Source organism: Cupressus sempervirens, chromosome 6 (genome assembly GCF_028749045.1).
Source record: "Cupressus sempervirens isolate cs-2001-9-10 chromosome 6, ASM2874904v1, whole genome shotgun sequence".
NCBI lineage: Eukaryota > Viridiplantae > Streptophyta > Pinopsida > Cupressales > Cupressaceae > Cupressus > Cupressus sempervirens.
Genome location: NC_143123.1, coordinates 7,633,260 through 7,775,000, shown reverse-complemented (window position 1 = coordinate 7,775,000; position 141,741 = coordinate 7,633,260). Strand labels below are relative to the sequence as shown.

Genomic DNA, 141,741 nt, shown 5'->3' with positions numbered 1-141,741 from the left:
TAATTTGGAGTTTTTAAAACATAGAATATGATTTCTAGCTACAATTCAACTATTTTCCTTATCACATGGTGATACTAATTCAGCTTAATTATTGCTTACCATACTAATTTATCTCTTCAAATAAAAAACTTTAGACTTTCAATTGATCTTCAAGTTCAATGTTGTTCTACATTTGGAATTCATGCATCCAATGTAGCAATGTACTCAGCCAATACTTATAGCTAACACTTTAAATTGGTATTAGTTATAATGAATCAAATTGAGGATGTATCAACAAGCCATTAATATACATTTGAAATTATCAAATTTTGAATGATCACATACTAGTAATCTCCTATGCATTCAATATCAAAAACATTACACAAGTTTATCCTAGAGGTGATTTCCTTGGCAATTTACCTCCACATCAATCAACAATAATACCAATCATCTCATGTATCTAATAAATGTCTTTCACCTCTTCTCTAGCAATATGAAACTTTGTTTCTAATATCAAATAATTGGGAGATAAAGCATGTAGAATAGATTATTAGATAAAATATAAAGGGTGTTTCCTTCAAAATATTTTCATTGTACTTACTTTTCATTCATTGATAATATTTGGTTTGATACATAATATTTTGTCTTGGCCACTGACATGCTATGTAAATGGTAACACCACCTTTACCAACTCATAACCAAACAACATAACTTGGAAGCTATGAAAAAAGCTAACACTACCTTTACCAACTCATAACCAAACAACATAACTTGGAAGCTATGAAAAAAGCTAACACTACCTTTACCAACTCATAACCAATAACATAACATCACATTTTTAGAGCTTTTCCCTCCAAAAGATTGGTGACTTGGAAGCTAGGATGCTCCTACATTACATAGAGGATCATCCTACCATTTATTTTATTTCAAAACTTTTTGAAGGCCACTTTTTTAACGTTGAATGGTGGTTGAACATATTCAAACATGAATTAGGGCCTTCTCAAGAATTTTACTATTGTCCTTTTTTCTACTTAAATTGTGGAGAAAATGGAACCGATAAGCTTATGTAAATTGAAGTTGAATTGAGTTTTTACAAATGCAAATAGAGATTGAATTTTAGAAGGAAAGTAAATATCATTTTTCTTTTATATTTTTAATTAATGTTGGGGGATTTCAGAAAAATGATTCAAAACTTAAGTAAATTTAATTTAATATAAATACATACATGCATGCATACATACATACATACATATATATAATATATACATACATACATGACATATACCTACACACACGTACACACACACACACATACACATGTATATATATGTATGTATGTATGTATGTGTCTATATATACATGTGTATATGTGTATATATACATATATATACATATTGTTAATTATCTAATGTGTTGCCATGTTTAAAAATCCATCCTTAAAATTTTGCCCATCCAGTTGCTGAAGTACTTCTTTCATCATTCCATGTATTCACAATCATTTGAAGTGTTCTACAAAGTTTCCCCCACTGTCCCCCTCATTTCTTCTTCATTTGAATCACTTTGAACCACTTTGAACTTTGGTTCAAAGTAGTTCAATCAAAGGATTTTGCACTAATGATTTTTTTGTAGGAAATGCATGCCAAAACAATAGAGTATTCTTTTAAATCACTTTGAATCACTTTGAACCTTGGTTTAAAGTAGTTCAAAACCATTCCACAATAAAGACTTTTTGGCAAGATTGGATCATGTTGTACAAATGGACTACCATTTCACAAGACATTAATTGCTGTGTTAGAGGGTAATAATTAATAAGGGTGCTTCAATTCTAAATACGAAGAATCATCATTATGATCAAAAGTGGAAACTCTTTCATCAAAAAGAGGATTGGATGGCATTATGAGGCTAATCATTATTGATACAACCACAAAGGGAGTTATTAAATAAGAGGGTCATGCAAGAAGGCTTTCAAATGTGTAAACCTTGTCATGAGTTGTTTGTTATGAATGCCTAATAATGAGGCTATACTTTTGCAAGTAAGTACTCTTTCCTTTTAAAATGAATTCAGCTTTCCCTTTTTGTTTATTGTGCAAAAAATCAAGAATTTGAAGGAGAAGCTATTAAGGAGAAAAGAAAGGAATACTGATTTTTTCGGCAAGTCATAGGCGAGAACACAGAAATCCTTCTTTTTGTTTTGCAATCTGTGTGTTTTCCAAGATAAATCAATTCAAAGCCTTGCTTTATTTTTTTAAGGATGAAATCTGTGTTACATTTCTTTGGCAATATTTCAAGTTTGGAATGCAAAAGGCATGTCATATGTGATACCAAATTAGAAGGTGTTAAATTGGAGAAATTGCAAACAAAGTTCCTTGAGCATGCTGATTGAAGGGTGCATGGAAATTTTGACCAGTGGTCTAGTTTAAGCTGCAGCTTTTCCCCCTGCTCTTTTGAGCCCTAAATTGCTTCAAATTTTCATTGATCATTATGATTTAAGGAGAAAAAGTATCATAAACAAGGATGGGGAACCAAAGCTATCAATTTCAATAGAAACCATTGCCTCTGCATTGCATCTACCAGAAAATGTATTTGCCACATTTTATCCCATTCAATCCAGGGTTGAATATCAAGAAACTCCAAGCCAATACCACAATATTCTAGCTAGGAAATGGACTGAAACTAATTATGGTGGAGGTTCTAGGTTACTTAAGATAGTCACCAAGGATCATCTTAAGCCTCATATTCATTACCTTGTAGTGTCGTTACATCAAGTCAAGGGTTTAGCTAGTGTTTTCCTCTTCGAGGACTAGATGTATGATTATATAGAAATCATTTTGAAAGGAGAACAATGGATGGACTGGGCTGAAATTATTGCTAATTCTTTGGGGATGCAACTAAAACATGCCAAAGAATCTAGGGAAAGCTTCTACATGGCCTAATATTTGACATACTATATTGCCTGCATTAGTGATCTTACTCCTCTCCCTCATCAAATCTAGAATGAAGAAATAGCATTTTATCAATATTGCCCCCTGCTGCAAAAATACAAAGTGGTAGAGAATTTTAGGAAGGTTCATGATGTATTGATAGAAAATATACATGTATCTTTGAAGAAAGCCCCAATGCCTAGATTTTCTTTTGAAGCTCAGAAATTGGTTTGACAATACGAAAGCTATTTCATACAATTTCCCAAGTTCACCTATTTGAGAATAGTTGGATTTGAGGATGAACCAATAAAACTCCCACAATATGCATTGGATTGCTTTATATTAGCTGAAATTTGTAGGTAGTTTTTTTCTATTATTAAAGATAACTTACCATAGGAGAATTGGGAGACATTATTCCTTGTCAAACTTGGTTCTTTAGTTTGTAATAATATGATTAGTGCTTCTATTATAGGAAGTAATATGCTCAAATTTAGTTTTGGTTCTTACCAAAACAAAAAAAAAATTGATAGTAAAGGCTTTCTAGTTCAAGTCCTTGGTCTCAAAGGTTATTCATTGAAAACTCCACAATTAAAAGATTTATGGAAGAACTGTAAAGATGAAGGAAAAGTTTTGAGGAGAGACCATTCAAGATTGACATTGCAAAAAATCAATTACCTAAAGCTGAAATTTTGAATAGAGGGGATAATTTAAGATGGTTCAAACATTGTTGAACCAGGTTGGGAAGAGCCACATGAATCAAAATCGCTAGAAGTATATTGGAACCAAGAAGAAGAAGAGGATATAAATCTAAGGGCTAGATTTATACTCACTTCTATAGATGATTGGTTAAAGAGATAGAACATGAAATTTGTCAATGAATCCTCTCCAAGGGTAGTTTTTTTTTCTTAACCATTGACCTATGACATCCAACTTTCATCTCTTGTTATAGGTAGTGTGTTTGCTCTAGGTAATCAAAAAAGGATGCCAATTCACATACAAAATACAACTCCTAGGACTAGGTCTAAAACTAAATCTAAGGCCCTTAAGTAGTAGGAAACTCAAAAAGAAAAGTTGGCAGCTTAGGGACAAGATTCAAATGATGGTCTCAACTTCTTGGATAGTGTCAATGGTGATGTGCAATTTATCGAAGCCCCTAAAGTGGATCAGTCTAGGTTTATGAATCCCACCAGGGATACTCATGAAATCTCTATCAGCCCTATTGTCCTATCCTAGTTATCTAATTCAATCAGTAAGAAAAGAAATCTACAACCAGTTTCAACACTAGTAAAGGATATTGTAAATAAGTATGCTGGTTGAGGTTCAAAGGCAAAGAAACTAAAAACTGATGCTCATTTGACTAAGGAAATGGTGATGGGGACAGTAACAGCTGAGGTAGCCATGTATAAGTAGAAAATAGAGTCTAGAGAGATCGATAGTGAATGTTTCAAAGTCACTTCAGTCAAATTAGGAACTATTAATAGGAGCGTGGGTAATCACTTTTTCAAATTTTCTGTTGATCATATGTTAACCTAGTCTGAAAAAGATAGCAGGGACAAAAAGGAACTCAAGGGTTAAGTAATGACTATGGCTACTTATATTGAATCTTTGATTAATCTTGGTGCCTTACCTATTGTTCAAGCTCTTCAATCCTTTGACCCAAATTCTGCAAACAACCAATAACTAGTAAAGAAAATACAAAGAGGGAAGCTACTGTTAGATGTAATGCAAGATTGGTTGAATTCTATTATCAAGGAAGGTAAAAAATTTATCCTAGAATTCACCATTGTATATGCCAAAGGAGAAACACTCTTGAGACAGATTTAAACCTTGATTTGAGGATGAGAAACTAAATAGAGCTAGTTCTAGGCAATTGTATTCTAGGTAACCAAAGTTGAGAAGTTTGGAGTACTTAAGTTTCTAAATGAAAATCCAATGAAGAATGTAGAACACTACATTTTATTCATCATGAAAATAAACATGGGTTGGAAAGAATCAATTTATAAAAGAAGCAATCAATGAGATGCAAGCCATTGAGAGAAAAATTTCTAGGATGCATGAGGAACTTCTCAAAGACATGAATATAGTAAACCCTATAGGGATTCTATAGTTTGATGAAGGAAACATTGGTTCTGAAACACTAACTAAAATCTTCAATGATGTTGTTGAGAAGATCGGAGATAATGAAACACCTACTGCTAGTGATTTCACTCCACCAACAAATATCGAATCCATGCTATGTCTTAACAAGAACCTCATGCCACATCAAAGCTTGAAAATCAAGAAGTTTAAATGGAAAAAGGATGTGTGTAGGGATAGGCTACTGAGTTTGAAAAATTCTCATTCCCATGCAATGCAAGAGTTTGTGAACACCTTCAAAAGCTAGAAAGTGGTGCGACAAACCATGGGTGAAGAAGAGAAGACCGACGATGAAGCTTGAACAAGATAGTTATTTTTGGTCATGTTTTGGCAATTGTTTTTATAACTATTTTTTGTTCATATCTTAACTGTTTGAACTGAAATGGATAGGCTTTGATGGAGGCCTTTTGGATTTTTAATGAAACTATAAATGTTGGGGCATTGAACTAATTAGGGGTTAGAAGAGATAGTTAGAAATAAATTTTGATAAATAGATACTCTGAAACAACAATTGACTGATAGCATATATATGTTTTCTTTGAATGACTGTGTGCATGAAGGAGATTATACACACACACACACACACACACACACACACACACATAAATATGTATCTATATATATTCATCTTGGATTTTTCTTTGAAAATTTGAGTTTGAAGTGTTTAAATCATTGTTACTTGGTGAGCTCTAATATATTGATTCAAGATATTTGTTGCTATTTGTACCATAAGATTATTTTAATTAAGATTCTTGAACAATTAATATCAAGTTGTGGTATCATTCATTGTTTTGAATAGGTGTTTTTTGAAAGAAGATTATGATGAATTTTCTCTTTATTGTTTGAATGAGTCCTCACTTCACTACCTAAGAGTATGTGAGAGAACCTTATGTGCTTTTCGGTAAAAGTGCAAAGTTGATCTTTGAGTTAATTGAAAATTTTATAAGGAAGTTGTACCTTTAAAATATAGAGAGAAAACCAACTAATATGAAGTTTTCTCAAATGTTGTGAACATTTTTGTGTTTTCTAACACCTTGGGCATAGAGTAAATTTGTTGTATAAATGAAAAGACAAATTTTTTCACTAATACATATGTATGTGTATATTTGTGTATATATACATACATACATACATGTGTTTCTATGTCTATCTATGTATGTGTGTGTAGGCAGACTTTTGGTACACCATCTTCAAACTTTTAAAGTCAACTTCATAAAGTATTTTCCCAAATGTTTATGGTTTTCCTTAACCATATTTCTATGAAGTTTTAATATTCTAAGGTATTTGATGTAGAGGTTCCATGGAATCAGGTTTTGACTATTAGAAAATTGTGCTTCATCGTAAACACATGTTTTGTGAAGATTGAATAAAGATCGAGAAACATAATAGATGAAAGTCTAGAATGCAGATCTAAAATTGGAAGGAAAGCATGTGAAGAGATGCATAAAAGAACAAATCTATGCCAAGAAAAGAGCAAAATGTTTATAAAATGGAGAAGACATTTTCAAATTTTCCATTGGAGAACCAAATGTTTTATTTTTTGCCAAAGGGAAAAGCATAGCAAAAAACTTATTTTCTACTAAACCTTTTGCAGTCAAAGTTTAGTTTTCCACATGTGAAGGGAAAAGGCAAAATCTCAATCCATAATGAATATATATGGGGTCTTGTATCAACATTAGTCTAGAAAAGTAATTTATGAATCAATATACATCAAAATTGTGCCCATTACATGGAAATGGAAAATTGAAGATTGGGTGTGCTTTGTACACTTAAAAATGGAATTTCCACCAAGCATCAAATCTACAATAGAGAGATGGAAAAGAGTTCTTAATTGATTAAAATAATAATTATAATCTCATAATGATTAATTTCTTGAAGATTTTGACATTAATATGAAGTGGAAAATTCATTTTCCACTACACCTTTCATAGTTAGGTTGGAGTTTTTCGCAAAAGCGAGAAGACAAAAATCAAATTTTTGCTAAGAATGAATTGGAATGTTCTATAACCAGTAGCCTGATAGAAAAGAAGAAGTATTACTTATGAATTATTTACAATGTGTACCTATTATTAGAATGTGCAAATTTCACCACAACAAAGAAATGAAAAACAAAAAAACTTGATACACTTTTCTACATCCATTCAAGACTTTCCACCACAGGCATTCTAGAGAGTCACTCCAAAAATTTAGTAGAGAATCAAAATGGTAAGCATTGAAAATAACATAGTAGAAAATTGAAGACATCTAGGTTATAGAGCATGTGAAAGAAGAGTGGCTGAAAACTTTATTTTACCAATTCTGATTTTGTAAGTCATACAGACCAGCATTTACTAGCTCATATCTTTTGACTCATAGATTAACTTTCCTATCACTTCGATCAACACGTAGAAAATTAGGTTTGGAAAAACATATAGAAAAATGAGCTCGATCCAATGGTGGAAGAAAAAGATATGCCCCCAGAAACATGACCCATTTTTACTGGCAACAGTATTTATTTTTTTATCTACCCAACAAAGGAAAGATATTGATCTTGATTTAACATATTTAAATGTCAATTTTTAAAATATAATTTAAATATGTTAAGATATATCATTATTGAATTTAAATTTAATGAGCATATCAGTTTTCAAAAGGAAAAAGATGAGAAATCAAAGAGACAAGAGTTGGTTATAGAACTAAAAAGTAATTATTGTAAAATCTTTCAATTTAGAGAGGGATTTTTTTTCTACAAAGAGTCAAAGAGTTGGAGTAGAGGGGATATACAATTTTATTTTAGCATTTCACTTTAAGTATTGGATTTTTCTTTTTCAATCTATGAAATAGATTTGGCATAAGTTGCAGGCAAATAAAATTAGAGCATTGTAATTGTGTGTTGAAAAGAAAGAAGGGTTTCATTTTTTAATCTAAGTATTTGAGTGTTATCTTTCTGATTATAATCACAATAGAAAGCAGCATAAGTAGTATTAATATTGCATCACCCATGTCGGGGAGTCATAAGTATTGTGAACTCTTGGAGTTTGTTAGGTTGATAATTGTATTTAACTGCATGAGTTAAGTTCTATCTAGGGCTGTCTTAGTTTTCTTCTAAAAAATCATGTCTTTATTTTGAAGACATGTTGAGTGCTGGAAGTTGTTTTGTTTATGATACTCCCAAAACTATAAATAATAAAGATGATGTAATATTCCTTTGGAGTTATGGGTGAATCATTTAAGTCAATTCGAAGTTGAGAATGTCCTTCAATCTTCCATGAAAAAATATTTAAAAATATTACAAGTCTATGATAAATCATGGCTCTTTGGGTATAATATTTTGCTTGCAAGATTTATTTATTTTATTGAGTTGATTTCTAGAATTGAAAGGGTTATCAAACTATAGAACTAAGATGGATTACTTTATTGGGATATCATGCATTGTTCTAGAATGACTCCTTCTCACAACTAGTTAATGGTCATGTATGAGTTTCTTCCAACTCTCTTTCCTTTTGGTGAAGTCTCCTCACTCATATTTGTAAATAAGTTTTCTTTTCCAATTTTGGTGTGCCTAGTTTAGCCTTTCTCTTTGTGTTGTTGTTTGTTGTTTAGTTTTGGTTTTCACCCTGCTCCCCTCCACCCTCCTAGAAAGCAGCTATTTTTTGACCTCATTTTGTGTAGCCTCTATAGTCCAATGGATAAGGCACTTTTTCTTTACCAAAGATGTTGGATTCTCTATGCACTCTATAGTACATATTGCCTAGTTAGAGCCAGTTGTAGGCATACTTTAGGTGTACCATTTTCGAAAAAATCAACCTCATAAAGAGTTTCCCCAAACGTTTATGGTTTTCCCTAACCATATTTCTATGAAGTTTCAATGTTCTAAGGTATTTGGCACAAAATTTCCATGGATTCAAGTATTGAATATTACAAAATTTAGTTTCACTATAACACATGTTTTGTGAAGATCTATTTTCTACGAAGATTGACTAAAGGTAGAGAAACATAATAAATGAAAGTACAGAATGGAGATCTAAAATTGGAAGGAAAGCATGAGAAGAGATGAATAGAATAAAAAATCTATTTCAAGAAAAGAGTGAAATGTTTGGTAAAATGGAGAAGTCATTTTTAAATTTTCCATTGGAAAAGAAAATATTTCATTTTTTGGCAAAGGGAAAAGCGTAGCGGAAAACTCATTTTCTGCTATGCCTTTCACAGTGAAAGTTCAATTTTCCATGTGAGGAGGGAAAGGACAAATCTCAATCCAAAATGAAGATATATGGGGTCTAGTATCAAGATCACTCTAGAAAAGTAATTTATGAATCAATCTACATCAAAATTGTGTCGAATACATGGAAGTGGAAAATTAAAGATCAGGTGTGCTTTTGCCTCTCAAAAATGGAATTTCCACCATGCATCAAATCCATAATAGAAAGATAGAAAAGAGCTCTTAATTGATTAAAACAAGAATGATAATCTCATAATGATTGATCACTTGAAGGTTTGGACATCAATATGACATTAAATATGAAGTGGAAAATTCATTTTCCACTATGCCTTTCATAGTTAGGATGGAGCTTTTAGTAAAAGGGAGAAGAAAAAAGTCAACTTTCCACCAAGAATGAATTGGAGTGTTCTATAACCTGTAACCTAATAGAAAAGAAGAAGTATTAATTTTTAATTATTACAAAGTGTAGCTTTTATTAGAATGTGTAAATTTCATCTACAAGAAAGAAGCAAAAAACTGAGATCTTAATATGCTTTTCAACCTCCATTTGGGACTTTCCACCACAGGAATTCCAGAGACTCACTCCCAAAATTTAGCAAAGAATCAACATGGTAAGCATGGAAGATAACATACTGAAAAACTAAAGACATTTGGGTTACAAAGCATGCGAAAGAAGAGTGGCTAGAAACTTTATTTTATCAATTCTAATTTTGTAACTATCATATAGATAAACATTTAGTAGCTCATATCTTTGACTCCATGATAATTTTTTGGATCACTTCAGTCACAATAGTTTGAAAAAACATATCCAAAAATGAGCACAATCCAACATGACCCTTTTTTATTGGCAGCAATATTTATTTGTTTGTCTACCCAACAAAGGAAAGATTTTGGTCTTGATTTAACATATTTAAATGTCAATTGTTAAAATATAATTTAAACATGTTAAGATATATCATTATTAACTTTAAAATTTATAAGTATATCAGTTTTCAAAAGGAAAAATATGGGAAATCAAAGAGACAAGAGTTTGTAATAGAATTGAAAAGTCACCAGAAGAAACCAAACGGTTGCTGGAGAATGTATTTATTATAAAACCATTCAATTCAAAGAGTGACTTTTTTTTTGTAGATAGTCAGAGAGCTAGAGTAGAGGGGATATACCATTTTATTTTTCCATTTCACTTTATGTATTGGAGTTTTCTATTTTGATCTATGTAATAGACTTGGCATAAGTTGCAAGCACATAAAATTAGAGCATTCTATTTGCATATTGGAAACAATGAAGCATTTCATTTTTGAATTTGAGTGTTTGAGTGTTGTCTTTCTGATTATAATCAATCAGAGAATTGATGTATTCAAGTTTGGAGCACTTTATTGTATCTTGAGTCAAAAGTTGAGTATGTTGTGAATCAGAGAATTTGCATTGATTCCTACCACAAATATTAGATCAAGTTTCTCTTCTTTTTGCATTCCATTTGTATAAGTAGTATTCATATTGCATCACCAATGCCAAGGAGTTATAGGTAGTGTGAATTCTTGGTGTTGGTTAGGTTCAGAATTGTATTTCACTACCTAAGTTAGTTCTGTCTAGGGCTGTCTTTGTTTTCCTCTTCTATTTTGAAGCTAAGAACATACCCATTTTGTTTTAGAATTAAACAAATTCATTGCATATCATTCATAAGGGAGTTGTACCTTTCAATTCAAAGGAAATTTATCAACTCAATGATAGATTATTCAACTATTGATAGATGATCATTTCTTTCAGATTTGGACATTTTCGAGTTTATTGAAAATGAATAATTTCTTTACCAATAGTGTGTATGTATGTATGTATATATACAGAGAGATTTTTTTAAGTTGCTTATTACATCTTAGCATAACAGATAAATTGATTCAGCTACATACATATTCCATAATCCAAATAATAAAATATTAAAACTAACTCAATGCATGCTCAGTGACTTACCTCAAGATTTTGGACAAAAATAAAGCAGACCAGGAAAAATAGACAAAGTTCGCAAGAAATTTTACAAAAAAAGAAATAAACCAAAATCAATCCTTTAATATGAAGACAATCGCTGAAATCCTATTAGTTTGGAAGATCAAATCAAATATCTAATATTGGAGCATTCAAAATGATTAGACACGAATAGATTCAAGTATGATGGTTATTGGACTTGACAAAGGGATTTGTTATCAGACTTGACATAAGGAAAGGAATGTTTGAGTTTCTTGATAGCATACTGAGGTTGTATTATGGATAGTGGTTTCCAAAAAGAATTTTTAGGGGTGAGATATGTTTAACCCCATGCAATATTACCTATCGGCTAACAAGGGTTCAAAGGCATGTCATTCTTATGAAAAGAAAAAAATATAGATTTTCTAATGTACCTTCCAACAAGGCTTTTGAATTCATTTAGAATGCTTTTAAAATGATTTTCCATGTAATGTAGAAAATACAGATAGAGCAGATGAACAAAAATGGTCACTAATAGACTATTTTGATTGGTGAGAAAACATGTTTTTGGTACAACTTTACATCATTTCGAAGAATCTCTACAGCACACCGTTCCTATGACATCCATTTCAAGCTCCATAGAAATGCCACATACGATAATTTTTGAGCTTCTTTCAAATAATGTACATTTTCTCTTTATTATTTGTTTGGTTTATCAATGATTTCCTCCAATTCAATTACAGTGCATCTCAACTAGTTGCTCCAATGAAGCAATCACCCATCTATCTCTAGAGTATGGAAGAACTTATTGTTTTATAGAGTCTTAGATAGATATTGACAGTTCCAATGTCATAAACCTGAAGATCATCATGTGTGTGTTCCACTTTAGGGAAAACTTGGAGGTCATGTTCTTGTGCGTATGTTTCAATCACTTCCTCCAAGCTCACTGAGGTGCACCCACGAAATTATTAAGGTGAATCCCACTGCCCATTGAAGCTGAGACTTGTTGTTGAGCATCTGTTGTTGCTGCTTGTTTTTGTTTCTCTGTCACCCTAAGATACTTTACATTATCTCCAACCCTAGGTTGTTTTACAGTCATACCCTCTACTTATTGATTCGTCATTTCAAGGGTTACATTTGGCCTACTTCTTATCCCCCCATTAGCAAGAAGCTCAGGGAAAAATAGTCCTTTCCACCCTTAAAACCACTATGTTACTTCATGAAAGGATTTGAACAAAGTCTATGATACAAAACCTGTTGCCACTTTGGAAACAATGTTGCTTCCAACATTGCAATCATATGATAAATGGGAATAGAAAATGCCCAAGCCATAACCTAGTTAAATTGTTGAATAGTTGGATTTATTACAAATTCCTACTACAATACTTTTCTGGATTCTATCCAGTTCTCCCATAATATGCTCTATGTTTTCTATTTGTTGTTTCCTACTACAATACTTTTCTGAATTCTATCCAGTTCTCCCATAATATGCTCTATGTTTTCTATTTGTTGTTTCTATCATGCAGTCTCTTCTGAAGTAACTCCTTCTCTTTCTGATATATTGCCACAGACTCTTTCTCTCGTGCCTTAAATTCTGATCAAACTTCTGAATATCTGACTTTGCCATATCTACTTTAATTAGCTTGACTTTTTTTTAACTGTAGCATAGGGTTTTATCCTCAATAGCTTTCATTATAGACAAGCTGATAGATCTTTTACAAGCCCATAAAAATGCAAAATTCATTGTGATAGGTCACAATCTAGGAGGAGCCTTGGCTGTATTATTCACAGCAATGTTGTTTCTAAATGAAGAAAAATTGCTGGCTATTTACACATTTGGATAGCCCAGAGTTGTTAATAAAACATTTGCAGGTTTTAGAGTGAAGATACACCCAAATATTTCAGAATCATTTATTCCAATGACATTATTCCAACACTACCATTTGAGGATGATGTATTCAAGTACATGGACTTTGGAGCTTGTATTTACTACAATAATTTCTACTCTGAGAAGGTATTACTATTAATTATTGTTTGGATTAGTGATATTGTTCAAGCTTCTTTCGATTATTTACTACAACAGTTTCTACTCTCAAAAGGTACTTATTATTGTTTGTTTTAGTGATATTGTTCAGCTACATCCTTTGGACATGGATTTAACATATTGTTCTATATTGTGATAGACAGAAATTTCTCACCTATTTTCTTCATACCCATTAAATTAATTGCTTTATGGGAACTGTTACAGTTTTTAGTTATATATTATAGAAAAGGAAAGGAATTCAAAGAAACTAAAGTTTCTATTTTCCGCAGAATGCTTGGAGTTTTGAGTCTGGGTCTTTTGATTCTGGCGCTTTCAGGTCATAGCCTAGTGAATTATATACATGCAGTGCGACTGGGTCCTAAAATACGTAACCCTAATTTGGCTGGAAATTAACTCCCACAATCACTGGAAATGGTTGGATTTCAACACAATTTCATTTTAGGAGTTTCTTATATTAAAAAGCAGCAGAAATAAGGCCTGGCCGAAAGATAAACAATAAAATATAATTTTTATTATAAATTGTTATTTAATATAGATTGTAATGGATTTGGTTTCAATATTACTATCTTTTATTGATGTGTACAAATGTCATTAGGATTTCTATGAGGTGTTAGCCAATATGATATCACATGATTTCTTTAAAAAGTTGAGATTGTATTTTTTATAGTAAAAAAATATTTGCTTGCAAAAGTGTTTAAAATATTGACAAACAAGACTCAATCATGTGTTTATACATAAAAGTTGGGAAGAATAAAATGACCTAAAATGATATCTAGTTTTTAAGATAAAGGAATGGGTAAGAAATTATAGATATATCTATATTTAATAGGCACCAAATATGAATTTTTTATCAAACATATAAGATATAAAACTAAATGAGATTCAACATATAACCAAAAACTAAATATTCTAAAATACAATTGTAAATTACAATACAAATATGCATATGAATAAATAATATAAGCTGAATAGGCTTGAATTTTGTAATAACCTCTGGTCTGCAAAAAAGTCAAATATGACGAATTACCTGAGGAAAGTAGGAAAATCAATCATGTCTAAAAGCAAGCCTCCCCCAAAACAACATCAAACAATGGGGGGCAACATTCTCTAAGCTAATAACCAATTTGAAGTACTTTCCATGATCGAGGACAAACAATGAATCTATAAATCATCAAAAATGTCAAAAGGTTTTGAAACCCTAATTTGGCTTTACACAGAACAAATTAGAGTTATTCATAAGAAACAGAACAAAAAAAATGAAAATGAATGGAAGATCATTCAAAATAGAAAGAAGTTTACAAAAGAAGGTAGAATACAGATCACAAAACCATATAAAATGAATGAATGTATAAAGCAACAACTCAAGAATCAAGAGGTCTTCTTTAATAAAACCAAATACTTTAGCAGAGAAGATCAAAAATCTTTGTTAAGGAAAAGTTAACACAAAAAGCAAAATAAGCAGCCCATCCTGATATCCGAGCCCAATAACATACCCTTAGGTCCTTCCTAGTCTCAAACACAGGCTCTAGCAGAAAGACAAAAAACATATGTTTCTATATTAAGCAAACGAAGTGAAGGAATATATCCTAATTTAAACATTTAGTCAAAATAGATAACACAGATACCATAATCATTAGCAACATATACAGTGAAGAAAAATGACAAGAATGTGTTGAAAAAGGCATTTATGCATACTGGAATAGTCCAGCAAAATTCAAAAAAATCTAGAACAAAATCTAGCTAAAATCTATGAAGCAAAGGTAAGAAACATAATGTCTCATGCAAATCAATATTGGTTTCTGCAATGTCAGGATATAGAATCTAGAAATGAACTATTAGAATTATCAAACTGATTTTATATAGGGGATTATATAGATTTCATAACATGGCAGCCTAACTTCAATGAAAACTATAACAAACAAAAACAAGCAATCAAATGGATGGAATGTGCAAACATACCACATTAATTAAATGACATACACATTATTAAAAGAATAGGTCAAACTCTAGGAACTCTAATAGGATTTGAAGTTAGTAAATCTAAAATAAGCAAGATAAGATTCTTAGTAAAAATAGAACAAAGAAAATCCATAAACAAGAAAATTATAACAAATAGATCAATCTACAAATTAATCTTTACTAAATATAGATTAGAAATTAATTAAATTATAGTAACAGACTTTAGCAACACTAATATCAAGAACAACCTTAAGAAAATACAAAGAGCAAGCAAGAAAGAAGGATTAAAAAATAGAGAAAAATAGGGCAAAAAGAACATCAGAGAAGGAAAAAAATCAAGACATGGAGAAAATAGAGATAGTCCAAGGAACTCAAAAGGAGAATCCAGAAAGAGAAGAAGAGTTAAAATATGGATGGATGAAAACCATAGATTATCAACATTCTTTAGAAAAATACAGAAAATGTAAAGATTGCAGAACAAAGAAGGATTCAATAGGTTGGATGGAGACTAATGTCAAAAAATTAAGATGCTCACGCATGAGATACTGCTACTATAGAATGATTTGGAAGACCAATATACCATAGTGAAAGATAATCATATGGAACACAAAGGCAAGGAGATGTTAAAGTCAGACTTAGAGGAGGAATCAACCAATAGAGGCAATATACAACTCAAATCAATAGAAGAAGACTTAACAGTGGAACAAAAAGGGAAGAATTGCAATAAACAGACAAAAATAGGGATTCTTAGAGGAATTGATTCAGAGAACAAAATGAATCAAGAACAAGATCAAACATTGAAGAAGAACAAATAGGGTCCTAATGTACCACTAGTAGAATCAACCCAATGGAGAAATGTCACTATCAAGAAAAAAGAAAAAAAGAAGAGTTACAAATTCTAGCAGACACTGAGTAATGGAAAGGATATGTTTAGCTAGGATAAAGAAGATGTAAGAAGGGAGACAGGTAATATAGGATAAACATCATTAGAAATAGAATAGATTGGTAAGCAAATAAGCATGCAAGAATAAGAGTAGGAAAACCAAGAAAATTTAACATGAGATGATTATGGAACTATGGTGGAAAGCTCCAATAGGGATGATGGAACATTGGAAAAAAAATTGGAGGAATAAGGGCAAGATCTAGAAGCAAAAGATTGCCAAATGAATAACCAACTAATTAAAAAAAATTTAGTAGAGGACAATTAGGTAATAGAAGAGTTTGAAATTGTCGAAAGTATAAACAATCAAATGAATTTGGAAAAATTGGGTATATCTCTGAATTAGGAAAGATTAAATACACCCATCTATGGAAAGCTAAAATAGAAATGAGTATGAAAATCATTAAAAGAGTTAAGGGAGGCAGTAGGACAGGCAAAAGAAAAAACTAAGATTATAGAAATTCTACAAGGTGGGAAGGGGAAGAACCTTCCCAAAAAACAATGAAAATGACTACATTGAATGCTAGGGGCCTAAATTTCCGTAGCAAGAAATGCTTACTACAACATAATATAACACTATTTGATACAGAGATTCTATTAATTGACAAAACAAAATTAAGCAAAGAAGAAGGTTTAAAGTTAGGACATAAATTAAGAACTTGGAAATCAGAATTTAAGCCATCATAGAGAGCCTTAGGAGGGCTGGGAATTATTTGGAATACCTGGAAAGTCAATATAGAAGACATAACCTCCTACCCAAATTGGATGGGAAATAGAGTTTCTAGCACAAAAATTGATCTATAGCCCACACAAACAATAGACAAATTAATAGTTTGGAGCAAGATTAACACTTTCCTCAACACATTATAGAATGAGAACATTATTATTGGGTGAGACTTTAATGCAATATGAAATAGAGATGAAAATATGGTGGCATAAGAACAATATCTATAGTTATAGAAGATTTTAGAGAATGGACAAAAAGGAATTGTCTAATTGACATTCATACAAAAAATGGAGTGCATACATGGAATAATAGAAGAAAATATTTTAGTTACATAGTAGAAAGATTGGACAATTTTTTCTTTAAAGGAGAGTTAAGCAACTTGAATAGAGAAATCAAGGAAGAAATTCTAACAATGGCAAGATCAAATCACTTTCCAGTTAAAATTGAAATCAAGAAGTAGGCTCAGGCTAGTAAAAACCCATTCAAATGTGAAAAGATTTGGTTTATGGATAAAAAATTTATGAATAATATAAAATATTGGTGGCAAGAAGAATAATTTTAGGGATCTAAAATATCCTTCTTTGTATCCAAACTGAAAAGTATAAAAGAAAAGATACTAAAATGGAATAAAGCACAATTCAAAAACATATTTAAAGAAAAGATAGAAATAGAAGAGAAATTGGAAAAATTAAACAAAGAAGTTATCAAAAAAAGAATGAATTATGATATCTAGCAACTAGAGAAAGAATATTTGCTAAAACAAGAAGAAATTTTAGCTAAAGAAGAGGTATACTGGAAGCAAAAATCTAGAGAAAAATGGTCGGTAAAAGGAGATCGCAATACAATTTTTTTTCACAATAGCACCCTTCATCATAGATTTCATAATAATATATCAAAAATAAAAAAATGTGCAAGGTGAATCAACAAAAAATTTAGATAAAATAGCAATAATTTTTGTGGAGTACTTTAAAGATACCCTTAACAATTATGATACTTCTGAAAGAATAGAAGAAGAAGAAATGTTGAAAACAATACCTAAGGTAATTTCACCTGATGATAATAAAGTCATCAATAAACCATTCACATTGCAAGAAATCAAAATGACTCTCTTTAATATTAACCTAGACAAAACACTAGTCCTAACCTGATGGATTTCAAGCATTTTTCTTCCAAAAATGTTGGGAGATAATAGGTGAAGATTTATGAAAAGCATTGGAAGCTTCAAGGAACAAAGGAACCCTTTTAGCATAAATCAATCACACCTTATTAACTCTCATACTCAAGAAAAAGAAGTGTGAAGACCTAGGAGACTTCAGAGCTATTGCACTATGCAACAATATCTACAAAGTTTTTTCAAAAGCCTTAGCTAACCATCTCAAAAAATTCCTTCCTAAATTAATATTAGAAGAATAAACAAGATTTTTACCTGGGAGATCTATCCTAGATGGTATTTCTATTGTTCAAGAAATGATTCATTTAACAAACAAAAATAATGAAGCATGTATGTTATTAAAATTAGACATACAAAAAGCTTATGATAAAGTAGGTTGGAGATTCCTATGTAAAACACTCGAAGCTTTCAGTTTTACAAAACAATGGATAAACATCATCTTTCAATGCATCTCCACCCAAAAAATCTCACTCCTCTTCAATGGAACCCCAGAAGGATTTTTTAATATATCTAGAGGGCAAACAAGGTGATCCTATTTCCCCCTTCCTTTTCATCATCATGGAAAATCCTTTGGAAGAGCAATCAAAACTATGCAACTTCAAAATAAAATTAAAGGAGTAAAGGTCACCAAAAATGTGGAAAATACCACTCATTAGCAATTCAGTAATGACACAATTTTAGCTAGAGCAAGTACTAAGAAAGAAATAGACCATTTTGAAACAATTCTGAATAATTACATGAAAGCCTCTAGTCAAAAAATCAATGTAGAAAAATCAAAAATATTTTTCTTAAACACCATAGTAGACAAAGAAGACTATATATGCAACAAAATAGGATTTAAGAAGGGCACCTTCCAATTTAAATATCTAGGAATATATTTAGAAAAAAGAAACAAGAATAATCAAGGATTGGAATAAACTTTGGGAAGAATAGACAACTAGACAGAAGCTTGGAAAGGGAAATGACTGACTAAGGCTGGGAGAGAAATAAAAATAAAAGCCATGTTATCAGCTATATCTATCTATCAACTATCGTGTTAAGAACTACCTAAGAACATAAATCAAAAAATTGAAATGAAATTAAGAGATTTCTTTTGGAATGGCCTAGAAGATAAAAAGAAGGTATCATTGATCAGATGGCAAAAAATATGTAGGCCTAAAGAAGCAGGAGGACGAGGAATTAAAAACCTAGTGGTGTAGGAGCACTAGGACCAAGGATGAAGACTTATGAAGATACTAGGGTCACTCATAGAACATAGGGGTCACCATAAGGCCAAAATAAAGGATACATAGGACAATTGATTCTACAAGGTTTAAATGATCATTTGTGATTGTAATTAAGGCTAATAAAGTTATGTGAGTTCATGTAATACATGATTGTAATTAGTGTTGTCAATGATACCTTAATTGGGCATATGGGTCAAGTGAACCTTATAAGGGTTTGAAGGGATAAATAGGAGTTTAATAAATGATTTGGGTGTCATAAAGTCTCATAATACCAAATGAATGTAATAAAGATGATGGTTAGGTTCCTAAGGTTAGAAAAGTCAAAAATTGCTAAGAATGATAATATGTAATAAGCTTTTGTTAAGGATATAATTGACTAATAGTTGGTTCCATAAGTGGTTTGGGAGGTTTGGATCAGTTGGTATAGTGGGGAAATGTTTAAATATGATGTAAAATGTCCAAAAAGGGTAGGATGGATGATGTAACAAGTGAGATATTAATGAAAGTTCAGTTTCTTGTAATTTCTTTGTTTTATTATATTGTTGCAGTCTGATTTCACAAATAATTTCAAGTGAAAACTTAGCATATTTATCTAGAACCTATTGGAATACATGAAGGTTTGAATATACTCCATTTTTATTTTTGAATCACCCGATTTCAATGAACATTGGAAAAGATATTCAATTTTTGGTGTAGGCTGTCCAAGCTTTTACTAGCATGAAAAAAGAGCACTTGAAATGTAGTTTCTTTCATAGTTAACATGGAATAAACCACCATAATGGACAGGGTTATGGTAGAGAATCTAAATAACCTATTTTACAAGTTGTAGGCATTTATGCAAGAGTTGGAAGGTGTTTTGAATGGAGAAAGACAGTAACTATTTGGAGAATGAATGAAAAATTGTCCCAGAAAATGTAGTCTCAGTGTGGGGGACATATCTCCATATTGAACCATTAGATCTTGCCAAATTTTGGATATGTTGGAAAGGTCCAAGCTATGCCAAATATGAATAGTGTGATTAAATAAATATGATTAGGGTCAAAAGTTATTGATGCCTGTTTACAGGTATGTGTAGAGGACAGTGATAGGGCAGATTTTCATGGAATGTGTTGGGAAGATTTATAAAGGGATTAAAGGGTTGTAGGGGGACATATAGAAGATTCCTTTTGTTTCAAGTGGTAGTGTATCCTTTGAGAGTGATCCTAGTTGATAGATTATTGGAGACAAGTGGAGTGTTGGAAGACTAGGACAACCACAACACCATATGTTCAAAATGCATTGATGTATTAGTGGGAGGGTTCAAAGAGTGAAGACATTAAGATGTGGAGTCTAGTGGAAGATAATATTGTTATAGACCACTAGCCTCTATGTTACCTAGACTAGAAGAATGAAGCATTAGGAGAAAAACAAGTATGGAGAATGTATCAAGAAAGAGACAACAAATGGGCCAGAATTCTATATAATAAATATCTTAATGCATTTGACAACACCTCGCTATTTAGAACTAGGAATCCTCCCAGAGGTTTGGAAACATGGAATTTCTTAATTAAGTGTCACCCACTCATAACCAAATATATGATATGGACATCGGGGAAGGTGATAAAGCATTATTTTGGGAAGATTCTTGGAATGGGTACACCCCCTCCCTTGAACACTCTGATATAACTTGTAATGCCAAAATTCACTAATAGACTATCTAGGGCTCTAAATTTAAAGATTATATCCAAGTAATCCAAATCAATGAAAAAATATCCTAGGAATGGAAAGCCTTAGTTGATTGTGGTCTTGATTAGATAGATCAGGAAATCCTAGAAAATATATTAAAAGATCAGTTGATCAAAGTTAAAATAGGGAGGATAGATTTATCTGGGAAACATCTAAAGATGGAAGTTAAAAAGTAAAAGAAGGATATAAATAAATTATTAACTCATAGAGATGAGAAACACTAAACATCCTAATCAACCTCTATTGGGATCCAGTAGGGCTTCCCAAAGAAAGCATCTTCCTATGGGCAGCCACCTAGAAAAGAATACTTACAACAGATAGAATTAGAAAAATGGGATTTGAAGGCCCATCAAGATGTAATCTCTGTAAAGAAAAATAAAAACAAAAGATCATCTTCTATATCAATATAAATTTGCAAAGGAATGTTGGATATGGCTAAAATCAAAAATTAATTAGGCAACCCCTCTATCAGAAAAATGGAAAGATCACTTAATAGGATGGCCAAATAAAGAAAACAAGAAAGTATATGGAAAACTTTGGAACATTACTCCAGAAATTCTAACTTGGGAGATATGGAAAGAGAGAAATAGATGAATCATTCAAGACAAATAACTAAATACAGTATTGCTCTACAGTAAAATTGAGGCTACTATAGTGGAGGTAATAAATAGCGACTTAGGGAAAAATATCATAGAAGAAGGATCATTTATAGAGTGGGATTCTGAAATTAAAAAATACTAGAAACATCTAATCAATCCACCTCTCACATATAAGAGGAATAACAATGCAGCCAGAAAAGAATGAAAATGGGAACCACCACTGAAAGGCTAGAAGAAATTGAATTTCGATGGGGCCTCTAGAGGCAATCCTGGCAAGGCTATAATAGAGTCCATAGTTAGGGAAGAAATGGGGAATTGGCTAGCAAAAAGAGCAAAACCTCTGGGAGTAACTTCAAATAATATGATAGAAATAGAAGCAATATAAGAAGGACTAAAAATTTGTATCAATCTAAGAATTAAGAAAATTATAATTGAAGGAGACTCACAAATAGTACTAAACGCACTTAGAATAGGGAAAAATCCAAACTGGATATTAAACTCCTTATTAGAAGCAACATTAAAACTATTGGAAGGATTTGAAGAAGTTAGATTCTCTCATATATTTAGAAAATGCAATATTGAAGCAAATAATCTAGCAAATAAAGGCACATATAGAGGACACATATCAACATTTAATCATAGCTAGATCATGAATTTTATACTTAGTTTATATCCACTAGTGTCATCCCCTTCGACATTTGGAATCATGATTTTCCATATTGGTACAAATATTGGCTCACATATTTGTAAGCATATAAAATTGGCTTCATAGAGATATCATGAATTATAGTATCAATTTGATTATGATCTTGAGAGGAGAATTATTATTTAAAAGCATGTTGATGGAATCACCACTCTCTATTATAGACCCTTCCCTTCTACTATTATATTGATCTAAGCTGATTTTTGGATTCCCTTTTTCACTAAATTAGCTCTATGTTGCCCCTCCACTATGGATACTAACATCTACGTCTACAAAAAAGAAAAATGGAATTTTGTGGTTCTAATAAACTAGAAAGATGCAACAATTTTTTTCAACCCATTGATGACTTGAGTAGAGTTGTAGTCAGTAGGGTCTTGGGGGAAGGGGTTTTTAACTATGACAATTTGTGGTGCACCGATAGCGATATTCTGTGTTTATGGATAGGATGCCTAGCTAGGAATGCAGTAGAAAAGTGGGATATTATCAAACTAAGCAATCTAAGCTATAACATTTTTGAATTGAGATGGGTGATAGGCTTGGAGGAAGTAGTTTTTAACATTGACAAAAAGCTTAAAATTTCATTGCTTGAAGCTTACATGGAGCACCAATTAGGCATCCTTGAACTCCCAAAAGCCTTAAACATCTTTGCTTGGTAATTAGAGACAACATTATCTTCTTCAAAGAATGACTAAGGATGGATGCAAGCATGCAATTTTTACTGCAATGGAGAGTCATTAAAGAGGACCTAGCAAGAGAATGGCTCAAAATTACCTATACCCTTTTGACATGTATATTCACTTGGATTTGGATCTCTATAATCTAGAAGTTGTTGAGTTTTGTCTACCCAACTATTACAAATCAAGCAGAATGAGGAAAGCCTATGAATTCCCACTTGGTTCTAGGGAAAGAAACTACCACAAAGTCTCGGAGATCATTATGGTCTTCAATCTTTAGAAGTAGAATCAAGAAGCATAATCAATATCTCAAGTGAATCCCTCATTTTTTCTTAGGTCTTTTCTCCCATCCCCTTTATAGCTATGGGCTGATATTACTATTTTTAGTTTAAGGTTTTTAAGGTTTGGCTTGGCTACATTTTCCCTAGGTAGCTTATAAAATCTATAAAGTTAAGGAGTATGGTAGGTGTTGACTTGCTACATTTTACTAAGGTAGCTAGAAAATTATATATAATCTAGGGCCCTCTCAGTACTTGTCATAGTTTGGAAAGATTTCATATGTATATTATTTTCATATTAATATACTATCCTTATTTAGATTATCTCAATTCGAAATTCAACTAGTCTGGAAATGGTTCTTGCCTAGTTTTGTCTTTTCTACCTCTTCTAGTTTTTAATCCATTTTATCCATATAATTTTTCGTACCCTTTCCTCATCTTTCATCTATAAATAAATGGTAATTTACAAACTTAAAATCATAAATCTCAATGTAACAAGGATGATTGGTATGGTCATATAAGATCATTTAATAATATTTAAAGATTTTAGAGGCTAAAATGGAATGTCTTGTAACATTATAATAAACTGCCATTGGCAATACAATTACAAGCAAGAATACTACTCAAAACATGTATAGAATACAATTATCACATGAACTGCAATTAACTTCAATATAATCTATAAAATAGATTCCTTGATAGGATTACTATCTCCTCTTTTGATTTTTCTCTAACCTATGGTTTCTGGATCATCCTTTTGATCATAATAAGTATTTTGGTAGCATCTTCCCTTAAAAGATTATTTTAACATGGACTTTAATTATTTTATTTTATTTGATTAATGATTAACTCTATTTGGTGGTTAGACCGTGCTATTTCTTTTCCTTTTTAGTAGGTCTCCTCCTTCTAACCAAAGGTAGCATTTCTCTAGGTGCTTGTGAATTATTCTCTCAAAAAATTATTTGTTGCATAACTTTTATGCAAAATGTAATAAGGATTCTATGATCTTCTTCCTTACTAGGGTATGCCCCTTTTATTTTATGTATAATAAAGGACATAGGTCTAGGGCTAGACTGGAGGTTTTCATACTTCGTTCTTTCCTACCAATGCCCATCAAAACAGAGAAACTTGTAATCATTTATTATTTTATCTAATATAATATAACCTGCTTCGATCATTTACCGATCAAAAAATAATAATATAAGCTAAATCATTTTATATGAGACTACTAATATTGCAACAATAGATTTATGTATTTTTTTATTCAGTTTGAGAAGATAAATTTCAAAAGACCTAAAACAATTTAAAGACTATTGAATTGGCTAACTAATCACCAATCGCCACAAGAAGTTGAGAGACACTTAACCGAAGTCAAATGTAGTCTAGGTACACTTGGTATACAAAAGTATAGGGTTTCTATTACATTTTTTTATAAAAAACCTAAATCAATATAACCTTAAAATTATCTTAACTAGAATTGATAAAAAAAACTAAGAGTCTTGGATTTTTTTTTTGTTATCTTAGTAATTTGCTTCTAAATTTTTTCATCCTCTCAAATAGCACACTTATGATGAGGATCCATAATAAATATAGAAGGGCACAAAATCATGAACTATTCTTAGGTTGAAAGTTGAAAGACATATCCTTAAAGGTTTGATAATTGAAATGCCAAAAGAATTCGAAGAAAAATGAAAGGAAAAGAAACACAAAGCATATAAGTTTCTCTATGACTCTTACCATGAGGTAAGGGTTGGAGAGAGATACTTGTATGCCCATATGAGGCTTTTCTCTAAATATTCTATGTTCCTACATCGAATAGGGCCAAACCTTTAATAGTAAAAACCATCAACTCCAAGAAGTGAATTCCAACAAGTAACAAAACTTACCAGCAAGCTAGAAAACCTAGAATTATACTAAAAGGGATGCAAAGATCAACTCCAAAAACCATCATGAACACATAATTGAACCCATGACTAGCACACACAACATAAGATACAGTCTACAAAATAAAACTTAGCAACAATGGTATTTGTATACTCCTTGAACCTATACAATAAGAGATAATTATGTTTAATGTGCTTTGCACTATTTCTTTAAGTAGTGAACTTGATTTCTTAGATTGGGTAGCTAAGCATTTTCGATATTCAACCTTCATGTGACCAAACTTGTGATAATAGTTTCATTGAATGTTCTTGTTCTGGGAGCCTTTTGAAGGAGCAGAAGACTTCTGCTAGAATATTGTTGAGACTTTCATTTATCCTTCTGAAAGAATTTAGCATCAAAGGCTTGTTCGATGGAGTTGGAGCTGGAACATCTAGTAAACTATTATTTCCAAGTTGACCTAGGGAAATCTAGCCTTCTCTCCTCCATCTCTACATATATATCATTGATTATCCTTTTTGTCTTCTCTCGTATCTATTTTGAGAAGGCAACTCCAAAATATTCTCTCCCAATCTAGTCTAAGACTCCTTACTAATGTCTAATGAATTTAGGATCTCTATCTTATCCTCTTCTAAGGACACCTAGCTTTTCATATCCACAATCTGCTCCTCCAAAAACTCTCAAATTCTGTAATTTTTGAACAAAATATTCTACCACTAGCCATAGGCAATTGTCATCCATCCCCTTAGACAAATATTTTTTTATCCTTTCAACTTTCATAGTCACCCCTAAATTGTTGATGCTTCTTTTGGCAATATAAAGATAGTAAAGGAGCCACTAAGTGACTAATTTGAGCTTGTTGTGTCAAATACATAGTTCTTCCATTTTTCCAACCAAAGTATACTTATCTAGCCCATTAGTAGTATTAGGAAGGAGAATAAAGGAGGAATACCTTGGGGTAAGGGGGTCCCCTAGAGAATTAAACTGGTTTCCATAGAAAATAGGACAATGGAGTAAAAGTGAAAATTTTGGGATAGTGTTATTCCAATAATATCCTTAAGGGTCACCTAGATTTTGTGGACCAAAAGGAAGTCAAGTCTTTTAATGGCTCAACAGATACCTAATAATCATATTTTTCATCCTTTCCATTAGATTGAATCTAGTAGAGCCTATGTACTATAAATTTCCTAGATATTATAAATGGACACAACCTAAGCCTTAGAACTTAATGAAATGGGGGTGAAAATATGAGTAGCTAACTCAATAAATAGAATAAGGAATATACCTAGGGTAAGAATCAAATAGAAATTATATAGCCTAAAAATTAAACCTTCTTGTTAAGGCGACCCCCTTTAAGTTTAGCTTTAGCCACAGAATGAGACAAAGAAGAGAAAATCTAGCAGAGAAAACATAACTTAATAGCTAGACAAAATTGGTTTAGCATTTCATATAAATGAGAATGACATTTTTTGTGCTTTCCTTTGTGTCACAAACTTGATAAGCACTATCACAATCACCTCCCAATCCCCTTCTCTTTGTTGAACCCACAATTTAGTCTCAAAATCTTTTCTCCCAGGTCAAGGAAGTAACTAATGTCATTTTAGATGTCTTCCAACTAATCTTTGTGAACATTGAAATAATTTCATTCATCATTATGAAGGCCACACCACCATATAAACCTTCCCAACTTCCCACAAATCTATGAACTTCTTAGACAAGCCAAGGTGATAAATGACCCACCATTCCTCCACATACTTATCCATCTCTACAAAAGACACCATAGAGGTAGAGTGATACTCTTCCAAAACTTTTGCATTTTTTTATTATAAAATGACTCTCTATTGCCATCTTGTGAGTAGCATGATCACCTTCTCTTAATATTTCCTAGTAGAAATGGTAGAAATGAGAGTCCACCATGGCAAGATGACCTATCATATTATTGATGATGTACTATGTGTCACACCCCACTTTTATCCTATTATGAAGGATATTAATAAAAAAAATTACCATCTTTTACAACATTCATTGAAGACCAATTTATATTTTCTACAAACTAAAGTACTAATCATCATCACACTGTCATTCTAGCTTTTAGGCAGTGAACATAATGAAAGAATGACATTTTTCTCATTATCTTGTGTCATGTCAATCGAATTTTCTTGGCTAACAAGAGTGTTAAACTGGTTTCTCTATGATTAGAAATATTCAAACCTTCCTTTCTCTTGAGTTTATATATAATCTCTTCATGATGAAAACCTCTTTTTTTGGCACTTTATGTCATTGCATGCATGTCCATAAGTTTGCCCCATATGGCCTTTGCATTTGGCTCATCTAAAACACTAAAGAGGGAATTATTTGACATCAAAAGAAAAATAGATTCCTCTACCTTCTAGTCTAGAGTTTCTCAATATTCATATCTCAATGAAGCTAGTTTCTTTGTCTTTCCTTCAAGCATAAGAGAAAGACCTTGCTTAAATAACAATGATTTCATTTCCAGTTTCCAAAGATTAAAATTAAATAACAATGACTTCATTTGCACATTCCAAAGATGAAAATTCAGCCTTGCAAATTTCTTTATTTTAACATCCTCCATTCTTTTAGAAGTTCTTCACCCATTTTCAACCAGCTCAACTTAACTTTGATACTAATTGAAGAAATATATATATTGAAGTAATAGTGAGAACTGTAGATTAAATTCAGATAATATGAGAAATTAAAACACATGAATTTATACTGGCTCATCTTTCAGCAAGTACATCTACATTTTGAAACATATAATATATAAAACCATATACATAAATAATAAACTACATGAAGAGATTCTTAGAGGTACAAAATAATCTTCATTTGGAAGATCAATAGTCATAGTTTGCCTCTGATGGTTTTCTTCACAATATAACATTGTATTTATACAAAATTGTAGGTTCTAATTTCATATAATTATACATTAATTTCTATAATGTTTTTTATACTAAAAAGAATCTAAAATGAGGGCTAACACAAAACATTAAAATAAGGTTGAAGGTTAGCATATGGTTATCACAATACAATTAACCAACCCCCTTCCTTAATATAAAAAACCCTCAAATTATCATATAAAATTACTAGCCCAATAAACATCTATGGGCATAAAAATAATTTTAGTACTTAAGAACAAATAAAGCCCCCTAGGTCAAGTAGAAACTAGAAACCATAAGAAAAAAAAAGCAAGAGAGGAGAAGCTAACCCTCCCTACTCTATTCATCAGGTTCTCTAGTAATAGATGCAACTAATCATCCATCAAAAGTTCTTATAGTGAATAGGTTGTTTCCATGCCTTTGGCATCTGCACTCTCCTCCTTCCAAGCTTGTAGAAGGTGAAGGGTGGTAGCAATGGAATGTAGCATACATAGAGAAAATTTTGCAACCTTGTCAAATTTTTCCTCTAGGTCCCCATTTCTCTTGATTAGGCTGGTGATGGATTCCACTAGTTTGGTAAAATCCAAAATAGCCTAGAGTTGTTTGATAGTAGTAGCCTACCCCATTGTTCTCTCCTCCTTCTGAATGTCACCCCCACCATATTCCCTTGTTTTTGTTTATCATACCCCATAGGTTGCACCCCTTTTTTCTGACTGTCCATATTAAGGATTCTATCAAGGCAAGTAATTGTTCCCTACTCACCCATATCCCTTTCTTTTCTAAAATCTTGGGTATTAGCTTCAATTTTAGGAGTATCAAACCCTAAAAGAAGGCATAGGTATATCATAATCCCCACCAATGTGCTTCACTACCTATCTCTTTCTCCTCCTATTCACCATAATTTCTCCTAGCATCTTTCCTTTTGGGTCTAGGGCTATCTTTTTTCCTGACTTATCAATGGACTTGGAACTAATAGGTTTCTCCTTATCATGGGTGACCAAAGGATTTTTTTCCCCAATCTCTTATTCAACCTATTGGGGCCCTTTGTAGTAGTGGTTCCAATGCTTTCAACATGATCTAGGATCTCAATTTTCTCCATTTTGACATTTCTAGTAGTAGAGAGGGCTCCTTATCAACTTGGGTTTTAGTAGAAGGGGAAAAAATTTGAGAAACCTAAGTGATTTTGCAATGGGAAGGGATTGCGATAAGAGTTTCTGGGTAGAGGGCTTTATAGAACTTATAGCTGAAATGTCAAGGCTTGATGGTAAAAAGTGTAACTTGTACCCTCTTTTCTCTTCTTGTGTGTTGTCCACACATAGTCTTCCATAGAATGCCATAACAAGTAAGAAAAGGAGATACATTTTCTATTCCCAAAGTGGTTGAGGAAGGGAAAATGGTAATAGTAACACACCTTAACATTATCTTCCATGGCAATGTACCTCATAATGGTATAGATCAAGTTCTATAATGTTACGCAAAGTAGTTACATTAGTATTCACATGTTACACGTACTAAATTGTACTTTGTATTTTGTGTGAATTGACCAACTCTTTTTGATACAAAATGGTTGAAGCCATTACTAGAATATCATAAAAGTATGCACTCGAAAGATTCATGGGTTTCAAACCATACAAATATGATCACCAACTACAAGACCAATAGACTAAAAAATGTTTCTAATCTTTTTATCAAATTAGTTAAATATTCTCTTCATTGTACTATTTAATAAAAATTGAATTATGATGTAGGAGCATCATAGGTGTAAGGGAAATATTCCATCACCAAAATATATTTATACTTCTAGCCTTCTAGTTTTGTTTTTCCAATAAGGGTCATTCCTGTACAAAGTTGTTATTTGTGGGAGCTTGCTAATTTTAGTAAATTGGTATTATTTGCTTAGATTTTTCTAATCTCATATGTGAGGATTCATCTTGGACATATCAACCTACAAAATGAGTTTTTGTTGCAGATTTTGGTATGAAATTTTGGCTATCCAAACTTTAGGTCCAGTGATGAAGGCCTAAATGACTCCAAAATGAGGCAAAACCTCAACTAATGGATGCTTGAATGATTCTTCACTATAGATATTTATTCAAGGATTCTAAAATGATGTATAATAGCCCATCAGGTCAGTGATTTTCTTGTCATGGTCTCCAAAAGTGGACCCATTGAAATGTAGTTTGTAATTTATTGTGAGTGATCCTATGTAATAAAGTGTAAGAAAATAGTGTAATATGAGGTTGGTCAGTCTCAAGGGTTAGGGATTAGTCTCTAAAAACTTTTAGGGTGATGAAAAATTCCTATATAAGGAAGACTTGTGGGTTATTTATAGTAGTTATGGGTGATAGTCAAAACTCTATCTTGTTGACTATTGTAAGGAAGGCGCCCTTGTGGGTTTTCATGTTGTAATTCTATAATTCAACATTTGTGGAAATAATAAGAAGTCCATATTTTATTCTCTCTATTTGTTTTATTTCTCTATTTATATTGTATGTTAAAGAGGAGAACCTTTCATCAAGTGGTATTAGAGCAAAAGTTCTTGAGTGTGTAAACATATCATTGACTGGGAGGCAACTTCCACCAAGGTCATGGTTTGGGCTGAGCGTGTGGAGAGATCACCAATTATGAGGCAATTTGTACTAGGGTTTTATCATAAGATTGAAAATGTCTCCACAATAAGAGCATGGTGTCGAAGGTGTTACACCTAAGGATGGATCCCTTTAGTGGAAATTGCAAGAATTGCTAGAACATATGCTAGAAGAGATGAATCTTGTTGTAAGAGATGAGAGTGAGGATGAAAGAGTAGGAGAAGAATGTATTGATCAAGGAGAAGAGGAAATTTTTAACCTAGAAGAAGAAAACCCTTTTAAAGGGCAATTTCAAAGCCTATAAAAAGACCTAAATTTGAGGTTCCCACATTTTTTGGAAAATCTTAACTTGGAGGAATTGATCAATTGCATCAATGAATTAAAATAATACTTTGAGTGAGGATATTAAATATCCAAATAAGGTCAAATTTGAGAAGGCAAAATAGAAGGGTCACACAAAGATATGGTGGCAAGAGATTCAATTGGAGTGAAATAGGAGGTGGAAAGAAAAAATACCAGATGAGATCAGATGATAGAAACATTGAAGAAAAAATTCATTCCCATGGATTATGAGTTTTATCTACTAGAGAAAATGCAAGGGTTGAAGAAGTGAGAAGATCTAGGTTTGAAAGTATACCAAAGAGTTCTATCGAGTTCTCAATAGAATTGGTCACGAGGAAGTAGATAAGGATAAAATTGGGTGTTATCTTAATGGGTTGAGGCAAAGAATTTAGTAGGAGCTGAGTTTGGTGTACATGAACACTATTGAGATGAATAAAAAGTTTGACAACAAAAACATGAGAGGGGAAAAAATCATTTCCATGATCTATTTTATAATCTTTAATTCTATACATTTTCATAATGATAAAGGTGAATAAACCTATTCATTTCAAGATTGATGTTCAATTCTATTTTATTGGTTGAAATTATTATACTAAATTTGCGTAGAATTTTCTCATGACCTTACATTATTGTAGCTCCACTTGCTCCTACATGTAATTCTCAACTTATCCATACATTCATATTCACTTAAATATTTCTTAGGTAGAGCAAATAGAGTTGTTAATATTGCACTCACCTTTATTTTAGAAACACATAGTAAAGGTTAGAGAACATATTTTGTGCAATATATAGACATGCATACATACATAGGACATATTATCTTTTGTTTTAACATTATTTAGAAAAATGCAATAAAGTTTGACTCTTTAATTTTTCCTTTAATCTTGTTATTCAACCTTAATGAGACAACGTTCCCATTTCCATCTAGGGTTTATTGACTAGAAACTATTAGGAAAGCTAGGAATTCCTAGAAAGAATAATAAAGTACAATGTTCTTGGAAATTTCTTATAGGACGCCCTCTAGTCAAAATATGAAAGCAACAACACTTAACTAAACATTTTTTTTGCCAATGATACTATTGTCATTACCTTTACTAAATGAGATCTAGTAGATACTCAAAATTCAAGAATATCTAATTATATTCGCAAATGTGCATCTTTATTTGAGGCATACTTAACATGAATTTATTGCTCCTTTTAATATTATCAATGATTATTCAAATATAATATTTTTTTTGGTAAAATTTATTGGTGTGTTTCTCTGCCATGTCAAGTTCTAACTACAACTTCTTCTCCCTTTTATTAGGTACATTAACAATAATATACCTTTTATTTATTTTAATTATTTATAGCCAACAATTGATAAACATTCATTTATAAAATTTGTGTGTTTGTGTGTGTGTGTGTGTGTGTGTGTGTGTGTGTGTGTGTGTGTGTGTGTGTGTGTGTGTGTGTGTGTGTGTGTGTGTGTGTGTGTGAGTGAGTGAGTGAGTGAGAGAGAGTGAGAGAGAGAGAGAGAGAGAGAGAGAGAGAGAGAGAGAGAGAGAGAGAGAGAGAGATTTATATTTAAATAAAATAATTGACGAGAGAGAGAGAGAGAGAGAGAGAGAGAGAGAGAGAGAGAGAGAGAGAGAGAGAGATTTATATTTAAATAAAACAATTGACAAGTTTAAAAAAAATTCAATTTTTATTCAAATTATTTTCATTATGGAATGTAATTGAATTTATACTAATTCTATTATAATATTGTCTAAATAATTAGAACCACATTGAAATAAAAGGATCAAAGTGAATGTGTTTGTTTTAATATGAATATATATATATATATATTTGTATTTAACCATTTATATTATTAAGAATGTATATCTTGAAGGAGATATATTATCATTTTTTAATACTCAAAGTTGGATTCAACATAGGAGGACCCAATCTTATTGCATTAATGTAATTTACTAGGCTATGTGTTGAAATCCCTAGAACCAAAATTCCCAATATTCTAGAGATAGCAAGAACTTTGGTTTCCTTGAGGCTCTCTCCCTTTATGTAGTGTAATATTAAGCATTGTAACACCTCTCATATGACAATTATTTATGTGGATATGAAAAAAAGTAGTTGAAGATCTCTATTGGGAGCTTCCACTAGATTCTACCATTACAATTTTGAGCCACAAGATATATTAAATCCATAAAGAAAGACTTACTAAAAGTTAGTGAATATGACTAATTGTAAAATTAATGAATAGATCACAAAACTAAATAGCAATCAATACCTTTTGATAGTAAAATAAGTTGTAGTAAAGACATACTCCAAAGTGCTTATACATAAATATTTCATCATTGAAAGTTAAACTTGGAATAAGTTCATTGGAATAAAAAACTCAAAAATATATTGGTTTGGGTCATCATTTTTCATCATTTTCCTGAGCTTTCCTTCTGTGTCCTCCACTTGTCAAACCAAATTTGTTGCGATAGTTTTTAGGCTAGTTTATAATGGCTCTGGCTAGTGGTGAACCATTTGTTGATATTAGTGTTCCCGTTGTTGCTTCAAAAAGCCATGGTGCCTCCATTGAACAAATGTCCTTGCAAGTTTGTTCTGAAGGTTTTTCATGAGGTAATCCTAATATTATCCTTTGCAATAATTTGATGTTGCTTGTGTTTGGTTAGAACAACATACCTTTATAAGGTATTTTGTGGGTAGGACTCCTCCTAAAGCTATGCTCAAGAATGGGTTAACAAGAGGAGGATTCTTCATGGAGTCTACCTTGATGTTGTGTGAAACCTTACCAATGGTTTTTTAAAATTTTCTATGCTAACCCATCATAGGCAGACATAGTTTTTAATAATGGTCCTTGGTCTATGCATTCTTCCCTACTTGTTTTTCAAAGATGGTCAAGAGATTTCACTATCTACTTAGGATTCTTGTGTGGGTAGAGTTTATGGGTTTACCCTTGCCATGTTGGCCTTTTATTGTGTCCATTGCAAATACTCTTGCCAAAGTTATTACAAAGGAACATGAAAAAAGTTTCAATGCTCATCCTCAAAAATACGTTTGCATTGAGGTTGATCTTTCCAAGGATCTTAAGGATTCTATGGAAATACAGATCGGTTCCCAAACCTTCTCCCAAAAGGTGCTTTATTTGAACCTACCTAACACCTGCTATAGGTGCCAGTTAGTAAAACACAAGATTAGGAATTGCACTTTTGTTGTGCCTAGGGTTAAATGCATGCCTAAAGAGGCTTCTGCCAAACCAATAGAAGGGAAAAAAGAAGAATGGACTACTATCAAGTGCAAGTGCAAAGCTCCATCAACTCCTAAAAAATGCTATGTAGCTATCATTTTGGTTTCTCCTATCTCAAAAAGAGCACAAACCCCAGCCAGTGTAGGGACATAAGCAACTTTTTTAGTATCGAACCCTAGTGTTTTACAAGATTCAAACCCTAATTCATAGGGGATTAAGGTGGCCATCAGGACCAATACCTAAGTTGTGATTCAAACCCCTCTTGCTACCTCTTCTATAGTGACTCAAAATGTGTGGCATACTCTCTATCCTCCTAGACATGTTGAGAAGCCAGAGGAGAAATGTTGGGCAATCAGTCTAGAGGATCTTCCTTATGGCTTTAACGCAATTTCAAATTTCTCATAGAATAGCTACTCCTCTCTCAAGGATGAGGAAGATATGCAAGAATTTTCATGAATTTCTTATCACAGAATGTGCAAGGTCTTACAAACCTCTCCAAAAAGTACTATGTCAGGGATACCTATCATAGACTTGAAAATATAGATTTTTCCCTTTATGCAAGAAGTTAAGATCTCTGGTTTCATGATTTCTTTTGCATGTCATGTCATTTGGCTAGATGGAATTATGTTTTCCTCTCAACATGATTCTGGTAGGGTGGTGTAGTTACTCTCTTGTCACCTCATCTTCATTCTGCTATTATTTTGCATGGTTCTGACCCCATGCATAGAATCATTTGACTTTTTCTTTCCATTAACAATCATTCTTTTGGAATCATTAATGTTTATGCCCCAATGATGTTATAGAAAGATCTTAATTGTGGGGTTGAATGGCTAACAACTTGCCTCTAACTACTTGGGTTATGTATGGTGACTTCAATATGGTTGAGCTAGCCTTTGACAAAGATGGCATTTAACCTTTTTGCTAGATAGTTGAGGAAAGGGAAGCCTAGTACTACATGTGAAATAAATTGGGCCTTTTTTTTTATAACAATAGTAACTGCCACCAACATAATGGGGTTTGGTATAATTGGTCCAACTTTCAAGTTGGCTCTTACTACATATTAAAGTGTCTCAATTGTGCCATGATTGTTGCACAATCTTTTTTCTCCTTTTTTGAGGATCAAGATTTACCTATCATTCTCTTTCTTGATGTGATGTTATCTAACCACTATCCCATTTATTTTTCTATTTTGTGGCACATAGTTGTCCAAAGAGTTCTTAGATCTCAATTTTTCCTCAACATGTTAGTGTTGATGCAGGCCTCCACTATTCCTCATATCCTACATGTATAGAATTTGGAGCCACATCTCCATTCCTAAACAAGGTGGATTTAGTGGTAGAATGATTCCATTACCAGAATCACTCACTCTCTATGCACTTATGGGAAATAGTTGGTTGTTTTTAGAAGGTGGTCTTATGAATCCACTACCTATGTTCTCAAAAAAGCTTTCGAGGCTCTCATCCTTAACCCTTTTGATGTTGATTTGCAAATTCAACTTGCCAAAGTTCTCCATGAAAAATAGGTTGTAGATAATTATGCTACTCAAGGGACCCAAATCAAAGCTCACCTCCATTAGTTAAAGGTTGGTGATAAAGTTTTGAAAGAGTTCTTTCAGGCTCTTCGAGCCTGTCATACCAATTTTGGGATTAAAATAATCAAATAAGGCACTTTTGTTCTCTCCAGTCTCCATGACATCCTGCAAGAATTTTTTCATCACTATGAGAATGTGTTTTCTTAATTGGGAAATTTGGTTTCTCAAGAGGAAGCTCTTAGAAAAAAAAAAATTGTTACTCCAAACTGCCTAGCAGTTGAGAAATGTACTTTCTATAAGCAACTTCTTACCCTCTGAGACCTTAAAGAGGTAGTTTTCTCCATGGAAAATGATAAATCCCTCAAGTTTGATGGGTTTCCTTGTGAATTTTACAAAAATCATCTGGGAGTATATTGGTCCCAATTTGCATAAAGTTTATCTAGAAGCATATCATTCTAAGAGCATAGGAGCTATTATCAATAAAGGGAACATTAAATTCATACCTAAAGGTGGAAATCCTTAGGATATTTGCAATTGGTGGCCCATTACCCTTCTTAATGTGTCATATAAGATTATTGCTAAGGTAATTTCTCTCATATTTTTCCATCTCCTTCCTTTAATTGTGTGGCCTGAGAAAACTAGCTTTATCAAGTCTAGATATATTCTTGACAACAAATTATTGTATGGGAAGATATGGAGTGGCCTCGCACATCCAATCAATTTACTATCTTTCTAAAAATTGATTTTGCTAAAGCTTATGACCAGATTGAATGGCCTTTCATTTTGGCTATGCTCCAGGCTCTTGGTTTTGGTCTCAATTTCCTACAATCCATGGAGATGCTCTTTAGAGATGATAATAATTGCATTACAATCAATAACTCCCAATCTAATGCCTTTGGGATTTTTCATTCCATTAGGTAATGTTACCCTTTGGTTCCAACACTTTATTTTCTTGTTGCTGAAGGGTTTGGTTACTTGCTAGGCCACTCTATGTCCTTTAGTTTGGTTTGTGGTATCTCTTTACCAGAATCCTCTTCCTAGTTGGTCAATGGTCATTTTGCTAATGATTCCTTTCTTTTTCTTTTGGAGGATGAAGAAATTATCAATAATTCCTTGAATTTCCTTGACACTTTTTAGGCATGGAAATGGGTTACTCACGAGGGGATTTTATGCTTTTTAGGCATTCCTTTTTCCTTTCAAGTGCCACTAGTGGATCTGTGGAATGTTGTGCTTGCCAAGATTACTAAGAAGCTAGATTATTGACTTACGAAACCACTTTCTCTTATAGGAAAATTTTAGATTTTCTCTAAAGTTCACGCTACTACACATGTCTATTATTCTTCTTGTTGGGCTCTTTCAAAAGCCTCTTATTAGAAATTAGAGCAATTTCTTTGTGATTTTCTTTGGGCTTCTAGTTCTAATCATCATGTCTTTCATAGAGTTGCTTGGGACTTTTGTTGTCTCCCCAAAAGAATTTGGAGGCCTTGACCTTCTCTCCACTCAAATTCAAGGCCTTCGTCTATGTGCCAAATTGTTTATTTGTGCCATCACTAGAGATGAAACTTGGAAGATTCTAGTTCAGCATTACATTTCCTCTAAGTTTCCTATTAATGGACTTGCATGGAAGGTTATTGGTTTCAAACCCTTCTCATCATGCAAGAACACGTGCACATACATGGCTCTTTTGTTATCAAGATAATATGGAAAGCTTGAGAATTTGTTAATCATTGGCTTCACTGGTCTAGTGATGAGTTCCATGATGGGCTCTCTTTGAACCAATAGAACATTTGTTTGTCTCCCCTATTTTTCATCCAATGTATTCCCCCAGCCAAGACTCAAGGTGCTAGTGCTTTGCATTTTTTCAAACAAGGCATTAAGACTCCTCAAGATCTTTTCTCTAGGGTCTCCATGACTCTCAGATCTTAGGAAGAAATGCAAGTCCAATACCATCTTGCTTATTTAGATTGATAGACTTTTGACTTATTACTTTCTATAATACCAAGTCACTTAATTCATAAAGTGGGTATCCAATCTATTCAACCTTGGTGGACTAATTGGAAGTGGTATCCTACCACTCCTTTCACTAGCTACAAACCAGGGCTAGGTTATAGATGGCTTTCTCCCCATCTACCAATGGTGGATGTGCTTAATCAGAGATGGCATTTGCAATCTTCCCTTTCTTAATGGAGAAAATACTTTGACACTATTTGGAGTGCCATTATAGTGCTCAAGATTGTCCATTTTTCTTGGTGCCTAGCTTTTCAAGGTCTTCTCCTTAGGCCTTGGCTCAAGCATATTGGGGTTCTAGATCCTAGGTGTCCTTTTTGTGCCCAATCAGAGTCTTTCCTACATATTTTCTATTTTTGTAGATGTGCTCAAAATTATTGGCACTAGATTCATGATTTTTAAAATTTTTTTTGACCTAAATCCTTTCCATGGCACATGGTTATTTTGGGTGATTCCTCCATGATCCCTACAAAATTTACCTAGATTTGGCATACCTTTAGGATGGATATTTTGTTCACTCTATGAAAAGATAGAAATTTTTTCTTTTCACTCATAGTTTTCTTGATATAAATATTGCTATGTACACTAAGGCATGCATTTGTAATATTGTAATGATGTAGATTCAAGTACAAGAAAACAAGGTGGCCCTAGAGGTGGCTCACCTTCAACAGCTTCTTAATCACTTGGGAAATTCTCCTTGTACTATTGCTAGGGTACCTCCAGATGCCTCAGTTGATACCTCGATGTTGAGAGGTTGTTGCTAAAGATGCTCTTCTTCAAGTTGCCACTCACACATGTTGCATTCCCAGTCTTCCAACCACTGCTCTCCTATTGGTGATGGTGGGTGGAGGTACCACTTGGTTTCCCTACCTTGTGGTGGCACTAGCTGGTCCCCAGCTCCTCCTTCTTGTCCTCAATGGGTGGTTTCTAGAAGCTGTCATTTTCACCTATAATTGGTCATCTCTCCGTCGCAACCTAATATGAAGGATACTTACTAGACCCCTGATAATGTTACTAATAGATGGACTATTCCTAGCCTACCTACCAACCCCAAGGATGACTAGGGATTTCATGATCGAGATGAACCACCCCCCTTAGCTAGTATTGCTTTAGCTACCTAAGGGGTTGCTTCTTATATGTTTTTTTGATGAATAGTTACTGATTTTGGCTTTGGTCATGTGAACTCTTGTAAGGTGGTCTTGTATTCCCTAGCCCTCTTTTTGTGAGTTGTAATCTTAGTATATTTTAATTAATAGAAAATGTCTATTCATCAAAAAAATGCTTTATCACCAACTCTAGGTTGTCCAAATGTATAGATAGCCAATAACTTATCTAACAACTCATCCTCCTTTTTCAAAATTAGCATTGCTGAAAATAGTACAGCTAAGGCCCCTCCTAGAATATGTCTTAAAACAATGAACTTCACATTTTTGTGATGTGTAAATGGTTTATCAAATTTTGACATAGCACAGGATATGCTAGAGGTTTGTTGATGTCTTGTGTTTCAATTTAATATGAGGGTTTCTTATCAATTGAATGGTTTTCTAGTCCCAAAGCCTCTAAAAGTCCTAAATGAATCTTTCCTATTTGGGGATACTCATACCACGAGAAATCCAAATATGTTATGAAATTATCTACCTCAAATGGTTGTGTTCCTCTAAAATCCACCACTATTAACTTGGCATCGATTTTGTTATCACATAATACAAATGCTTGTGTTGATTTCTTCTACAAGTGATATATATATTACCCAAATCAACATATTATTATTCCCAATATGGAATGAATATAAATCTATTACATATACTAAAGACATGAAATATTAACATAGGTTATTTTCCCATGTTAATAAAAAACAACAACAAAGACTTTGAAAAAAAATACCAAGCTAAAAGAATATTCAAACTTGTTTGAGAAAAGACTAGAAATTTATTATCTTCTATAAATAATGTGTATGTAGACATGATTCATTTTTGATTGCCTATAAATTTTTTCTATTTTTAAAACATCATTTTGTTTAATGATCCAATTATCATTTTTATTTCATGTGTGTGTGTGTGTGTGTGTGTGTGTGTGTGTGAACAAGTTTATTTAAAGATTGAGTCTAACTGTATTTAAGAATACCGTAAAATCTCATTCAATAACATTTTAAAGTCAAACATATAAATTTTGTAAGGTCTCAAATTTATATAATATATTTATATCAATTTATCTTATCAATCAAAATTGCAAATGTGTAACTACAATTTTCATAGATTTCATACCATTCTAGAAGTTGAAGAACTCCACAAAATGCATCTATATGATTGGGTTTCTTTTGGTTCAGCAAGAGAAAATTTTGAATAATTTTAGTCATGTGTTGGTCTGATACTAAAACAAGTAAAATAAAATAAAATACCTTCTAGTGCTGATTGAATCTATTCTTGATAACGAGCTTTTTTTCATAAGCTAAGGTTGAAGCCATGGTTGAGATATTTGAAAAGAACCTATTACTTCGTACACCCCCAATTGTAGGATTAAATATTGTGTTAGAATCATGTGGGCACTAAACAGAAAATTGGATCTAGTTATATGAACACAATATTAAATTTTCTCATGTATATACTCAACTTGTAGAAGGTAAACATGTGAATGGTTTTTTTTTTGTGAGATGGAATGATTTGCCACATTGGCCAAATCTGTGTACTTGAGACAAAACACAAGAAATTAATATGGGAAGCTCACTACAACAAGGTTGTAGAACATTTTGGAATAGGTTTTACAAAGCTTGTAAATTGTAAGTATGGTTTATATTTACCACTTCCCATTCAATAAAATCCTTGGCATTCAATTTCTATGGATTTCATGTCTAGCCTTCCAACCACTAGACATGGGCATGATTGTGTATATGTTGTAGTATATAGATTTTCAAAAATGGGAATCTTGGTAGCCTATAGAAAGGCAATTTCTGCAAATAGTAAGTGCACAAAGTTGTGGTACCAAAAGGGGGGTATAAGATGCCATTTGTTTCTACTAAAATTGGTAATTTCTGAGCTTTGACAAGAATTTAAAGATAGTTACACTAACAATTTTGAGATATGACTTAAACAAAATTTGTAGTCCTCTAAATCTAGTTTCTAAAATATTAATTTTTTTTGAAATGGTAGAATGTAAGGCCCTAAAAAAAGGGGGACACAAAAAATTTATTGCTTTTTAGTAAAAACATAACATAGTTTGAAGTGTGGTCTCCCTCAAATCGTAATTTTTTTTGGAAATTCTTTAATTGCTCTGTGTGTGTGTATACATACATACATATATACATCCATTCATACATACATGCATGCATGTATGTATGCATGTATGCATATGCATATGTATGTATGTATGTGTGTGTGCATATTTTTATGATTGTTGTAAGTAAGCACATCCCAAAAATGTGAAATAGCTATGTACTTCCCCTAAAAATCATTGATAACTAATCATAAACCAAAATTTCTTTTCTTTGATGTGTGTGGAATAGAGTCTAGTTTCTAAAAAAATAACTTGTTGCAAAATCAAATGAAGGAGCTAAAATCTAACCCCCAAATACTATTTAGAGAGAAAATGGATGCACATTGGAAATAAATTATAGTTGAAAGGTTTTAAATAGTCTTCAAAATAAATTATATGGTTGCATAGCTAACACAAATATCTACAATATCATATAACCTAATTTTATTGATATCCAAGCATGGTGAAACCCGATGGAGGGTACACAAGAAAAATCATGCATTTTTTGTATGCTTGATGGAAATCATGTTTGAGACTAGGTTAAAATGACCTAACCTTTGGGTTAGATCTCCAATGTAAATCCAAGCCTTAGGTTTGGTGAATTTGAATGCATTACAAAGTGTGTACATGTTATAGCACATGCATGCTATGTAAAAAATAGTATGATCACCCTATAGTGTGTACACACTATAGGACATTCACGCTACTGAGGACACTTGCATATCCAAAAGAGAGGGAGGCAGGTAGAGAAGGTGATATGAAGAGAAAGTTAGAAAATGAATAATATAAAGAGAAGTAGAGAGAGAATACCATAGAGAGAGAGAGAGAGAGAGAGAGAGAGAGAGAGAGAGAGAGAGAGAGAGAGAGAGTACAAAGAGATATCAAGAGAGAGGAAAAAGACTAGAGAGGGGGATAGAATAGAGATAGTAAGAGAGAGATTTTGGGTAGGATGCCTGGATAAGAAGATATTGATTGGATAGGATGTAGAGAGTTACTAATAGAGAAAGAGGTAGAGCATAGGATAGATATAAGCAGAGAAAGAGAGGAAAGGATAGGATGGAGAGTCATCTAGAAGGAGAATAAAATATAGAGAGGGTATAGGAGATATCTAGTAGAGAGAGAGAGAGAGTATACTCCATGTATATAGGAATAGGTTGTGGATAGGATAGAGAGGAAGAGGGGAAGAGAGTAGGATAAAAAGTGAGAGAGATTGGTATAAAATGGAGCACTCAAGGGGATACAATGGAGAGAAAGAGATTACGGAGAGAGAGAGAGAGAGAGAGAGAGAGAGAGAGAGAGAGAGAGTAGGCAATAGGAGGAGAGAGTGGATAGGATAGAGAGAATGAGAGAGTGATTGATGTTTTTGTGTGTGTGTGTGATGTAGGAGTTTGAAGAGTCGTAACTTGACTCAGATCTGAGGTTTCCTAGTTTTTTTGGGTTTTTTTAAAAAGCTATAGTTGATGTGGATTCAAACTCAGCTAGCTTTGTTTAGGCCATTTTGATTTATTTTTTGAGACCTAAAAATTCAATCTTCACCTTCGAATTTCAGTTTTAAAATGTCTTAGGTGTTTTTTAGTTTTTCTATTTGTAATAACTTCAAAATTTCTTTCTAAATTTTGGAGATTAGTTGGAAATTTTCCTTTATGTTTTAAAGGGTAGATAATAGAAACTTTGAATTTTCTTTTGGAGGTTTTTGAGAAGTTACTAAAAATGGTATATTTTTACAATTGTCAAAATTTGCTAAATTTGGAAATTTCCTATTTTCTCTTTTTTGAGTCAGTTGTTATTTAATGGAGTTAGTGATCCATGTAGAAGAAATTTTTTGTAAAGAAAAATTTAGATTTTGAATCAATATTAGGTTTTGTCATGAGTATTAATTTCTCTGTGAATTGAAATCAGCGTCCTATATCATTTGGTATCAAAGCCACAAGATGGCTAGGAGAGAAAGAGGAAGAGGAGGCATTACCCAATTTCAAAGAATCATACAGAACTTGCAAAGGTAGATTGAGGTGCTTATTGAAAGAGTTGATAATCAAAGAACATGAAATGATAATGTATTGAAGCAAGAAATAGATAGAGGAAGTAGTGATCGAATGGAGGAAAATGTTGAAAATGAAGCTCAGTAGCTAGCACGAATGACCTATGAGGATAGAGTCCTAAGGGCTTCAGAAGGAAATAATGATGGTATCAAAATTGAAGTCTCAGACTATTATGGTAGCCTTAAAGTAGAAGAATTGATAGATTGGTTAAATTAGATGAGTACATTTTTTGACTGGGAGCCTATGATAGAGGAAAAAAAGATGAAGCTTGCATGCACATTATTAAAAGGTCATGCCATGATATTGTGGGATCATCTCCAAAAGGAGTGAGTGAAGAAAAAAAGGACAAGATCGAGACATGGAGTAAGATGGAAAAGAAATTGAGGGAAAAATTCTTGCCTATAGGTTATTCTCAAACTCTCTTTCATAGGTTACAAAATCAAAAGAAGAACTTATCTTCTGTGGAAGAATACACAAATGAATTCTATAGCCTATCCATGTGTATAGAACATCAAGAAGATGATGAACAGATGGTATCTAGGTATATAAATGGTTTAAAATTCACCATCCAAGATGAGTTGAGCATGCATTGTGTCAATAGTATGGAAGAGGCCTATTAGTTGGCTCTAAAGGCTAAAGAGAAATAGAATAGACAATATAACCAAAGGAATAGAGGAGGATGAAGGGGTACATCAAACCCTTTTCTAGGAAGTTCTAGTTATGGTCGAGGAGACTCATCCTTGGGATTCGATAAAGTAATAGATACTTGATAAGAACCTCAAAACCTAGAAAGAGAAAGGGGTTTTCAATGAGGATGGGGCTATGGTAGTGGAAGAGAATGGGAAAATCATAGAAGGCCTTTTGTTTGCTTTAGATGTGAAGAGGAAGGACATAGGGCTTTCAAATGCTCAAACTATAACATGCTAGAAAGAATGGAAGGAGGACAAACTGGAGTGAACATGATGCAAACAGAAGAAGAGGAGAAAGAAGTCTCACTAGATGTAGGAGAAAATCTCATGATGAGGAGATCAATGATCATCCCAGAGAAGGACAAAACTCCTACAAATAACTCTGAGAATTCATGGCTACAAACTAACATCTTCAAAACCAGGTGCACTTCAAGTGGAAAGGTATGTCAAGTTATTATTGATGGGGGTAGTTGTGAGAATATGTTGTCTAGAGAAATGGTAGAGAAACTAGGTTTATAATGCAAAAAGCATCCCCATGTTTATCATATTGCATGGTTTAAGAATGAAAATGAAGTCACTATTGATAAAAGATATTTAGTAAGGTTTACCTTAGGAAAGCTCTATAAGGATGAGATATGGTGTGATGTTATCCCTATGGATGCTTATCATATATTATTGGGTAGACCATGGCAAAGTGATAGGAAGGTCACACATAATGGCGAGAAGAATACATACACATTTTGGAAGGATGGTTCAAAAGTGGTTCTATTACCACTAAAGGATGAAAAGAAGAATGAGGCCATGTTAAGGAAATGAAGGTGACAGGGTGTTGTTATGCCCTGGTAGTGAAAAAGAAAGAAAACCATGAGAACCCAATACCATTTGATGCAATGTAGGTATTAGATGAATTTTCTAATGTTGTGCTTGATGAATTACAAAATGGTCTACCACCAAAGAGGGATATCCAACACCACATTGATCTTATCCCTAAAGCCACCCTACCTAATCAAGAAGCCTATCAAATGAATCCATCCCAACATGTAGTGCTAAAGAAATAGGTCACAGAACTCCTACAAAATTGTTTGGTTAGAGAAAGCATGAAACCATGTGTAGTACTAGCATTGTTGACTCTAAAAAAGGATGATACATGGAGGATGTTCACTGATAGTAGAGTAATTAATAAGACTACCATTAAGTACCAATTTCCTATTCCTTGTATTGATGACATGATGGATGAATTGGTAGATGCCGAGTATTTTAGCAAGATTGATCTGCGAAATGGTTATCACTAGTTTTGTATTCAAGAAGGGGATGAATGGAAGACAGCTTTCAAAGCAAAGGATTCTTTGTACAAATGGATAGTTATGTCATTCGAAATTTCTAATGCACCATGCACATTCATGGGATTGATGAGTATTGTACTATGACCTTATATTGGTAACTTTGTGGCTGTCTATTTTGATGACATCTTGTTTTTTAGCAAGAACAGAGAAGAATATTTACAACACCTAAAATTTATCTTGGTTGTAGTAAGAGTAGAGAGACTCTATGCAAACTTAAAGAAGTGTAGATTCATGTAGACTAGCTTAACCTTCTTAGGATTTTTCATTTCTGGAGATGGTATTCAAATGGACCTAGAGAGGATCTGAGTGATTCTCAAATGGCCTACTCCGACAAACATAATAGAGGTAAGGAGTTTCCATGGGTTAGCTAATTTCTATCAAAAGTTTATCAGGGATTTTAGTAGCATTGTAGCACCTATAATAGATTGCACAAAGGGAAGGGATTTTGCATAGACAACTGATGCAGGAGAAAGTTTCAAGTTTTCAAAGGAGAAGGAAACTATAGTTCCTATACTTGCACTTCTAGATTTTGACAAAGTTTTTGAAGTAGAGTGTGATGCCTCCCATATTTGAATAGGTGTTTTTATTAGTCAATTAGGTAAACCTGTAGCCTTTTTTAGTGAAAAACTCAATGATACAAGGAGAAATTACTCCACCTATGATCTGGGATTCTATGCCATCGTTCAAGCATTACACCATTGGAGATACTACTTAGTGCCACAAGAGTTTGTGCTATATACTAATCACCTTACTCTGAAATACATCAACACCCAAAAGAATTTGAAAAAATGACATGCCAAGTGGGTCTCTTTCTTACAAGGATACACCTTTGTTTTGAAGCATAAATCTAGGAAATAAAATTAGGTTGCTAATGCCTTGAGTAGGCATACTTCTCTATTAACCACAATGGCAATTGAAGTCACTAGATTTGATACTATTAAAACACTATATGTTGTTGATGATGATTTTTGGGAAATTGTGAAATAGTTAAATGATTCAAGCATTGGTAGGACATCTCATGTCAAAGGTGATTATATTTTTCAAGATGATTAGCTCTTCAAGGGAAGAGAATTATGCATATTAGCTAGCTCTATGCGGAAAAATATTATTCATGAATTCCATAGTGGAGGGATGGTTGACCAGTTTAGAAAGGACAAAACAATACACTTGGTGGAAGATGAGTTTTATTGGCTGAAGATCAGAGAGAGATTACTAAGTATGTGGTGAGTTGCAAAATCTATCAAATGGCTAAGGAACATTCACAGAATATAGGTTTATACATGTCGTTGCTAGTTTCCACTGAACCATAGATTGACTTGAGTATAGATTTTTTATTGGGTCTTCCACACACTTAGTGAGGTAATGACTCTATTTTTGTTATTGTTGATTAGTTTTCCAAAATAACTCACTTTATTGCCTATAAAAAGACTAATGATGCCACTAGGATTGCTGAATTGTTCTTCTCAGAAGTTGTTTAGTTACATGGTCCACCTAAACCATTACTTCTAACCATGATACCAAGTTCTTGAGTCATTTATAGAGGACTTTATGGAAGAAATTGGGAACCAAGTTATAGTTTAATAGTGCCTACCACCCTCAAATCGATGGACAAATGAAGGTAGTCAATCAGAGTTTGGGGAATCTATTATGATGCATTGTTGGTGAGAAGCCCAAATAGTAGGACGTGGCATTACCCCAAGAAATTTTTTTTTATAATAGTTTTGTTCATAGGTCAATAGGGAAATCTCCTTTCCAAATTGTTTATGGTAGAAATCCTTCAGGTGTTCTAGATCTCATGCCTCTACCTTTGGGTGATAGGATTAGTGATGATGGAGTGGCCTCTACTAAACACCTTCAACAACTCCAACAAGATGTCTAGCACAAGTTACAACTCAGCTATGATAGCTACAAGATTCTTGTCGATGCTACTAGAAGACACCAAGCATTTACTAAAGGTGACTTGGTCATGGTTACCTTACACCATGATTGGTTTCATACTAGCACATATCAAAAACTAAAATACAAAAAGATTGGGCCTTGCAAAATTCTTAAGAAAATTAATGATAATGCTTATGAAGTTAGCTTAGTTGATAATCTAGACATCTCTCCTATGTGTAATGTTGCTAATTTGAATAAATATCATGGAAATGTTCTAGAGGTAGCTGATGGATAGGAAGTTGAGTGGCAACATCATGTTCCAAATAAGAAACAGGATACCATTGCTAGAATTCTTGACAAACAACCTACTTCCACAAGGCACGATCAATACAATAGATATTTAGTACAATTGGGATGGCTTACCAGACACTGAGAACACATGGCAATCTAAGTGGGTAGTGTTGTAGTTAGATCCTTTCAATTTGCACTTCTTCACCAACAATCACTTGTAGGAGTAGTGTTTCTTTCAAGAGGGGGAGAATGACATAAGGAGTTTGGAGAGTTGTAACTTTTGACTCGGATCTAGGTTTTCTTAGATTTTTTTGGGTTTCTTTTCAAAATATATAGTTGGGGTGGATCCGAACTCAGCTATATCTATTGGGGCTGTTTCAATTTATTTTTCAAGACCTACAAATTCCACCTTGACCTCCAAATTTCAATTTTAAAACATCTTAGGTGTTTTTTGTTTTTTTGCTTTGTAATAACTTCAAAATTTCTTTCTAAATTTTAGAGATTAGTTGGCAATTCTCCTTTATGATTTAAAGGATAGATATAGGAAACTTCAAATTTTCTTTTGGAGGTTTTTTAGAAGTTACCAAAAATGGCATATTCTTCTACTTGTCAAAATTTTCCAAATTTGGAAATTTCTTGTTTTCTCTCTTTTGATTCAGTTGTTATTTAATGGAGTTAGAGATTCATATAGAAGCAATTTTTGGTAATGGACAATTTAGAGTTTGAATCAATATTGGCTTTTGTCATGAGTTGTAATTTCTCTATGAATTGAGATCAGTGTGCTACATCTGTGTGTGTGTGTGTGTGTGTGTGTGTGTGTGTGTGTGTGTGTTTGAGAGAGAGAGAGAGAGAGAGAGAGAGAGAGAGAGAGAGAGAGAGAGAGAGAGAGAGAGAGAGAGAGAGAGGCTTACATAGGATGGAGAGAGTGAAGAGAATGGGATATGAATAGAGATATGTTGAGAGAGAGAGAGAGAGAGAGAGAGAGAGAGAGAGAGAGAGAGAGAGAGAGAGAGTGGGATAGGATAGGGAGAGAAGGGGGTAGGAAGACCCATAGGAGATAGGATGGAGAGGAAGGGAGGAAAAGGTGTATATACATAGTGCACTTGTCATATAGCACAAGTGCACTACATGTAAATACACAAAAACTTGTTAAACAATAATCTCACTATTGAGACAAGCCCGCATTCTCTATTTTGTAATATGCTCTATTCTATTTTTATGACAAAAACATGGGTTTTGTTGTTTTGGAAGTCACAAAGCACTATTATTAATGTTGGAAGTACAAAATTCATCCATTTTCTACACTATTTCAACTATTAATTAACATTTCAACATATTTGAGGTTAGTGGAGTACTTTTAAAATGTACATTATGACTATAAAGACAAATTGTATCATAATTTGACAAGTTGTAATATATTGTATTCATAAATATTATTGTAATTTTTATGTTTGCATAATTTGATGCTTATAAATTATTGTAATTCATATTTTTGAAATATTTGACATATAGACACCATCATTATCATTTCAAGGAAGAAACCAAAAATTCAAACACTTGAAGAGAAGGAGAGGGATTTGGTAATTAAAATGCAAAAATAAGAGTACTGCATGAACAAAGAAAATTGTAATAAATCAATTAAAATATGGCCTTGGAATAGGACAAGAACCACTAAGAGAAAGAAACAAAGATACAGAATTGGAAACACAAAGAGAACAAATGAGACTCTTATGCTCAACAAGACAATTGAATTGTGAAGGCACATCATCTTCCAACATTGGAGTCACATTGTCATGTCATATTGAAGAGACACCATATTGTAGGTTGGAGGATGTGTACACTCCATCATGTCATTTTGAAGGCACAACATCAGCATACCACCTAAGTGATATTCCGTCTTTCACATCTTATTTCCAAGGCACATCATCTTCAATTGAAGATATGTAATTCACCCACAATTATGTTGATGTTTAAACTATTGAGACCATTCAAGAGATTAGAACACCTTCTACAATTCATTTTAGAAAGCCAAGATATTTGATTGATATTAATACTAATATTTTTCAATCAATGCTTGATAAGATTCAAAAGCTTACTTGTCAAAGAAAATTTAGTCATATATAGAGATTATTCTTTGAAGAATTAAATGTGACAAGAAGATGTCAATTATTTGTTGAAATGATGAGGAATTTAAAATTTAGGCCATTACTTAGATTCTTGGGCTATGAACAATGGATGAATCAAATTGAAAAAACATTTTAAAGAATCTAATAAGTGCATATGACAAATTGGGGGTTACATTATGCAAAAAAGCTAGTAATATCACAAGACATGTACTTACATCAACAATAGTAAGCGTCAAAATGAAGAAAGATTGACTCATTAGAAGCACAATAAAAATAGTGAAAATAGGTAGAGGTACTCTAATGATAGCCACTGAAAGGCGAGAAAGAGTGGAAGATCCAATAAAAATGAGTTACAGACATTTAGTGGTAGACTACCAACGAAGAATAAAGAAATTAGTGAACCTTTGAAATCATTGATTCAATATTTTTGGATGAATAACACACATGTTTCGCCTAACCAAAGAGATGTGGTAAGAAGGAGGATTAGTAGTAAGAACCTTGATCTACATGCAAAACATTTTTTGGATTCAACTCAAACATAATTCTTTGCAAAATGTATTGTTATGTATCATCAAATTAAAATTATTCAAAGATATTTTGAAATGGGTAAACCTTTTTATGTGAAGATGAATTACACATGCACAACTTTTTGTTGTTAGGTTCATTTTGAATTTTCTAACCATTTTGATGTTTTTAGGCATAGATGTGTATTTTTTCATTCTAACTTTGTTATGTAGGAGTATAACATAAATGAGCCACCTAGATCTTCAAGAGAATTCATTTCTACCATTCTATGTGAAAGAGGAGATGGTCAATTATTGATAGATAATATTAACATTGCATGCCTTTTTCCATCATGTATAGAAGAATATTTAGATGGATGTGAGTCAACTGAATGGGTGGATGAATGACATTTACAAGTTTGTATTTCAGTTGACACTTATCACCCCCCACAAGCATAGGAAATGGTAGACATTGAATCATTGATTTCCTTTATCTACTTATTTGATCTAGTCAAACTAGGTAATATATATATCAATGTAGATTTAATATGTAACTTTGTTACTTTTAGCTAACTATCTAGTAAATTAATGAGAATTTTTTTTTTCTATCAATGTAATCCTTTTTTTAATGTGCTTGCACCTGAACACAATGAAGAAGGGATATATTATTATTTGTGTCATTTTGTCCATAAAAAGTAGAAGCTAGATCACTCAGTTATAGATGGTGAAGGTTTAGAATATTCTAGAGGTGCAGTGGTTGTAACTAGTACATGGCTTCTAGATGATATGCCACTACAACATTTGGGGTCAAATGTGATGGTAATTTGTGATGAAAATGTGATATTTTTGTGACTTTTATGCCTTTTTTGTAAGTGTACTCGACATCATCATTATACTAATGTTTGTGGACCATAATTATGATGTCACATGACTATAAACAAAATTAAATAAAACATAACATTAATCATTTTCTATTTGTTTTGATCAATTGTGGAGAGTTGTCCAGGAAAGAGTGTGGATAGCTCTGAATGAGGGTGGAGAGCTCTAAACATTGGTGGAGATCTAGAATTTCGTTGGCATGCCCTTGTGATCTTTGCATTTTATTGTCATTCCCTTGTGATCTTTGTGCCCTTGCTTTGTGATTTCATTTTCATGTCGTGCCCTTTTGATCTTCGTGCCCTTGCTCTATGATTTTCTTTAAGGGGAGAAGATGTACCTATGTAAATGTTATTTTCTTTTCCTTCTAGACATGCATCTCTTTATATTTCCCTCAATGGATTATTAGAGAAGATTTTATTTCACTTGGGGTCTTAAGTGAAATAATTCTAACATTCCATGTGTCCATAGTCATGCAATTGCTAATTGGATAAAAGTCTCCCTTCAAATGAACCCAAACAAATTTGTTAATAGAAAATGATCAGCTATTAGTTTAAACATTACATTTCTAATGACACTTTGAGCCTCCATTTTGATTTACCCTCTCGAAAATGCTTGAGATAATGCCAATGTTTGGCCTAGGCTTGTTCATCATGCCAATTAGAAATTATGTGGGTAAATCATTTTCAGCTACTAGACTCTCTACCAAACTCATTTGGCATAAGATCCTTCTCCTTAAAAAAATTATAATACATTGGTAGTTAGCTTGATATCATAAAGATCTTGACATAACAAGAACAATAACATTTTACCTTCCATATTTAAGATTCTAAATTGCTAAAAGTTGTAAAAAAAATCACCCAACAATTTTTTTCCAAAGAGAATACCCATTTTAATGCCAAAATATGGGGTCAAAATATAGGTGGGTTTTTCTTGCTACTAGAATCCAACCCTCTAGAAAAAAAATTAACTATATATTTGAAACATGAGTGGCACTTCTATTTGTTACTTATACTAACACATCTTATGGTGGGTTGTAAATCATTTTATTAATAAAACTAACTTCATTAATCTAAAACCAATAGCGCCTCCATATTATCACAATAAAGGTACAACCACATGATTCAAAAACTTGTAACTAAACTCAAATACCTCATCTTCAATAGTCTAGTCACTTAGATCTATTCTCATCAAACTATCAATGCTTTGAATATTCTTCTTTTGCACTAGCACACCCAAAGAATATATATCCACATACAACTCAATCAAATACTTTATGAGTTACGTAGTTAAATTTTATATTGGCATATTATTTCTTCAAAGGGTTTCATCTATGACTCATCTTAAAGCATAATCATAAAAATAATTTGGAGCTTTTAAAATATAGAATATGATTTCTAGCTACATTTCAATTATTTTCCTTAGCACATGGTGATGCTAATTCAACTTAATTATGTCTTACCATACTAATTTATCTTTTCAATGAAAAAACTCTAGATTTTCAATTGATCTTCATGTTCAACATTGTTCTACATTTGGAATGCATGCATCCAATGTAGAAATGTACTTAGCCAATACTTATAGCTAAGCCTTTAAATTGGTACTAGTGAAAATGAATCCAATATGGGTGTATCATCAAACCATTAATATACATTTGAAATTATCAAATTCTGAATGATCACATAATAGTAATGTCCTATGCATTCAATACCAGAAATATCACACAAGTTGATCCTAAAGGTGATTTCCTTGGAAATTTACCTCCACATCAACCAACAATAATACCACTCATCTCATTCATCTAGTCAATTTCTTTCACCTAATCTTATCTAACAATATGAAACTTTGGCTCTAATATCAAATCATGCAAAGATAGAGCATGTATAATAGATTAAGTAGATAAAATATAATAAAGGGTATTTCCTTCAAAATATTTTCATTGCACTTACTTCCAATTCATTGATAATATTTGGTTTGATACATAATATTTTGTCTTGGCCACTCACATGCTATGAAAAAGGGTGACACCACCTTTTGTTGTAATTATAATAGGAAAGGTAAAATTGGGTGGGGGGGGGGGGGATGGTGTTTGAATCAGTACTATAAACTTTAACCCATAAAAACATTCGCAATACATTCATCTCTCAATTTAATAAGTAAACTAAAATACCACATAAAGCATATACATCTAAAGTATGTAAACAAGTAAGCATTCACACATATATGACACAAGACATGATTACCCAGTAACCTTCCAATGATAAGGTAAAATTGGGGTGGGTATGACACCCACAAATATTCACTACTGTAGTAATAAAATGTATCCAATGAAGATTACAATGTTTGATCATGAAACATGATCTACCCTATGAAAGGTATGGCTTGTTAAAAGCTTAGAGAGACTGTTAAGTCTTACCTTGTAAAAAGATTTCAACACCCTATTAGAAGTGTGCCTGATAAGAGGACTTCAACTCATAATTAAGTAAGTACCTTGTTAAAGAATTTCAATCTAGCCTGTTAGGACTAATTTTTTAAGAGATTTAACTGATTCACTTGTTAGAATGTCTTAGCAATGATCCTGCAATTAGCTCTCTATTTTTTTATGTCAGATCACCTCTATACTGATGTATAGTTGATCTTTGTTGATCAGATGTCTCTCTAATATTCATGGTTTTCTTTATATGTTCTCCTTTAACTAATTTTGCAGTGTAATTTATATCATAATACCTTGGTCACCATGAATGCCCTATTTGTGTGTGCAAACTCTCCTTCTCTCTCTGATCATTCATTCATAAAAATTTTAGGTTTTTTCCTCCTTAAGAAGACTTAGGTGACTTAGAGTTAAGTATGAATAAATGGCTGTAATTCACCCATATTACTACTTAAACTTTCCGTTTATCTAATTGGATACATGTAATACCTAGGGATTCATATATAAGATTCATTTTTATCAACAAAAGATCATAATTCAATCCTTAGGTTGGCCCAAAAATGTTTTACATAGTAGTTTCTGCCAATGCAAACAACTGTGTCAAAACTATGTTACTCAGCATCTCAAGTCCCTGGTGCTCGACACTAACTATGACTTCAATGTTGTCACTCAACATCTGAATAACTTGGCATGCAATGCTTTCTCAGCAACTAAATCACTCAACACATACTATTTTCTTGGCACTTGAGTGACTTGACACTCACTATTTACTCAGCATGCTCTAACTTATATATTGTGCTCGACATATGTTACTTGTTTGGCATGAATTAAGTAAATGACTTAAGTGTATAGACACTCATTTATCAAAAAAAATTTGAGATTAACAATCTCCCCCTTTGACATGAGTGTCAAAAAAACTTGGTCATACATTAATAATCTTATTCTTATGAGAATAACATATATGTCTATTAATCTTCTATACAAAATTTCAAAATATCAAAAAATTTCAACATGGCTTATACCTTAAAATTTAATAACTTCCCTTGAGTTCTTTAATTTGTTTTCTACTATACTCTATATCAAAATATTTTTCCTACTAAGTAGATTTGCATCAGCTGATACTCTTTCTCTATTCCTATCTGAACTTATTTTTGCATTTTTTTATTCTCTTACTCCTTTGTTTCTTACTCCTCCTTGGGTATATATATATATATATATATATATATATATATATATATATATTTGTTCTACTTGCTTGCTCCCCCATTGCTCTTACTCCCCCTTCTTGACACTAATGTTAATTGGTTATACATCTATAATCTATTTTCCCAAAAAAGATTTATGAACCTCAAGTATAATTTTAAGAGTGACATCCCAATTATCACAAGCTACCTCCAAAGACTTAATTTGGATGGCCAACCTAGTAGCAAGGTGGACTAAGCCATCTAATGTAGAAAGATTGGGGTCTTTCTTCATAAATTTTTTTGCATAGCCTAGTTCCTTGTGTAAAATCTCCATGTGAAGAGTCAACGTCGATCATATATTGATTAGTTTAGCCCTTATGTTGGTTTCATCTACTTGAAATGATGCTAACTAACTCTAGGATTGCAATAGGTGTCTGAAGTATTTCTCACTTTAAGTTGGAGACTTGGAAAATGTAGCACTAGATGTTTGCATATGTAATGTCCCCACTAATAGGGTTAGTTAGGGATAAGTAATACCTAAAAAATAAATTTTATAATCACAATAATAATAAAACTAACTATATCATTCTACCCTATAAGTTAACCCTGATCTTAAGGACATCTCTAGATCGGGCTTCTTAGCTCATAGCTACCTCCTTGTCATCTCAAGAGTGCATCCCTTAAGATTATTTTTGGATGAGCATCCTCTATCCAAGGCCAATGACATATGCATATATTTGACAACATCAGAATATTTGGGACATTGATTATCAGCCATGACAGACAATGAAGATCTTAATATCTCCATGCTCCATGCTTTGATATCAATTTTTCGTCATTGCCAACAATGTAGATCTTAATATCTCACATGCTCCATGCTTCAAGTTCACATTTATTTTTGGCCATGGTAGATAATGGAGATCTTAATATCTCCATGCTCCATGCTTCGAGTCTCATTAATATCCATGGTGTTAACCCCATGAGCTAACACAATATTATCCACAAGTATGATTCATAAATATACATAAATACATAAGCATAATTAAACAAATATAATCCATAAACATACATTTATTACATTCTTCTATTCTAAGAGCCACAACCTTTTATAATACAAATCCTTTGGAAAGTCACAATGCTTCATAGCTATAATCCTTTCGAAAAGTCACAACACTTCATAACTAAAATTGTTTGGAAAAATCTCAATACTTTATAATCACAATATTTTTGAAGAGTCACAACTATTCATAATTATGACCCTTTCAAATGTTCACATCCTTTCAATATCATTCATACCTTTTCAAAAAGTGACTTCCTTATTTTCTTTATGATATTACTTTCCTCTTCCATTTTTCCTTTTTGAACTCCTCTCTTCTCCTCTTGCTTTTCACACCTCTCTAAAATAAACCCTCCTCCCTTTTATATCTTAATTTTAAGTAGTCATGTCTATTTGTTAAATCTCTCTTGGCTTTTCATTAGATTTAGTTAATTTATATTATTCAATGTTATTTATTTACTTACTTATTTGTGATTATTATTATTTATTATGAAATTCTATTTAGAAAGTTAACATGCTTTCTACAATTTGTCTCTTGTATTTAATTTTATTTCTTTATTTACTTTTTGAAAATTTATTATTTTTTAATTATTTAAAATATCATACCAAATATTATTTCATTAGTAAAATAGATTAAATAATAATTATTTCCTAATTTTATAACTTTATTATCATTATTTATTTAATAACATTTTATTATGTAATTATTATTAAAATTATATATTAAAATGGGGATATGATAGTCCGCCCTTTCTCAAATTGCTTCTCTTCAAGCAATTATATAACTTCTACTGAGTTAAAATTTATATTTTGTTTAGTCCAAATTCTTAGGTTGCTATCATCGATATGTTTGAATCATTTCTAATAGTCATTAAATTTCTACATGAGTCTTTCATATAAATTATTTTTCTAAATCACCTTTAACCCATAGGATGGCAAGATCATGCTTTGATACCACTATAATGTCCTCACTAATAGGGTTAGTTAGGGACAAGTAATACCTTCAAAAAATATGTTAGAATCACAAAACAATAATAAAACTAACTATATTATTACCGTGTAAGTTAACCCCAATCTTAAGGACATCTCCAAATTGGGCTTCTTAGCTTAGAGCTACCTCGTCGTCATCCCAAGAGTGCACTGGCCAACAACATATGTATATGTTTGACAATATTAGAATATTTTGGACATCAATTATCAATCATGAAAAACAATGGAGATCTTAATATCTACATGCTCCATGCTTTGATATCAATTCTCGGCCATGACAGACAATGTAAATATTAATATCTCACATGCTCCATTCTTCAAGTTCACATTGATTCTCAGCCATGGCAGATAATGTAGATCTTAATATCTCCATGCTCCATGCTTTGAGTCTCAGTAATATCCATGGTGTTAACCCCATGAGCTAACACAATACTATCTACAAGTATGATTCATAAATATAAATCAATACATAAGCATAATTAAACAAATATAATTCATAAACATACCCTTCTTACCTTCATCTTTTCTAAGAGTAACAACCTTTCATAATACAAATCTTTTGGAAAGTCACAGCGCTTCATACTTATAATTGTTAGGAATAAGGTGTCTCAACCTTGGATAATTCCTATTCTTATTTTTTTTTTTTGTAAAATGTATTTCTTGCAAATAATGCTGATGTTTTGGCATCTTGAATTGTGTATAAGGAGATCATTGCTAAAATAGTTATGACGAATTCCTATGACACGTAAGAGCTATGTTAGGAAGACTTAATAATAGGTGAAGACATGTGGCAACTAATAAATTTGAGTACTATACACTCTACCCCAATAGTGTGTAAAACCCTAATATGGTTACCTTTGGGAGTAGCCCTAAAGTAAAATGCATGTTATAAGAATTTTTAGGGTTGCAAAGAGAAGTGATGTGAAAAAGTGTATTGTTGGTACTGTGAGTTGCTACTAGAGTCTTCTGTTGTCACTATTGAACTTGCATTGCAAGTGTATTGTAACCTTGTGTTGAAGATAATACATTGTGCAAGTTCTAGAGGGGTGGGGTTGTTTTACTGAAAGGTTTTTCCCCACCAAAAAATCTTTGTGTTATGTGTTTCTTTCTCTATCTATTTTCTTTATGCTTGGTTGGCTGAAATATTGTTGTTTACATGATATTGAATCTGTAAGTGTAACAGATTTTAATAGGATTTGCACCATACTTCTCTTAAGAGATTAGTGTAGGAAGTTGTTTCCATACCTAAGTTTCCTTACAATAATCCTTTTGAAAAGTCACAACACTTCATAACTAAAATCCTTTGGTGATGCAGGCAAGGGATGAATAACTAGGGCCAAAGGCTCATCAGACTCTCTAAACCACCCTACAAGAGTTAACATAATGGAAGCAAACACAAGGAACAAAAATGAAAGGAGGAAGCAAAATGAAATACTTTTATTCATTCTTCAAATATTCAACATACATGCCTAGTTGTAAGGCCTTCTAGGTTATGACCAATTACAAATACATTCACATTCAAAGATCCAACTGCAAATTTACACTTTCAGTTCTGCTTTGCAACCTACTCCCAAAAGCTTGCCTAACTCTAAGCCTAAACACTCTATATATATTTGCCAAAATGGCTTACAGATTATTCTAGAACATTACGTAAGAGGAGGGCCAATCCAACAATGGTCTAGACACATCCCAAGAAAAGATATTAACATAAATGTCGTGATCAAAAATAAATCCTGCAAGTTGGCTCATGGAAATCATGTCCAAATGCTGACACTAGGCATACATTGGGTAACTTACCACATGAAGAGTCACTTGATAGACACTAGGTAACTCAACACATGAGTAAATTGCTATAGTAACTCAGCACATGAAGGACTACTAGGTACATGAAAGAGCTACTAGGCACATGAGAGAATTGCTAGGCACATGAAGGACTACTGGGCACATGAAGGAACTGCTAGGCACATGAAGGACTACTAGACACATGAGAGAATTGCTAGGCACATGAAGGATTGCTAGGCACATGAAGGAACTGCTCAGCACATGAAGGACTACTAGACACATGAAGAAACTGTTAGGCATATGAAGGAATTTCTAGGCACCAACTTGCAAAATGAACAAAACTGAGTAGGATAACAAGGCAACCCAGGATGCTCCTACGCCAGAACACTAGGGTTGAAAGAAATGATTCTCTTGAATCATTGAGATGTCCCAACCTAAGCTAAATCCAACTCAAATTGAAAAATCCATGAAGCATCTTCAATAGGTTTGTTCTTCCACTTCACCAAATATTCATAGTAATCTTTTCCTCTTGTGCTCTTTTCAACTCTCTGATCCAATATCTATTCAACTTCTTCAATCTGCTTCTTAGGATAATCATCTAATAAAACAATTTCATCCTCTAACTCATGGTACTTATACAAATCAGCAATATTGAATATAGGAGATATATCCATGTCATCAAACAACTCAAATTTATAAGCATTACCACTATCAAACTTCTTCAAGATCTTAGAAGGTCCAAATTTCTTCATCTTCAGCTTATTGTATGTTCCAACTAAGAATCTTCCTTTCTTTAGATGAGCCATCACCTCATCACCAACTTGAAAATCATGGTGTCTTGTAGACTGATCAATATTCTCCTTATACTTTTCATTACTTTTTTCCAACCTCAACTTCACTTCCTTATGCAAAAACTTCATAAAATCAAAAAATTCTTCTCTTGCAACACTTCTCTTTTCTTCACTAGCAACATCTCTCAAATTTGATATACCTCTAAGATGCATCCTAGTAACAATCTCAAAAGGTGTCTTCCCTGTACTCCTATTCATAGAATTATTATATGTAAATATAGCTTGTGTCAATACCATCTCCCAATTACTTGTCTTATTCTCAACTAAACATCTCAGCAAATTACCCAAGCATCTATTCACAACCTTTGTCTAACCATCTGTTTATGGATGGAATGTAGAACTAAACTTCAATTCAGTACCAATCTTCTTCGAAAAAGTCTTTCAAAAGTAGCCAACAAACTTATTGTCTCTATAAAAAATAATACTTCTTGGTAATCCATGTAATCTCACAATCTCTTTAAACAAAAGTTCAACAATATGCTCAACATCTGATGTCTTCTTACATGGTATGAAATGAGTCATCTTAGAAAATTTATCCACTACAACAAATATGGAATCATACCCCTTCACTATCTTAGGTAATTCAAGAACAAAATCCATACTGATGTCAGTCCAAGGTTTCTCAAGAATAGTAATAGGTGTATACAAACTAGTATTTTGACTCACCCCTTTTCCAACTTGATAGACTCCACAACTCTTTACAAATTTTTGAACATCCTTATACAATTGTGGCTAATAATACTTCTCTTTCAACAAACTCAATGTCTTATCAATTTCAAAATGTCCATCTAATCTACCACTATGCTTTGCCTTAATCAGATTCAACCTCATAGAATTTTTAGGAATACACAACTAAATACCTTTGAACAACATAGCTTCTTGAATGAAGTACTCATCATACTTATGTGATCTATAAAATTTTGTGCTCTGCACTCTCTCCATGCCTTAGAAAAATCAGGATCAACATCATACAACTCTTTCATTTCATCAAAACCAAGAACTTCAACCTTCATTTTATTCAGCAAGGAACGTCTCTTACTTACTGCATTAGCAACTCTATTAGTAACTCCACTCTTATGCTTAATGAAAAATGTAAAACTCTACAAATACTCAACCCACTTCATATGTCTCTGATTCAATTTATGTTGACTTTCCAAGTATTGTAAAACTTTATGATTATTATGCAACACAAACTCCTTAGGAATCAAATAATGTCTCCACTTATTCAATGCTTGAACAATGGCATAAAATCTTTGATGATACATGAACACTTCCTTTTAGAATCATTCAACTTTTCACTAAAGAAAGCAATAGGCTTGCCTTCTTGACTTGATATAGCTCCTATTGCATTACCACTTGCATCACATTCAACTTGAAATACTTTGTTAAAATTAGGTAAAACTAATACAGGCAATTCAACAACCTTTTTTTTCAAAGTCTCAAAACTCTTATTAGCTCCATGTGTCCACTTGAATTCCTTTTTATCTCCCCTCATTGTCTTAATCATAGCATTACAAAAAACACTAAAATTCTTTATAAACTTTGTGTACAAAGTAGCCAAACCATGAAATGATCTTACCTCACCCACATTCTCAAGTGTAGGCCATTCCAAAATTTCTTTAACCTTCTCAAGGTCCATCTTCAATCCATCAATTGAAATCAAAAATCTCAAATACATAATCTCCTCTTGCATAAAAGAACACTTTTTCAAATTAGTCTGCAACTTTTCCTCTTTCAACCTCTACAATACTTGTCTAATATGCTCAAGATGTTCTTCCTTAGTCTTACTAAATATCTGAATATCATCCAAATAAACAATCACAAACTTACCCATAAATCTTTTTAGAACTTCATTCATTAGCCTCATGAAAGTACTAGGTGCATTAGTCAAATCAAACGGCATAACCAACCATTCATACAAATCGTCTTTTGTCTTGAAAGTAGTCTTCCATTCATCACCTTCTCTAATTCTATTCTCATGATAGCCACTCTTCAAATCAATCTTAGTAAAATACTTTGCTCCACTCAAACAATCCATTATGTCATCCATCCTCAGCACATGAAAACTATATTTAACTATGATCTTGTTAATAGCTCTAGAATCAATTACATTCTCCATTCTCCATTCTTTTTAGGTGCTAATACAATAGGTATAACACATGGACGTATGCTTTCTTTGATCAAACCTTTCTACAACAACTCATGCACTTGTCTATTAAGTTCTTCATTCTCTATAGGTATCAATCTATATGGTGCTTTGTTTGGCAAACTAGCTCTAGGAATCAGATCCAGACAATGACTTATAGTTCTTACTAGAGGTAAACCATTAGGAATATCATCAGCAATAGTGTCTTTATACTCATTTAGCAATTCTATAATTTCTACTAGTACTCGATTATCACTATCTATTGTCACACAGTCATTACTAGCTTCTGTTGCTCACTCATTACTACCAACACTTGGTCCTTTAGGAACTATGAAAAAATAGACTTGATTCTTTTTTATTTCATTTTCAAATTATTTCCCATTAACCATGCAAATTTTCTAGCCATCTTACATCTTGTCTTGAAAAGACTCCTCCTTAAAATAGGTTCCTCATCACTTCCCTTATTACATAAGGTTCTTCTCACCATCAGATTTTCTCCAACCTCAGGTCCACTTGGTGAACCCTCATCATCTCCTTGAATCAAAACATTTATGTTACCTTGCCTACTTTCAGAGGATCTACATTCAAAAGATCTATGTCCCTCTTTACCACATCTAAAAAAATTACCTTGAAATCCACCTCTAGAATAAGAATTATCTCTTCCTCGATAAGAACTAGTGCCTCCTTGGTAAGAATTACCACTTTTCTATTCGATCTTGCTTTTGTCATCATTCTTCCATTCAGATTTACCTTTATCCTACACAGAACTATTAGATCTATCACTTTCTTGATAAGATCTACCTCTGCCTCTCTAGAATCTACCACCTCTACCTCTTTGTCTTTGTTCATGCTTCTTTGTCAAGATCTCCTTAGTTTTCAAGGCATATTGATATGTTTTTTCTACACTTTCCAACTTCACAAAACTTATTTCATCTTGTATTCTAGATCTAAATCCATTAATGTACCTTGCAATTTTCTCAACATCATCATCCACATGTCCAAATCTGATGTCCAATCTATAGAATTCTTTAGTATACTCTTTCATAGTCATGTCTTTCTGTTTCAAATTTTATATCTTTCTCAACAAGGTAACTTGGTAATCAGTAGGAAGGAATTTATTTTTTACCTTGTTCACCATCTTTGACCAAGTTCTGATATTCTCCTTTCCTCTCCTTTGTCTATCAGTTTGCAAGTGCTCCCACCATAGTGATGCATGACCTTTCAACCTAGTGACTACAATCTTCACCTTTCCATTATTAGGAGTATTTTCATACTCAAAGAACTTTTCCATATCAGAGATCCAATCCAACACAACATTGATATCCAATTTTCCATCACAAGGAACAACTTCTATAGTAGGCTTTGAACTTGCCCTAGAAAACACTCAAAACAATATTTTCTCATCTTGATCTTCTTTAGGTTTTGGATTATGGTTTGGTGCTATTGCTTCATCATCACTTACATCATCAATATGTGCTTGTCTCCTTTAGGTTGTCTCCACAGCATCTAATCTAGTTGTAATTTGTCTCAACTGATCCAATATAGCATTATCAACATTATTCCTCTACCATGAACCATCTTTACAAATCAAGTTCCTACATGATCGTAACCCTTTACAAGTTATAGGTCAAATTTGCAAATCCACCACCTTACAACAAAATTCAAATTAGGGTTCTACACGATCCAATCTTCACAAGGACAAACCTCAAGCTTTGATACCAATTGATGTAGGAAAGGGATGAATAACTAGGGCCAAGGGCTCACCCAATTCTCCAAACCACCCTATAAGAGTTAACACAATGGAAGAAAAAACAAGGAACAACAACCAAAGGAGGAAGAAGAATGAAATTTTTTTATTGATTCTTCAAATATTCAACATACATGCCCAACTGTAAGGCCTTTTGGGTTATGACTAATTACAAATACATTCACATTCAAAGATCCAACTACAAATTCTCACTTTCAGTTCTGCTCTGCACTCTACTCCTAAAAACTTGCCTAACTATAAACCTAAACACTCTATATATACTTGCCAAAATGGATTATAGATTATTCTAGAACATTACATAAGAGGGCCAATACAACAATGGTTTGGACACATCCCAAGAAAAGATCTTAACATAAATATTGCGATCAAAAATAAATCTCACAAGTCAGCTCACAGAAATCATGTCAAAATGCTGACACTTAGCATACACTAGATAATTTTACACATGAAGAGTCACTCAGCATACACCGAGTAACTCGGCACATGAAGGACTACTAGGCACATGAAGGATTGCTAAGCACATGAAGGAACTACTATGCACATGAAACATGGTTAAGGCACATGAAGGGTCTGCTAGGTACATGAAGGGATTGCTAGGCACATGAAGGGACTGTTAGGCACATGAAGGACTATTACGTACATGAGGGAACTACTCAGCACATGAAAGAACTACTAGGCACATGAAGAACTGCTAAGCACATGAAGAATTGCTCAGCACATGAAGGAACTATTATGCACATGAAGGATTGCTAGGCATATGAAAGATTTCTAGGCACATGAAGGAATTGCTAGGCACCAACTTGCAGAATGAACAAAAATGAGTAGGATAACAAGGCAACCTAAGATGCTCCTACATCATTTGGAAAATCTCAATACTTTATAATCACAATATTTTTGAAGAGTCACAACTATTCATAATTATGACCCTTTCAAAGGTTAACATCCTTTCAATATCATTCACACCTTTTCAAAAATTCACTTCCTTATTTTCTTCATGATACTACTTTCCTCTTCCATTTTTCCTTTTTGAACTCCTTTCTTCTCCTAGCCCTTTTTTCCCCTCTCTAAAATAAACTCTCCTCCCTTTTATATCTCAATTTTAAAAAGTCATGTCTATTTGTTAAATCTCTCTTGACATTTCATTAGATTTAGTTAATTTATATTATTCTATGTTTTATTATTTATTTACTTACTTATTTGTGTTTATTATCATTTATTATGAAATTATATTTAGAAAGTTAACATGATTTCTAAAATATTGTCTCTTGTGTATAATTTTATTTCTTTATTTTCTTTTTGAAAATTTATAATTTTTTAATTATTTAAAATATCACACTAAATATTATTTTATTAATAATATAGATTAAATAATTATTATTTCCTAATTTTATAACTTTATTATCACTATTTATTAAATAATTTTTTTAATCTAATTATTACTAAAATTATATCTTTAAATGGGGATATGACAACATATGTGTCTCAAACTTAGGATGTGATTCCTTACTTCTTATGTGAAGAGTGTAGAATTACATAGTTTGGTGTATAGAGAGAAAATGTTCTCTAGAACCTTCTTCACACTCTCTACCTTTGTTGCTAACTCAACCTGTGTCAGTGCAATAGCATGTGATATCTTCTCATTTACCCCGTTATGAAACTTCATTTCAGATGATTTTAATAGTTTGACATTAGTATCTAGGTCTGTGTCACTAACTCTTTCCACTATATTGGTTAATTGTTCAATGATGGGCTTTTTTTTTCTCTAGAGTAGGTAGACTATATGCATCTTAGAAAATCTCTTTGATATCAATCAAAGCTTGCTTTTGCTTATGCTCCCTTCTAAGCAGTTCTTAATTTTTCTTCCTTTTTAGGGCCTCTTGTAGTATGCCCATCTATTCAATAGTGATTGTTGCCAAATCAAATTTAGGCAATACAATCTCTTCATCTAGGCTAATATATCCTTAAGTAATTACCTCTTCTACCTTAGATGAGCTAGGACTCCGCATTGAAAATTGTAATGGAGTTTCCTCTATGTTCAACCTCTGAAGATCTTGGCTGGAAGGAGTATCAAATTTTGGTAATGTCACCAATGCTTGGACTACTAGTAGCTACTTCAACTTGGTTGTCAAACTTATCTCTTTAGACTTCTCCTTTTCTACCTCTGTCATTTCAGTTGCACCTTGATCTTGTGATGGAGGTCCAAGTGTATCTACCTGACTTGTTTGGCTTTGAGTCCCATCATTTTCTAGTGTTTCCACCTTGTCTTCTCCAACTATCTCAACCTTATCTTTTTTCAATTTTTTGTTCATTTCCTAAGACTAGAATGTCTTGCATGAGTGTACTGACAATGAAACCTATTATCTCCTTCCTTTGATATACAACTATGGGTTGTGAAGGTTGTACTCTTGTGACTTGAGTGATTTTAGGTGTTTCTTATATTTTCACTTCCTCTCCTATAGTTATAGTCTATGTAATATGAATTTCATCTACCTTCACCAATACAGGGTTGTCACATGATTTGGCTTCGAGAGTGGATTGGATAAGTATCATTTTCCAATCTTCCTCTATAAGGGGATTGATGTTCTGAGTAATAGTATTAGAAACATCCTTTACCTTGAAAATTTCAGTATTTTCACTTGTCACTTGTGGAGGGCTAGCACATGACATTTGTGTAGCTTGTATACTCTATTCTATTTGTTGCTCTTCCTTAGCTAGTGCCTAGTTATAAATATTCATATCAATGCCTCCCTCAACTATGCCTTGTTCATTATCATCTTCTTCATCATCTCCGACCTCAATAGGGGTCTGGTCATCTTCTTTTGATGTTGACAATCCATATGTTATCTTCCACATTTGTTTGAACGTTTGTACAACATCCTCTATATTGTTTTGCAACATGCTAATTTCCCTATATTTTGGTACAAATCTTACAACATATAGGGTAAAAGCACAAACATGTGTCAACCTTTTACAAAAGAAAAGGCTAACAAAAGTATAGGTGTTCACCTTCAATGACATAAATCTTGTATTATTATTTAGAATTTGGAAATGAAGTAAACTAATAAAATGTGTAGAAATGGATGAAGTTTAGAAATATAATTTTTAATAATTATTTTGAAAAATAAATGATATAATTTCTTATTTTTTAAAGACAACTCTTTAGTTGCCAAAAAATGTTTGAAATTAGGGGTCTAGTTCTCACCATAAAACTACATGGAAATAAACATATTTTCCTTTGATCTTAGATTATGTTATCGATAACATATGTAGCTAGAACAATCAAAAATAAAAATTGGCTTTAGACCTATATTTTCTCTTTTATAATGATTCAAATTTCAACTTATTCAAATCGATAATTTTAATCTCCCACCACATTTTTAAAAATAAATCTATTCCAACCAAAATAAAAATTATAGATTCTTGAAGAGGACTCCTTCCTCTAGAATTTCATATAATTTTGAAAATTTTCTGATATCATATAATATTTTTTACTTTCTCAAAATTGACATCTTCTTGAGTGTTAAAATATGTACTTGTAGATTTTTTAATTTATAATATACTATATCTAATTAAAATACTATCAAATATATATGAAAACATTCTTGAGTTTGAGCTCTTTAAAATAGTATTTATATGTTATTAAAAAAATGTCATAAAAAATAGTAAGAATTATTGAAACATCAATTTTCTGAAATAATTTTATTTCTTTAGTAATTGGATATAACTACTATATAAAATGCATTTAATAGATATTTCCAAGTGCAAAAGTGTAAGACCATATATAACTTAGCTAGAATAATTTTATCAAGATCATATGTTTGAAAAAAAATGATTTTTAGATAAAAATGCTCAAATTCAACCATTTTGATAAGTCAGCCTAAAAGGTAAAACAACTTTGTACTTTCACCCATTTCTTAATGGCTTTAAACATTTTAGCCTTACTAAGTTTTGGCATAACTTGAGAAAGGGATGTCTCCCTAATTTGTATTTCAGTGTTTAAACAATAATGCCATTTTTTCTCATCTCTATCATATAAAATTTTAGGTATGGAGTTGGCAAGTTCTAGAGGAGTCTTTTTAAATATAGCCATCATGGCATATACTCCCTCTTCTACTTGGTTCTTCTCAATCCTTTTGAGATTATCAAACTCAATGTGAGAGAAACCTAATGAATCAACATAGTTTCTAACATTCTCACATAAATTGTCTAGATCTAAGGAGTGAACATGACTCACCACTTGGAATTGGTTGTTGTCATCTAATTCAGTCATCTCCTCATCAGATTTAGCTTAGGAAAAATACTTCCTCCTTGGTCTCTTCTATGCTCCAACTTCCTTCTCTTTAGGCTTGGCTACTTCTTTAGCCTTCTGCGCAGTCCCTCTTGTACTAGCCCTTGTGGTAGGTGTTGTAGGTCTAGGCTAATTAAGTTTTTCAACCTTCTTTGGTTTTCTCACATCTTGAGTCTTTGATTTTCTTTTCTTCTTATCAATAGTTATAGGTTCTTCATTGACTTCTTCTTCCTTGGCATCTTTTGCAATTTCTACTTTCTCCTCTTGTTGATCTTCTCCCTAACCTTGTGTCAGTGCCAATGGTGCTTGAGCCTATGTTTCCTCTTCTTCTTCCTTGTCTCCTTCACTTAATTTTTCTTTCAATCTCTTCACTAATTTGTTCTTCTTTCTCATCACTAAAGCAGTCTTTAGTTCCATAGTGATCTTTGATTTGACCAAGTCATAGTTACCAAATGCTTTAGCTTCCTTATCCACGTCATTTGTAAGTAATGTTGTGATGCTTTAGAGGCCTCATCAACATTGATTTCATAACCTAATAGCCTTAGTCATCACCTTGGGAATTGTTTCTTGTATCCTGGTATCCTTACTTTTTTGCACAGTTTGATAAAATCTTCAAATTAAATAGTCATCACTGACTCAAAGTTATCACCTAATCACTCAATAAATTCTCCTATTTTAACTACAATTGATCTATTCACCTTCCATACAACCTTACCAAATGTAGGAAATGTATTCTACACAAAAAAATAAAAAATGAAATAGATCTAAATTTACATTGTACACTCTTATTTTTCCTTATGGCTCCCAAATTCTCAATCAATTGTTGCAACTACAACTTGACAAGACCATAAATATGATCCTTCTTCACAATTTTGTAGTCCATATCCACTGAAGTGTAAGGTACACTATTTAATCTGCTAGACTAATAAAACTTGTGTGCTATTACCCTCACTACAAAAGCTAACAGGGGATCTATGATAGTATCAATGTCATTCCCCTTTTATTCCATACAACACCTATGTTCTTTTCAATAATTTCCTTTGATTCACTTCTCATGGTCTTTGGCCGATCTAGGGTTGGATACCATGTTACCCTGTGAACAATCTTCTTTGTGATTTTTACTAGCCCATTCTCGAACCATATAGAGCTATCATGAATTCTTCTTTAAAAAATCTTAATCCACTCTATTTTGAAGATGTTGCCCAAAAATCTAGGGCACGAGTTAACCCTTTCTTCTTGAAAATCTTGAATTCTTCCTTCAATGCTCCATTTTTACATAGTTTCCCATATACTTCTCTATTTTTCATGTCTCCTATGCTTCCAATATTTCATTTGTAACAATTCCTAACATCTTGAATCATCAAGACATTCGGTGGTATCATAGACAATGCATTGGAAGGATCCTACTTATAAGTTATATCTTGGATAGCCTTCAAAATAGGTTGTTTTATTTCATTGCTAATCAATTGAACATTTAAAACCTATTTTCCCTCTACAACTTTTCCTTTAGAAGAACTAGACACCATTTCATGTATCTAGGTTTTACAAAATTTGAAACTGTGTAGCTTGGCACATGGTAAATACCTTATAAATCTTGCTGAAATGGTGTCAAACAACTATTTAAATCTCCTACAAATGCTCAAACCAAATTCTTGAGATACCTTGAGCTCTTTGCATTCTTCTTCAAATTTTAATGATGTTCAATGAACAAAAACTAATCAAATAGCCCTTAAAACACTTCATTTAATGCTAAGTGCTTACACAACTATAAGCTCGACATCAATTGAATTTCTAGTTCACTCAGCATCCATGTGTCTTTCCATGTGCTTGGAAAATACTATGAGATCAGCCTCAACTAACCAATTTTGTTAGCTTAGCATCAAATAACATTTCACTTGGAAACCATATGAAACTTTTTCATGCTTGATAGTAACATGGAAAACTGACAAAACATAAAGATTTATCCTTGATTTCTAACAACACTTTGATCTTTATTCATGCATATGTAATCTTTTCAAAACTAAATTCTTGGAATTAATGTATGGTATACCTTTCAAATATCAGTCCCACATACTTCTTGATTGCTTAATTAGATAAGGTGTGATCACCTAACCCATTGGGTGAAGTAATCCCATCTACACTTGATATGTTGTAATATTCCTTTCTCTTCCATGTCTTGTCCATCTTATCTCTGACATTTTCAATATCTACCATGCCTTTTCCTTTGTTGAACTCACAAATTGGTGCCTTTAACCTTGTTGGACAATATCTATTCATGTGACCAATCTTCAAATAGCTAAAACATGTGGTTTGACTCAACCACCTTCTGTAATCACTTCTAAAATGTGTTTTCTAATATAATTCTAAGGAATATTTTCATACTCTTGACAATAGTGACAACTATACCTTGTCTAATAATCTCAATTATAAGAGTTTCCATTGTTCTTTACCTTTGCTTGTTTGATGACTAGTTGGGTTTGGATCTGCACTCAAAGGCTCTATGTCCATATTTTTTTATTGTTCTAATAGTATCCTTCAAATATTTGAGTGTGCATGGTCTTGGTTCTGCATTTAGGTGCCTAATGACCTTGTTTGTTGCACTTGTGGTAGTGACCCATGTTCTTCTACTTAACATTTTAACTTACAATCTTGCTCCTGCACACATTAGCAGTATGTCCTATCTTTTCAAAATTATGACAAGTATGTTTGGAGTTCTTACCTTTTTTACTTCTTTCTTTGACACTTTTAGATGATTCTCTTTCTTTAATACTAGTGTATCCTAGTCCAAATGCATCATTGTTAGATCTAGGAGATCTCATCACTTGTTCAAAGTTCTTGATGGCTTCACTAGGTTTATTGAAACTCTTAGCAAACCTTTTCAGATTATTTCTCAACTGTTCATTCTATAGCTTTGGTGTTGTGATCTCAATATCTTTGCTATTTGTATCATGATTAGTAATCATGGCCTGATTCATTGTTTCCAATTGCATGTGAGAAATTCTATTTACTTTTGATTATTTATCTTTCAGTCTGCTACTCAAAACTCTTTTGTCATCTTCAATCATGACTTTATCTTGCATAGCTTTCTTTTTCTATTCAGTCAACTCACATAGTAATATGTCTTGTAATTCTTTCTCTATCTTAATATTTGTAATCTCTTCAACTAGGGTTTTTTTCTTTTCCATTAGATCTACAAATGTTGCATCAAATTTATTGGAGTTTCCATTTGCAAATACTTTAGTAGTGGCCATCTCATAGTAATGTGTTTCGTTCTCTCAATAGAAATTTCCTTCCTTCCTCTCAATGATTTCTTTAGATCTTCTCTTGCTTCATTCAACTTATGTAGAATGAGTTATATCTCAATCACCTGGTTCTCAATAATCTTTCCCAACTTGTACAGTTCCATTTCCAAGATCTTTCCTCAAAGCTACAAAGCTTCACTTTCAAAGGACAAAGCTTTGATACCAATTGTTGGAATTACAATAGGAAAGATAAAATTTGGGGGTGGGAGGGGGGGGGGGGGGGGGGGGGTTGCAGGAATTAGTGCTTTAAAATTTAACCCATAAAAACATTCACCATATGTCTATCTCTCAATTCAATAAGTCAACTGAAGTACTATATAAAGCATATACATCTAAAGTATGTAAACAAGTAAGCATTCATGTATATATGACACAAGATATGATTATCCAAAAAACCCTCCAATGAGAAGGTAAAATTGGGTTGGGGATGAGACCCACAAATCCTGACCGCTATAGTAATAAAGTGTATCCAATGAAGGTTACAGTGTTTGATCAAGAAACATGATCTACCCTATGAAAGGTCTGCCCTAATAAAAGATTACAAATATTTTTAGGCCTTACCCTATTAAAAGATTTCAACACCCTATTAGAAGTGTGCCTGATTAGAGGACTTCAACTCACAATTAAGCAAGCACCTTGTTAGAGGATTTTAATATAGCATATTAGGACTACTCTACTAACAGATTTAACTAATTCACCTATTAGAATGTCTCAACAATGATCCTATGATTACCACTCTATGGCTTGATGTTAGATCACCTCTATACTAATGTGTACTCAATCCTTCTTGATCAGATGTCTCTGTTGTTCACTATTTCCTTCCTCTAATCTCCTTTAAGTGATTCTGCAATGTAATTCATATCATAATACCTTGGTCACCATGAATGTCATGTTTGCACATGAAAAATCTCCTTCTCTCTCTGATCATGTTCATTCATTTATTCATAAAAAAATTAGGGTTTTTTCTCCTTAAGAAGACTTAGGTGACTTAGGGTTAGGTATGAATCAACAGTTGTGAGTCATCCATATTACCACTTAAACCTTCCCTTTATCTGAGTGGATGCATGTAATACATAGGGATTCATATATAAGATTTGTCCTTATCAAAAAAACATCACAATAAAATCCTTAAGTCAAGCCAAAAATGGTTTACATAGTAGTTTGTACCAATACAAACAACAATGTCAAAAATTTGTTACTTGAAATCTAAAGTCCTTGGTGCTCGACACTAACTATGACTTCAATGCTATCACTCAGCATCTAAATGACTCAACATGCACTGTTTGCTTGGAAACTGAATCACTTGGCACATACTATTTCCTCGGCACTTGAGTAACTTGGCATATGACTGACTCAACACTCACTGTTGACTCAACATGCTCTAACTTATATGTTGTGCTGAGCATATGTTACTTGTTTAGCATGAACTAAGTAGATGACTTAAGCATATAGACACTCACTTGTCAAAACCAGACTGAGATTGACACCTTTACCAACTCATAACCAAAAATAGAACATTGCATTTTTAGAGCTTTTCCCTCCAAAAAATTGATGACTTGGAAGCTGGGATGCTCTTGCATTACATAGACGATCATCCTACCATTTAATTTATTTTTCAAGTTTTTGAAGGCCATTTTATTTTATGTGGAATGGTGGTTGAACATAGTCAAACATGAATTAGAGCCTTCTAAAGAATGTCATGATTTCCCTTCTTTCTGCTTAAGTTGTGGAGAAAATGTAATGGATAAGCTTATGTAAATTGAAGACAAATTGATTTTTTAACAAATGCATATAAAGATTGAATTTTAGAAGGAAAGTAGAATATCATTTTTATTTTATATTTTTAATCAATATTAGAGGATTTTAGAAATATTATTTAAAACTTAATTTAATTGAATTGAATTTAATATAAATACATACATACATACATATGTGTGTATGTATGTATGTATATATACATATATATTTATATATATACATATGTATACACACACACACACACACACACACACATATATATATATATGTATATACATATATATATATATATATGTATATACATATATATATATATATATATATATATATATGTCTGTGTGTGTGTGTGTGTGTGTGTGTGTGTGTGTGTGTGTGTACACACACACACATATGTTCACACACATCTATGTGTCTATGTATGTATATATACATAGAGATCCTTTTTAAGGTGCTTATTACATCTTAACACAATAGAAAAATGATTCAATTGCATACATATTCCAAAATCCAAATAATAAAACTCACTTAACCTGTACTAAGTGACTTACCTCAAGATCTTGCACAAAAATAATGCAAACCAGGAAAAATGGGCAAAGTTCTCAAGAAATTTTACAAAAACATATCATAGTATTTATTTTTTAATAAGCCCAAATCAATCCTTCAATCTATATACAATAAATGGCATTTTAGGGCTCTGAAATCCTATTAGATTGGAAGGTTGAATCAAATATGAAATATTAGAGCATTCAAAATGATTAGGAATGAGTAGCTGGAAGTATGATGGTTATCAGACATGATAGAAGGAATTGTTATCAAGCTTGACGTAAGGAATGTTTGAGTTTCCTAATAGTTTATTGATCTTGTATTATGGATAGTGGTTTCCAAGAATTTGTTTCACAGGTGAGATAGGTTTAACCCTAGGCAATATAACCTATCAACTAACAAGGGTTCAAAGGCATGTCATTCTCAGTAAATGAAAAACAATATAGATTTTTCAATGTACCTACCAAAAAGGATTTGATTCATTTAGAATGCTTTTAAAATGGTTGTCCATGTAACGTAGAAAATAGAGAAAGAGTAGATGAACAAAAATGGTCAGTAATACACTATCTTGATTTGTGAGATTACATGGTTTTTGGTACAACTTTACATCATTTGGAAGAAGCTTTGTAACATATTATTCCTATGACATCCATTTTAGGCTCCACAGAAATGCTACAAATGATATTTTTTGACCTTCATTCAAACAATGTACATTTTATCTTTATTATATCTTTGGTTAATCAATGATTTCCTCCTATTCGGATACAGTGCATCTCTGCTAGCTACTCCAATGATGCAATCACCCATTTATCTCTGAATTGTGCAAGCACTTATTATTTTATAGAATCTAGATAGATATCAATAGTTCCAAAGTCATAAACTTGTAGACCATCATGTGTGTGTCCCACTTTAAGGAAAAATTTGATGTCATGTTCTTGTGCATATGTTTCAATCACTTCCTTTAAACTCAACTGAGGTGCACCCATGGAATTATTCAAGTGATTCTCACTACCCAAGAAAGCTGAGGCTTGTTGTTGAGCATATGCTTTGTTGCTTTTTGTTATTGCTCTATCACCCTAAGATAGCTTAAATTATCTCTAACTCTAGGTTGTCCCATAGTCATACCCTCTATAGCTTGATTCATCATTTCAAGGGCTACATTTAGCTGACTACTTATCCTCTCATTAGAAGTAAGCTTGGGGAAAAATATTCATGTCCACCTTAAAAACCACTATGTTACTTCATAAGAATCAAGATTTGAACAAAGCGAACAATACAAAACTTGTTGCCACTTTGGAAAAAGTGTTGCCTCCCATATTGCAACCATGTGATGAATGGGAATAGTGAATGCCCAAGAAATAACCCATTTAAATTGGTCTATTTTTTGATTAGTTGGGTTGATTACAAATTTTTATAGCAACACTTGCCTGGATTCTATTTAGTACTCCCATAATATCCTCTATGTTGTCTAGTTGCTTTTTTTATCATTCAATCTCTTTTTGAAGCCACTTCTTCTCCTTCTGGTATATTGCCATAGACTCTCTCTCATGCCTTAAGTTCTTATCAAACTTATGAATATTTGACTCTACCATATATTCAAAATTAACCTCACATTGAGTTGTAGCTCTACCATAGGTGTTTGATCCTTGATATCTTTCATTTCAGGATTCAAGTTTTCAAGATTGGCCAACATCTTCACTTGCTGACCTCTCATGTAAGAACTTTATGTATTGTTTCAACAAAATGTTCTTCTTTTTGAGCTAAAAGTTCTTGAGGTGAATTTTATTGTAAAACATTAATTTTAAATTGAACAATTTTAAACTCTTAAAAAGTGCATTATTGTTATCTATTAACATTGGCGGGATTCCCTTGAGAAAAATCAAAATGAAGAGGCATAAATGAAACATAAATTGTGATATTTCCTTCATTGCACCCATATCTTCTCTTTATGTCCCTAAGCTAAGCAATAAATTCTATTGGTTCTCATCAATAACTAAGATAATTAGTTCTTTGCTACTATCAAAACTTATCAATGGGAGAAAGATGGTCCAAATGTTAGTGTAAATAATTAATTATTATTACACTTTACTTAAGTTTACGTAGGATAATCCATTTTTATATTAGTTTTCATGTAGATACTTAGGAATATGCATATTCATCTGAGTTGTCTTGTTGACAACACAGGGGTTAGCAACTTATTAGATCACATGGTGTCTACAACATCTCTTTATGAGATACACTTATGTAAACTTATCCTCTCATCATCGCACAAAATCTTGTGCTCAATGGAGGATAATCCACTCTTATTGGACATGTGCTTAGTTGTGATGTTTATCTCTTTGCTAACTCTTAGTCATTCTAGTTGCCTTTATATACAAGACACTTCGAGTGTGTATTCATCCAATAATCTAATTATCTCATATTCAATCATTTGATATCCATTCTCATTTGATCTTCATTTGTCTCTCTTGTGCTATCTACTAAGCTTCTTGATCTTGGTATTTCATTCCTACCTCAAGAAAATTCTTACATGGTATCAAAGCTATACCAAATTTGTACATGGCATCAGAGCCATAGGAGTTTCATTACATAGCCATTGGAGAGATTTTTTTTGCAGGTTAAGATTGGAGCTTGCTAGTGCAAATCAAATATTGGTATCACATTCAAAAGGTCAAAAAACCCCGAAATCAACTTTTGTTTCATCAAAATTGGACATCTGAGGTGAAATCTAGAATCAATTGATTTTTGGAGGTGCGATGATAGTGATTTAGGAAAAATAACTACAAAGTTGATTTTCAAACAATGATTTCTCCCTCATATGGACTCCTTTTTCCAAGCAATTTCTTTTTTGTTTTGGGTAGAATTTTCTGATCTACACATTGGTGTAGGATGTTTGAGATCTCTGTTTGTGAATTTTTTGCAAATCATAAATTCCAATTTTTGCAACTTCAAAAGCTTAGTTTGGGCTTATCTGGACACATATTCAGGTGCTATTTTTTTTAAGTGCATAATTTTTGCTCTACCTTCCAGATCTAGTATCAGTTTGGAGTAATTTTGGGTAGACATTGTGCTTTCAAATTTTGATCTTATTTTAACCTATTGGCACTTGCAATTAATTAGATCCTTAAGAGGTCTTGTTTCTTATCTTGTTGGGTCTAATATAGCTTCATATTTATTTTTGTAACCATCAAAATTAGAAGTCCACATATGCCCTAAATTGGCAAGTGGCCATTGTAATCGCACTAAATATAAAGTGCCAAATCGTGCATTAGGGGGAGTTCTTTGATTTATTTTTTTCCTTTTGGGGGTGAATACATTATTTGATCTCATAAAGTCATGTCAAAAGTTTCAATTTGGTTTAAGATTCAAATTGACAAAAATGAACTATCAAAAATGGAGTGCTTTGATGATTGATCATCTAAGAGAACATAAGGAAGTGTTTCCTTATCTATATTGGAAGATATTTCCACCTAATACTAATTGGGGACATCTTTCTCTTCTTCTTCACTTTATGTATAACAATATGAGTGAGGAATATTTTTCTCCTCTTAGTAAGACAAGTAGTCCTCATGACGTTTGGATGTGTCTTTGGGAAGCATATGGAGATCCACGAGTCCCTCCATTACTAGAGAACATTCTACCTCCAGTCACTCTAGTTTTGGTACCTACAACTCCAATTGAGATCATACCTCCTAATGCTCCCATTGCTTCTAGTGATCCAGTTCCAACCACAAATGCTTCTGATTCAGTGTAGTAGGAAACACTATGTCTTCCTATTTCAACTTCATGGGATGACTTCCTTCCAAATATTGTAGTATTGTTTGTGGAGTCTTACATTGAAGATGTCGGAGACATTATTGATGACATCCATCTTCTCTTTATTGAGGAAAATTCTTCTTCACTTGTTGTGAGGGAACACTCTAACCCTCAACCCCTTGATAGTTCTTTTGAGACTAACATGATTGTGGACACTTCCTTTTACTAGTTGGAGGAGGACTCTTTTACTTCAAAGGAGACATACCAGTCTTTGGAGATTGTATTCCAGTTTCCTCAAACATCATATCTTTTAAGGATCATTCCTACTAGTTGGGGTGTATTCTCTACTACACCTATAGCACCACTTCTTTCTATAAGGGGGAACATCATTCAGTTTTCATGGTGCAGCTTCTTCAGCCATCCAAGAGCTTCTTTCATGGGTGTGCATTCATCATTGAGGGGAGAATTAAATTTCTTCTCTTCCCATATCTTCCTATAAGGATGATTCCTTTTCTTTGGAGTTTGATTCACTTTCATACATGGAAATGTTACTTTGTTTTCCACCTTCTTTTGGGCATCCACTAGATTGGCTTGTGGCATCTACATTCATCAAGGACTTGTAAACATATGAGCAAACTTCAGAGGAAGCATCCATAGCATACTACATATGGATTCCTCATCCATCTTCCTATCCAAAATGGGAAGTATACTTGCACCTATACTTGGTATATCTTCTTCCTAAAGGGAAAAATGTCATTTGTAGGCATTGAATACTTTTTTGTCTTCAAGAAATCCTTGTAGGAGATTATTCAATATAGGAGGATACCATCATGTATTTTTTCTTATGGGGGATATATGCTTGTACATGCATGATGTATGGGGGCTCTTGATTACTCCATCCTTGCATGCATCTTGTACTACTTCATCTCTCTTTTTGGAGGAGGTTTTTCCCATGAGGTTTTCCATTTTTCTCCATTTTTAGAGAGATTGCATTGCATAGCATCGCATTGTATGTAGAGCATTGTATTTGTACATGGGTACCTAACATGGCCTAGTAGCTGAGACCCACATTGCATCTTGCATTTATCTTTGTGATCTTAAATGCATTCCCCTAAGTTGCACTTGGGGAGGGGTGTTAATGTAAATAATTAATTATTATTACACTTTACTTAAGTTTACTTAGGAAAATGCAATTTTATATTAGTTGTCATGTAGACACTTAGGAATATGCATAGTCATATAAGTTGTGTTGTTGACAACATAGGAGTTAGAAACTTATTAGAGCACATGGTGTCTACAACATCTCTTTATGTGATACACTTATGTAAACTTATCCTCTCATCATCACACAAATTCATATGATCAATGGAGGATAATCCACTCTTGATGGATATGTGCTTAGTTGTGATGTTTATCTCTTTTCTGACTCCTAGTCATTCTAGTTGCATTTATATACAAGGAACTTCTAGTGTGTACTCATCCAATTATCTAATTATCTCATATCCAATCATTTGATATCCATTCTCATTTGATCATCATTTGTCTCTCTTGTGCTATCTACTGATCTTCTTGATTTTGGCATTTCATTCTTGCCATAGGAAAATTCTTACATGGTATCAAAGCTATACCAAATTCTTACACCAAATAAGTAATCAATATGAAATGCGAGTTGTTTTTATGTGGTAGATGGAGATATAAGTGGAACATATTTATAAGGGTGAGATGGGTCGATCATTGGATGAGAAATGTAATGAATAGGGATCATACACAGAGGTGGGATGTTGAAAAGGAATAATGGTGAATTTGAGTGAGATGACGTGAAATACATTTTCCTAAAATTGTTTTAAGTTTTCCAACCACTTATGAGTTTAATCAAGCACCGTATTTAAGTCTACCACTTATGAGTTTTGAGTAGGTTCTAAAAGACTAACTTGTTCAATAATTTACCATATTCAAAACCTTATGTATAGATATAAACATTAAGGATAGCATGCCCAATATTTTTGTAGATATACACATTAATTACACCAAATTTTTCTTTCAAAATGATATGTCGAGATATAAATATTAAGTACAACATGTCTAATATTTTTGTAGATATACACATTAACTACACCAAATTTTTCTTTCCAAACCATATGTGCATATATAAATATTAAGTATAACCAACTCAATAAGGGAACAAGAATAAGTTATTCTCAGGAAGAAGGATCATGTCAGATAATAAAAGGAAATTTGATCAAAATAGGGAGACAATCACTAGATTGTTGTCTAACTTTCAAAGAGAAGGTGATGACAAATCTTATTGTCCTTGCAAGAGATGTAATACCTTAAATATGAGAAGAATCAAAATCAAAATAGCTAAGAGACACTGTAGGAAGAATGGCCATATTTAAGGGGGGTTTGATTATCATCATTTTTATATAGGTTGATCTCCCCAAGGTAGTACATGATATGGACCACCACATTTTAGAGGAACACGAAGGTATGAATATGGAAGAACATGGAGGTGTGAATGTGGAAGAACATGGAGGTGTGAGTATTGAAGGAGAAGATCATGATCCTATGGAAGATGATGTTCATGTGCCAGAAAATACATTTGAAGATGATGGTACAAATGCATTGATCCATGACACATTTGGTACTATTGTTGTTGTTGCTGCTGCTGATGATGATGATTATGATGAGGATGACATTAAGGCCATCCATGATATAACTCTACTTGAGAAGGAAAACATGGCCCTTTACAAAGGATCCCAATCAACTCTTCTCTCTATTGTATTTATGTTGGTGAATTTAAAGGTTTTGAATGGTTTATCCAACACAACAATGTCACTTATGATAAAGATTTCATATATGTCATTATAGTCTATAAAAGGTGAAACATGTACCATTAAGATTATTTATACTAATATTTTTTGTTGTAGATTGATAGGTGACTATTTGCTACCACCATCAAATGTTCTCCCTCACTCGTACTGAGAATTATGGGCCACTATGAAATATATTAGAATGGAGTATCAAGAAATATATGCTTTTCCTAAAGATCATGTTATTTATCATAAAGAACACAAAAATGCAATAGAATGCCTCGAATTCTATACAAGCAGATATGAAGATGATCAAGTGACAAAAAAGGTGCTTCACAAGGTTCTTCATTACATCCACATTATTCCACATCTTAGACTTAGGTGTTAATGAATTTTATCATGTGATCATTCATGAATTTTACATTTTATTAATAGAATGAATGAATTTTAGATGTTAACATGGAATTTAGATTTTAGGAGGTAGTGGGGCCAAATGAGCTTCCACCTTCATGTGGTTGGCCCTGATTAGTACAGAATATTAAACTTTTCTCAAAATCAAGTGAAGTTCAACGTTAACCTATGATTGCATGACAACTAACTATGTGAATATCTTGGTTTCAAGAAATGCAAAAGGAGGCCATGGTTCAATATGTAATCTCAATTCATATGCATATGACATCAAGTGGAGCTGAAAAATGTAACAAGTTTGCATTTTTGTTAGAGGTCTTTAATTAGGTATTTTAAGTTATAGACCATCACACACATGTTCTTATTTTGGTTTTTGTTTCATTTAACTTCATATAGTTTTTAAGGAAGACATTCAAATTTTTTTTTAAACTATCAAGTCATCCTTAAGGTAATTAGTAATCTTATAAAAACTAGAATCCTTTTGTTTTTTGTGTGTAAAATCCCAATGATTGGTCAAAAGATGGAAAAATGTCTATACTATGCCTTCAAATTATGTGTAGGAAACCATGTAAAGAAAATAACATTTTCTTGGTAAAATAAAGGTCTTCTAAACCACCTTAGACTAAGACATATGGGTCATAGGCGCACTACAACATTTGGGATCAAATTGCTATGGCAATTTATGACGATAGTGTAATTTGTGGTGATTTTCCTTCTTCTTTTTTTGTAATTGTACCTGATGATGTCACAATACCAACATTGGCATCGTAATTGCAATGCCCATGTGAGTATAAAAATAATAATTGAAAAAAAACATAAAATAAATCATATTCCCCATTTAATTTGATTGTGGAGAGCTAGGCACCAAAAAGAGTGGAGAGCTCCAAACGAGGGTGGAGAACTTTGAATGTTGTCATGTTTTTTTGAGCTCTATGTTTCCTTGTCATGCCCTTGCTCTATGATTTCATTTATATGTCGTACCCTAGTGATCTCCATGCTCTTTCTCTATAGTTTTCTTCAAGGGCTATGTAAATTTTTTTTTCTTCTCCTTCTAAACATGTATCCTTTACATTTCCTTCTAAATATGTATATCTTTATATATATAAAGAAATATTTTTTAATGTGCAAGTATTACATCTTAGCACAATAGAAAAATTGATCTAGTTACATACATATTCCAGAATTCAAATAATAAAATAATAAACTCACTCAACCCATGATAAGTGACTTACCTCAATATTCTACACAAAAATAATGCAAGCTTACGAAAAAATGATAGAGTTTGCAAGAAATTTTATGAAAAACATATCATAGAAAATATTTTTAGAAAGAAAAAAACCATAACCTAGTTAAATGTGTCTATTTTCTAATTAGCTAGGTTGATTAAAAATTCTTGTAGAACTATCATCAAATTAGGTAAAATAAAATGAAAAATTAGTTGTTTCCAGCTAGCAAGATCAAATACAATTTTCCAAGGTTATAAAATTACATATGGAGATGCATCACTTGCATGCTAGGCATGAAGGACATTCCCTAATTTATAAAGAATGGTTGGATATTAAGGCTACATACATTGGCCCAACAATGGAAACCTAGGATATAACCATGCATGTATTGGCACGATCTCCTTGCAAGGATCCCAAGAATGTACAGTTGTTGTTAATTTGGGCATCACTATATGATCCATAATGTTATGAAGTACTGAAGCCAATAGTAACTTATCCCATGTCTCCAAAAAATGTAGCATAGGTTTAGAGTCCCTTGGCTCCCAAGAATTTGTAGCACTTAGTCTCACTACTACAAGAATAACTTTAATGAAGTGTTGAGTGTAAGGAGTTAAAGAAGCATGTTCTACTTTTGTATAAGTTCCATAATCACGAGGCTAATTCCCTTGTAAAAGTGTCTCCCACAATGACATTACCTCTAAACCATGCAAAGGATATTGAAGTGGTTCCCAACCTAAAATACTCTTATAAGAAATGAATACTTGGGATCATTGCGAGGAGACTATGCCAAAATTTAAAATACTCTTATAAGAAAATGTAGATGTAATACATGACAAATTGTACAACTTGCAGTCCTACTGATATTTGGAATATAAATTCTCAAAGGCACTTGAAAGTGATTCCAATGCCATGTTACCTATCACAATAGTTTGGAAGATTCTATCTAGTGTCTCCTATAATATCCTCTATCTTGTCTACTTGTTTTTATCATGCAATCTCTTTCTAAAGTCCCTTCTTCTAATACTTCTAGTATATATCCACAATCTCTCTCTCATGCCTTAAATTTTGATTATAAAACTTATGAATATTTCCCTCTACCACATATAAAATCAACTTTACATTGTGTTGTAACTCTAACATAGGTGTTTGATCATGGATAGCTTTCATTTCAGCATTCAAGTTTTTAGAATTGGTCAACACCCTCACTTATAGACCTCTCATGTCAAGCTGTTTTTGCACTATTTCAACACCATGTTCTTTCCTCTAAGCTAATAGTTCTCTAGGTGGATTTTCTTGTAAAACGTTAATTTTGTTGAACAATTGTAAACTCTTAAAAAGTGCATTGTTGTTTTCATGTATGTATACATATATATGTATGTATGTGTATATGTGTGTGTGTATGTATGTATTTATGTATGTATATATGTATGTGTATATGTATGTATGTATGTATATATGTATGTATGTATGTATGTATGTATGTATGTATGTATCATGTATGTATATAGTGAGATCTTGTGGATTATAATTTTTTTTTTAAATGACATTAAATATTCTCCATTTGTTTTGATTGATTGTGGAGAGCTACACAATAAAGAGGGTGGAGAGCTCTGAATGTTGGTGGAGATCAGTGGATATCAAGGATTTTTTTGTTGTGTCCTTGTGATCAATGCATTTTATTGTCATGCCCATGTGATATTTGCATCTCATTTTTTGTGCCCTTGTGATCTTTGTATATTTATGTATGTATATATGTATATATATATATATATATATATGTATGTATGTATGTATGTATCTATGTATGTATGTATGTATGTATGTATATATATGCATATATATACATATAGACACACACATATGTGTGTATATCTATGTATGTATGTATATAAATAGAGAGATCTTGGTGCAATAGGAAAACAATAAAACTCACTCAACAGGTGGCATGGCCACAGATGCAATGGAAATGCCTATTAGTAAGTAGATTCCTCTTTTTCTTTCTCATTTTTCATGTGTTTATTTTGTTTTTCCTAGATGTACCAATGTTTGATGTATGGGAATACTAAAGAATTATGATGAATTTATTATGAGTAATGAAGATGGACTTCCCCAAAGAGTTTCCCAACTTCAAGCTACTTTAAAGATTGAACCTTTCTTAAAGATTTTAAATGATACGAGGTGGGGCCAAAAAAGCTTTTACCTTCACATGATTGGCCCTAATTACTAGAGAACATTAAACTATTCTCAAAACCAAGTGAATCTCAATTTTAATGTATGATTACATGACAACTAACTATGTGAATCTCTTGGTTTTATGCAATGTAGAAGGGGGCCATAGTTTAATATGCAATCTCAATTCATATGCATATGAAATTAGGTGGAGCTGAAAAATGTAATAGGTTTGCTTCTTTTTTTAGAGGTCTTTAATTAGGTTTTTTAAGTTATAGACCATCACAAACATTGTAACTTTGACTCTTACAAGCAAGGGTAATGTCATCAACATGCAAGAAAATCAAGACTTTCTATCTGCTGGCTTTTTTAGGACATTCTCATAGCCATAGAAGCTAAAGTTCTAATTTTCATGATGGTCTATAACTTTAAAAACTTAATAGTCCTATTAAATAAATGTAATCATGGTGTAGTTTTTTAGCTTCACCTATTTTCCATGCATATAGAATGCAGATGCATGTTCATTCTTGATTCAGAGTGGCAGAATCTTATTTCTTATTTTGGATGCGACAAAAGAATGACATGCACCAAAAGATGGGAAAATGATTTCACTTTTGCAAGTCTAGAACCTTTTTTTTTAACATTTAAGATTGATCCTTTCTTCAAAATATTTTAGATGTTAATGGAGAATTTAGATGTTGGCAGGAGGGAAAATGAGCTTTAACCTTTATGTCATTGGCCCTAATTAGTAGAGAATATCAAAGTATTCTTGAAACCAAGTGAAGCTCAACATTAACCTATGATTGCATGACAACTGATGGTTTAAATCTTTTGGTTTTAGGAAATACACAAGGAGGCCATAGTTCAATATGCAATCTTAATTCATATGCCATAGGTTTTGGTCAATATGACATTTCTCCAAGTTTATATACTGCAAACATAATAGTTAAGAATGAGCTTTGGATATTGAAAGGAACATTAGTGTATGTCTTCTACACTTGAACATGAGCATAAGTCTGTACATAGACAAAGAAGACTAAGAAACCTTCCAATAATTACAACATCCCAAGATCACCAGTTAGATTCCCACGTGAGTATCTTTGTTTTTATTTAAAGATTTGATAGTGTTATGGGTTCCTATTTAGAAATGGATACATGTGATCAAGCATTATTTTAACTCTTTGTTGGTTGATGTTGCACTTGCAGCTAAACTTAATAACTAGAGAGGAAGTTGAAATGGAAGATGAAGTAGATAGTTGGTTCTATAGGAGTAAACATATTTAATAAAAAATAATGCATTGCATCTCTAGACCAGCCTATTTTACTTGCTCACCTTTTATATATCTAAATTATTGGAGGTAAGGAAATAATGACCTGGAAGAGATGGTAAAATGGTTGGATTGGACCCTGTGCTTTATGTGAGCCCTTCCTAGAGAAGATTTTATATAGCAAAGAAATAGATATGTAGCCCTTTTGTCCCAATCTTATCTAAATTTAGACATGATCTAGCCTTGTCATGTGTGCATTATCACCTGAGTTTTGGTTTTTTTTCTTAAAATTAGATGTGCATTTAAAAATAATGGCTTTATGTAGATCCATTGGTTATTACTTCCTTTATATTTTATCCTCAAGTCATCTATCTTCATGTTTTTTTTGTGCTAGACTATAAGTATTAAGAGAGATGATTCGATTAGCTGAAATGATGAAAGTGAATATTGCAATTGTTCCTATATTAGATTGTATCAAAGATTTTTTTTCAACAGTTTATTGAATAACAATGGAATTGTCACTATTTTTTTTTTCCCCTTCCAATCTAACATTATATTATTTGATAATATAGAATCCTCCATTAAAAAGATTGAGAGCTAACCATATGAAATAGGTATATCTTTATGTCCTATTTTGGATGCTTCCACCTCATTTGCATGTACCTGCTATATGATAATGGGGTACCATGTCCATGAGAGTCCTCTTCAACTTCTCCTTATATTGAAAGTAAGTTTTTGCTTCCTTTACTCTTTATTTCTTTCTTTCTTTTTTCCTTGTCAAGTAGCCAAATATGTTCTTCTAATGCATAAATATTTTTGCTATGTTATGAAAACATGGGATGAACTAAAATTTGCTAATGTAATAAATATTATTTTTCATCTTGTAAGCAATTTTTTTGGAAAACATAGCAATCTACAAATAAAAAATTTAAAAGAACTATTCACTACATTGGAATTATATTTCTTGATATGCTCATCCACCATATGGTTCTATTTGAACAAATAAAGCATGCAGATTATTTCTTTTTTATTTTTCTACTTTTCTATGCCATCTAGAAAGTAAAAATAGTTTTAAAATATAGCACTCTCTCAAACATTAGACAATCATGCATCGGGTATGCATAAGATGTGATTTGCTAGAATTTTATTCTATGTTGCTCTGAAATTAATGTAATTTGAATATGTGTTACTTTAAATATGATTTAGATTTATTGAACAATTTTTTTGGTATGTTAGAGTCCTCAATTAGTCCTTTACTAGAAGATACTATAAAATTGAATTTAGTTTAAGTTCTTGAATAGTATGTCACCTATTTATGAGACTTATGCATGTAATATTGAATGCTTTGAAAATTAACATGCAACATAGGTGTATTGTCTTAGCTTAACATTCTAAATTGTAAACGTAGTTTGAAGAAGATATTTAGTCCCAAACTAAGTAGTAGATTCAAACTCAATCAGATCTCACTTTAAGGAAACTACTTTTTATATTGCCTAACATTACAAAGCTCTAGGCATTCTTTTTGGGCATGTAGTTTACAAATATTTTCATGTCTTCTTCATTTTTATGTCTTCTTCTTGACCTATGCTTTAGGCATAATACCCATCACTGAAATTAAGGTGAAAATGGTTTAAATGCATGTTAGGATTAGCCTATGGTATTTGTCCAAGATAAAATCCCAATTTTTGTTTCTCTTCATTTTTGTTTTCCACATGCTTCATAACCCCCTTCAAAATAGACACAATGCAACACACTGCCTTCAAATAAACATTTCAATCTATGCTTTTGAATTGTCTTTCTCTGAATCCATATGGGGATAACATCTTACTAAGAGGGAAATTTTTGTGGATGACATGGGTTCTTCATATACAATAATTCTCTTTGCACCCACTCTAGTGAAAGAAGTATTTTGGGTTTATGATTCTTGTACACCAGCTTGGAAGGTGGCAATTCTATGAGATATTGGTGTTCCTTTTAATGGTTTGAAATAAATTATGTAAAGAAGTGTTTTGGATATGGTGGTTAGCTTCCAAGGAAAAGGAAGAGAAAATACAGGGGTATAAGATGTTTGACAGACACATGTGGCTCTCCAATAGCAAGAGGACAAAAAAGGGCTTGAACATGTTGCCATCTCATCACAACTATCTATTCCATTCATCAATGCCTTGATATAATTGGTTACTTCTACAACTTCATGTTGTTTCTTTATACTTCCACTTCTCCTCCATATTGTCTTTGAATAAGATTCTAGAAGAGGTTCTTTGCCTCTTTTCTTCATTGAGTTACTCATGGCCTTCATAGATTCAATGAAATCAGCATTCTCCAAATACTCCTAAGAAAAACCCAATGTTATAAAAATGGCACCAAAGATAAATAGCTATTAGACCAACAACACATCACCACAAAAATGTGTTAACTTGCACATTATAGCACACAATTTTACATTTGATACTAACACATAATTTGGTTTGTTAAAACAAAATAAGAAATTTGAAATGCTAAAAAAAATGTTCTTTGTTAAACTATTTTTCAAACAAACTAAATACTAATAAAAGGAATTAAACCTATTCTATGTTTACCTATTTTCCAAGAAACACACTAAATAGTAATAGAAAAGTTATAAAATCATGTTCTACATCACCTATTTGCCAAGTCATTGGTTGAATTGTTTAAAAAATATATTATTTGTTAATTTATTTTCCAAATAAAATGCATTATATTAGGTTCAATACATTATATGTTGTCATAGTGCCATTTGCACAGATATATGATGAAAGAAATTCAAATTAAAGCTCTCCAAAAGTTTTAAGATTTAGATACAATCAAATATAATGTCTATTTTTTCTTTAGCTCTCTTGCAATCTAATGACTAAATAGTCCTTTACACAATTATATTCAAAAACATTGTAACACATTTTCAATCCAATTGAAATAGTAGCAAATGTAGATGACCAAATAAAAGGGTTTACAAAAAAATCTAATAAAATGAGCAGCCAAGAAACATAGAGAAAAAAATACGTGGGGCTAGAAAACCCTAATAACTTCATCTAGTAATTATGAGTTATTCAAGTATAAATCTATTCTACAACTTAGTTTCTTCAAGATGCAACATTCAAGATGGCACAATATGCTTATTTTAGTGGAAGGACATCTACTAATCAAATTGAGGGGTATAACATGAATTTACTATTTTTTAAAAATAATTTGGCTCATTTTCATAATTGTGATGACACGTTCTAATGGCTAGCCATCGTTTGCATGACATAGTTGTTGCATTTATGATGGCTAGTTCTAATGGATCAATGTCACATCTACAGCACAACTATCTCATGGACATCACAATTGTGACAACATCAACATGTACTTGTTCCCCTTACTTCTTCCAAGTTATAATATTTTTATCCATCATAATTGTGACTGATTCCCTTGCTGAGCAAAATTTTGGCACCCATTCGATGGGAGCCAATCCTTGATTTTGTCACTTGGATGATGGGTGGTCATCACAATTATGATGACCTGTCATTACAATTTGGGTCCAAATATACTAGTGGCATAAATTTTATTCTAAGATTAATTGGAGGAATTATTCTATAGTTTATAATGGAAGTGTTAAAGTGTTAATGGATTCTAATAGTTTCCATGTGTTTTTTTGCCAAAGGGGCATTGTGGTTGAGTTTATGTTATGACTATCTCAGCAAAGAAAGGTATGATTGTCATAATGGATAGTAACTTGATTTGGTGCATTACTAAAGGTGTAATATCAAAATTGGTTGGGTGTGTTATCTATTAAAGAAGGTACAATAAGATTACTTAATGCTTGCAAGAAGGTAGGGCTTTAAGATACAAGATTCAATATAGAAAAGGATTAGTAATAAGTGGGGCAGTCATAGTTCAAATTCACTAATTTAGATCATTATGTTGAGTTGTTAGTTGGGATAGGTTTGAATCCTTAAGGATATAGAAGATGTCACCATATAGATTTGAGTGTCCAAGGGTAAGTTGGGGGGTTATTTTTAAAGACACTTTACTTGTTGTTAGTCAAAGGGTGTTGATTATATCACCATATAGATGTTTTATTATGAGGTCATCTTAAACTACATCACTAATAAACTCTAGTCATTGATAGCAAGAGACTCTTGATGAGGGTCTTGAGGCATGTGTAATTGCTTCAACCAACAAGCTTCTATCATTGAACATACAATTCAATGCACCTTCTAACTTATCAAAATCAATACTCATTTCCATAGATTTACCTTTCATGTTTTCCTAGCAAGTTCACCTTCTTCATCATAAAGTTTTGTAGGAATGCCTACTTAATTAATCAGATGAGCAGTTTCTTTCTATACTCCTTTCTCATAATAGACCCTAATCAAATCTTCCATGACATCTATGAACATCTTTCTTGAATTAACATGATAACAACTTAAATCTCCTTCAATTTCACCCTCCTCCATTGAATCATCCTCACTATCTTCAAGATGCATGCTTTTATGTGTCACGAGTTCTTTTGGTGAGCTAAGCTCCAAATCACTAAGAAAATATGCATTATCAACTTCATTGATATCCTCATCAAATACTGGGAGTACACCAAGAGTAGCCCATCTAGATGGAGCAAAGTGATTATTCTAAATATAGGACTATCTAGTCCTCTACTGACAACCCATTTAAGATATGCATCCCCTAAAAATTCTTCCCTAGATCATAGTAGAATGACTCTTGATATGATGCAATAGTCAATGCTTCCAAGATCTATCATGGATATTTTAAAAGTTGGTAATACAATCAATGAAATATATTGTTAACTTCCAATAGAAAAATATTTTTTGCATTTTCAAAATGGTTTTGCTTGTATACTACTAGTATTTTTAGTGGCTGGTTTACAATTGAGAAGGTTGCCAAAGTAAATGATTGACTGGCAAAAATAGTCACTAATGTGGCAACAACAAACATTGCCCAATACACTCCATTGGTTTTTGGTTATGAGTTGTAGAATGTATCTCCTATGTCCTCTTTATGCTTGATTAAGCAAGCTTCTTTCCCCAAGCATGTTAGGACCAAGGAAGGGTAGATCAAAAAAGAGAAAGCAATATGTAAAGTAAAATCCCAATTCTATCATCAAAATGCAAACCAAATAAGAAAAAAAAATTGTAATAGTTTAGTCTTTAAAAAATAGTTGACCCTAGATGGAACCCTTGTTTAATTGGCCAAAATCTATAAATATGGCCTCATAACCTAGTTTAAACATAGACACAAGAATCTTCTTTTAGTCTCCTTTTGTGATTCTATGGAATATATGACATATGGGGTAGTAAAGAATTCTTTTGAACTTTTAGAAAAAATCCTGTAAGTTTTTTTTATTCTTTCTTTAGTACTCATTTCATGTTCCTCACACCTATTTTTCTTTTATAAACCTATACTTAAGAAAAAAATCTCCTTCTTATATGTATTTCTCTTTTTTACCTATTTTAAGTTTCCCAATATGAACATAGTTAGTAAGAACATACTCAATATTTCTACAAACCTTGATAAGAAAATTCTAATATTTCTTGAGCCAAATTTCTAAAATATATATTCAATAAATCGATATCTTTTACAAACTTAGTAGAGCTAAGATTGTTCCTCGAAGCAACATCCATCCATATTTCCCATTATTTTGAAAGAAATGGACAATGTAGCAAGGATACTCTCTGAAAGTATTTAATAATGTTATGTACTCCAATAATGGAATTGGTAATGAGCCATACAATTGCTACAAGAGAGAATAGAAAAATTACTTTATGTGTACCAAATCTTTGAACAAGGAAGAGTAGAACAAGGATTATAGCATAAACACCCTTAAAAGCACCTACATAAAAATATTGTTTTTTGTAACCTTCCTTAGTTCACTCCATACAAGCCAATATTGACATAAATATATTTTTGGATTGTCAAATTATGCTAAGACTCATGATACAAAGTCAATTTTTTATGTATCACCATTGGTCACTTTAGAGTTCTTTGACTGAATGCCTTTGATAGCAGACATCACTACTCAAAATTTGCAAGAATAAACAAAATTAGCCAACAATGAGAGCCTTTCTTGAACCCTTTATAACATCATCCCCAAAATTAAGAGGACTCTTACAAAAAAAAATGTTTAATTTATAACTAGACCTAAAATTGCAGGAGTAAGTCCATCACAATCACCATGCAGGTTCCAATCATCACAACACTAAGAAAAATCATTTGCACCACTGCACTCTTCTCAAACACTTCCTTTACCTTTTTACTAAAATTTCACAAATTATTTTATTTTCTAAAATACGTAAAATTAGGATCCAAAGAAAACTATTGGAATTATGTTCCACCATTTTGTCTCATATTGACATGCCAACATAACAATGAATATAGAGAAAATGTTCCTCCTAAACAAAATAAAGTAAATTATGACAGCAATCATTATATAAAGAGATAAATTGTACTTTCAATGGATACTAACATATAGAATCTATATCAATATGTTCAATAATATATTTCTTACCTTCTCCATGATCATTTTCTATGATAACAATGAAGACATATTTCATGAGAATGAGTGTTGATGACCAGTATATGATGCTTAGATATCCAAAGATATTGACTTCCTCTAGACTTACAATACGAAGAGCACTATAGGTATAAAGTGGTGAAGTTGCAACATCTCCATAGATAACTCTAAGAATTTAATAGGCTAGCTATAAGGTCCCCCACTTTCCAACATCTTGTATTCACTCAAAACAAAATAAGAACATCGCATCACATGCATAAGAGAACTTTGAGATCAATTTGCAATGTTTTTCTTGGAATCATTTTCCAATACAAGAAATTTAAAGAAAAGGGTAAAATATTGGAGCTTTTTCCTATTTCTACTAATCTAATGGAATAAATGATTTCACATTACATAATATGTTTCTTGGTTTCTAACTTATCCTTGGTAAAATCTAGCTTGCAAAGCTGCTACTAGTTCCTACATTGGGTGTTTTCTAATCCTTCTTTATGACTAATGAAACATATATGTTTTGCAACTCACTTAGATTTTCCTTTACAGAATTTTTCCCTCCAAGATTTGTAGAATTGAATTTGGGGCATGCCAAAGCTTTCTCTTTTAATAGATTTGGTCTTTTTTATGTGGAGCTGGTGATGATCCTTTTAATGAAACTTCTAGTTGGAGGAGTAGCTATGCGTGAATTATGTTTTGTTGAGTTTGTTAGAATATTCTTGGTACTTAGAATATTTTTCTTAGTCAATGAGAGAAATCCTTTTTGAGTTGTATTCATTGCACTATGATAATCCATATTCTCCTCTACAATCAAGCTTTCCTCCTCAATAGAAAAACATGCAGTATTACCTTGAACTTTCTTTGCAAACAAGTTGGAGTGTGTGTCCAAGGAATTTGTGATAGTCTTGTCAAATAATATTCCACCTATAGGGGGTCAATGAATCTAAATAATCAATCTCTAATGGGTAACCTTTCCCCTATCATTTGATTGAGTTTTATGAGTGATCACTTGAGTTTGAGAAAAGAAAATTCCACCATGCATTTGATGATGTATAATTTCTATACTTAAACATTTGATTTAGTGGAGTGAATGAGCAAAGAGTATTGTGAAAATCTATAGCTTCCTTATCCCTATTCACAAGGTTATCCATTTCTTGGCACCCTACAAGATTTCCTACTATTGTGTAAGACTTCCCCATTTTGAATCCTTATGATATTTCTATTTCATGTAAGGACCCTAATCTTATGGATGGAAAAGGATTGTCATGACTAGTTGAATCAAAAATATATTTCTTATTGAGGAAAACATGTGGTAAGACTCCATCATGCCATGCATTCTTGGAATATCTCCCAAACCTTTTACAAGTCTATCATTTGAAACTTCACATGGGAAATCTACTCCCAAAACTAGACTATAGTCCAAATTGGTTGAAAGGCTTCTTATTAATTATAACTAACTCACTTAAACAACATTGACCCAGTTGTATAATCACATTTCTTTTCATTGAAGGTGTCCTTTCCATGCCACATTTGTCCATGTCACCCAGCCCCTTCTAGAAAGAGAACTTTGAGACATACCTCCATGTCATTCTTAGAGCTCTTCACCTTCTTTACTTCTATTTGCATATGATAGCTAGATCTTGAAGCCTCCTTGACAACACAAGAAGAAAAGGCATAAAAGAAATATTTTTTCATAATAATTTGACTAGCCAACACAATTATGATGGCCTATTCTAATGGCTAGCTGTCACTTTCATAGTACAGTTGTCACAACAACATTGTAACTATGACACAAAGATCTGATGGATAAACGTCACTTGTACAACCTAGTTGTCACATAGATGTCTTAATTATGATGGCTTAAACTATGGTAATTATGATAGCATACTGTCACAATTGTGACATCATGAACATGAACTCTTGTCCCTTCCTTATTCCAAGTTACAAAAATATAATCCATTGCCATTATGACAAATCCCCTCATCGTTGCAATTTGTGATAGCAAAAGTTTGGCACATGTCAAATGGGAGCCAACTTGTGGTTCTGCTGCTAGGGCAATGTCTTGTTGTCATAATTTGATTCTAAATGTAGTAGTGTGGTATGAAGAACCCTAAGTTGTAGTTATTCAAGGATTAGCAAATAGATAAGAAGATTCTTCATTATTCTTAAACCTTGTCATTACATCAAATTTTCACTTGATCAAATAAGGGGGCAAACCACACAATAAGACTCTTTGGAAGGTTCATGAGTTAGATCACAAGGAAATACTTGAGGCAATAAAGAGTAGAGTAGACTCAGATGGTTCATTGGATTAGACATAATTACAAAATCATGTGATTAACAATGTTTATGAATTTTTATTTTTTGTTGGACAAGACTAGAGGTTTTCTCTCCCTATCTCTTTCCTACCAGTTCCCTAAACAAAGCTTAGTTTTAAATAGACTTTCGTGTCATTAATATAAAGAGATGAATATTATTGTGATTTTCCAATCTGGATTCCATTGTGTAGATTTTTGAAACACATTCATTGCATTGATAGAAATACATTCATTTCACTTTTATATGTAAACAAATCCATCATGCATATTAGGATAGGTTATTTCATGTCTTCAACTATTTTTATTTCATTAAGTTTCTATGCCTATTCCACCACTGTCCCATTACCTCATAAGATAAAATTGGTATAATAGACCTCATGATAGTTACCAAAGTTTTTGTAAGTTCTCAAGTAAGGTGTTCCCAAGGTCTAAGTGTGTGTAGCTCAATTTTTTTATGGTCCTCACAAATTGATTTTGGAAAAAATGTTCTAGTTGACATAAAATCTTGTTTTCTTGCATAGTGGAAAGTTACTAAATGGGTCATTTTGCAATTTGTTTATCGTGAGACCATTCTGCAAGCACTATTATATCTGATTAGCTAGGTAAATGTTAGGGGACATCTCATTTTTCTCAATGAGCATCCTAAGTATTTTTGAAGGGCATTATAGTTTTAAATTATAATTATTTATATTTACATGTGTATATCAATAGCAAATGTGGCATTAATGAAGTTATATTTCATCATCCTCTCTATTGGAAATGTTAAATGTGCACAGAGATTCACATGATGTGTACATGTGACCAGTATTCTAAGTAGGCTCATCCACAATCAAAGGAGTGGCACACTGAATGAGGATCTAAGTCAAATCTCTAATAGTGTCTAATGTGTCAATCTCAACGTGTTCCTTCACAACAAAAGAAATAGTAACATGCTCCACCTATGGCTTTCCAATAGGTGCTCTAACAATATTAGGGTCATGAAATACCCCCTGGCTATAAAATGATGATCACCCACCTTTTCCCTAAGAAAGAAGAATATCAAAATAATTGGTGAACTCCCCAAGGAAAAACTCACAATACAATTTCCTTAAGAAATACTTTGGAACCTCAAGATTTTTACAAGGAGGGGCATCAATTACCATCAACCATCTCTTCCAAATTTAATTTTTAATACCTTCATAAATGCACCAATGGATGGGAAACCTTTAAATTGTAGTTCTCAATGTGTTTTGTTCTCTCGTCTTTGTAAAAAAACACATGTAATCTTTGGTACTTGGTTATTTTTCCACATCTTCATAAGATAATTTATCAATATAATATCTTATTTTTTCTTCTCTTGTATTATTCCAAAGATTCAATTGATTGCTAACAAATGCTATCTGACCCACAATGGTCTCAAGGGATTGTGCTAATTGTACCTTAGTAGGATTATATTGAAGTTAACTTAGCCTCCTAATATATTTCTAACTTGGTTTTCCCTCTTTCAATTTCATTCAACAAGTTTTCTTGGGTCCTTAGAGGTGGTATTTCATTTGGTGGAGGTCATGGAAGTGGTTGTTCTTCACTTTGAGCATTTTTGAGTTGGTCTTGTGGAGGGTTAGGTGGTGGCATTTGTGGAACTTTTGGTGGATTGTTCACAGGTGGATTATGTAGTGGATTTTCTAAATTATCTTACAATTAAAAAAATACTATTTTAAAATCTAAGAAAACCCAATCAAAATTCAAAAAAATATATTTTAAAACACAAAATTTAACAAAACAAGAGTTAAAATTCAAATCTCTTTGACTGGTTTTTTATTTTTGATGACATGGAGCCATTTCTAATGAGGCTTAAAAAATCTTACCACACCATGTTTGCACTCCTTGGAAGAGAAGAGAAGACCAAATCTGCGAAGAGAAAATAAAGAGAAATGAGAAGTAAGGCCTAGGTTTTTTTATATAATTTTTTCAACAACTATTGTTTACATTGCATGGGCCATAGGCTCCTCCCACCCAAACCATAGCATGATCGCGCTATAGTGCACTCATGCTATGGCTTAGATTAGAACAAAAATAAAATGTGACATCTTTTTATTCCACAACTTTGTGCACTTACCCTAGAAGACACCACAAAGATCTTCTTTGATCATGTTTAGGTTCATTTTGTTCTACCAAGTAGTGTTATTTTACACAATGAAAGTTGTTTCCTATGTTAATTGTGGTCTTCATTATGGGTGGTATAGTTAGGATGGGTAGTTCAGGTAGTATGGGTATTCTTTACATTGATATTTACTTAATCCAATATTTTTAATGTGTTTCACATATAATTTTTTGATATTACATTGATAAATGGTTGCGGGTTACAACATTCAAATTTAATCCAAAAAAGGGAACATTACAGTCAACAAACATTACTATGAATGGTTACATATTTTGCAATAAGTAAATCAATGAATAGTCACAAAAAAATTAAAAATAATAATCTATATCAGGTGGCCATTCTTAAAATCAAGACTGATGGTTCTTCTCGGGGAAATCCTAGTCCGACTAGTATTGGGGGAGTTGGGCATGATAGTTTTGGTGATATTCAGTGTATGTTTTCTATATACAAGGGTTACCATACTAATAAACTCATGGAAGCCCTAGCTATCTTGATTGTAGTGGATCAGTGTTGTCAACGTGGCTGGAAAAGAATTATCTATGAGACTGACTCGTAGGTGTTTGTGAGTTTATTGAATAGAAGGAACCTTGTGCATGTGTATTACCATTTGGCTCTAGTTATTTAGCAGATCATTCAGTTATGTAATCCTCTAGATTTTGTATCTTTTATGCATATCCCTCATGAGTGGAATGGTGTGGCTAATTGTGAGCCTCTGAGCATGGGTCGGCTAGGAACATTATCTATCATAGGATGCTTCCCCTTGATTTATCTTAGATGTCGGTTCAACTTGTGGACTAGGATAAAGCTCTATAGTTCTCTTTGTTTCTTGTATTGTTCTAAAAATTTTACCCCTCTTTTAGTCAAAAAAGAAGAAGAATAATTAAGACTTCTCTATTATTATTAAATTAAAAATTCATTAGCTAATTTATACTTATCTTATGATAATTAATACCTACCAATATAATAATAATAATTTAAAATTTAAAATCGATCATCAGTATTGTAAAAGAGAAATGTTTTTATTTTTAAATAATGAAAGTGAATAACATTTCCACCCTCTGTGAATTGTGTCTGGAGATGCAAAATGTCTTCTTCAATATGTATTCACTGCCTCACATTTAGTTGATCCAACCCAATAATAAATCAAATCACTTTTCAATTTTCATTTTTTTTTGATCAAATTAATCTTTCACATTCCTTATACTTTTTTTTCCAATTAATTCAATATATTTCCTTCTTCATGATTCCTATGTTACATTGAAGTCTTTATCACGTTACTGTATTAAAAAGTTTCATTGTACTTGACAAAAACCTTGAGTCTCCAACTCTATGTTAATTAAACAAATTTCAAAATTTTAAAGTTAGAGCCACTATATTTTATTATTAATAATAATAGCTAGTTCAATAATTCTATGGGGAAAGAACTAGAAAGAAAATATCATTTTTTTATTGTTTGGAGTTTGGAACTTCAATTTGACTCTTTTATAAAAAGCTCTGCTAGAATGAGGAAGACAGATAGTATATATGGATTACTATTAAGATTGGGATGTGTTGGAGAAGCAACAAGCTCTAGATTTTGATCACCACATCCAATATTTGTTGGATAATCTGCCACTTGATTTCCTTCCCTATAAACATGAGGTACTTGATATTCTTGAAAAAAATCCAATAACTATCATATCTACTTTAAAATATATGCAATTTTTCAATTGTAATGGTTTCTTGAGAGGTGTGCATTAATTACAATCATCGAGTCACTGTCAATATGAATTCAATGAAAACCATTCCTTCTTGCTACTATTAAGCCATCTTACAAAGTGTGCACATCTACCATGTTATTTGTCCCTGAAGCTAAAGGTTGAGCTTTTATTACCAAGATCTTTCCATACTCAATCTCAATGCAAGTTCAAATTCCTAATTTTATGGGGTTCCCACATGATGCACCGTTGAAATTAACCTTAACAAAACCATAAGATGATGTAGCCCATATGACTATTGATTTGTCAACTTTCTTAATTAGTTTTGGATTTGGATGAATTCCCATTGGAAGGCTAACAACTTTCCATTCCTGAATGATATTACTATCCCAAACTAAAAAATAATTATTAAAACTTGCTCAAGAAATTGATGAATTGATGCTTTCAGATATAGTTTTCTCAATCTATTCTTGCACCTTGTTCAATTGTGAAGAATCATGACGAAAAAATTGCTTGTTTCTTTCTCACCAAAGAACCCAAACAATTCTTGATGGGAAAGACTCCAAATAACATGAAACAATGATTTAGGATAAAGCATGGAGCATGATTAAAAAGGATCCCACAAGCTATTAGGAAGTGATATCTCATAATTAAGCTTCTTAAGAATATGCAACCAACACTATTGTGCATATGAATGTTGCAATAGTAGTGATTTGTAGTCTCCTAGGTCTCCTCACACAAAATACATTTAAAAGGGCTAAGCTATTAAGAGTCTAAAAAATTTATCACCTATCAAGATCCTTTTCTTTAAAGTGAGCCATGAGAAGCATCTTTCTTTGGGAAACCCATCATTATTCCAACAAATATTGAAAGCAGGATGTGATGGCCTAATCTTAGCTAGATTTTTTAATGCCTTATAACCTTCTTGAATACAATACCTGCCATGTTTTGAAGGAGCCCACCTCACCACATCCTTATCTCAAGAAAAATAAATAATTCTTTCCTTAAATATACCTTATAAAAAGGAACTATGATTATTTTCAAGAGGTAAGGATGTAGGATCCTTCCAAATACCCTTACGCAAGTGTATCTCAATCACATCTACACAATCAATCAGTTATCTACTCCAATTTTGGTTATTGGTTAGCATGATCGCCAATGCTTGAGGAGTGTTTACAAGAGGTGGGAAACCCAACCAAGAATCAAACTAGAAAGAGACATTTAACCTATTATCTACTTCCCATGTGATATAATTGGAGACCACCTCTCTTGAATCCATCATAAAATTCTAAATTATTGAACCCATTGGAGGGTCATCTAATGTGAAGATTCACAGTGGATCATTATTATCCATATACTTCTTACACATAATAGAACACCACTTTTTGTATGGTTTCTCATACATAAATGAAACAAGTTTACCTCCAAATGCTTCATTTCTATCTAGGAGTTCATGTAAGTCCACTCCTCCATTAGACTTTGGATGAGACATATCTTTCAATGATATTAGGGGGATCTTGTTTAACCCCAAGACAAGTTATCACTCCAAAGAAAGCTTATAAAAATATTTCCAATCTAACATTAATCTAATGCAAGTGCCTTCAAGACAACAAAACAATAATTTGGAATCATTGTTAACACCACCTCACTTTCCAAGATGAAATTCTATTTATAATGATTGAGAATGATGCACCAGATATACATGCTTTTACCTATTTACACCATGTAGTAGAGAAGCCAAACTTGTCCAACACTTTGAATAAAAAATCCTAGTTAAGCCTATCATAAACTTTCATTGTATCTAACTTAATAACAAAATTTTTAGTTTGATGTGAATTAATGGAATCTAAAGCTTCATGTACTACCAAGGTATCTTCCATTGTTTCCCTTCTTGGCACAAAACCCCCTTGTTTCAAATAAATTATACTTGGTACTAATTTTTTTAGTTTGTGGTATACAACTTTAGTAAAGATTTTATAAATAATATTGCACAATGGAATGGGTTCAAATTTGCAAATGTCTTAGGGTCTTTGACCTTAGGAAAAAGAACAATATTAGTAGTATCAAATTTTGGAAATATGACATTTCTTTTCCTCAATTCCTCCAATGCTTCCTTTAGGTCCCAACAAATAAAATCCCAATATTCTTGAAAAAAGAGTGTTGTGAACTCATTGGGCCTAGGGAATTTATTTGGAGATATAGAAAACACAACTGTATAAAGTTTCACTATAGTGAATGGTGTCATCAACATGATATTATCCTAAGCCGAAACTAAAGTTGGGATATTATTTAATAACTCATCTTGTTTTTTTTGTGAGGGTATATTAACCTCTTAAGGGTAGAGAAAATTCTCAAAGAAGTTTACACCTTCCTGCTGAATACCTTCAAAATCAAGAATAGAAGTCCCTCGGTGTGAATCTTTGATAGAAAGAATAGCACTAGTAGCACACTTCTATTTTGCAAAAGAATGAAAATTTTTGATATTTTTGTCCCCCTCATGTAACCATGTCTCCCATGAACACATTTCCTCCCATTCTTCTTGTAATTGTTTAAAAAGTGTCACTATCCAAGCCATGATGAATGACATGATTGTAAATCTAAGCCTTGTATGTTTGAATTTTGACCAAAACTAATACATCTTGGTGCCCCTAATAGGTGGTACATTAAACCACCACTATCTCATTAAAAAGGGAAAAAAATATATGTTACGAACCACATCTTTTCAAACTTAAAAGATGGCCCATGTCTATGGGTAGCCAAAGAAGGAGACAAATTTAGTATCAAATCAATTGGAAAATGATTGATGAAATAACATAGCTTTCATCATATCTAACTTAATAAAAAAATTAAAGTTTGATGTGATTTAATGGAATGTAAAGCTTCATGTGCTACCAAGACCTATCTTACATTATTTCCCTAGCACAAAACCCATTTGTTTCGATGAAATTATTCTTGGCACTAATTTGTTTAGTATGAGGTATATAGCTTTAGTAAAGATTTTATAAATTATATTGCACAATGAAATGGGTCTGAAATTTGCAAACATCTTCGGGTCTTTGACCTTAGGAAAAAGAACAATATTAGTAGTATTAAATTTTGGAAATATGACCTTTCTTCTCCACAATTCCTCCAATCATTCCAATAGGTCCCAACAAATAAAATCCCAACATTTTTGAAAAAAGAGTGTTGTGAACCCATTAGGCCAAGGGGATTTATTTGAAGATATAGAAAACACAACTTTATAAAGTTCCACTATAATGAATGGTGTCATCAACATGATATTATCCTAAGTTGAAACTAAAGTTGGGATATTAGAAGTTTACACATTCCCACTGAATACCTTTAAAATCAAGAACAAAAGTTCCTGAGTGTGAATCTTTGATAGAAAGAATAACACTCGCAGTATGATTCTATTTTGCAAAAGCATGAAATTTTTTGATATTTTTGTCCCCTCATGTAACAATGTCTCCCATGAACACATTTCCTCCCACTCTTCTAGTAATTGTTTATGTTTCAAAAAAGTGTCACTATCCAAGCCATGATGAATGACATGATTATTAATATAAGTCTTCATATGTTTGAATTTTGACCAAAAGTGATAAATCTTGGTGCCCCTAATAGGTGGTAAATTAAGCCACCATTGCCTCAATAAAAAAGAAAAGAAAATTATGTGTTAACCACATCTTTTCAAACTTAAAAGATGACCTATGTGTGTGGGTAGCCAAAGAAGGAAACAAATTTAGTATAAAATCAATTGGAAAATGATCAGAGCCCAAGAAGGCCATGATATCTGATGAAATAACATAGTTTTGTATTCTACATAACTAGAATATCTAACATTTATCCAGTCTCTCAACTATTAGAAAGAAACCCATCCTTTTATTAGTCCAAGTATAGCCACCTGAATTAGGAATCACATCTAGTAAATTATTATCGACTAGGATTGAAGAGAAATATTGAAATATCTTGCATGGTTCAAGTAAGATGGGAAATAGCCCCAATCTTTCCATCCGCATTTAGAATAGAATTAAAAGCACCACCCATGATAACATTGAGGTCATAGATTCTCTTCCTGCTAAAATTTCCCACAACTTTTTTCTTATCATTTGTAGTGGATGAGCCATAAACATTGAAAAGGTGAAAGGAAAGCTGGAAGTATTGAACCTTTATCAACTACCAATTTTCTTTTTGTGTAATCAATTGGAATTGTACCATCTCAGGATTTCACAAAATGCCTAGTCCCCCTAAAGTACCCATTACCTGCTCATGAACATAGCACTAACCCTTCCATTTTAAAATTATCTTTTCATAATTTCCTTGACATAACTTGGTTTCTTGTAACAAAATAATATCTACCTTCAAAGAATCAAATTGTTGCTTGATTATGTGTCTCTTGTTAGAGATATTAATTCATCTAACATTCCACAAAATAATCTTCATGAGTGACAAGGAGAGCCTTTTTCTGTCATTGTCAAATGTGTCAAGTTTGTGAACTTTCCATCAAGAGTGAACTAAATGCCTACTTCCACCTGTTCTCTATCTTTCACACTTCTTGGTTTTTTGCCCCTCACTTTAGCAATCTTTTTTTGTGTGTTTTTTTCCTAGGAGACAAAATTTGAGTATGGTCAAACCATCTAAATATGCCAATATTTACCTCAGTTCCCACTGATTAACATGTGTAGATAAATCATTTATCACTTTTGGTCAAAATATCCCGACTAACATGTGTAGATAAATCATCTTCTTCATGAAAGTAAACTTCTAAACCCTTTTTAGCAGCAAACCAATCTAAATTATCTACTAGAATTGAAGTTTGGCATTTTAGATTAGTAAAAGAGGGGGAACTGGTAATGTAATCTCAACCTCATTTAGTTGTTCCAACCCCTCTGGATCTATGAAAATTAAATCACAAACCTAAAAAAATTCTTGGCAACAACTGATGCTAAGTGATAGTTTTTCTCAGCACCAAAGGATTGTGAGTGACAGGAGGGTGCTGAGTAAGCTCAGGACAAGAGAAAGTCAAGTGAACTCAGAACAGAAAGGGAAACTTGGCACAAGTATATTTCGAGTGAGCTGGGTAGCAAGCAATGTCGAGTGAGCTTAGTAGCCACTAAAAAGTGGTTCTTGGTAGAAGAGGATGTCAAGTGAGCTTAGTAATAATTACAAAGGGAACTTAGTGAAAGAAAACTAAAAGAACTTGGTAAAGACCAAACCAAGTGGGCTATAAATTGAACTTACGACCTAGATTTTTTCACATTAAAACTAGAGAGTGAAAGTATGAAGCTTTCAAATATGAACTTATCAGATGTAAAATATTACACAATAAAGAATAGAATAAGAACAATAGATTATAGTATGCCTACTTGCTTTCATGCTTTCTATTCAAATACGATAAAACTATTACAAAATCTGGAGCATTTGGCTTCAACCAAAAAACCCTAAAATCTTCAAACTAATAAAACCTAAAAACTTTAAACTTGCAGCTCTAATGGCTACATACAACAATGCCTAGAGCAATCACTACTTCATAGGACAAATCCAATAAACAATGAAATTACAAAATGACAAGAGGAAACATGTGCAACTGTAGACACAAAACTAACTTCCTTCTATCTTCTAAACTCTGACAACTTGATATGTTGATCAATCTCTTTCTTTGCTCTATGCTATTGCACTTCTTTGTTGTGCTCTTCTAAAACTCTCTGATTTGCTAAATTTTTGAATGAATCAAAATACATTACTTTTGTCTCTCTTGAAAATGTTTTATTTCTTCTTGGAATATGATTGAAGAATGTTTTTTTTTTTAAATTAACAATTATATGTTATGCCAAGATGGTATTCATAACTAGATAGAAATAATTTTAAAATGAAATTTTAATAAATATCAACATTTTCATTATTTATGTATAGATATCTTGTTAGAATAATGTTTATTTATTCAGTGGTAGGAATGAATTTAATGCATACTTGAAAAATTTCTACTCACCTCATGAAGCTTCTTTCTTGAGCAATATGTAAATTTAAAAATATATAGAAATCTATCCTTTCCTGAAGCTTCTCAAGAAGTCTCTAGAAATATGTCTAAGCTCTATAAATAGAGAATTACTCTCATCTATAAAAGCATGAAGAAAAATTATAGTGCTTTGATAATAAAGTGTGCATCTTTGATATATTCAGTCTTGTTTTGCTGCTCTATTTTTAAGCTCTATTTTTACTCTTTGTGCTGCTATTTTTACTCTTTGTGCTACTATTTTTACTCTTTGTGCTACTATTTTTAATTAGTTTAATATGGTATCAGACCATGTTATTATTCATGGGCTGTGCTATTCTTTTGTTATGTGAAACTTGATTTGTTTGCAGATCTAAAGTTCTTTAATGACCAGATTGCTGGTTATGAAGAAAGAGCAAGCATTATTCTTGAAGCCACCAGTCTATGGAGGATTTCTAGTGTCTTATGAAAGAAATTGCAGCTATGGAGAAAAAAAGGCACCACAGTGTTTATAGAGCACATTGTAGTCTATTTAAAAAAGGTTATGTGTCTTCAATAGGAGATTGAAGTCTTCAGCTCCTGACCAAGGTTGAAAGAGATCAAAGTTTGCAAATCGCTACCAAGAGTGTCATTAAAAAAATGAATTAGGGTAAGCATGAAATTTGATGGCAATTGTTGATGTTACCAAGGGTGCTAAGAATTTGGAGATGGGTGAGTGAGTGAGTGAGAGAGAGAGAGAGAGAGAGAGAGAGAGAGAGAGAGAGAGAGAGAGAGAGAGAGAGAGAGAGAGAGAGAGAGAGATTAGTATCTATGGACAAGCTAGAAGTGTTAAAAAGGAGAAGACCAATAATTCAAAAGCAGAATTAATGAAGGTAAAGAAAGAATATTCAAGAGTACTATGTGAAAATGATGTTTTGCAAAGAGAATTGACAAAACTAAGAAATGAACTAAGTGTACAAAGATGTAACTTTCTAGATTAGATTAATGTTTATATAGAAGCAAATGGAGAATTAGAACAAAAATTAAAGATGTTTGATGATATTAAGAAAACAAATGATGAATTAGAGGACAAAATGAAAGGACTAAAAGAAGAGACTGACTTGTTAAAAGATAAACTAAATCAATCAGTTATTGAAAGAAATTTACATGTGAAGAGAAATTTACCATATGATGTTTCACATAGTACAAAAGATTTGGAAGATTTGGAATCATCACTTGTTAAATGTGTTTTTAAAGATGATAATAAATGTAAAAAAGAAAAGGAGAATGTGTTCACAAATAATACTAGTTGTGATAATAAGAATGTTGGTTGAAATATCATGAAGAAAATGGGTTACAAAAGTAAAGGATTAGGAAGACATGAACAAGGAATCATAGAACCTATTTTACCAACAATGAGACCAAAGTATGAAGGACTAGGATATACAACAAATGAAAGAAATGATGTTATTGGTTCAAGAAAATTTGTTCAAGGTAAACATTTTATGCAACATTCAAATTGTAATAGGAAAGGACACATGAAAGATAAGTGTTGAGATCTACATCCATGTAATGTTTGTGGCTTAAAGATTCATAATGAAAAGATGTGTTCAAATAAAGAGAGTAAAAATATTTCTATAGAGAAGTGCTTAAAAATGGACTTTGGATGGAGCTATGGATCAAGTTGGCAAAAGATCATTGGGATGATCAAATTTTTTTTTGAGAACAAATGGTTATGGGTGAATTGGTTAAAAAACCAAAGCATAATGACAAAGTAATAGTGATAAGGGGAACCAAAATCTTGTGTTGTAAATGGGTACCTAAGAAGGCTTAATATCAAGAGCCACATCTTACTTGATTAATTTATCCCACATATAGATCCATTAGGGGAGGGTGTTGGAATAATGTTTATTTATTTAGTGATAGAATGCATTTAATGCATATTCCAGAACTTTCTACTTACCTCATGAAGCTTCTTTCTTCAGCAATATGTAAATTTAAAAATATACAAAAATCTCTAGAATGCTTCCTTTCTAGAAGCTTCTCAAAAGTCTCTAGAAATATGTATAAGCTCTATAAATAGAGCATTCCTCTCACCTATAAAAGCATGAAAAAAATTATGGTGCGTTGATAATAAGATGTGCATTTTGATATATTTAGTCTTGTTTTGCTGCTATGTTTTTAAGCTTTGCTTTTACTCTTTGTGGTGTTGTTTTTAATTAGTTTAACAATATGTGTGCTGTTGCCCAATATGTGTGCTATGAGAAGGTTATGACATCACCATTTGGGGAATGTCAAATTTCAAAGTCTTAAGCTTATGAAGAGATTGCAAATGGTGCATGGGCTTCCAAAGATATCATTAAATCTCAAGGTATGTCAAGAATGTGCAATGGGAAAGCAACATGTGGAAAGTTTCCCACAAGGTAAATCATGAAGAGAAAAAAACCCCTTTGCATTTGGTTCATAGTGATGTAATGGGTCCTTTCAAAACACCTTCAATTGGAGGATCAAGGTATGATCTCACCTTTAAAGATGATTATAACAAAAGAATTTGGGTGTATTTTATACAAAAGAAAGATGAAGTGTTTCAAAAGTTTAAGGAGTTTAATACTTTTATTGAACAAAAAAGTGGAAAATGTTTAAAGATAATAAGAACTAATAGATGGACTGAATATATGAATAAGGCCTTTTTAGATTTTGGTAAAGAACATGGCATAAAGAAGGAATCAACTGTCTCTTATTTAACCAAACAAAATTGGGTTGCGAAAAGGAAAAATAGAACTATAATAGAAATGGCTAAGTGTATGCTTCATTCTAGAAATATAAAAGCTAAATTTTGGGTTGAAGCAATTCATATTGTCCTATATATCTTGAATAAAACACCTACTAAGGTGGTTTTGAATATAACACCAAAAGAGGCATGGAGTGGAAAAAAGTCTACAATATCTCATCTTAGAATTTTTGGTTGCAATGCATATGCTCACATTTATGATAAAAGAAGGAGAAAACTTGAAAGGAAGAGTGAGAAGTGCATAATGGCTGGATATGGTGAGGAATCAAAAGGATATATGTTGTACAATCCCAAAACAAATGAAATCTATATTAAAAGAAATGTATGGTTTGATGAAGATGTTAAGAATGATAACTCTCCAACATTATCTAACTTTCCAATTTTGATTGATGAAGGAAATTCTACTTCTACCAGTGATCAAAGTCAAGTTGTGCAAACTACTACATGGCAAGAGACTCAAGTTGAAGAATCAAGTGAAAATGATAATGAAAATCCAAGAAATTTTAGAATCATCCAAGAAATTTATCAGGAAGGTCATAGAAATATATTTGCTAACTATGCTCTTACGACTAAAGTAATGCATGTTGGCACTTCAAACACATATGAAGAAGCAAAAGGAAAAGATGAATGAGAAGTGGCTATGCAAGAAGAATACAACTCTTTGATATAGAATGGAAAATGGGATCTAACAACACTTCTAAAAGGAAAAAATGTGGTTGGTTACAAGTGGACCTATAGAACCAAGATCACATCATATGGAGCTATTGAAAAATACAAAGAAAGGTTAGTGGCTAAAGTTTTCTCACAAGAAGAAGGTATAGACTATACTGAAACCTTTGCTTCCATAGCTAAGATGACTTCCATTTGTAGAATAGTTTCTTTAGCTGCAAAGTTTGGTTGGAAAAATTTTCAAATGGATGTCAAATGTGCATTTTTGCATGTTGACCTGAAAGAAGAAATTTACATGCAACAACCATTAGGATTTATTAAGTATGGTGAAGAGAATTTGGTGTGTAGATTAAGAAAATCACTCTATGGTCTCAAGCAAACACCAATGGAATTGTACTCCAAAATAAATAAGTTCTTTCTAGATAATGGATTTAAAAGAACTAAATCTGATCTAGATTTGTATGTTGAATATAGTGATAATAAAGTTGTAATCATTGTATTGTATGTGGATGACTTGATTATTACAAGAGATCACACACATGATATTGTGATAACTAAAGATCAACTCAAACAAGTTTTTGAAATAATTGATTTAGGACTAATGCACTACATGTTGGGTATGCAAGTATGGTGAGAAGAAGGAAGGATCATGCTTTCTCAAACAAACTATGCTCTTGATGTGCTAAAGAAATTTAATATGAGTGATTGTAAACCATGTAATACACCATGTGAAGTAGGATTGAAGTTGAGTACTAATTCTACTCAAAAGAAGGTGGATGAAAAATCATATAGGCAACTTCTTGGAAATCTTTTGTATCTTTCTATAACTAGACTAGATATTGCATATGTGGTTGGTATTGTATCCAGGTACATGATAGATCCACACATTGAACATTGGAAAGTGGCTAAAAGAATATTAGGATACATTAAGGGTACTTACCAGCTTGGCATCAAATATAAATATGGAGGAGAGCCTACTTTAGTTGGATACATAGATTCTGATTATGCAGGTGACATTGATGATAGAAAATTAACTTCAAGATATGTCTTCCATCTTGGATTAGGACCAATTTCATGGAGTAGCAAGAAGTAATCAACAGTGTCACTCTCATCAACAGAAGCTAAATATATTGGCTCATTAAAGTCATCTCAAGAAGCACTATGGCTTAGGTGATTACTTAAAGAATTCCACGATCCACAAGACTCTCCAACTACAATATTTTGTGACAACCAAAGTACCATCAAGTTAGAAAAACTTCTAGTATATCATGCAAGGTCCAAACATATAGAAGTGCATCATCATTTTGTTCAAGATCTAAATGAAAGTCAAGAGGTAGAGCTTCAATTTTATGGAACTCAAGATCAAGTTGGTAATATATTTACAAAAGCATTGTATATTGTAAAATTTACTAAATTTGAAGATCTATTACAACTCAAAGAAGTTCCTATTCTCTCCAAACAAACATTATGAGGAGGTGTTAGCATAAATAATGTTTATCTATCACTTGGTAGTTGGGCATTGAATGTGCAGTCCAGAAACATCCTAAACTATCTAGATTTCTACTTTATCATAACTATAGCCTATAAGAACTTTCTGGAGGTCTACAATATAGTTATAAATACCCAACCTCTTGGTTCACGTATGTAAAAAATTTGATAATATTTATAGAATCAAGTTTCAGTTTCCTTTGTGCATCTTTACTCTTCCATACTGTTCCAGTCTATTTTGTTACTCTATTTTAACTCTGTTTTGCTGATCAATTTTGCTTTATTTTGATTATCATTTCTACCCTATTTTACAATCTGGATTATTATTGTTAATAGTTTATCATACCTATTGAGGTGCCCAATAACAAAGGGTTTTCATAGTTGACCTCTCACAAATAACTCTGATTGTGTTCAATTCACTCACATTTTCATTCCAAGGAGAAAAGCTATCATTAAATCATGTTAAACTTGCTCCTTGTAGGATTCAATAATTAATACAAATCTTAAACATAATGAATGCCAGAAAGGGGGGTTAGAAATTTTATCAAAAATTATTTTGTTGCATGGTATACACACCAAAGTCCTATATAGTCAACAATAGTTGGCAATTCAAAATACAAAGATGCACTCAAATTGCATGCCCAATAATAGCAATTCCTGCTTCAAGCTAATCAAATTTGTGCTTAAACATCTCAAACACTATTATAAACCTATGAAATCACCATATTGCATTAGTTATTCAAATTAAACTTGGTAACTAAAATAATATAAATGGATTCTTCTTCTCCTTTGATGGGAGTGGATGGATTGGATCCACAATGATAATAAAACAAAAAATACACAATATAGGCACTTATAGAAATTATAGAGTCATTTCATTGCTTGATCAATAAAAAACTATTACATTGTGCCACTTTTATAGAGGTCTTTGATTGTTTCTGGTAACATGTAAATTAACCGACATAGAACAAATAGACTTTGCTAAAAATATCTAAATAGAAATGACTTTTAGAACTTTACAAACTTAAATATTAATTTGAACTAATCCTATTTAGTAATCCAAGAATTTCTAGAATCCTCTATTACACCTTTACATTTTATTTGAGAGGAAATTACACATTCCAACATCCTAGTCAAATCATCCCAACTCGAGAAAGAAATCAATCTTGTTATTAAGTTTCTCAAATCTATGAATGGACTAATCTCCTCTTAAATGTAGTTAATTCAATTTAATCGCACATTAAGACTTGACTGTTCGGGAAGAACACTGCCTTGCTCAGTGCCATCCTTGGTAACCTCCCTACAACCACCCAATATTTCTCAGCAAAATTAGTAACCTCACCACTCCTACTCAGAACTAGAATAATCTCTAGAGTAAGTCTTAGAAGGATAACGCATGCTAGCTTTTGGAGTGTTCAAAAATAATCTTTAGAGTAAGGCTTCAAACCAAAGGTTTGGAGTATTTATAGTGAAACTCAACCATGCTAGCTTTTGGAGTATTTAGAGTCCTATTACAGTTTTAGCTTTCTAATGATTGTGTGTAGACCTACACCATTACATCATTGTTAAAATAATACAAATAATCAAATAAAAGTATGCTTGCATTTAAGGCCCAAGTTTTTCTACATAAGCACACATGTGTTGAAATGGTATTTTTACATAAGCATGTTATTTCTCATTTAACAATTCTATTTATTTCAATGTCTTAATTATAACTATAACATATTATAACATATGGTTAAGTGTTATTTAAAGTCCCATATTACAATGTTAGCTTTCAAATGATTGTTTGCATGCCTTTACCATTACATTATTGTAAAAATAACACAAATTATCAAATTAGACCTATCACATTACATATTAGTGAAATCCATATGCTACTCCCAATACCTACTACTTAGCCATTCCACTACCTTTGGAAGTAATACTATCATTTCTTGACATGAGATAGATGCAAACTATTGATTTAGTTTTTACATATATTTACAATATATAGAATCTACAAGTGAAATCTAACATCTCTTCAAAGAATTTAATATATAAGTAAAAAATTACAATCTCAGGGAATTGACAGATGTATTCTAGTACACTAATGTGATCATAATTAAAAGAGTATATTAAATTATATATTAATTTTTGTCTCTAGTCAATTGTAATGACCTTTCAATTATATAATGTCTATTCAAATTCTAATAAAAATGTAGACCCACTGACCTTTCAGCTTTCTTGAAGATGTATAAAGAAGCTCAATTCAAACTCAGTAGTAGAAGAAGATGGACATGCATATTAATTGCTCTTACATATGGAGTTCATGGGCATACATCTCATCTTCAGGATTGCCCAAATTTTATGAACTCGGGCATACAACTCCTCCAAAAGTTTTCCCAAATTAGATTGATTTGCAGAAGAGATTTTCCAAAGAGATTATCCAAGTTTGTATGGAATTTGTAATTTTATGAATAAAAAAGAAAATCTTCATATTTTTATTATGTATATATAATACCATTCTTCCTTCTTTTGATATTTTCCTTTAAATTACTAATATAATATAACTCAGATCAGTAGTATCAGAGCCTTGTTCGATCCTCAATATGATAACAAGCCTGCACGAGTCATTACATCAAGATAGATCTTTTAATTCTTTTCAACTGTCTCCTTCAATGATACTCCATCTTTGAAATGTGGAGATAACCAGTGGAGGTCATTATGGGAGGAGAAGCGAAAGGGCCACAAAAAATCAATAACAAGTTCATGATTGAAGTTTAAGCACCAAGGGCCGTAGGTATGTTTCTTACTATACAGAACTTCACAGTATTTTAGGAAATGAATGTTCCAATATATTTGGAGACTCTACAGCGTGGTAGTATTGCAGAATAGGGCTCAAATTTTACAGTCGTTGATGATGGTGCAAGGTCATTCTTTGAAAATTCTATGGTTGGTGCTTGAAAGCAGCCAACCGCCAACATGAATTATAAGTAACATGATCTTTGGGTGGACTTTAAACATGGATCCCCATGAACATGTTCAATACAATTGTTATAAACTCGTTTGAATAGTAAGGCTTTCAACCAATTTTACGTCCAATTAGTTGGGCTTGATGGTGATTCCATCCTGAACAGAATTTTTGATTTGATACAAGAAAGGTTTTTTTCTTATTGGATATAATTGGTGAGACCCTATTTTCAACCTTTAAATGGGGTTTGTCAGAATGAAGAGAAATACATGTCGTCACTTTCATGTGCGAGCTTGGTATTGATATCAATAAGTATCGGAATAGACTAACCCTTGAGAGAAAAAAAATGTTATCTAGTTCAACAAGAACTGCAGGGCAGCCAAGTTCCTGAAGAACTAGAATTACTGCGATTTTGTGGGATTTTGGTTTTGTTTGCTTTTTTGATTTGTATAATTTTTTATTTTTTTAAAATAAAATTAAACTGTAACAGAAGGACCAAAGTTTCCAACTAGTTTCTTACTATCAAAGGGGAGAAAAGAGACATTTTTCAAAACTGTAATAGAAGGACCACAGTTTCCCTGAATTTCTGCAGTGTTCATTTGAAAAAGGAACTCTTCCAATCAGTGCCAAACTAGGAGTCTATGAAAACAGCACGGACATCCATTAAAACATAATGTAAGGACAATTTTGTTACACCTGATCAATAATTGAAAATTTATGAAAATCATGTTCCTCATCTAATAGTCTGATTAGGTTATTTCTGAGAAGCTAAATCATATACAAATATTGATTTTATTTTTATTAAGCAATCTAAATTAATAGATTCAATGAACTTGGACATATCATATATCCAAGGCAAAAGTCTAATAAAAATGTTCCATTCAACATGAGGATTAGTTTTGGATCAACTACAATTGCCTAGCCTTATTGTAGGGCCATTGTCTATAATACTAGATAGTTTCGGTCTAATTTCTACTTACCACTTCAATCCCAAATGTTGCTCAAAACTAGAGGAAAATATTTTTTATTGCTTTTAACTTGAAAAGATCAAGAGCTCCAAACAACCGAATTGGCCAAATAGTTCTGGAAAATTATTCAAAAAACTTGCCACCACATATATGTTAGGTCCGGAAATCTGATGTAATTGAAAATAATCAAAACTTTACTGTCACTATTCATCAAGATTCATTACATAAATGAGGTTGTCATATAGTAGTTTAATAACTGCTACAAAATAACTACTAAAATATCTAACATAACTTTTAAACCTTAATGATTAATACGTTAACATCCCCCCCTTAGAAAGAAAGGGTTACATAAAATTAGGAGTATTTTGAACTTTTAGACTTATTTTGTCTCTTTTGAATTAGCACACTTTGGGATTTTGTCCCTTTTGAATTAGCATACTTTGGGTGCGCACACATTGGATGCAATGAACTTGTATTGTTCATATTACAATTTGATAAGAGCACACATTGGATGCAATAGAATAACACACATATGAACTTGTATTGTTCATGTTACAATTTGATAAGATCACACATTGGGTGTTATGGACTTGTTTGTCTATATTACAATTTGGTAAGAGCACGCATTGGATGCTTTGAAATAATATATATTCGGTGTTATGATTGTTTTGTCCATATGAAAATTCTGATAATAGTTTTTTAATTTATTTTAAACCTAACTTTTAAAATCTAATGCTTAATACATTAACATCCCCCCTTAAAATTAACATCACTACTCACAATTGGAGCTCACATACCTACTCAGAAAATTCCCTTCATTTTATCTCATTGATATAATATCAAAACCTTCAAGGTAATTCAATGATAAGTCATTCAGGAAATCTTTGGATAGTTGTCAAATTTGTTAAATCCAATTCCTCCAAAGGATATCAATAATTCCTCAAGTAGAATGCTCCAACACAAATTTTGATTAGATGATCTAACATTTTGTACTATTAAGTTCGAACACAACCAAGTAATGCTAAGTAGAAGTATAGTTTACAGCTGGCCTAGCTGGCCCAAGTAGCTCACTGGTGTTGGAACATTTAATGAATAGATTGAATTATTTTGAGTAAATTGAGTTAAATACTACTTGATGTCTAGGAAATATTCTGGTCAGTTGTGGCACTGATTAATATTTGTATTAATTGTTAATATACAAACATTAAGGGCAGAAATAATAAGACAAGAATCAAGTGGAACAATACTCTTATCAAAATTTACAATTATAGAGCAAGAGCAATAACCTCATATATGTAAGAATATTATAACCTCATATATATGTAAGAGTTTTATGACAACAACCAAACATAGCAACATATGATTGTATGCATTTCTATCATGAAAGCACAACATTTGTATAACTGAATAGCTTTAAATACTTACAATGTAAATAGCTAGATAAAAAATGATGATACCCTCAACGAGTGTAGGAGCATTTTTGCTCCCAACTTCACCTAGTTAGATATGCCTCAAGAAGCCTAATGAATCAGTAGCTCCCAAAGACAAACAATTGCAATTTTTTTTAGAAAAGAATATTCACTCCTGTTAGAAATAGTCAAACCTCCACATCTCCACCTTGTTACAACTAAACTGCACATATTCCTAGATCATCTCCAACAGGAAAACACTTGGCCAGTCGTCAAAAAAGAATGCAATCATACCATTTATTCTCCCATACACTTCTTCCTCTAGAAATATCGGTTATTAATGCACTCATATTATAGGCCCTCTATATATAGAGGCTTTCTAATGTGTATCAGTGTGCAGCCAGATCTGTATGAATAACTAAGTTATATTTTGTTATGATTTGCTGTCACCATGTTTCTTTTGCTTTTCTATTTCTCAATATGGTATCAGAGCTGTACTGATTCCTGGACTGTGGTAGGTTTTCTTTTATCTTCTTTCTCCACTTCTCCTCCTCTCTTCTTCTTCTTGATTTCTTCTTCACAACGTAATTCCTCTTCCCAGAAAACCCTCATGCCATTTTTTCCCCGCTCCCTGTAATGGAAGACTGGAAGCATTTCGGATGAAGAAGAATCAGCGTGCTGCTCCATTTTTGTCTCTCTCCTTGTCTCTTCTGCCTAAATATTCAGCCATTGGCTCAGTCTATGTCATAGTTAATGTCTCTTCACTTTTTTTTTTAATCCTACGGTTAAGGGTGCAAATACATTTTCACTTGAACTTTCAAATACATTTTCACCAGAGCCTCTCGGACTATTCGATCAAATTTGAAGTCATCCTTATCCTGATTTAAAGCCTTCTCTAATTTGATTTAGTTAAACCCCTTTATTGTGTTAGAATTTCTGGCAGGTAATTGTATGCATTTCAGAAGAGTGATTTCAGTGAATGTTTTGCTGAGGGGATTTTCGCAGCTAGTTTTGGTATTCAGGCTTCAGTTGCAAGTCTTATCTTGGATTGGGGAGACCCGATTTTTGTGTATGAGGTGTTTGCAATTTTGGGCTGTGATTTTTTAAGAAGCTGTTGTTTTAAATGTGATTTAGAAGATATGTTGTTGTCAAATGAAAAGAAAGGCTGATCATTGAAGTCAATGCTTGCAATATAAAGATCAAAATAGTGATGGTTGTAGCAAGAGGTGCATTATCGGTTGTACCCGACACCTTAAAAGTTTTTAACTATATTGATGAACCATGTATCTGAAAAATATTCCTAGAGAACTAGCGAGTACAGTGGCTAGGCGCCCATGTGACTTGGTAGATGGATTATTTTTCATATGGACTCAATATTAGTGTACATGAAAAAAAAATTATAGTTGGTTTCCCCTATCATTGGATCAATGGTTTTGTGACATTTGAAGGGTTTGTGGTAATCCAAAACCACTTGTTTAAATAAATCTCTTAAAAGGTTTGTGGTAATCCAAAACCATTTGTTTAGGTGAAAAACCTAAAAGTCTTGAAGGGTTTGTGGTAATCCGAAGTGAAAAACCTACAAGTCTTGAAGGATTTGTGGTTTAGAAAGATCCTTAAGCATTTTTTCGAACAGTTTGTGGTAACCTAAAACCACTAAGAGGAGAAATGAATTTTCCATAATGATAGTGATAGGGGAACTAAAAAAAAAAATTATATTGTAAATGGGTACCGCAAAAGGCTTAATGCCAAGACCTCTCATGTTTAAATTTCTTATTGTAATTTCTCCCACTGAAAAATTCTTTAGTGGTGGTAGAAATTAAGGGGAGGGTCTCCACCTTGTTACAACTGAACTGCACATATTCCTAAATCATCTCCAACAGCATAACACTTGGCCAGTCATCAATAAAGAATGCAGCCATACCATTTATTCTTCCATCCAAATCTTCCTCTAGAAATATCTATTATTAATGCACTCATATTATAGGCCCTCTATATATAGAGGCTTTCTAATGTGTATCAATTGTAGCCAGATCTATATGAATAAATAAGTTATATTTTGTTGTGATCTACTGTCACCATGTTTCTTTTTCTTTTCTATTTCTCAATAACTCTATCACTTTTGATTTCACTCGTGGGATGACATATCTTAAATTACCATCTATTTGACTCCAACGAGCTTGAATGCGGCCTTCTATGAAACAGTGGTTATCGTTGATGGTGGAGTTGTTGTTGCTTTAGATAGTAAGGGAGATGTTGCCTCAGATGTTGCAAGAGTTTCTAATTCTGTCTCCTTGTTGGCTACGAAAAGAAGAAAAAACATGAAATTATTTGAGCCCATATTGCCCTTGAATTGAATAATCCTTAGCTTACACCTGAGAATGCTACATGTGGCTAACTAAAGTTGTTATCAAATTTGGTTTGGTACAAATTTGATGCACCATCCTAATTTTGCAATTTGTATAGAAATCTTACCAATTTTAATCTGGATTTCTGCATTATTTTGTCATGCCCTTCTAAACACATCTAACTTTTTGGACTTGGTAACTATGCTAGATGGTCTCTATTGCTCAAACAATATATCAACATTAGCCAGGCAGAAATTAAAAAGTTTTCGAGAAATAATGAGCACTAAGTCTAGAATAATAATGAGCAATCCAAAACCTAAAGAATTTCTTTTTTCAATCTTGATAAGACATTGTCAAACAATGAGATACTCTACTCTACACTATATGTGTAATTTGAGAAAAATCTAGATTGAGCTATATAGACCTTTCTCCTTAAAATTTTTCTTCTTCCAAAAGCTTCCCTTAGAATATTCTTGAGCTTGAAGGAGAATAAAGCATTGATTCGTTCAAGGGACAACACTGCACTAGAATCCTGAAAGGATAGAATCAAGTACAATAACACGGAATGGTAATCACTTAGTAGTATACTCAAAATGAGAGAATCAAAAATACTAAACCATGCAAAGAAGAGGCATAGCATAGGATTTCCAAAAGGAGAGCAATACTTAAAAACGCTTAGTACTAAGCCACTGAAATCGATATGAGAGCACAGCTTAGTGTTCAATTGCAGAAATGAGAGTAATGGTGTCGAATAGATGAAATAAGTGCATTGTTAGGTAGTAAACTATAGAAAGAATAACACAACCTAATACTGTGACAATGAAAGTGATGCAGGAGCATCTTGCATGGAAAATTATTTATAAAAAAAAATAATAAAAATAAAAATAATAATAATTCGAAAAAATAATATTTAAAAAAAAAAATTGTGGAGGAGAGAGAAAGTGACAAAAATTAGAGGAGAAATAATTAAAAAAATAAAAAAAGGGAAAAAGGAGAAAAGAAAGGAAAAGAGGATTTTTATTTTCGAGGTGCATAGGTGGCATAATAGAAAAAATGAAAAATAAATTGTTGTCATTCCAGGTGCGTGGGAAGAATTCTAGAAAGTTATGAATATTGTAGAAAGTTGTGGATATTGTAGAAGGTTATGGAAGTTGTAGAAGGTTGTGGAGGAATTCTAGAAGCTTGTGGATAAGTCATGCATGGGGTGGTAAGTGCCTATTTAAGCAAGGCATATGAGCATTTCTAATCAAGCTCAAGGAGAAGCTCAAGGAGTAGCTTGAGAAGTGGAAGCTTGGAGAAGCTCAAGCTCGAAGGTGAAAGCTCAAGGAGTAGCTTGAGAAGTGGAAGCTCAAGGAGAAGCTTGAGAAGTAGAAGCTCGAGAATGAGAAAGTTGAGCAGTGGAAGCTTGGAAAGCTTGGAAGGCTTTAAGGTGTGAAAGAGAAAGAGTATGTGAAGAGTGAGTTTTTCTTGAGTCTGTAGATAGAGCGTCGAATGTGAGGCAGTTTACAGCAGGATTGAGGTGGACTTGTGAGTGTGTAGATAGAGCGTCGAATGTGAGGTAGTTTACACTTGGATCTTGGATAAGGTTGGAGAAGAGCTAGTGACTGTAGTTTAGAAACAAGGAGGTTACTTGGGAAGCATTTTATCTCATTGTCTTCATATTGTTGCATTCTTGGTTGTGAGTTGGTAAGGGTAGTGTGGCCCTTCATCAAGTGGTATTAGAGTCATACCTCTATCAGTGCTATCAGAGCAGGAGTTCTTGAGTGTACAAGCAGATCATCAAAGTGTGAGGCATTTTGTACCAGGACCTTGGTTGGGTAAAGTTTATCAGAGCAGGAGTTCCTGAGTGTACAAACAGATCGCCAAAGTGTGAGGCAGTTTGTACCAGGACCTTGGTTGGGCAAAGTTTATGAAAGCTGGTGGATTGCAAATCTGTTGTCCTAGACTTGTGATGTGGTTCCTGATTGTTCGTGCGAGGTGGCAGGTTGTGATCTAACTTGCAAACAATTTGGTTGTCACAAGGAGCATGGGAAGGATTTGTTGCAAAGGATTTACAAAGATCTTGGGAGATGGCTCCGAGAGGATTGGACCCTAAGATGATTGCGAAAATCCATGATATAGTGGAGAGGAATTTTTCTAAGATGTTTGCTCGGTTGGATGCTAGATTGGCTGATCAAGCTACGAAGGTCAAGGTGGAAGAGGATGGTTTTGTTGATCAGATTGTGGAATCTGATGCAGAACCTGCAAAGCAACTAGAGGTTGTTGCTGAAGATATTCCTAATGTTGTTGATGTTGGGACAGAGCTTGGTTCTCATGATCAGTTGGTTGATTCTGACATGGAGATTGTGGAGCACTCGGTCGTGGATGATCAAGTTGTTGATGGTGGTGGCTTGTATGTTGCAGAGCATCTTGTTGTGAGCAATGAGGTTGCTGGTGTAGAGAGTTTGGCATGTGTTGATGGAGATCTACATGTGGCTGTTGATGTGGGGTTTGTTGCTACGGGTATGAATTCACTAGTTTTTGATGTGAATGGGAGTTTGGTAATGAAGCATTATGTTCAGTTTGTTCCTAGGAATGAGCATGTTGATTGGATGGTTGAGATGCTAGTGTGAAAGATTTGCATGGTGGTTTTGTTGTCCCTGTTGAGGTGGAAGCCTTTGGTGAAGATGAAGATGGTGGAAGATCTTTCTTTTGGCGTCAAAGTGTGGGACACACTTTTCTATCTACCAGAGGAGTCTGATGCAGGAGCATCTTGCATGGAAAATTATTTTAAAAATAAAAATTAAAATTAAAAAATTGGAAAAAATAAAAATCAAAAAATTGTGGAGGAGAGAGAAAGTGACGAAAATTAGAGGAGAAATAATTAAAAAAATAAAAAAAGGGAGAAAGCAGAAAAGAAAGGAAAAGAGGATTTTTATTTTCGAGGTGCATAGGTGGCATAATAGAAAAAATGAAAAATAAATTGTTGCCATTCTAGGTGTGTGGGAAGAATTCTAGAAAGTTATGAATATTGTAGAAAGTTCTGGATATGGTAGAAGGTTATGGAAGTTGTAGAAGGTTGTGGAGGAATTCTAGAAGCTTGTGGATAAGTCATGCATGGGGTGGTAAGTGCCTATTTAAGCAAGGCATATGAGCATTTTTAATTAAGCTCAAGGAGAAGCTCAAGGAGTAGCTTGAGAAGTGGAAGCTTGGAGAAGCTCAAGCTCGAAGGTGAAAGCTCAAGAAGTAGCTTCGGAAGTGGAAGCTCAAGGAGAAGCTTGAGAAGTAGAAGCTCGAGAAGGAGAAAGTTTAGTAGTGGAAGCTTGGAAAGCTTGGAAGGCTTCAAGGTGTCAAAGAGAAAGAGGATGTGAAGAGTGAGTTTTTCCTAAGTTTGTAGATAGAGTGTCGAATGTGAGGCAGTTTACAGTAGGATTGTGGTGGAATTGTGAGTGTGTAGACAGAGCGCCGAATGTGAGGCAGTTTACACTTGGATCTTGGATAAGGTTGGAGAAGAGCTAGTGACTGCAGTTTAGAAACGAGGTTACTTCTGAAGCATTTTATCTCATTGTCTTCATTTTGTTCCATTCTTGGTTGTGAGTTGGTAATGGTGGTTTGGCCCTTCATCAAGTGGTATCAGAGGAGGAGTTCTTGAGTGTACAAGCATATCATCAAAGTGTGAGGCAGTTTGTACTAGGACCTTGGTTGGGTAAAGTTTATCAGAGCAGGAGTTCCTGAGTGTACAAATAGATCGCCGAAGCGTGAGGCAGTTTGTACTAGGACCTTGGTTGGGAAAAGTTTATCAAAGCTGGCGGATTGCAAATCTATTGTCCTAGACTTCTGATGTGGTTCTTGATTGTTCATGCGAGGTGGCAGGTTGTGATCTGACTTGCAAACAATTTGGTTGTCACAAGGAGCATGGGAAGGATTTGTTGCAAAGGGTTTACAAAGATCTTGGGAGATGGCTCCAAGAGGATTCGACCCTAAGATGATTGCGAAAATCCATGATATAGTGGAGTGGAATTTTTCTAAGATGTTTGCTCGGTTGGATGCTAGATTGGCTGATCAACCTAAGAAGGTCAATGTGGAAGAGGACGGTTTTGTTGATCAGATTGTGGAGTTTGATGTAGAACCTGCAAAACAACTAGAGGTTGTTGCTGAAGATATTCCTAATGTTTTTGATGTTGGGACAGAGCTTGCTTCTCATGATCAGTTGGTTGATTCTGACATGGAGATTGTGGAGCACTCGATCGTGGATGATCCAGTTGTTGATGGTGGTGGCTTGTATGTTGCAGAGCATCTTGTTGTGAGCAATGAGGTTGCTGGTGTAGAGAGTTTGGCATGTGTTGATGGAGATCTACATGTGGCTATTGATGTGGGGTTTGTTGCTACGGGTATGAATTCACTAGCTTCTAATGTGAATGGGAGTTTGGTAATGAAGCATTATGTTTAGTTTGTTCCTAAGAATGAGCATGTTGATTGGATGGTTGAGATGCTAGTGTGGAAGATTTGCATGGTGGTTTTGTTGTCCCTGTTGAGGTGGAAGCCTTTGGTGAAGACAAAGATGGTGGTAGATCTTTCTTTTAGCGTCAAAGTGTGGGACACACTTTTCTATCTACCAGGGGACTTTGATGCAGGAGCATCTTGCATGGAAAATTATTTGAAAAATATTTTTTTTAAAAAAAAAAAATTGTGGAGGAGAGAGAAAGTGACAAAAATTAGAGGAGAAATAATTAAAAAAATAAAAAAAGGGGGAAAAGGAGAAAAGAAAGGAAAAGAGAATTTTTATTTTTGAGGTGCATAGGTGGCATAATAGAAAAAATGAAAAATAAATTGTTGTCATTCCAGGTGTGTGGGAAGAATTCTAGAAAGTTATGAATATTGTAGAAAGTTGTGGATATTGTAGAAGGTTATGGAAGTGGTAGAAGGTTGTGGAGGAATTCTAGAAGCTTGTGGATAAGTCATGCATCGGGTGGTAAGTGCCTATTTAAGCAAGACATATGAGCATTTCTAATCAAGCTCAAGGAGAAGCTCAAGGAGTAGCTTGAGAAGTGGAAGCTTGGAGAAGCTCAAGCTCGAAGGTGAAAGCTCAAGGAGTAGCTTGAGAAGTGGAAGCTCAAGGAGAAGCTTGAGAAGTAGAAGCTCGAGAAGGAGAAAGTTGAGTAGTGGAAGCTTGGAAATCTTGGAAGGCTTCAAGGTGTGAAAGAGAAAGAGGACGTGAAGAGTGAGTTTTTCCTGAGTCTGTAGACAGAGCATCGAATGTGAGGCAGTTTACAATAGGATTGTGGTGGAATTGTGAGTGTGTAGACAGAGCGCCGAGTGTGAGGTAGTTTACACTTGGATCGTGGATAAGGTTGGAGAAGAGCTAGTGACTGCAATTTAGAAACAAGGAGGTTACTTGGGAAGCATTTTATCTCATTGTCTTCATATTGTTGCATTCTTGGTTGTGAGTTGCTAAGGGTGGTGTGGCCCTTCATCAAGTGGTATCAAAGTCGTGCCTCTATCAGTGGTATCAGAGCAGGAGTTCTTGAGTGTACAAGTAGATCATCAAAGTGTGAGGCAGTTTGTACCAGGACCTTGGTTGGGTAAAGTTTATCAGAGCAAGAGTTCCTGAGTGTACAAATAGATCGCCGAAGTGTGAGGTAATTTGTACCAGGACCTTGGTTGGGCAAAGTTTATGAAAGATGGTGGATTGCAAATCTGTTGTCCTAGACTTGTGATGTGGTTCCTGATTGTTCGTGCGAGGTGGCAGGTTGTGATCTGACTTGCAAACAATTTGGTTGTCACAAGGAGCGTGGGAAGGATTTGTTGTAAAGGGTTTATAAAGATCTTGGGAGATGGCTCCAAGAGGATTGGACCTTAAGATGATTGCGAAAATCCATGATATAGTGGAGAGGAATTTTTCTAAGATGTTTGCTCAGTTGGATGCTAGATTGGTTGATCAAGCTAAGAAGGTCAAGGTGGAAGAGGATGGTTTTGTTGATCAGATTGTGGAATCTGATGCAGAACCTGCAAAGCAACTAGAGGTTGTTGCTGAAGATATTCCTAATGTTGTTGATGTTGGGACAGAGCTTGGTTCTCATGATCAGTTGGTTAATTCTAACGTGGAGATTGTGGAGCACTCGGTCGTGGATGATCTAGTTGTTGATGGTGGTGGCTTGTATGTTGCAGAGCATCTTGTTGTGAGCAATGAGGTTGCTGGTGTAGAGAGTTTGGCATGTGTTGATGGAGATCTACATGTGGCTGTTGATGTGGGGTTTGTTGCTACGGGTATGAATTCACTAGTTTCTGATGTGAATGGGAGTTTGGTAATGAAGCATTATGTTCAGTTTGTTCCTAGGAATGAGCATGTTGATTGGATGGTTGAGATGCTAGTGTGGAAGATTTGCATGGTGGTTTTTTTGTCCCTGTTGAGGTGGAAACCTTTGGTGAAGATGAAGATGGTGGTAGATCTTTCTTTTGGTGTCAAACTATGGGACACACTTTTCTATCTACCGGGGGACTCTGATGCAGGAGCATCTTGCATGGAAAATTATTTTTAAAAAAATATAAATAAATAAATTGGAAAAAATTAAAAGAAAAAATTTTGGAGGAGAGAGAAAGTGACAAAAATTAGAGGAGAAATAATTTTAAAAATAAAAAAAAGGAAAAAGGAGAAAAGAAAGGGAAAGAGGATTTTTATTTTCAAGGTGCATAGGTGGCATAATAGAAAAAATGAAAAATAAATTGTTGTCATTCCAGGTGTGTGGGAAGAATCCTAGAAAGTTATGAATATTGTAGAAAGTTGTGGATATTGTAGAAGGTTATGGAAGTTGTAGAAGGTTGTGGATGAATTCTAGAAGCTTGTGGATAAGTCATGCATGGGGTGGTATGTGCCTATTTAAGCAAGGCATATGAGCATTTCTAATCAAGCTCAAAGAGAAGCTCAAGGAGTAGCTTGAGAAGTGGAAGCTCAAGGAGAAGCTTGAGAAGTAGAAGCTCGAGAAGGAGAAAGTTGAGTAGTGGAAGCTTGGAAAGCTTGGAAGGCTTCAAGGTGTGAAAGAGAAAGAGGACGTGAAGAGTGAGTTTTTCCTGAGTCTATAGATAGAGCATCGAATGTGAGGCAGTTTACAGCAAGATTGTGGTGGAATTGTGACTGTGTAGACAGAGCGCCGAATGTGAGGCAGTTTACACTTGGATCTTGGATAAGGTTGGAGAAGAGCTAGTGACTGCAATTTAGAAACAAGGAGGTTACTTGGGAAGCATTTTATCTTGTTGTCTTCATATTGTTGCATTCTTGGTTGTGAGTTGGTAAGGGTGGTGTGGCCCTTCATCAAGTGGTATCAGAGTCGTACCTCTATCAGAAAGGAAAGCATCCGTTGGTAGCAAACTGATGAAGAAAAGCACTTAAACCAGGCCTATTAATTGATTACCTACTACAGGAAATGATTATCTATCAATATAATAGGATTGTGTCATATCTTTATAGATGTGAAGGCTTAACAGTTGATGAGATTCAAATGACATACCTTCTTGTTAGATTTCTCTTTCTAAATTAAAGACCATTCTTAATCACATTGTACACTCCATCATCAAAATGAATTTTTTTAATATAAAGACTGTTAGATTAATTCATTATGAAGTCATGTGATGCCAAATGGGATTTTGAAAAATTAATAAATAAACATCATTCCAAACCCAAATAAATACGTGCAAATCCAAATCAATAACAAAATACAAAACCAAATGTATATAGATAGCTCAAACCTGAATCTGCATTGAAAGGTCAGGTAGAAAATAAACACGATAAAAAGAAACCCAATATTCCCTTGAAACATTCGAAAAGAAAATTTACAACACAACGACATCCAAACAATAATTTCTGCACACACAATTTCAAACTTACCTAAAACTTTTGCAAATTGGTTCACACGATCCACAAATTCTGGCACATCTAGATTATACTGTTTTGTTTTCACCTCTATCTCCTCCGGCCACCACTGATACAGCCCACTCAAAAATCTTAACTCCTTTTTCCCACCGTCATTTATGAACAGATTTGGACATGGCAAAAGATGGTGAGGCTCAGGTTCTTTCCCGAGCGACCTCATAATCCGATTCACGATCGAGCTGTGTACAGAGTTGCTCAACCTAGCCCTAAAATAATGCAAATAATTACTCAGATACGGGATCAAAAACATTGACATACAGATTAGGGTACGATTTCTGAAGCGCCAAAAAGGTCGCCCGAGTCTCCGCAGCACTGTATTAAGCACCCAGCTGCAATTGCCTAATTTTTTTTATCTCGCATGGAAATAAGAGAAAAAGTATGTAATTATCGAATTTAGCAGGAGAGAGCAGCAATATTTAATCTTATACTGATCATGTTCATGGTTCCATTCACAAGAGCAGAGAAACAAGTACCCTGCTATTCCTGCAACTTCTTGAATAATTCAAAGAAGGAGACGGGCATAATGGTTGCTCTGGAACAACGAAAAGGGATGTTGTGTATGATAATTATCAAATAGACCAAAATGTGGATACACAGGCCACACGTATCCCTTGCATGAAGGGAAATAAGCTTTAATTGCCAGCTGCTGGTCTTCGAGGCCCAAGACTTGGGAATGCCAACAGTCTGCAACAACGATGACTTCAAAACTTTTACCTTAATTTTTGCGTCTTCTCTCACGTTGAAATATGTGAAAAGTATTGATTTGCATAATGTCAGTGTTACTATCGATCATCTTGCTCAATTATAAAAGAAGAAATATTGAAATTCAACATTAGTATAGGGTATGGAGTATTTTAATTGGCTGTGGACGAGAATGTTAATCACTGTTTAACTAGAAGCCTTGGCAATAGTTGCTGCCTTGGCAGGAACTAAAAAAATATGACATTATGAGATTATGGATGGTTATCTTCTCAAATTTGAAGAGTATGCATGTCTTTTGTTGCACATAAATATATCAAACATTAGGTGTGATTACTAAACAAAAATAGTGAAGATGAATCGACTCTTTTGGCTACAATATGTTAGTTGTTGTTACACATGGTCTTTCTTTTCAAAATCTTGTGCATCTTGGTGATAAAATGATCCTACTGAAAGCCTGTTAGTTGTTGTTACACATGGTCTTTCTTTTCAAAATCTTGTGCATCTTGGTGATAAAATGATCCTACTGAAAGCCTCTCTAAAGTAGTGAGTTCAATTGCATCTATGATAAACATAATGGATACGTGAAGGTTATCATGACAAAATTCATTCGTGGCACTTCAGTCATCCCTTCCATTCCGGACAGTTTAGGAAACTATTCATTGTTGCCAAGGGTATGTATATTATCAAACTATCATACAATCGATTCAGAAGAAAAATGGATGTGGTTATCCTCCCTACAAATTGTATCATTGACTCAATTACAAAGAATTTTTTTTGAAATTTTTAACATTTGATCTTTGCGATCTATTTATTTTGTTATGGAAAACAATAAATTTTTTGAGAACATAGGGCTAATCACATAATTCATATTTCCAATAATTAGTTTAGATGATATTATGAAAAGGAAATCACTTATAATATATTTCTCTATGATTAGTTTTAGAGTCTTTTTACTTTACAAGGATTTATTCTTTTTCTATTACTAAATAATTAGCCGAGAGGCTCCTTCAGTGATATTAAGGACCTCCGATCTGTGAAGGATCGGAAAACCGTGTAACATCTGAATTCGGAAATCCGTGTAACATCTGAATCGGAAATCTGTGTAACATCTTTTAAACATTTTTTTTATCGGTTAGAGTTGTGCATTTCAATTTAATATATTGAATGTTCATAAAGTGAGGAACGGTGCGAGCAGAGGAAAACCAACACGTGTAGGCAGTTTCAAAACCGCTTTCCATAACCGTCTCTTCATATACATTTGATGCATTCATTGTAAGTGGACATTGTTTGCGACAATGAGAATTATCGAGTAAGTCAGATCAATCTGTTTTTGCCAATTATTGTTTTCTTGAGGCAGGGAATTTTCCAGCGTTTGGCAGATGCAAAGAGTTTGAAACAAAATGACAACCTTCTGAACCAAGTTCCAAATCTGCCTCTGTCTGTACTTATTGAATTTCATGACTTTCTTGTCAGTATATATGAATGTCGAAAGATGGAACAGAACGATGGTTTTAGTTAGAAGTTGTACCATGTTAAAAATTAAAATATATATATTGCATGAAGATCCTCGCTTATAGGGAACATATGATGTCTATGAGTTCAAACTAGAACGCTTCTCCATTGAAGGAAATGACAAGAGAAATGGTGGATACATTCCATTTGGGTTTGGAGGGATGATTTTTCCAAGGGAGAAGTTGCCCCAGATGGAGCAGAAAGTCATACTAAGCCTCATACTTTCCAGATATTCCTTCACCATTTCCCCAAATTATACTCATTCTCCAAAATCTTTGTTGAGCATCATGCCCTCTAATGGAATGCAGCTTATTTTCAACAAATGAAGAAAACCCCCGCTGATTAGATGATACAAAAAGATTTTGAAATTTGAACTCACATGATTGCACAAAGCGTTGTAAGGGGAATCATCAATTAAGAAGGTGTTAGATGGTCCATATTCTCCTTTTTCCCATGGAAGATCCAGCTTCACATTATTCCATAATTTAGATAATTCTTTTAAAAACACGGGCTTATATCAATTTCTTGGAACTTTCAATCCTGTATCTATGCAATTAGCTTGATGCTACACAAAGGAAATGAACCACTGACGATCAACAAATGAAGTGTGTGTGTGTGTATAGACACACAGACGTAATGAAAAAGATAGCTGTAGCCTTTAGTGATAAACTGGCATACATATTTAGGATAGCTTCATGAAACAATTTTAATTGTAGATTTGTAACAGGTACCAAATCTATTTAGTAATGTGTTGGGTTTTTAACAAGCACATGTTTTAAAATTTTTGGATATCAGCTGCATATTTAACAATTAGAATAGCATAGAATAGTCTTTCTTATTCATACTCTGTAGTTAGAGAAATTGTTCTTTCCTTGCTTCTTTATTTGCCAATGCCCCTCCATTTTTTATCATAATATTTCTTTTCAGTTAGTCAGATGTCATAGTTGCCAAGCATGAAAAATAAAATTCCAGTTATTGTTTTTGCATTCTCATAATTCTATGCTATCGTTTTGGGCTGAAGAATTGTTAGGGAGACATAAACAAGTTGACAACAATTCGCAAGCATCTCAATTAGGTTCCAAATCTGGCTTTTTTTGCACTTATTGAATTACATTTTCTTCTGAGTGTGTATGAATGTGTATGCACTTATTGCATTTAAACAAATCTATTCTTCATGTCCCTCAGAGTATTAGAATCGACGTGCTATCTTCTATTCCTTGTACATATTAATGAACTCTTCAATTGTTCGCACATTAGGGTTCTTCATGTATCGAATTCTCATTTTCCAAGCATCATTTTCCATGTTTGAACCTCCAATTCAAAGTGAAACTACTACCAAATAAGGCTTTTGGAATGAATGGTTGTTTGATTGTCTGTAAGAGTTCAATATTATTTTCTAGTATTATACATTAATTGTTAGATACATTCAAACTACCTAGAAAATAATTTTTTTTAGACCCAAATTATACATTAAGAATCACATTTTCTGAATAAAGACTAAATTAAGAATGTAAATTTGAAGTAGTTAAATTTAAAAATATGCAGTTTTAGATTGATAGCTGAATTGAGAGATTACATAGAAATTGGAGACATTGATTGTTATATGCATTAGGATTTGATCTAATATGTCTAAATTAGAAAATTAATATTTTATTAAATATTTTGAAGGTTAAGTTTTTACAACATGGAATTTCATTACGGGATGAAAGTAGAAGTGTGCTATGATGACAATGGAGCATGGATCCCTGCGACTATAATAGGATATGTCTCCAATGCATAGAGGCCTAAGTTCATCATTGAATATGATAATTTTATAGTAGATGAATGGACCCGACAACATCTTATAGAGGAATTATATACTCAATTTATTCGACCTTCACCTCCAGTTGTTAGGCTACCTGAATATATTCTAGTGGATTTAGTTGTTGACATGTTTGAGAATAATTGTTGGTTGACAGGTGTTGTTATAGATGTTTTTGAATCTCCTTTAAGTCACCAACAATTTTTTGAAATCTTTTTTTCCAAAATTAAAACTCTTCAAGCATATTCTCGTTCCCTCATACATCGAGCCCATGATTGGGTTAATGGAAAATGGATACTAAAATAATGGATTTCAACATGTCATAAAAAAATTAATTTTTTTATTAGCTATTTAAAATTTTAAAAATTAGTTTTAAGTGAGACAATCATTAATCTATTTTTATTAGTGTTAGTTCACAAGAGTCTATTATTCATCAGAAGGAACGAGACACTTAGGGTATTATGATATGACAAATCCTATTACAATTCTAATTCAAGTGTGCTTAATTAGCCAAGAGGCTCCTTACTTAATTATTTTTATAAAAGTTAAATAATTAAATTTTAAAAATTGAATTTATTAAATTTTTATGTCACTCACATTTGTATTTGAACCCTTTCAATATGAAAATAGAAAAATAAAGTTATGTTATACATGAAATAGGGAAATGCAATTAATGATTTAAGCAAATTTGTTTAAAGTATTAATACCCCAATACTCTGTATAGGGTTTTAAGTTAGATCAATAACATGTTAGATTTAGAGATTCCAATAGGATTAGGGTTGAGATTATTGTTTCTAATTTTCATTAAGATTAAGGTGAGAGTTAATGTTAGGATTAGTCTAGGTTAGGAGTATAATTAGGGTTTGAGGAAGTATTAGTATTAAATTTAAGGTTAGGATAAGATATTATGCATCATCATTAATAGCATTACTACAAATAATAACATAGAAGAACTATTTACAAACAATTTTTATTTATATTTTGATTTCATTTGTTCTCTTAAGTTATTATATTTATCTTTAATGTTTATAATTAATCTTTACTAACAATTACTATATTTGATAGTGATCACTTAAGATAATAGATAATTACTAGGAATTTGAAACTATATTTCTTAACAATATTTTTTCTACATATTAAGGTACATTACCCTAATACTATGTATAGGGTTTTAAGTTAGATTAGTAACATGTTAGATTTAGAGATTCCAATAGGATTAGGGTTGAGATTATTGTTTCCAATTTTCATTAAGATTAAGGTGAGAGTTAAGTTTAGGATTAGTCTGGGTTAGGAGTATAATTAGGGTTTGAGGAAGTATTAGTATTAAATTTAAGGTTAGGATAAGATATTATGCATCATCATTAAAAGCTTTGTAATAGGAATTTGAAACAATATTTCTTAACAATATTTTTTCTACATATTAAAGTACATTATATGATTTACCAAATCATGGTATTCAATCTTAAAGAGAAACATGGTTATCCTATTTATAATAAAAACTTGACATTTCTATCTTTATTTATTAAGGAAATACTATTATTTACTTAATTACTTATATACAAGTTAAATAATTAAAATTTTAAATTTGAAATTATTAACTTTGTATGTCATTGACATTTGTATTTTGAACCCTTTCAATATAAAATTAGAGAAAAAAAAAAAGAGAGAGGTTATGTTATAGATAAAATTTAATAATTGGGATTATGCTTTGTAGCTATTAATGAAAGATTAATTTGTACTACAATATTTTAGATCCTTTAGATGGAGGACTTTTAGTTAGGATAGTTTCTAAGGCATTCAAAATTCAAAGAAATTTTTTTATTTAATAATTTAAAAATAGTTGATGTTTCAATTTGAAGTTTTAGAACTATTTAATCTTGAATCTAAATTTTACAAGAGAGGAGCTTGCACTACATATATTTTATTTGGAGTCTTAGACTTTATTGTTTAAATTAAATTAAAACTTATATTACAATGTGATTCATGAGAAAGTTTAAAGTTTTGATGTAGTAAAAATATATTTTTTATTTTTAAATTTTAGTTTGGTTTGTCATTATAGTAAATTTTTGTTTTATAAATCCAATATTTTCTCTTTTCTTCAGGAAATTATATCATGAAGTTCAAATATAACAAAAGAATATCCCAGTCTTTATTTTCTTCTATGTTTGAGGAGATACGGGATACCGACTTAGGTCATGTTGACATATTAGAGTTCATTGAAAGAATAAAAAAAGTGGAGCAAACTTCAATTTTTTCGCAACGCTTGGCAACTTCTGGTTTAGTTGAAGCAGGAGCATTCCCGAATTCTGTGCAGTCAGTGGATTTGGTTTTACAATGTGCACAATGTTATGATAAAGAGAACAGAAAGATTTTCACTCCAAATGGAGAAACCATTTTGGATATTAGTCCTATCATGATACAAAAAAATTTCTCCATAGAAGAACATTCTAAATATGAGACCATGGATTTGGAAAGAGGCAATGATTACTATAAGAATAAAAATAAAAAAGCCATTTGCTTTCTTCATGAAAAGTTGTTGCTTCAACAAAATATCAATGTTAAGAAGATGGCAAGAGGGCAACATAAATCTGAGTTTAGGGAAGAGGTACAAGATTATATCACTCTCTTGCATAGGGTGCATGGACATAAAGAGGCAAATAATTTTGAACCATGGATGTGTCTATTTATCATGAAAATGATAAAAAGAAAACAAATAGATTGGGCTACAATAATCATCGATAACCTAGACAAGCAATTAGTGAATGTGTTATCAACTAGGAAATTCTACATGGCCTCCTATTTGGTGTACATGTTGGCTTTGCAGGGGAAATACCCAGGTCTTACAAGGGTTGGACATATTAGTGGTAGAAAGCCAAGGGTGTATGAATGTTTTCCACAATTAGAACTCATTGAAAGTGAAAGACATTTCTGCAGAGTCAATGATGCATTCTTATATTGCATAATAAGAAAACTTGAAAATGATGTAGGAAAAAGGATATCAACAGAAGCATGCAATGAAATAATAAAGTTTGGAAATTGGTATATTCAATTTTGAACTTTTCCATACCTAAGAGTTTCTGGTTATCATGGTATACCATTAAAATTACCGAGGTATCCTTCAGATAGAATCTTGTTACTTGAATTGTGTAGACAAATTGTGGATGTCATAAAACATTATGGTGCAAAGGTAACCAATTTCTTTGATTTCCCAATTACAATTGGTGGTTATTCATGTACAAATATTGTTGTTGCTAAAATAGCAGAAACAAATCTATCCCCTTTTCATATCTATAAATTTGGAAATGGAAGATGTAACTTTGACCTAGTAGGTAGATTCAGTCTATGTTTAGGGAACAATTACAAACATTTACCATGTTTGGAAGACCATTGGGAAAACTATCAGAATGATTTGGAGATTTTGATTCGAGAAAATTGCAGATTAAGCATTGATGTGATGAGAGCGTGTAAATTTAAGAATATAGATGATGACATGAAAGAGGATGGGAATCGATTAAGTCCTCTATTTCCTACAAAAAAATTTCAGCAAAAGATATCCCGAGAGTTAATTGGTACATTCTTGAGGATACATCAATTAAAAATAGGACTATGAGTGTCATTCTTATGTCCATGGAATGGTTACAAATGCCATATCCTCTAATTTCAATACCTATCTTAAGTTATCAGGTTGCACTTCATAATATAGAGGGCTCTAATCTAGTTGATGTGACAATGATTGATGATGATAAACATATGACTCCAAGGATGGTAAAAAAGTTTGATCTAGTTTCTTCAAAAGACACATGTGTGCATGGCATGCATAAAAATGTTAGCAATGGTGCAGATCTATTGAAAAGGAAAATATTAGAGGAAGAATGTGTTACTATGACAAAATTACAAGAATCAACTTCCCATGAATCACCTTTTATACATTCAACTTCTAACTCTCATCCTAAAATTTCACCTAAACAGTCTCCAAGTTGTAGCTCAATTGAAGTTGTTTGTTGCACTATCTCTTCTCCTTCACATTCCTTACCATTGTCTCATAATCTAGACAAAGAAGCAATTTGTTCTGCATTCACAGAATGGAAATATGAACTTCAATGTTTGGGTAGCCAATTCATAAATAGGGGGCTAAAATGTTATGAGAATGTAATGGAGATTGCAAATGATGGGGTGGATGTAGATCAAAAAATTAGAGAAGATCTATTGGTTTGTACACAAAAAATTCTAATATTTAGAACATTGACAAGATCCTCAGATGTCCAGCTACAAGGTTTGGGTATTTTACATAGCAAAGAAATTCTTTCAAAGTGGCTTACAGCACTTAACATGAGGAAAAGGGTACTTTTAACCTGTAACAAGAAAATGGATGCATTTAAGGATATGTCAAAAAATAGTTTGTCACTAATTTAGATGTTTGGAGAAGATCTCGGGTGTCCTTTTTGGGAATATCCGTTGGATGTTCAATCTGAAGAACACATTTTTCAAAAATTTTCAAACTCAATTCAAAAGTTGTCCTGTAAAGAGGACATTGACAATTTGATGCAAAAAAAGTTTACTATCTCTAAATTTGAAAAAGATTGCATACAAATAGACAAAACAATCAAAAAGATGAAAAGAGTTTTTGCATTTATACAGGTGAAGATGAAGTATCAGCTAGGACTGGAGGAAGATGAAATAATGAAAGTCATCAGGACATATGAGGCTAAAACTGCACAAAAATCATAGAATGTAATTCTTGTCTAGAGTTTTTGCTAAAATTAAATATACATAATGGTGTTATATGATTTTTGTTTCTTTTTGTAGAATTTCTAATGCAATACATTTCATTCAAAACACGTGTTTTACAATGTAAAAAAAAATAGAATGCTTTACGTGCATTATATATACTTATGTGACAATTTTGTATATCACTTGAATAAATGAAACAAGTTTTCTATGTTAAATTTTATATGTGGGTTTTTTTTTTTAATTAAAGAGATTGGGTGTTAATAAATTACCATTATTTATTAATTGTATGACTAATAGAATACTAACTTTTAAAATGATTTATGAGGCACAAGAGTTAGAAAAATCAGTGGTATTTTGTAAATTATATTTTGAAAAAATATGTATTAGATATCCACTTTGAGTTTATGTTCTTATTTCATATTTATTGTTTCCCAAATTATCTATTTTAAATATCACATAATTTAATCTTATATTAGAAATAGACTTATTTAATTATATGATGTTCATAGTAATGACACGTGGATCTCAAATTGATGAAGAACAAATACAACATAGAAGGGAGTATCATAGAGAGTATAGATGAAGAAAAAAAGAACAAATGAGTGCTATAGCAAGGGAAAACCAACATCTCATTCATAATGAGCAAGATAGGGAAAGATATGCTAGAAGACAAATAACAAAACTGCATGAAGAATTACATGATACAAACATTATTCAGGGAAATATAGATACTATTCCTAATAATATATGTCCAAAAAAGTGGGATTTCATCGAAGGAGAAAATGAGAATCATCTCAAAAAAATAAGTTCTGACTCTCACTCTCATAGGCACGAAACTAAATGTATGAGGGAATATGAAGGATATTATAAAGAAAGAGAACAAGAACAATGGAAGGAAACTGAAGGAGAAATTCAAAGTTTGTACCCTAGCCAACAAATTGACAAAGAAAGAGAAGAAACAACTATTGTAGGAATGGATAATGAAAATTTAGTAGATGGAAATGTGAGTGAAATGGACTATACAAAAATTCTACAGCAACACATAGTACCTCTAATGGAAAATTACCAACACAATTGTACTAGAAATATAAATATTCAATCTGCCATAGAGGGAAGAGAATACAGAAGCAACTATCAAATGGAATATAGAAAGAGATGCCATGAAAAAATGAATGACACAGAAAGGGAATGTGAAAGGTTGATGCAAAACCAACAAGAAAGAAGAAGAAGTGAAGGAGAGTACAATAGAAGAGAACAAGATCAAGGAATGAAACTAAAGGAGAAATTCAAAGATTGTACCCTAGCAAACGAATTGTCAAAGAAAGTGATGAAATGAATATTATAAGAATGAATAATGACAATTCAGTAGATGAAAATTTGAGTGAAATGGACTGTACAATAACTCCACAACAACACATAGTGCTTGACATAGAAACTAATACACACAATTGTACCAGAAATATAAATACTCAATATGTTATAGAGGAAAGAGAATATAGAAGAAATTATCAAAGGGAATATAGAAAGAGACGCCATCAGTAAATGAATGATACAAAAAAGAAACGTCAAAGGCTCAACCGAAACCAACAAGAAAGACAAAGAAGTGATAGAAGAAGGGTAGAAAATATAGTGCAAGAACTTCAACTTCAAAATAATAATGAAACAAATTATAGTTGTAATGTGCAACTGGATGAGAATTATCATGAATTCTTTGGGAATAGTTTTCATAACCTTCAATTACTTTTTCGACATCAACTTGATAGTTTGGTACACCCAGAAATGTGCTATATGTGTCAAGAATGCTATCCTGGCATAAAAGTAAGACGTTCAAGAGAAGGTCCAATGTGTTCAAGATGTCAACAAGAAAAGGGCAATAACAGATTCTGTGCATCAAACAATATGGATCCAGGCTCACAACCAAAGGAACTTGCAAATTTAACTCAAGTAGAAGAGATGTTGATTTCACGTGTCAGTCCAATATTACAGGTGACACATGCAACAGGGGGGACAATATAAATACAAAGGGCACATAATAAGCTTTCCCCAAGATATAGAAAGAATATATAAAACTCTTCCACGTCCAATTAAAGAGTTGCCAATGATAATTGTCCAGAAAAAGGATCAGCAAGGTACAAATTATGACTTTATAGTGAATAGAGATCGGGTTTATGAGGCACTAAAGTATAAGATTAATAATGATAAATTTTATTCTGATGTCAAAGTAGATGATCATTCTTTGGATGATGTTGAACAAGATAGAGACTGCGGTATTTTCAATAAGATAAAGACAGTTCATGTTGAGTTTGACTCAAAATCAAATGATATCTTGTTAGTAGAACCTGAAATAGAGGAAGATGATGACAATAGAAATTACACATCTATGGCAATACAACCACCAAACCTTCAAAGAGAAATGGATTTTATCCATGCATGGGTTAAAAACAAAAATATTGATCCTTTAAGGTTGATTGATTGGCCATCAGTTGGGGCATCTCCAATGAATGAATATGTAACACCGAGATTATTGGATATGGCTTTTCCTACATTGTTCCCTAAAGGAGAATGTGATTGCCTTGAGCCACGATTGAGACGAGTAATTTTACATGAATATGTGAAACATCTTATTCGATTCAGAGATAATAGATTTGGGAAACATCCAAGATTTCGGTATTACATGTTGAACATGATAATGAGACACTGAGCACAAAATTCCAGTTCTATATTTGTAAAAAGACATATCCAAGAATTGCCAATTACCATAGATGAATTGAGAGAACATATGGAACATGTACCAAATTCTCATCTTGCTGATAAATTGATGCGATTTGGCACAACTTTGTGAGGCACAAGGTCATATTGGAGCAAGAGTCAAGGAGAGTTATGTGACATGCTTGGGCAATTAGGGACACCTACAATTTTCTTTACATTAAGTGCAGCTGATATGTATTGGCCTAATCTACATGCACTGATGCCAGGAACTCCACCAACTAACCCAAAAGAAGCCCAAAATTGGAGAAGGCAAAATGTTATTGACTACCCTCACATTGTCACTTACTACATGCACCTCAGACATACTATGTTTCGAAAGGAGATATTAGAAAAGGTATTGAATGTTAAAGACTTCTGGTCTAGATATGAATGGCAAAATAGGGGGTCTCCGCATGTACATGGTTTTTTATGGCTTCATGGTGCTCTGAATATGAATTTAATAGATTGGCATAATGAAGAGCAGGTAAATGAAGCTAAAAATTATTTTAACAAGATTGTTCATGCATGGAATCCAAGAGCCAATGTTCATCAACATAACATGCAGGTATATCTACAATAAGTTTATAAATTATGTTTGCCTTTAATTTTGAGTTTCTAATTCTTATGTTGAACAATTTCTAAATTGGAAGTGATTTCGTTTAGGTATTTCAAAAATTTTCAAAACATCCATGCTTAAGCGACACGAGACAACTTATGGATGTAGAGTTTGATCGAGATTATGAGGAAATTTTAAATACTGTTGAAAGACATACAATGTGTAAGGAGGGTGCATGCCTTAGAAAAAAGAAAGGAAAAATGGCTTGCAGGTAGAAATTATTGTAATGGTGTATTTCATATAGAATATAAATTTAGTGAATATTTAGTATAATATAAAATAATTTATTTCAAATGTACAGGTACAATGTCCCTTGGTCTCTAAATTTGAATGGTTCAAAGTTATATGAGGATATTGAAACTAGTGAAAAGAATTTTGAACCTGCTAGAAATGATGAAAAAGTTAACTCACATAATCGTTACATTCTCCAATTTTGGAGAGCTAATATTGATTGGCAGCCAGTTTTGTTAGAGCATGCAGTTATTAGGTACATTGCAAAATATGCAGCAAAGGCAGAGAGAAACTTAGAAACCTACCATCAAATGCTAACATGTTTGGCCAATATAGAGAATCCCGATCACTTTGCCTCAAAGGCTTATAGGAAACTTTTAACTGAAACTATAGTTGAAAGAGATGTTGGAGCTCAAGAGACATGTCGTATGCTATTAGAACTTCCATTGGTTGAATGTAGTAGAAGATTTGTTAATCTAAATGTTTCACGCAAAATTTTTAAACCAGTAACAAAAGCAAATGAAGGTGAAAGTGAGGAGCCAAAAGAATCCTTTATTGATTCATATAGAAGGAGACCGAGCTCTATGGAAAAATTTTCATTGATTGATGCCTCTAGATCATGGATATTTAACAGGAATAGAAAAAATGAAAATAAGTGGAAAAGAAGACAAAAGAATGCAATTGTTAGGGTATATCCAAGATTTGTAACTATTCCAACACGCCAGTCTAAAAAGTTTGTTGACTTTTGTTTCTCAGAGTTGCTTCTATACAAATCATTTAGAGAAATTGCAATTGATATTGGTGAAGATAGTAACTCTATCATTTCAAATTGGGAGTCATTTAACTATGTTCCATGGCTTGTTAAATGAGCAGTGGAATCAAAAGACAATGAGAATGTAAGTGAATCAGAAAGCGAAGATAATATTATTGGTCATGCTAATACTACAGAGCATGAATGGGAAATTATTCCACGGCTGCATCATGGACAAGCATTGCAAGTTTCTAAAATTGATATGTTGGGACGAAGGGATATAGATAGACAATATAATTGGTCACATACATATAGATCAAATGAAGAAAGTAATGAGGCAATAAATTTTATCTGTAGAATGAAAAAAAATGGATTGCTTTCAAATTTTTGCATAGAGAACATATCAACATAACAAATTTTAGTGAGAGACAAAAAAAAGGCATTTGACATCATTATGACACACTATCAAGCAGGTGAGAGTGTGGATCCATTGTACATGATTGTTCAAGGAACTGCGGGTAAATGAAAGTCATATTTGATTGGTGGAATTAGTAAGTATCTAAAACAAGCTGCAATGCCAAATCAATCCTCTTTACTGCTCCTCGCACCAACTGGAGTAGCAGCATTTAACATTGGTGGATCAACAATACATTCAAAGTTGAAAATTCCAGTTAAGGATTTCATGCAACTAGAAGGAACATGTTTGACCAGTTTTAAGGAGGAAATGAATCATATAAAATACATATTGATAGATGAAATGAGCTTTATTGGGGAGAAGCTACTTGAGAATATTGATTCAAGGCTTCATCAAGAATTTCCTCATAAATCAAATCTCAGCTTTGGAGGTGTTCAGCTAATTTTATTTGTTAAATTTTGATTAATTTTATTCATGATACATTGAAATATTATATTGAATATCTAATGAATTGCTAAATGTTTGTTATTTTTGCTAGGAGTTTCAATCATTTTAGTTGGAGACCTTGGACAACTACCTCCAGTAAAAGAAAAAGTACCATGTGAAAGTTTTAGAAGAGCAAAGCTATTATGGGAAGAATTCAAAAAGGTGGTCACATTAGAAAAGATTTTTAGGCAAGACAGAGAAGACTCAGAACAACAAAAATTTCGCCAGTTACTCAGCAATCTTAGAGATGCAAATCCCACAATTATGGATTGGAATTTGTTGATGTTGAGAACAAGAATTAATATTATTCCAAAAATAAATGATGATTTTGATAAAAATATTCATTTATTTTCAACAAATGGTAATGTTCGCATTCATAATAGAAGTATGTTACATTCTCTTAGAGAACCTGTTGCACATATTATTGCAACAAAAGTATCAAACATTACTAATGTAGATGACAATTCTATGGATGAGTTAGATATGGAATTATTGATCTCAAAGAATGCAAGAGTAATGTTGACTTCCAATTTATGGATAGAAGTAGGACTTGTAAATGGTGCTCTAGGTTTTGCTCATGATATTGTGTACAAGCCACAAACCATGCCACCAGAATTACCCTTGTATGTACTGGTGAAATTTGACACTTACTCTAGATTCCCATTCAATGAAGAAAATGCAAAATTAGTTCCAATATTTCTAGTACAAAGAGGTTGTACAACTCAAATACCTTTGTGATTGGCTTGGGCATTAAGTATACACAAATCTCAAGGTTTAACACTTGAAAAAGCAACAATTGATATAGGTCCAATAGAGAGAACAAGAATGACATTTGTTGTGGTTTCTCGTGTAAAATCATTACAGGGATTGAGGATAATGCCACCATTTTCCTATGATCGCTATGAGAAAATGAAAAAGGGAAAACAACTTGAAAGAAGAAAAGTAGAAGAAATAAGGCTTCGAGAAATAGAAAATATGTCATAAAACATTTTTCTTTAATATTATAGTACCTACAACTACAATAGGTACCTTTTTTCTTATTGTAATGGGATTGTAAAATTGTTTGTAAATAGTTCTTCTATGAATATATAATTTGGATCATTTACTGAGATGTTATATGTGTTCTTTTTCTTGGAAGGACTAGAAAAAATTATTCTATCATTCTTTGATATTGGTACCAGTTAAATTACAAATTATAATGTTTTTTAAAAGAACATATTTTCAATTATTTTTATTTAGTTATTCCATGTCAATGTTATGTTTGTGGCTATCTAACTATACTAACACATTTTAATATCTCCTTATGAATATATAATACGGTTCACTCTCTATATTTGTAAAATTATTTGTAAATAGCTTTTGTATGAATATAATATGGATCATTTACTGAGATGTTATATGTGTTCTTTTTCTTTGAAGGGTTGAAAAAAAATATTCTAGCATTCTTTGATATTGGTACCAATTAAATTGCAAATTATAATATTAAAAAAAAAACATGTTTTGAATTATTTCTGTTTAATTATTCCACTTGACAATACTCTTTTAGGTTTTTTATAAATATTTTCTTTAGATTTCATTCTCTTTTACGCAGTCAATTTTCTTTTGTTTCCTGTCTTTCAGATATTTCAAAAAAAAAAAATGTTAAGGCAAAGAACAATTAGCACTGATGATTTCTACGAGTATGTTGATCTTAGAAGAATTCATAGTGAAGAAAGAGAAAAATGTTTATCTTCAAAAAGAAATCTTCTGGAAGCAAGTTTTCTTAGATTTTATCCTCCAGCTCTTCGAAATTTCAACCATTTCTATAGAGATCCTATTTTTGAAGAATTGGTTTGTTGTGAGGAGTGCAATCCCACCGAATTGTACTTTGTTCCTGCAGAGATCTATTTAGAACAAGCTCCTTACCCCACAGATTTACATGAAAATGCTTCTCATTGGTTGAAAACAATGCTTCAAGGTCCTCAAATTAGTACTCAAGGTCTTGAGAAATTTCACTATCATGGCCAAATTTTTCGTATACAATTTGTTGGATTACATGATACACCTTGGAATCGACATGTGGTTGACAAATGGGGGCCTCAAGGGGTCTTTTTGGATCTTCCATTTCATGAAAGAACCACAAAAATTGTAATAGAAAATATACCTACATGGACGCAAATAATCTATGAATTTTCTATACTGAGGCATTCAAATAATGGTACTTCATATATGAGACGAAGAACCTTCGAGCACCTATATTGGTTTGATGTGTTGGATCCAGATACACATGACTTACTTCAAAGAAACCCGATTCATTGTAATGAATCTAGTGATTCAGATTCAAATGATTGATACTTGATACTATTGTAATTAATTTCAATATCCTATCTATTAAAATAATTCCACAGTGATTTCAGTATTAAATCAAACAATTTTAAATGGAAAAAATTGTCATTCATATTTGCATTTACTTTTGTTGTAACTCATATTAGAATATATATTAAAAAAATTACGTATTTCTAATTATTTAATATATCTCATTTTTTATTAACACATTTTGATAATTAAAATTCAAAATTAAAGATTTTAGATTTTTTTATGAGATATATTTATACTTTTAGATGACCACATGCACTCTACAATGTGTAAGAAACAATTAAGAATATTAATGTATTATACTTTTGTATGAGAAGTTTAATTTTTGTTTAAATTGAAAATGAATATAAAAAATTTAATTTATTGCAAATTATAATTTCTTCTATGTACATGATCTATATTTTTGAAGGCATCCATATATGATAAATTATATGTAATAAATTTTAATTTATAACCTTTTATGTTTTTTCCAGGATATAATATTAATACAATGGACCACTCTGACAATGAGTCTAAAATCAGTGGGCTCAGTGAACTCTGATGGATCCCCTCAAACTATTATTGATAAATGTGAAAAATCTACATTGGAGAGTTGTTATAAATTGCTTCTACATTTTGAAAATGCAGCAGCAGGAATTGATTTCATAGAAGATAATGAAATTTTAAGAATGAGAAATGTTATAGAAAAAGTAAGGGAGACATTTAATAGAATAGCTATTTTTCTAGATGTTTTGGAAGAAGTCAAAGCTGATCATGAAGAAAATGAAGGTCGCAATACTTATCTATCAGTGATTATTTTATAAGGTCTTTACATCGACCAAATTAGTTATTATTGATAAAAAGATATGATTTTATTCATGCATAATAAATGTATTCATATTATATAAACTACTATAGAATTTAATATTATTAAGCACAATATGCTTTTTCAATAAATATGTTTTCCCTTATTCCTTTAAATTGCAAATTGTAGCCCTTGTCTATAATATATGTGTTTTAAAAGTTATAATTCATTTTTTATTATTGTAAATGATTGTTTGTAAACATAACAAGATCTAGAATCAATTATTTAAATAACAATATTTATTTATTTATTTAACCTCATTATGTTAAAAAAAATTATTATACTTTGTTCTATTTTTTGGGTTGATTGTATTCTGATTTTTGCTTCAAGGTTTTCGATCACACTATTATCTACAAAAAACATTACTCAGTAACATTAAAACAATTAGATGTATTGAATCATATATTTAGATAAACAATTTTTTTTTAAATATTTTAATCATTAAACTAGATTATAATTAAATGTAAATACATATATGAAGTAAATTTAAATTATTGTAATAAAAAATCAAAAAATAGGTTCAATATTGAGCAATAGATGAAATATTATTATATAAGATTAGAGAGCGTGATCTATTAGGAGAGGGATATGAATATTTTTGTGTGTGTGTAATATAGAGAGAGTGGATCTTTTATCATTGTAGGCATATGTCATAGGGAGAATAAAGAGAGAAATAGGGAGAGACATGAGGAATAAATAAGGCTTAAGGAGGAATATATGATGAGATGAGAGAGAGAGAGAGAGAGAGAGAGAGAGAGAGAGAGAGAGAGAGAGAGAGAGAGAGAGAGAGAGAGAGAGTAATTAGGAATGGAATAAAAGATTTGGGGGAGCGAGAGAGAGAGGAGATGGATCTTGAGGCTAATAATTAGGGATATCTCTTAGATGTGTACATATAAGAGATATAGATGGAGAAGATATGGTAACAG

At 32.6% G+C, this 141,741-nt stretch overlaps 1 pseudogene; it reads right to left on the bottom strand.

Moving 5' to 3' along the window:
- Positions 1 to 32,831: 32,831 nt before the first annotated feature.
- Positions 32,832 to 125,596, bottom strand: LOC149550737 (triacylglycerol lipase OBL1-like; annotated as a pseudogene).
- Between the last annotated feature and the right edge of the window lie 16,145 nt (positions 125,597 to 141,741).